The sequence below is a fragment of the Akebia trifoliata genome, chromosome 8 (assembly GCF_017979445.1).
Source record: "Akebia trifoliata isolate Shusen 1 chromosome 8, ASM1797944v1, whole genome shotgun sequence".
NCBI lineage: Eukaryota > Viridiplantae > Streptophyta > Magnoliopsida > Ranunculales > Lardizabalaceae > Akebia > Akebia trifoliata.
The window spans coordinates 49,975,098-50,088,307 of NC_141382.1; the positions used below are offsets into that span (position 1 = coordinate 49,975,098).

Genomic DNA, 113,210 nt, shown 5'->3' on the forward strand with positions numbered 1-113,210 from the left:
ATAATAATAATAATAATAATAAATTGGCAACATATAATAAAAAAAAATGATAATAACTTTGAAGATTCAACGTGGTTTTGATCTAGATCTAGTCTTGATCTTAACCTTCGTATCAACATCTAAGGTTCCAACAGGGTTTTGATCATTGTGAATCCACCTTACAAGCTAAAGCCAACAATTACAAACAAAATCTGCCCAAAAAACATCCTCTATTACAAAATCAGAGTTGAAACGCCGCACGTAAAACAACAAAGACCATAAAACTAAAATTGCCTCCAAATACAAATCAACAAGTGGAGGGAGAAAAAAATCTAAAATCAGATAACAGTGTTTCAAATCAAACAGAAGAAAATTTATCTAAAAAATCTCCTCTTAACTATACAAATACAAGCATTGAAAAAGAACAAGGAGAGAGTACTTGTTCACGTTCCTTCGACTATCAAGACTAAAAAGAGGGTTCGTCCACTTTAGATGAGCTGTAAAAATTTTCTCCCCTTTTTTGACGTAAAAGATTTCAGTGAAATCCTCTATTTTCACGATCTTTTACTGTTGGGCCCACACGGTAAATGCACAACCAAACCAACTAAAGTTGTGTTAAAAGGTAAAACTTTATCTTTCCCATATTTTACACTCTTTTTCATCGATATCAAGCATGACCTAAATTGTTTTCATTTTTTCTTACATATTAGTTGTGTTGTGTCACAAATTTGCTTAGTAATTAATAACTTGTTATTATTAATGACATAATAATAATAATAATAATAATTATTATTTAGATCTTTGCTCTTTCTCTCTTTCTACATGTATATATATATATAAGAGGGAGCGGTTCGACGATCCTAAAGTTTGTCAAACATTGTGCCAAATATTTTTTTAAACATGGATTAAAAGGTTTGGAATGGAGAGATCATCTCACCAAAAATCAGCCTATTCCAAAATTTCTAATCCTATCAAAAGTGATTTATAAAAATTGAATGGTCCACGATTCTTTAATTTGTTTACTAGAGTTAGAAATTTTAAAATGAGTTGATCACCGTAGAGATCATCTTCACAGAAAATCAACTCATTCCAAAGCTTCTAACCCATATTTTGAAAAATGTTTGGCAAACTTTATGACCGTTGAACCGCTCTCATATATATATATATATATGGGAAATGTTCAGCACCCTAAGTTTTACCACACACTTTAACAAACGTTTTTTTGTCCTACATGGGTTAGAAGTTTTGGAATGAGCTGATTTTTGGTGAGGATATCTCTATGATTAGAAGATCATCCTCCCCAAAAATCAGCCCATTCCGAAATGTTTAGCCCCATGTTTACACGTTGAAAAATCGTGGACCGTCCATTTTTTGTAAATCAATTTTGATGGGGTTAGAAGTTTTGGAATGAGCTGATTTTTGGTGAGGATGATCTCCTCACCATAGAGATCATCCTCACCAAAAATCAGCTCATTCCGAAACTTCTAACCCATGTAAGACAAAACGCGTTTGTTAAAGTGTGTGGTAAAACTAAGGGTGGCGAACGGGACCTATATATATATATATATATATAATTTCTTTTGTTGCTTCGCCCACCAAGGCCCTTAGAAGGTCCACCACTTAGGCCCCGCCTAGCACTTTTGAGAACCTTGTTGAACGGACGGTTGAGATGGGAAACAAGATTTACGATTTCAATCCTCTAGGAATCAATCTCTCAAAAAATCTCAACATCTCCTCATCTCACCGTCGTTGGACACTCAATGTCCAACGACATTTAACATTAGATTTCCCAATCTTATACTACTATTCCTTCGAAGTCCCAAGTTCTATCTCTGAATTTCCGACCTTCTCTGAACAGGTAACTCGCCCTTCAAAACCCTAATTTGGATCTCTGGAGAATTTTCTCCTTCGTGTTTTCCCCTCCAAAGAAACCCTAGAATACTCTTGAGTGATCATTCTGTTGGAAAATTCTCTCTCTCTCTCTCTATCTCTCTCTCTCGAGGATTCTCTTCGTACTTCTTCAGAACCCTAGTAACAATTTCGATCCACCTCAAAATTCCTTCCTCAGAAATCTTCTGCAGTATTCGAACTTTATAAAAAATTCGATCTTTTCTATAAACTAGGTCGAATTCGGATTCATTCGTTGAGATCAACGAAGAACACTAATGTGAAGGTGAAATCAGCCTACGATACTAAACTACAACGACGCATCTCTGTGTAAAAATAAGAAATCCTTTGTGTTTGATGCAAGCAGCGATGCATCTTCCAGGACAGATCAACGAAGCTCATGGTAGTGGTCACGTGCATTACATGGACGATCACGATCAACATCACAACAATGGGAGCGGTATGGATGATGATCAAGATGATGGTGTGGGCAGTGAGGGCATGGAAGGGGATGGGCCGTCCGATCCAAGAAATGTAACGGTGTCTGCGGCACGTGGCAATGGTGGGGACCAGTTAACTCTTTCCTTCCAGGGTGAGGTTTATGTTTTCGATTCAGTATCTCCCGAAAAGGTGATTCCTTTTTCCCCTTTTTTATCTAATTTTTCTGATTCTCAATTGATCTGCTTTAGCTTGTGATCATGGTTTATTTATCGAATTGCGATTCTCTTATTGTTGTACTACATGCGATCCTATTTCAGATGAATATGGTTCAAATGTCACATAGATAGTCTCTAGTTTCGGACACTTCAAGAACTGAGCTTTGAGCCCTTCGAAATATAACTAATAACTGTTTTTTCAATAACTTCGTAAATACTACAAAAACTATTAAATGTCCAATGATGTTGCATGCCCGCAATAACAAATAGCGAAAATTAACAAATAAGAAGATAACACGTAGAGAGGAAAATGATATAAAATAAGGAAATTTAACATGAGGGGTACACGTCGACTAAAAAGCATATGCCTTTTGTGTGCCTCCCTCTTGATCTATGGCCTATGGCTCAACTGTTTTTATATTTATTATTTACGCCTCAGGACGCTTTTAGTAAGACTCACCTTGAGGCGCGCCTGAAGGTGTAAGCCTCACACTCCTTTATTGAAGAGGATGGTCCTAATACTGTCTGCATTATGTTCTATAGGTTCAAGCTGTGCTTTTATTGTTGGGTGGCCATGAAATACCTTCTGGCGTTCCTGCTATCCCAATAACATCCCATCATAATGAACGGGTACCAATTCTGTAATTCTGTCATGTTGATCTGAAGGAGCTATTGAGTTTATGGGTTATTTTGTGCTTTTTTACACTTATTCATTGATGCATTCAACCAGGGATCGTCTGATGTTCCGCAACGGTTAAATGTTCCCCAGAGATTGGCTTCTTTGATCAGATTTCGTGAGAAGCGAAAAGAGAGAAATTTTGATAAGAAAATTCGCTACAGTGTTCGTAAAGAGGTGGCCCAAAGGTATGTTATGTACGCTAATTCATATTTCTTTTCCCTTTTGCATTCTTCTTTGGGTTTGACATTTGATTTTTCCACCTGAGGTATTGACTCTGGATTGCTGCTGCCCAAGCGGCTATTATTGTAGTAGTCTTGAAACTTGAGTACTAAGATACCATCTATTCATAAAATCCTGTTGATTTGGTTCTTTTTACAGTACATTTACTTTCCTCAATTTTTTTTTTTTGATAAGTAGATCAATTGAATTAAAAAGGACAACCAGCCAAGGTACAACATTACAAACATTGCAAAATAAAAAACATTTAAGGTAAAAATTAAAAAACAACTAATTATCACACTTATCATCCCATCTAAATACGAAATCATCGAGGAACACCCCTTTAAAATTCACCTCCAATTTGCTCCAAAAAAACATGAGGCACAACACCTCCATGATAATATCTTGAAATACCATCACCTTCCCATTGAAAACTCTTCTGTTCCTTTCTTGCCAAACCACCCAGCTCACAACAAAGGGGGTAATAAACTATAAGTACCTTTTCTTACCCACGAAAGGATTTTGGTTCCAAATTTGAAAAAGAGATAAAACTGAGTTAGGAAACACCCAAGAGCATTTGAACAGGTACAAGAAATGATTCCAAACCCTACTCACCAAAGGACAATGAATCAACAAGTGAGAAACCGATTCCCCACTTTTTAAGCACAAAGAACATTTGCACCCATAAATCCCCTAATCATAAGATTATCAAATGAGAAAATTTTACCCAATGCCACCAACCAAATAAAGAAAGATACCTTTGAAGCAAAACATATAAAATCCAGATTTAACCTGTGCGAAATGATTATCTGTCACCATTTGCTTACAGAATAAAGAGGTCAACATGGACAATGTAAAGATGAATGCTGACTTTTCTACTAATAGTACAGGATTGGCTATGAAATCAGCAACTCTTTTAGGCCTTCTCCAAACATAGCACGCTTCCCAATAGTCAAAGTCGTAGGAAATTTAAAGATTTCCTTTGCACATACCTTTTTATTTCCAAGGTTGTGGTTACACTTAATTAATACAACTAGCGGCCAAGTGATTCTTCTGGATGTAAAATATCTGAATGCTGTTGGTCAAGGTTCGGTTGATCCTGTTTGGATGGTCCAAAGTTTTGTCTTCAGCTGCTCTCTCCAACTTGATTTAGGTTATCATTCCAATTTTCAGTGTCTTTTTTTTATTATATGAAGTCACTTCTAAAATATTGGCATTGGATGACATAATTAGGGAGATGACCAACGGAATGCCATTATAATGTTGAGCATATGTTACCTGGTTGGACCTTTGGCAGGGTCTGGGGCAGAGATAAGTGAAGACTTCCACTGACTAAACAGATGTGTCAACTTCAGTGTATTGGATGTTTTTGTATTTGATTTTATGAAGACATTGAACAACTTGGCAGTTAGATCTTTGAGTTTGTTTTATTGTTGGAAGATGTTGAAGTTTCTTGTGTTGACGTAAGAATCAACTTTAGTTTCCGGACTGTTTTGCAAATTTAGTTACTAACTTTGGTATTCCACTTGCAATCACTTCTTTTTTTTTCATTTTATCTCTATGAATCTACGATATCCGTTTTCTTTGGAACCTTTATTAATTTAGAAGTTGTTTCTCTTGAGTATATTGTTACGAAACAAAGACAGTATTTTCTAAGAATTTGTCATGCCAAACACCGTGTTCCATACCTTGTGTTGGATTGTGCTGACACTTGTCCTAACATAATTTCATTTACTTAAATTATTTGTTTACTACTTATAATATAAAAAAAAATTGTTTACAACAAGGTATTAAATTTCGATTTCGATGTCTATTTTGGTTAGTTTGGAAATGGAAATATTTTGATGAATGTGGAAATGAATACATTTTTTGGAAATGACAGAAATATTGGTGAAATTTTCATTAACCCTGTAGGAAATGATAAAATAAGCATTAAAACACACTCATTAAGTCATCAAAATACAATAAACTACCATATAGAGTGAGAAATTGATTATCAACAACATTTTGCTACACATACGCACATGTATTGAGAGGATGACAATGGAGATAAGAATAATAATGTTGCATTAACTAAACTTAATATGTAAGACATTAAAATGAAGAAACTATTAAGTATTGCATTCATGTGTAATTATATTTCTTTTGAATAAGTATGAATAAATTGCTTATATATCCAACTAATTGAAACATGGTTAATTGTATGCATGCTTATATAAACGTACTAGTATGCTTAGAATAGATTAAAATAAGATGATATATATATATATAACTAACTAATCGTAATTCATTTAGACTAATGGATGAATGATCTATGCAATTTTTATTAGTAAATACTATATGTAATTTACAAGTTCTTCCTAAAAGCAATTATAAGTTTTTTTAAAAAAGGAAATATTTCGGTCAAAATTTACTATTCATCGAAATATGTCCACCGAAATATTGCATTTTTATACCTACAAATGATAATTTTGGCTGAAATTTATTATTCATCGAAATATTCACGAAATGAATAGTGATTTCCATCAATATATAAACAAAAAGAAATTTTCGGTTAAATTTCGCGTCGGAACTTGTGGAAATGGAAATATTTCGGTATATTTTGTGGAAATATGTTGAAATTTAATACTATGGTTTACAACAATACTTTCTATATTGATTATATTAGTTTAAATGTATATCAGTTTATCTGAATATATTCCTTTTGTATTGCATACTCAATAGACAAAGTAATTTCTCTCAAGAAATGGAATAAATTGTACTGGTGTACCGACCTATCTTTTTTGCAGGGGACAGTATATCTCACTTTATATTAATCTCTGACAATGACGTTCAGGTTTTTGTTACATATATTTTCTTAAATAAATTGAAAACACTATAGATCGACTGCCCCCCTACAAGCAATCATACTTGACTGCTTCAAGTCAGTTCGCATGGTTTTACCTTTTTCTTATTCGTCAGAATGGAGAGCCTATGGAGGTTTTACTTGAGTATGAAATGAATCACTAATTAGGTAGAAATGGAAGGGTTGTGACATATGTCTTGAATGCTTCTATTGACACTCTCAGAGTCCACGGTGCTGCATTTTATATAATAAGATTTATATCACCTTTTTAGACCTGCTATAAGGAGTGCATGATAATCAGCTGGTTGTAAGAGGTATGACATTTATGGATAACGTTTTGGGGTCTATATGAATGATTCTACGCATATTTCTCTCTGTAAGCCATGTTTTTGGCTTTCCATAAATGAGTTGACCACATAATTTATAATCCAGTCTGTGGTGTTAGAAGCTCAATAATTTATTGTGTGCGGTTACTTACCCCTTATAATGTTTCCATCAAAAAGATTTTGAGTTTCATTCTTCAGAGTAGGCGTTCTATCTTCTAATGGGATTTATTGTTTCTGCCATGACGAAGCTCTACAAATGACCTCTTGATGCAATTGTTTTACAGTTCCAATATATTTACTACCAACTTTTTTTTTTTTTGGACAACTAACTGTACTAATAGCTACTCAATCAGGTCCACAACAAGCTAGTTTATAATTCCGATTGAATACTATAATGCTCGAGGAAAGGGGATTCTCTATGAACTAGGAGTCTGTTTACACCACTTCTTGGGGGTGAATTTGTGACATCATTGGCATTTTGGATTTTGAGAAAAATAATGGTCTAGCACTCCAGCCTTTCATCAGTTCCCTTGTATGATCCAGTAACACTAACCGACCCCAAAAGATTTTGCTTTTGACCCCGATCCTCTGTACACTTGATTGCATTTGCCCAATTACCTTCCACCATGAAAGAACCCTTATTAGTCATCCATAGGATGCCTTAGCTGTTAGCTCTAAAAATGGATTTCTTTTTTCCAAAAGTTGATTTTTGATTCTCCAGAATTTTTAATTTCAGTGTTTTGATTCTCTATTCTTAAATATTTTTTTGTAATTCTTTGTTATAGAATGCAACGGCACAAAGGTCAATTCACATCTTCAAGGACTACTCACGAGGATTCTCCATCAGGATTAGCTTGGGATTCTACCCGCTGGGGTTCAGACACCAATGGATCCCAACAAGTGACTGCGTAAGCTCTTCTTTTCTTTTCTTTTTTGTTTTATTTTTTTGTCATTATATTTTACCTCTACAAGTAGTAAACTTGCATTGTTTAGAAACAAAAGCAGGACGTAACATATTAGCTGTCTCTCCTACAGTCTGGCTCTCCATGCTAATAGAAACTATGCTGGGCATATCATTAAATATGATCCGTTTCATGTCAAGGGAAACCACATGTACTATTTATCTACAAGCAAAGTCATATTGCTTGAAAAACCACAGTATGTGGCATTTGATTGACGAGAGTTCTTGGCAATTGGTTGTATACTTAATTCAGTTGAGTTTGCTGTTGATTCATGTGGAATTGAAAATATTTTGGTATATTTCATGAAAATATGTCAAAATTTAATACCTTAAGTATAGTGTATGAATTTTATTTTTCTACAACCATTTTGTAAAATTTGTAACATATATAAAGTTATAAGAATGATTATACTAACTACAGATTTTGATAATTTTTTCAATTTGACTGACTCCAATATGAATATTTCAATTTTTTTTTTCTTTCCTTCTAAATTTACATACCATTTTCCTGAATTGCTAAGGTGTTGTTTGTTAAACTGAAAAAAATAAGTGCTGAATAGCATTAAGCGCTGAAACTTATAAGCGCTGAATTTAAGTGCTGAAAAAGTTGTTTGTTTAGATGCTGAATCATATTTGTTACACATTACTGAAATTGATAAATTGTCTTTGTTACCCTTACAATCATATTATACATTGTTTACATGTTTCAAATGCTTATTTATTATCAAACACAATAAAATATATTATTTCTTATAAAATTAAAATACAATTTATTTTTAAATAATAAATAATACTCAAATCTTCAATTTATAAATAATAATTTCTATTTATAAAAACCCACAAATTTCAAATTAAAAATAATAATGTCATACAAGTCACCAAAATTTGAAATCAACTTTAAAAGAACTTAATTTTGGATGAATAATTTTCAATGGAAATGAAGGATATGTAATTATAAAAGCACCCTATGAATTAATAAGGGCAACCCACACTATAGCCATTTTTTATTTTGTTTTATATGGGTTAAAGTTTTTGGAATGAGCAAATTTTTTGTGAGGATAATCTATATGGTCTAGAGATCATCCTCACCAAAAATCAATCTATTTTGAAACTTCTAACTCATTAAAAATAGTTTTCAAAAAAAAAAAATGGACAATTTACGGTTCTTGAACTTGTTTTGATAGGGTTAGAAGTTTCAAGATGTGCTGATTTTTTGTGAGGATGATCTCCTCATTGTAGAGATCATCATCACCAAAAATCAACTCATTCCAAAACTTTTAACCCATATAAGATAAAATAATTTAGCTATGGTGTGGGTTTATTAATTTGTGGGGTGTTTATATACTTATCCATGGGATATAAGAGGTAATATCCTTTTAAGAATAAGGGCATACTTGTCCGTGTTGAAAAAAGCGAAGTGCTTACCGCTTCAGCACTTTTTTTCAGCATCAAAATAGTGCTGAATTTTTTTCACTTATTTTCAGCAATAAGCACGAGTAAACAAACGCGCTATTTTGACAAAAGTGCTAAATTTAATTTTTTCAGCAATAAGCACTGAAAAATAGCGCAAACAAACACCGCCTAAGTCTCTCATCATTTAGACTGAATAGTTTGTTCCAGTCTTTGCTGCTTTCTTAATTTTTCCTCCCAAAACTTGTTTTCAGCTGCCGTCATTGTGGCATCAGTCCAGACTCTACTCCAATGATGCGGCGTGGACCTGAAGGACCAAGGACCCTTTGCAATGCTTGTGGACTTATGTGGGCAAATAAGGTAGATACTGGGAGCTACCTCTCTCCCCCTCCCCTTCTTTTTTTATGACTGTTCAAAAATACTATTCTGTTACTGCTAATCAGCTAATTTAACCATAGGTTTTGTGTGATTACTGTAAATAGCATGTCCTAGGGATCATAGGCTTTTTCTGTGCAAGTGCAATGCTTGCTTCAAAGATGTTTGTTGTGCTCAGTTTCCAGTTGAGCATTCCATTGATACTGAACCCAGGGGCGGAGCCAGGATTTTCTTTTAGTGGGGGCAAACTTATAGTTAATTGGAGGGGGAGGGGGCAAAATTTGGAGGAAGATGAGGGAGTGGGGGGCAACAGGGTCAAACGGGGCATGTCAGTAGATCAAAATGTAGGGGTATCTCAAACTTAAGCATAAATTCAAGGGTATCTAAAATGCCCAAAAAAGTTGAGTGGGGGCAATTACCCCCAATGTCTCCTTACTAGCTCCGCCCCTGACTGAACCAGCTCGTATTTGCACAACTGACTGATAATGGACGCTCTTTTCCTGTGCTTATAAGAGACGTATATTACTTAGAGCCTTTGATGTCAACATTTGCATTCGCTTTGGGTATGCACATGTTATGGACACATCCATATAATAATGCCAATAAACTATGACAAAAGTATTGATGTGAAAGTTGTAGCTGTAAATATAAGATGGTTGCTTGACTTTAATACACAAAGGAATAGGAAGAAAAAGTTGGATGATTCCCCACCGAACACCCCACCACACAGATTCTTCCACACAACTTTCCTACATATTTTCAGGTAATTGCCACTAATTTGCAAGAAGAAGTATGGAAACATGAGAAATATGAGCTCCAGTTTCTGTTTCCTCCCAATCCAACGACTTCAATACTTCTTAATTGTAAAGTTGCTCTACTCCAAATAAAATGTATAAAGCCAGTGAGCAAGCTAACTTGTTTGGGGTGGAAGTCCATCAATGTTCAACTTGTAGGCAAGGTTTTAAATTTCGATTTCGCTCTCTATTTCGGTTAGTCTGGAAGTAGAAATATTTTGATTAGTGAGGAAATTAATACAATTTTGGAAAATGATAGAAATATAGAAGAAATGTTCATTGACCTATAGGCAATGATAAAATAGGCTTTAAAAGACACCCATTAAGTCATCAAGATACAATTAATAACCATTTGGAGTGTGAAATTGAAGAACAACTACATTTAGCTACATAGAAATAATAATAATAAGTTGCGTTAACTACATACATGATACAACTTAGTATGTAAAACATTGAAATGAAGAAATTATTAAATTGCATTCATGTGTTATTATATTTCTTATTTTTTGAATAAGTATGAATGTTCATATAAGTTGCTAATGTATCCAACTAATTAAAGCATGGCTAATTGTGTATGTGCTTATATAGATGTGTACTAATACACTTCGAATACATTAAAATAAGATGAAATAGGTAAGAGAACTAACTAATCATAATTCATTTATACCAACAGATGAATGTTATGTGCAATATTTTATTAGTAAATACAATGTGTTATTTACCATTTCTTTCTAAAAGCAACTATAATTTTTACAAAAGAGAATATTTGGGTTGAAGTTTACTATTCCCCAAAATATTTCCAGCTAAATATTGCATTTTTATAGTTAAAATTTAATATTTTGGTCAAAACTCACTATTTATCGAAATATTTCGGTAAATGAATAGTGATTTCCACCGAAATATATACAAAAAGAAACTTTCAGTTAAATTTCGTGTCGGAACTTGTGGAAATGAAAATATTTCGGTATGTTTCATTGAAATATGTCGAAATTTAATACTATGCTTGTAGGGTTCGAAACGCCTCCTTAGAGTGGATAATTATAGGCTGGGAGTAGTAGGTTCACTATATACAAGGCTATAAATGCAAATCTTTACATTCTTAATTTCTCTGATGTCGCTTTGAGAAACTGAAGCCAAGGTTTGATGAAACAAAATGCTTTTTTATGTTTTGTTGCTCAGTTTGTTCTTCATTTACGTTTGTCCGCCATCTCTAGTATTATACCTTTGGGGCATTGAACTTTTGGTGCCATTGGTAAAAGGTCTCCTCATCGGCCAGTAAATTGTGAACTTTACAGGCCTTTTCTCCACCTCTCTCAGGGCTGGTGCGCCACCATTATCTGGCATATTTATTCAATCTGTGCCTTTCTCTGCACCAAAAATAGCTTTCATAAGATGTATAAAAGATTCATTGAAATGAGAATCCCAAATAATTAAAAAATTGAATGAAACTTGACATATTGATTCCCACCTGTCTTTCAAGGTTTTGAGCACGTTGTGATATATTGATCCAAAAGAGAGTATCCAAAATCAGCTTGTTTGTGCGCCAATTTTTTTATTTTTTATTCTCTCCTTGCTACTTACATCTGTTGTGATCTGCAGGGTACTCTGAGGGACCTTTCGAAGGCCCCAGGCTTGCCTGTACAGAATAATCCTTCCTCAAACTCGAATGTGGAGGTTAGTAATGTGTTGGTGGGTTACCTATATATCCTTGTGAATGAATTTTCTAACCAGAATGGAGATTCACTTTGTTCTCTTCCATTTCCCTTTGGTTTTTGCAGAATAGAACTGCGGAGGCCCCAGATGCTGTAAATGGTAACAAGTCCTCGTGAGATCTTTCTTGCTATCATGGATGGACCCCGTGGGATGTATATGAACCAAGTGATGCGGACAAGCGTGCGCTAGTCAGCCCCTCTTTAGAAAGCTTTTAAGGTTTGTCCCCCACACAATCGAACATGTAATTTGGCATTGGATACCAAAAATTCAGATAATTTTATACATTGCTCCTCACCCTTGACATGGTTGGATGACAAACAAATGTGCACTGGTATTGTTTTTTTTTCTTTTTTTTCTTGATGATAAATTATAAAACGGGATCATGGTGACTATATAGGTTATGTTGCGAGAATTTCTTAGGTATTTATCTATGATAAAGAAGTTTTCAAGTCCCATCATACATAGTGTAGATTGCAATGCAGTGATGATCAAATGGGCGTAAATTCAATTTATAAATCACGAGCTTTCTCACCAGATTAGCATTCTCATGTGCAGAGGACTTATTTGATGCTCTCATAATGTATCCACTCTGAAACCCTATTATATTAAATGATTCCAATCTAATCGTTTATTATACTAAAATTTGTAATCCCACAAGCCCATCAGTTTAATTCTCTCTGCCAAATTGATTATGTTGGGGTGCTACTTGGATTGTCATTAGGACTGTTAGTGAATTAGTCGGATCAAGGTTGATTTGGGACCAATTTAATGAGAATTCGATCACACCCTGAACCAATTCAATACCTATGGGATTGAAGTCTTTATTGGAGTGGTTTCTAATCAGATCTGATCCAATACCTATAGTCTATAGTTGATCTAAATCTGATCCAATCGATTATCAGAATCGAAATTCTCGATCACAATCAGAAATTATCAAATCGAAATGGATCAGGTTTTGGATCTGATCCAATCCATTGATATCACTGGTTGTCGTTCATTCCAAAAACAAATAATTAGTATGATCATCAAACTATCTGATGGATTATTTTTAATCGCACCTATATTGGATGGTTAAGATCATCAGATTGGGTCATTCCCCTTCATCATTTGCATCATCTGGTGAATATAAATGTAATTTATATTCTGTAACAACAATCTAGGAAGATCATATCAGAGTTCAAACTTCAAATTCTTTTTTTTTTTTAATTTTTTAAATCTTTCTTCATAATTACACTAATGGAAGTATTGAATCACTAATGATAGGAACCAATTATTTGCAGAACATGAAAAATCAATCCTTACTAACAAATCATGAAAGAATGGATACATAAGATGAGAAAGATGGGTTTGGGAATGATGGATTGAAAAAGTTCCTCTCTCAGGAGACTATGCAGTCCCACATCTCATTATTACATTGTGATATACCACTCAACCTTAAACAATTGATCACCCTCAATTATTTTGTCCTTTAAAAATATATATATATATATATATATATATATATTATTTTTCGGCCAAAATGCCCCCATAGAGTTCTATCCACCTAACCAGCTATCATTACTGAGAAAAGAGGTATTATTATGGTATACCCCACTGAACTTTTTGGTGAATATTTGAAGTACCCATGACATTTTCAAACTTATGACACACACCCCTCGCCATGGTCTTCTATGAGAGACTAATAATAAATGACTAAAATACCCTAGTCTTTCACCACTTAGAGAAATATCATGCGAATTACAGGCCATGTATAGAAGCTTAGAAAAATTTCCCATCCTTAAAAATAAGGAAATGCTCTTTATAATTTTCAAATGTTCCTTTGAAAGAATCGAAATTTCTATTGTTTTTAAAATTCCAATTAATATAAAGCTACATTTAACTTGGCAAGGACAAGTTTTAAATCCAAATCTATGATATTAATACCCTCAGACTTCACCAACAAAACTAGTCCGGCATCTTCAAAATTTTATATTTTTACATATAGATGTATCGTAGAAATGTTCTCTAAATAATTAGTATATAAAACAAAAAATTCTAAAATAATAAAAGAAAAAAAGAAAAAAGAAAAAAGAAAAAAAGAAAAAAAAATCAATGGTCATTATAGTGTGTAACCATATTTAAATATAGTGAGAATCCATTAAAGTCCATTTACTAGAAACAAATCAAGGACAAGGGAAATTGGAGCTCACAGACTAAGGATAACCTTGTCTCTCATGGCTCCATTTCATTTAATAGAGAGAGAGAGAGAGAGAGAGAGAGAATAAAAATCAAGTGAAGAGTGAAGAGTGAAGAGTGAAGAGACAAGATAAACAGAGAAAATCTACAATCTCAAGAAAAGAAACATTCCTTGAAGCATACCCAAAAAAGGTTAAACAAGAAAGAGAAAAAGTAGTTCCCACCACCTCAGCTGCAATGATGGAAGTAAGGGTGGAATGAAGTGTTGTGGGGTCTTCAAGTTTCTTTGAAAAATCCTATGAGCCTTGTTCACACTTTCTTCTTTAACTCCCAATTCCCATGCAAACAAATTTAATTTAAAAAAAAACTAAAAAAAAAACCCCCACACATTCCCTTGGTCCTGAACCCAAGGTTAATAAAATGACAAAAGTAAGAAAGTTGAAAAAGCATCATCTCTTGATAGAGTTGATGGGTTTTGTACTGGCACAGAGAATCCATGTTGAGAGAGCTTGAAAAGGTGAGCCCAACAAGAGAAGAGAGAGAGAGAGTGTTGTTTGTGTGTCAGCTTGATGGGCACGCGCTCTAACTCTTAAAAAAGGGATGTCTAGCTCTTCAAACATCAAGGAATTTTAGGGTTTTGGCTTCTTTGCTTTTGGCGTTTTCTCACATTCCCTTCTATTCTTATTCTTTGGGTGGGGTATTCTCTCTCTCTTCCTATTCAATCGACCTCATATCACATATTCTTGACCTAGGTCTATTCTGATAGATTAATAGAAAATAGCCCAAAATGTCCTTATCTTTGGTGTCATTGTACCCTTTACTTTTTTCATCTCAAAACTCATGATTTTCAACCTTTAGTATGTAATTTTTTTCCCTTTGTCTTAAACCTCTAGATTTTATCTCATCCCATGTTCAAACCTCCACGGGAAGATATTATCTTTGGGAAAATTAAAGAGATTTCTGACTGAACATTGAAGATGAGGTCATTTATGGCATTTTACTACTCTGTCATAAAAGACCATAGTCAAGGTGTATGTTATTAATTTGAAAACATACAAATATTTATAGAAACCAGGATGGATACTCCAAACTAACCTTATTGAGTCCGTGATAACTTGACTCGAAAAAATATACACGATCTGTACACGATTGATGTGGTAAGTGCACATAACCATAAATCTTTTTCTTCGAGATACACAAAGAAAATATCTACAGTTCTATGCACTTGCCATGTCAACCGTGTATGTACAAGTATGTTTTCTAGAGTCATTTTATCATTATAATCAGGTATCCCAGACAATGGATCGGGTCACATATGGGTTTTTGCCCAGTTTATAGACCATGGTCTTGTCGAAGGACTAATCCCAGAGCACATGCAACGACCAAGTCATTTTTTCATAAATCTAAATTGCATTTGTGCCACTACTTGTATAAACATTGTTAATATATGAATCCACTTTAAAAAAAATAAAAATAAATATATACACCCATTTTTTTTTTATTTTTTTAAGAGAGAGAGAGAGAGAGAGAGAGAGTATTTAGTGGTCTTGGGCTTCCACACAGTGAGCGGAGGCGCAGAAAGCCCAATACAAGCAAAGACGTTAACTTGAGATACGATATTAACTTTTTTTGATCTGTTCCTCTACCCGATATGATAAAAGATTCGTTAAAAAGAATGTTAAAAAAGGTTAAGGCCGAAGATCATCTTTTTGTGGCATAAACTATGTCCCCAAACATCTTTTTTTCAAACTTTAATTACCACACAACTTTTGACCCAAAAAGTAACTCTGTTTGCTTTCTTTATATTATATATATTCACACTAGTTTTAAAACTCAGCGAGTTGACTCGAACATTTAGATATTCATTGACTCAGAACCAACTCATCAAGTCAAATTTTCAATTTGGTCAAATCAGCTCGAAATGCATGAGTTGGGTCTAAAACTTGACACCATTATTTGGTTATTGATAATGTTTTAAATTTTTATTTTAAAACTATTCATATGGTATTTATAAAATTAATATTTTTATTTGACTCATCCGAGTTGAGTTGTGATTTTTTGAATTTCGGAATTGGAACATTAAATTTGATTTGATGATTGTGTCTAATAGATGGACTTTACCTGATTAATGAGTTTATAATGGAGACATAGAATCTTATCCATTATCATTATTGTCCTTATCCTAAAAACTTTTAACTCGAAGATTTGGAGACCGTTAAATGGATCGTGTTCCTTCATTTTTTCCATTATGAACAAAACCCATGTGGAATTAAATGTTTGATTAGGATTCATGTTGGAGTTGGAGTGGCCGATTTTTTGGACCAATTGCCACTATGTAATGTAAGGGGAACACTACACAAGCAAAGTTATGTGATTCATTATGATAAAATTGTACGAATTAATGCATCTTATTATTAAGTTTTTATTTTATTTTATGAGTAAGCTGGCCTTAAACCCACAACCTTAGAGTTGTTTTGCAATGTCTCAAACCAATTGAGCTTATGAGACATATGCTCCTTGACGTGGCATGGGCTAGAACATAGGTTTTTCCTCGGGATACACACTACACATCCCCATAAATATATGCACTTCTGTATTCCGAAGAAAAATCTATGGTTCTAATACATACTACACCAGTGGGCATATATATTTAAGAGGGGGCATCCGAAAATCATTATTCTTATATTTTTAGTAGGTGCACACAAAAAAAGGGTGTAGATATAGAAAATAATCATTGCAAATAGAAGTCCCCTTCTAGCAAACCTGTATTGAACTATGGGTAATATGTGATTTTACTCCCATTTCGATTGTATGTATTGCTCATAGAAACATGGGTTAAAATTTTAAGGTGTGTTCTAGTTTGAATGAGTAATCTTGTTCACCACTTCGGATCCATGTTTTCTAATCTCGTTTATAATTTATTTATTTTTAATTATCTTAAACCTTATCATGGTTGCTTCTCAAAACACATATTTAAATAAAACCACTTTAATAAAATTAGGACAGTCAAACAATAAAATACAAAATTAGTTCAATGTTGAAATCAAATCAGTCCAGAAATAAATTTGAACTGGAATAGGTCTGGCCTTGGACATTTCAAACTGACCCTAATCTCAATTCATTTAAATATTACGTTCTTTCTTTCTAAACACTTATTTTATATGGCTCCAATGTATCATGAACCAAGGATCTATAAAGACTACTAGCATAATGACTTGACATTCAAGTCTGAGGAGTCGTTTTGTATATTCAAGGGGGTATATGCACTTCAACCATACTGTTCAAAATGACTTTTTATAAATATTTTAATATATATATATTTTTAATTCTTCCCAAAATAAAATTAGAGCTGCCAAAAGGTAGAGATTCTAAATCTCCCTCTCTTCTTTTGTTGACTGAAAACTCGGCTCTCCAAAATGGAGAGAGAATTTCAGAATGTCTTGGAGACCCTTCAAAGGGTTCTGACTCTCCAAAATGACAGTTGAGAGGAGATCCAAAGTGTGTTGGAGTTGCTCTTACATTGGAAAAATGTGATTTACAGGTGAATGATTGTGCATTTCTAAAAGAAAATCATTTCCTTGGACGAATGATTTTTCCTTCTTGGCAGGAAAATTTCTCTTGTCCAAACATAGGAAAGTGATTTTCCAAAAAATAGTTTCTCTCCAACTATTTACATCTTCTCCCCATGGAGAAAGAGAGAGAGAGAGAGAGAGTTTTTCTAGTTTTATAACTTAGATGGCAACCCTACTACACTAATCTTTGAGGAGCTACTTTCCTTCATCAATTATTAGGTCACTTTATTCATACATGAGAATCTTTAGGTTAAGGTTGGTTCGAGTTGTAACTGTCAAAAGAAAGGAATGGAGATGGAGAATCAAATCCTGCAATGCATCTCACTCATGATTGAACCACCAATTAATATTTTCAATTTTTTATTAAATATATATATTAACTAAATTAATCTCTTTACCTCCATAGAATGTATTGCCACTTAGTTTGTATTAGGGGGTGCAACTTGGTTCGGTTCGATTCGATTTGAGGTCAAATTGGAACCGAACCAACATAGGTCGGTTCCACTAAATAAGAACCATAACCGAACCAAATTCCATTGGAACCAAACCAACCCAAACCAAATTAAAGTCGGTTTGGTTCGGTTCGATTCCACGGATTGCAAATATTTTATAAATTATAAGAAATATTTTTTAATGAAAAAATAAACGTAAAATTTCATATAATAAATCACAAATCTATCTACAAACTTGCGCAGAATTAACAGAATGAGAGGGTATAGTAAGGTAGATATGGTTGGTTGACAAGTACTATAGCAGCAGAATTAAGGTTTGATGCCTTATTAAGGTGCAACTAATGGTATATATGATCATTGCTTGCGCGATAGGTATGAAATATTCCGCAATGTAGGCTTAACATCTGGTCTAGTAGAGCTGGACAAGGAACTAGTTATTTTCTGGAGGCCACATATGGTAACGCGACGAGAAGGACTGCTCATTCGAGGTTTGTAACATTATATCTGTATAATAATGATCTAAAAATATAATTAAATGATTGTCGAAAATTTTCAACTACAAATCAATATTCATGAGGTTTTGAATGTAAAAGTTAATAGAATTTCTATGAGAATGATTTCCAAGGTTTATAGTTTAATCGTTAGACCTCGTAAGCAGGATTACAAATAAAAATAGGACTATTAGATAGAACTTGGTTAAAGCCTGATACTATTACCACAACTTAAATTCAAACACCTAGATTCATCACCTATTAATTATTGATCACTAATCTCACTTGCCTAACTTAAAAAAAAGTGTTTACTTGGCCAAGCAAATTTGTCTAGACTATTAAGTCCCAATTGATTTGAAATGTATGGACTTCAATAGGATTGTTAAGGGTTAGGTTCATATTAGACTTGGATGAGTCCTAAATTAGGATGTTGAGACTTAAGTCAATTAAACACAAGTCTGACGTAGTAGGTTTTAATTATTAATATTTGTAAATTGTTTGATGCTATTTTTCATTAAAATTAAAATTAAATATTCATTATACATAAAAATCAATAAAGAAAAGATTAAATTTATTATTTTATATAAAATTATATATATTATATTATATATGAATTGGGATCCATTGGGTCATGAAGAATGACTCATGTGAACATGATCCCAACTGTTTGGATGAGTCAGGTCACATCAGGTATTAGTAAGCCCTAGGCCTGACTCGGATTTAATGGGTTGAAAGTATTTAAGCCCAAAACCCTACTTTTGGGGGGTTCAAAGATGAAAGCTCAAGCCTTTGTCTTAGAGGTTCAGAGAGAGTCTTATGTATTCAAATAGAATTGACACGTAGTCAAAAGTATAATGGCAACATCCAATCAAATTGCGCAGCTGGACAAAACATGGTCCAGCTCTGTGATATGGCAGGCGCACTGAAATAGAAAGAAAGAAAAAGAGAGAGAGAAAAGTGGATTGATGCATGGGGATCAGAGAAGGAAACTAGTGACAGTAATCATGATTCAGGACTTGTTAGTGTCATCTTTTTTGCATGCATCAGTTTATCTATCTATCTTTATTTATACCTTTTATTTTTGTCTTTTGCTTTTGATTGGGTCCACTCTTCTGCTCTCTCAGATTAATGGAGTGTTTTCTAAATGAAACTAAAAAGAAAAAAAGAAAAAAAAAATTCACGGAAACTCATAATAAAAAGTAGAAAAAAAAATTAAAAAAAATAATAATGAAAGAAAGTAGTTATGAAAAAATTCATTAAAAAGTAATAACTACAATTTAGCCAACTCGAGAAACGAACTCGGGAATCGATATTGTCAACTCGTTCTCCTCTCATGCCTACTGAATTCTTGGGTAGGTGATCATTCTCAAGGAGACGAGAAGATGGCTATTACAAATGAAGTTTATTAAGAGATGAGATTAAATATAAGTTTCATACGATTTATGATCAAAACTCGTTGGCTCACCTAGGGGTAGAGTCAGAATTTTTTTGCAATGGGGGGCAAACTATAATTTTAATTATACAATTGAAGATGGATTTTATGGAAAGAAATTTAAAGGATTTTTGTTAGAAATTGAAGAAAATTGATATTTAGTTTTGGTAATTTCATCTTCAAAAGATTGAAGGGGACGGGGGCAAAATTGGAGGGAGCTAAGTGTGAAAGAATCGAGGCAACAAAGATGACAAGAATCATACAAATATAGGGATTTATATGGTTTGGACAATGTGCTTATGTCCATGGATTAGAACAAGAACAATCACTATTTTCTCTCAAGTTTTACAGTCTTAAAGATTTCTCTCCAAATGCGTTTTCTCTTCAAAATAGAACCCCCCTCCCCCACTCAAATAATAATAATAAAAAATAATAAATAAATAACATTTAAGAAAATATTGCATGACTGTCATTTTCGTAACCCTAAAAAATTTAGGTTAGGACCTCTGTCCCCTTCACCCCCATCTGTTGACTGGACAACATGACCCCCGGCACCCTCTTGCAACTCTGCATAGCGCAACAAAATATAAGGCATCTCATACATAACACTAAGCTAGCTGACACCTACCTTTTGATCTATTTTGGTATTTATTACATTATCTAAGATTCATTATATCTCATCCATCCATTAACAACTTCTATACTAAACCATCCAATATTATTAGTGGTAGTTGGGATACATTTAAAACCATGTCCATGGTGATGTTCCCTTTGAAGTGTGGGACCTATACTTCATCTTCTGTAAAAAAAAAAAAAAAACTTTAGGTGTTTTAGTCATATCCTCCATGTTTTGTTGAATACTTGAGATACATGTGTTTTCAAACTGTTGACATCCTTTGCCCTTGGTCTTTTTTAAACAACCAACTTAAAATAACCTCAAATTTGATGATCTCTACTATCAAATTTTGCACTCTCTTCATTGTTCAACCTCAAGAGCAAGATATGATTTTTGTATTTTTGGATAGAAATATCAATATTTTTTTTACTAGCTAAAGATTGAAGATGGGTATTTAGATAATCTTCTATTAGTTAGTCTTTAAAAGCAGATTGAGATCAAGGGGCATGTTATTATTTTGAAATTATGAGGATTTCTCATATATTCATCAAAATGCGAAGGGGTATGTCTAAATTACAGACACACTCTCTTTTTTTAAACTAACATGTGAAAAAGAGAGAAATTTGTCGTGTAATAATAATGTAAAAGAACAAAGTCAGCTTTATTTTTATTTTGATGAGCTTGATTTGTAAAAAGAGTTTTGGAGGGGTGTGGTTGGAATTTGGCATTTTCTCCCGTGAGAGGCGTTGGTTGTTTTTAGAGGGTATCTGTTGTTGTTGTTGAAATTTGTCTCGGTTGTCGAGGTGTGTTTGTAGAGAATGTTCAACAAACAACGAAAAAGTAAATAAAGTGAAATAAAAAGAGACAGAAACAGAGAGAGAGATGAGAAGCATATCATATATGATGTCGGCATATTTATTGTATAAAGTTGCACGCTTTCCTTCATTCTCACCTTTTGAGTCAAAGGTGAGACACTGGCTGAAGCTGACCTCGCTTTGGTGGGTCCACTGTTTCCCCTCCTTATTGTGGAACCCACATCCCCTCTTCTCCATCCACACACACACACACACACACACACACACACACACATCGAATAGTCTTACTAGGACCTCTATACATGCAAGGGAATGACCATGGATGATCTAAAACTACATGTAATTAATAATCTCCTTATTATGTAGACATAATGTAACAATATCCTACTAGGGTGCATTGTAATAAAATGTATATGGATACATCTCCACATATATATTTTCATATATATATATATAGGGAGCGGTTTGGCAGCCCTAAAGTTTGTCAAGTTTGGTGTCAAACATTTTTTGTAAATCACTTTGGGGTTAGAAGTTTTGGAATAGGCTGATTTTTTGTGAGGATGATCTCTACGGTGAAGAGATCATCCTCACAAAAAAATCAGCTCATTTTGAAACTTCTAACCCTAATTTACAAGTTGAAGAATCGTGGATCGACCAATTTTTGTAAATCACTTGTGATGGGGTTAGAAGTTTTGGAATATGCTGATTTTTGGTGAGGAGGATCTCCTCATCATAGATATCATCCTCACAAAAAATCAGCTCATTCCAAAGCTTCTAACCCAAATTTTAAAAAATGTTTGGCAACAAACTTGGCAAACTTTAGGGTTGCTGGACCGTCCTTATATATATATATATATATATATATATATGAATATCATTAAGGAAGTGGTTAGGAAAAATCGAAAGGATGGGAAAAGAAGTTCTCAGAGACAGCGCCAAGATTTGTGGGTGTAAAATTTCTTCTAGTTTTGAGTTCCTTCCATTTCAGTTTTGTGGTGAATTAGCTCTGAATCTTCAATCCTGTTGATTCTACAATTACACTTCGATAATCAAGTCAATTGAAAGTTTAATAAAGTAATTAACAAGATCCGTGTGAGAGAAATTATGTATATTTTTCTTCATTTTCTCTTTTTCTATAGTTTTTGAGAATCTCTAGGTATTTTGGGTTAAGACCTACTCATATTCGACAATCATTGATCATTGCTCATTTCCTTTGTGAAAAATGGGGCTTTTCTACGAATGACAGACATGTGGTGGTATTTGATGGTAGTATCTCTATTGCTTATGGTTCAAGAGCGTGTTTTCTATGGTTACGTAATATCACACATGCTCATTCCTTGGTGAGAACATAGCTACTATTTTGGTCTTCGAAATCTGACATCCTTTTGTCAGGATTATTTCGATGCTTACATGGAGAGAAGGTCCAAGAGTTCTATTTCCCAACTTTCGGGTGATAGATGTAGCATTCCTCGAGGCTCTATTATTTATTAAATTTTCAGACTTGGGCTGCTATGGGACACCTTACCACCTTTGGCCAGTGTAAAACTTGTACAAATCTCTTAATCGTGTTCATAGATATTGTAAAATTCATGTCAAATTACTTCACTTTTCGTAGTAATTTTTATTTTGTGTTAGGAGCGCAGTCGGTGAAAAACTCATGCCAAATCTTTTCACATACTTTTCGAGGTAAATGTCACTTTTTGATCAATGGTGTGCGGGCATCGATGACTCAATCAAATCACTTAACATGCCTTTTGCTTTGTTGAAAATATGTTTGAGAACTTGCCAGCAAATTTTTAGACCCACAATTCACAACAAATGGATCGACATCCATAAAGAGATACCTTTCTTCTAAGATGAGAAACCTAATTCGATTTCAAACTTGATTTTGAAATAACAGGGAATCTCCATCAATGTTTTAAGCTTTTTTCTTTATTCCTTCAACAGTGGGAAAGTTTTGAAACACTAAAGTTACTATTATGTTGTTAGATTGCTACATAAATACCAAACAAAGTAGAGAATTTAGTTTAGATAACAATAAAATCGACTATGCTTGATAAAGTAAGATGTTGGGCAAAAAAGTATATATGTTTTGAAATGGTAGAGAGATTAAGAAAATTATAATTGAACTTGTTCATAAGAATATAAAATAGACCTTACAAATGAAAAAATCAAACTTGTCTTTGGCAGAGATCCAACATATTTTATGGTAAATAAAAGGGCCATTGTAATGAAATAGTTTGTCCTACGTACAAAAGGAGCATATTAGGAAGCCATGGGTCGACTACTACAAAATATCGACGTAGAACTAAAAGTTGTAGAAGAGCGAGGTGAAGACTAAAAAGGACATGGATGAGATATTAAGAGCAAATACAACGATAATTGTTATAACGAAAACTATGACTTTCGATGAAACTTTATTTTAGTACTAATTATTGTTTAATTGTACAACATGCTTAGAGTAAAACTTTAAAGCTAGTTCGATAGAAACATCTATAGATTGAACAATAAGTTTTCTCCCTTTTGATGAATATTACTCTTTTTTCTATCTCAAATCTTGCAACTTTCAGACTGGAAAATTTGAATGTGCTTTACTCTCAATCACTCCTCTTTTCATTATGGCTTTATGCATTTTCTTTTAGCTCCTTTTAATGCAATTAAACTTGAGGAGTTCCCAATACAATATCTACCTTTTAACCTTATAGATGCTAATCTTTGAAGACACTCATAGTGCTTAGAACTTCAAGTTTCCCATTGCTTTTTCAGTCACCAAAAGCTTTGAATGATTTATTCCCCCAATAACACTTCTTATAACTCCCCCTCCCATTATGCTGAAATTAATGTTTTTATAGGACACAACTCATTTTTTTAAGTGATTTTTTTTTTTTTTTTTTTTGGAATTTATGTGTTCTTGTGTATAAAACTCAACAATGAAGTTATGTATACAACTCCAAGTACCCAATGATCGAGAGTGTTGATGATCAACGATAAACTCGTTAATAGGTGATAGACCCAAAAAAGTCACCATGAACACGTACATCATCTTAATTATGTGTATATGAAAAACTATAAACATTATATTATGTACATCATGTAAATATATATTGACTGATCCCAAATCTCTGCGATAAGAATTTGATGATGATGATTATTATTATTCTATAATTATAGTGTAGATATTTGTATTTTATCATCAAAACTTATCTAATCCGATAAGACCCGATTGATTATCATATTTGATTTGAATAGTTAAATATTTTATTTCCATATAAATCACTCCATAGCTAATGCCTATGGCTTCTTCAGATCCTTAACATCAAAATAGGATGGTCAACAAAGTTTATATTAAGAAATAAAAAAGATTAATTAAACTATAAATGTATATTAGTGTTACATTAGACCATGTTAGAGGTAGAAATCTAGAAACTATAGCTATTGTTACAGTGGCTTATATAAAAGCTTCAATTACATCTGAAAAGAAATCGGATAATTACAACCACTTCATCTTAATCAAATTCATTTTTGGTTAGAATATCCACTGGATGGGATTTATAAAGCCATAATTATTGAATTTACTTCTTTTATACCAAACTGTGAATCTTGTACAAAATGAACCGATTCGTGGTACTATTTGATCAGGGTTCATGAAATACAACGAATCACGTCCTAACAGATTAGCTAACCTAATTCTTAAGATTCGTTAAATCTTTTTGTTATATTTAGTGTGCTCGACATAAGATTTACACCAACCAAATTACGAAGATGTAACGTATTTGTTTGAAAAATTCTATTACGTCTATTTATTCTGAATTAACATTATGGTTGTACTTGTGACTTGCTTACATGCTTGAATTATATATATAATAACGAACTTAAAAAAAATTGAGAAATGAATTATCTCTTCTTAACTCTTCTAAATTGAATTTGTTCTCGAATAATCATGAATGCTCAATCTAAATTCCCGAGTGAACCGACAAATCAGGTAATATAAGTTTATCATATTAGGCTTAAGATAGCTTCTCCATCGAAAAGATGACTGTGTGTGTGAGAGAGAGAGAGAGAGTTCTGAAAAGGAGCAAATAATGGTATGTAAGTAAGTAGACAGAGAGTTGCTTTTTGGGTACTTAGGGAATAAAATGTTGTCTCTCTACTACGATTGGCTTCAAGTATTGGTTTTTTTTTTCTCCCCATGAAATATACTATATAGAATTAATTAAAAAGAATGAATAAAGGTGAGAAAGGAAATAAATGACAGCTTTTCTTCTTTCTCTTTTGCTTCTTTCATTTCTTTTTTTTCTTTTGGTTTTTGGAATTTCTGCTGGCATTCAAAGGCTGACGTGGCACTTCCCCAAAAAAAATATATAAAAAAAAGAGGGAAGCTCTGTGAAATTTGAACCCTGTTTTCAATGTGGACCCCTTTTTCATGAAGACCCATTTGCCCAAAAAAATAGCAAAACAGCTCAGTAGTACTCTTTAGTCTTTACTTATTTAATAATCCTATTTTATATTTAAATTAGTGATATTGACAGGCAACTTCATTATAGAGGACTCATTAAAAGGAATTAAAATAAATTTCAAAATATACCCCTATAATATACCTAGCTATATTAAAGATAACTAAGATTATCATTCCCCCTCTATTTTATATATTTTTTCTTTAAAAAGTCTTATTTATAAGATTTTTTGTTTGTTAGTAAAGGCATGGATTGGTATTTGATAGCAATGTAATATATAGTAAGATTGAATTCTCCTTTTTTGTTTTTTTTTCCGGCTGTTAATGAAATACTTTGGGATTCTGTACTCTTAGGTGTTGGATAGTAATCAAACTTCAGATCTACTTAGCATTTCATGTAGCACTCTAGAAGCCCACTAATCCATGAATTTTGGATTCCCGTTGATTGAAAGTATCAAAACGAGTTTTTTTTTTTGGCTCATAGATTTTTTCCTCATAGATGTCATAGGCTCTCCTCTATGTGACGTATCAAAGCTAACAAAGGTAATTTTGTAAATTGGGGGTGTCACTCAATATATGTGAGCTCATGTGATTAGTCAATCTTGTATCCGAGGAAATCTCCGAAAAAAATGAAGAAAAAAAATTTTCCATGAGTCAAACATTTCGTATAATATGCCAATGCCACGTGGCATATAAAAAAGAGATAGGAAGACATGTTGCTACCCAACACCTGGGAGTAGACTATCAACACTTTTCTTTAGGGAATGGTACCTTAAGACTAAGTTAATAAAGGAAGGAATTGGCGCAGTGTAGAAAGAGAAAAGCCATGAAGTGGAAATAAAATTTTAAAAAATAGAATAAAATAAAAGCAAAGACAACAGCAACTACTACAAAAGAAGAAGAGAAGAATAAGGAGGATAAAGAAGGTGGTCTGGTTTCCTTTAAAGCTTTATCTCACTCTTTCAAACCTCTTCTCTTCTCTACCAATCACATTTAGCTCTCTTTTAGCTCAAGTTATTACTTCTTGTTTGAGGTGGTAGAGGTGAAGAAGTGAAGAAAAGCTTCACTAGAAGAAGGTGTTTTCTTTATTAAAAATTGTTGGTGAGGGGGGTGTTAATAAGAAAAAAAAAAGAACAAACAAAGGAGTAGAAGAAGAAGCTTTGATCTTCAAGAACACAAGGGTTTAAGACACAAAGGGGGGGTTGTGGGGGGTGGTGTTAGCAAAGTGATGCGTGCAGGAGCTTGTACTGTGCAGCAGACCCTCACATCAGAGGCTGCTTCAGTTCTGAGGCACTCTCTTTGCTTAGCCAAGAGGAGGGGCCATTCTCAGGTCACTCCACTTCATGTTGCTGCAACTTTGCTCAGCTCAAGAGCTAGTCTCTTGAGAAGGGCTTGTCTCAAATCACACCCACATTCAACTTCACATCCTTTACAATGCAGAGCTCTTGAGCTTTGCTTCAATGTTGCTCTCAATAGGCTTCCAACAACACCAGGACCTCTCCTTCATGGTCAGCCTTCTCTCTCTAATGCTCTCATTGCAGCACTTAAGAGAGCACAAGCACACCAGAGAAGGGGTTGCATTGAACAGCAACAACAACAGCCTCTCTTAGCTATTAAGGTTGAGTTAGAACAGCTTATTATATCAATCTTAGATGACCCAAGTGTTAGTAGGGTTATGAGAGAAGCTGGGTTCTCTAGTACCTCTGTTAAGAACAATTTAGAGGACTCTTCAGCTTCTTCAGTTTGGGTTCTCCCTTCTTCTTGTTCTCCTTCTCCTACTGAAACCCATAGAGATATTATAAACCACAGTAGTTTCTGGCAAACCCATTTCTTGAATTGCTCTTCTGAGCAAAACCCAGTCCTGTTTTCCACTCCAAAGAAACATTTAGGTACTGAGAAGGAAGAAGATTTCAAGTTGGTTTTGGAGGTTTTGTTGAGGAAAAAGAGGAGGAATACTGTTGTTCTTGGTGATTGTGTGTCTTTAACAGAAGGTTTGGTTGCAGAGTTGATGGGGAGGGTGGAGAGAGGTGAGGTTCCTGATGAATTACGATCAGCCCATTTCATCAAATTTCAGTTCTCTTCAATGTCTTTAACATTTATGAAGAGAGAAGATGTGGAGATGAAGGTTGCAGACTTGAGGAGGAAAGTGGGTTCTCTGGTTTCAGGAGGGGGAGCTATAATCTATGTAGGAGACTTGAAATGGGTTGTTGAAACAAGTCTTGGTGACAGAGATGGAGGATTCTCAGTTGGAGAAATATCTTGTTATAGCCCTGTTGATCATTTAGTTGCTGAGGTTGGGAGGTTGATCTCTGATTATAGCTGCTCAAACAGTAAAGTGTGGTTGATGGCCACTGCAAATTATCAGACTTATATGAGGTGTCAGATGAAACAACCCTCTCTTGAGATTCAATGGGCTCTCCAAGCTGTTTCCGTTCCTTCAGGTGGACTTGGTTTAAGCCTCCATGCTTCAAGGTGAGCCAAACCATCTTGTGTTCTTTGCTGATGATATATCTTGTGTTTAATTTTATTTTCATAAAAAAAAAAAAATGGGATCTCTACTTTGGGTTTTTATTTGAACCTTTGTCTTGTTTCTGTTTATGAGTTTCATGGTTTTAGATGCCAGGACAACTGTAGAAAAAAGTAGGTTTGATGATGGCAAGATATAAACCACACTGTCTTTTTTCCTTCTTTGCTTTGTCCGGTTATTGCTCTTTAGCCTCTGAATATTAAAGATTTCTATTATCAGAATAAAAATGAAGAAAACAGAATTATTTTATTTTGTCAAATTTAAAGAGGGGTCCCTGCATTTATGTAAATTCCCAATCTTGGTCTTATCTGTATTTTCACTACCATTTCACATTTTTAATGTGGATCTCTCTCTCTCTCTCTCTCTCTTTTTTCTTCAGTTTGGGTTGAGTGGGTCTTGAAATTAATTTCATCATCATCATAAGAAAAAACATATACTATTTGCATTGTTTGATTTGTATTATGTTCATGTTTTGTAGTGGCCTTGATTCAAGAATGTCTCTTTCACAAAACCTACCTCAAATGCTGGAAACAAAGCCTTTGGGGATCAAGGAAGAACAAGATAAGCTCAGTTGTTGTGTTGAATGTACTTCCAATTTTGAAAAAGATGCATTGTTTCTCAAGTCAGGCCAGCAAAAACCTTCATCCTTGCTTCTTAGCTCTTGTAATATCAAAGACATGGACAAGGGTTCAACCCAATTGCCTTACTGGTTGCAACCACATAAAGCCGACTCCCATCACAAGGTAACGAAGAAAACGACCTCCTTGATCAGTTTTCTATGTTAATTTATCTCTCTTTCATGAATTTGTTTTTACAACCATCTTTCTAATTTTCAGGATGATTTGGCTGAATTGAGGAGGAAATGGAATAGGTTATGCCACAGCTTGCACCATCCGAAGCCTAATCAGATTCACTCGACTTCTTCCTTATTCAACAACCAAAGCTCAAGTGTCAAGAGCTACACAAGTGCTCCATCTTACTCTTGGTGGCCTAATGGATCACAATACAACACCTTCCCTGACTCCAACTCAATCTCCTTTGTCGAGTCTACATCAAAACCCAACCACAATTCTAATTTTGTGCTTCAATTTGGAAGCCAGAAGCCACGTTGCATCGAATTCGGTTTTGGTAATGGAACCCATAAAAACCATCTACCCGAACTGAGCTTGGATTCTCTTAACAATACAGAAAATAAGGAGGCAAAGATCACCCTCGCTCTCGGTAATACTCTGTTCGGTGACTCTTTAAAATCGTTGGATAAAAAAAGGGAAAGAGAATTGAACCCACGAGATATATGTAAGCTACTTCAAGAGAATGTCCCATGGCAATCTGAGATCATTCCTTCTATGGCAGAAGCTTTGCTCAAATCCAAATCAGTCAAGAAGAATGGGACTTGGTTACTGATCGAGGGGGCTGATCGGATTGGAAAGAGGCGGTTCGCATGTGCAATTGCGGAGTCGGTTTGTGGGTCTGCCAATAACCTTGTGCACATGAACATGAGAAGGGAGAATGAGGCCACCCTATGTTCTAAAATTTTAATTTCAGCTTTGAGAAACCATGAAAACTCTGTAGTTTTGATAGAAGAGATCGATTACGCGGATGCTCACTTCATTAAAATCCTCAGTGATGGTTTCAAAAGCGGCAATTTTGAAGACCCATTGGGGAGAGAGGTAAGTTTTTCCGAGGCCATATTCATTGTGACTACGGGTGCTTCAACAAACTATCAGGACAGGGCTGAAAAACCCGACACCATGATCGAGATGAAGTTGCATGTCGAAGAGAAAACTCCCAAATTAGGCATATCTAAAGGCGATTGCAAGCGAAAAGCTGAGTGGGAACTGTCAAACAAGGCCAAGAATCCAAGAACATGTCATAAAGATGATGCTTCTTCAATTGTTATCGAGAATGGCAACAACAACAACAAAAAAGAGTTTTCAAGGCAATCAAGCTCAAACACACTCGATTTAAACATCCGAGCTGACGAGGAGGAGGACGATGACGATGACGATGAAGAAGAAAAACCCGAGGAATTCAACACTGTTCCCAGTGATCTGACACAAGAAACCATGGCAAATCCCAAAATCCCACATGGGTTCCTCGAATCCATCGAGAACCGATTCGTTTTTAATCTAAATTCGGATTTGTTCAGCAAAATGACAAAGAATTTCTTGTCAAAACTGGAAGGGTCTTTCGAAGAGGTGTGTGGGAGTGAAAGGAGAGATTGTTTTTCTGTTGATCAAATGGTGGTAGAGAAATTGGTATATGGGTCTGGTTCTTTTCTTGCAAGCTTGTTTGAAAAGTGGCTGAAAGACATTTTTCAAACGAGCTTACAAACGGTTAAAAATGGCGGGAAGGAAGTGACCGTTAAGCTCTCTCTTGGAGGGAAAGAAGAAGAGAGTGTTTTGGAGGTTGGGTTCATGGGTTCTAATCTCCCCAAAACAATTCAAGTTGCTTTCGAGGAATGATGGTTTTGTTCATGTAAAAAGTGAAATGACCTAAATAGCCTTGTGTAACCTCTTTAATTTCATATTGGGTGGTCTTCTTTTCTTTCAACTTTCTACTTCTACTGTAATTATTTTATTTTTATATACTTTTAGGCACTCTCCAAAAGTTCAACCTAAAGCAAGTTTTAAAAGGGTAGAGTTATGATCATTATAACCCTTTATTACATTGTGCTGTTGGGCCCACAGATCATTTTACAAAAATTAAAAATTAAAAAAATTAAAAAATTTGGATTTGAAATTTGAAAAGCACTGGCCTTGTCATAAAGCACTACAATAGGTTTGTATTATAACACAACTTCTAAAATTTAATGCAATTTTTTAATTTCTAAGTAATAGTTGGTAAATACAAATCACTAAAACAAAGTTAAATAAGAGGGCATCATCATATATGTAAATTATATCAAACAATTCATACTCCCATTTCCCACAAAGCTCAAAAAGAAATTCAACCATCGAGTTTATTTTGTATTTATTTCGGCTTCAATTCTTCTTCCTTTTAGTTTTGGATCAATTCTTGTTAGATAACTCCAACTACATCGTTTCTAAGAGTGTATTTTGAATATCAAAGAAGTAATTTTTTTATTTTTTAATAAATTAATGAAGTTTTGTTGAATAAAATTATGTACATTGGCTTTTATTTGTTTTATTTTCATATTGTTATATCTGTTTTTTTTCCTACCTATATCATATTTGAAGATTACAATATGTGAAATTCCATTGAGGTTTCTTAAGCACTTTCATAAATGATGATGTACCAATATTTTGGCTACAATGTTGTAATTCACCTTGCTCTAACGTCACATGTTAATTGGGTTATTTGACCATTGTTTTGAACTCGATGCATGACTTATTAGGAGGTTATGGCTATATTTTTTTGGTCTTGGGTCCATTTTTCAAACTTTGAGATGATGAATTTTGATTTTTTCCAAAAGTAACACATCATTTTTGCTAATAAATAGACGAAGATACGTGATTGATGAATCCATCCAAAGATCTCGCCAAAGAACGTGCCATGCTCTTGGCATTCCAAGAGTTGATGAAACTAAAAAATTATAAAGTTCAGATGCTCCAAGCGCCTTGTTTTTGCCACTGGAAGATGATAGATACCACTTCAACGAGCACCACCACAATTCTCAATTGGGAATTTTAATAGAGAACTACACCATTCTCAACTAAGCTCTCTTTTTTCCTTATTTAGTAAATTTTAAGGTGGGTCCCTATTTCCATTTTGAGTGTTTGCAAAACCTTAAGAGAACTAATACTGGGGTTTGTCGAAACTACGGTGAGGGCAACAACATTTGTTATTCTTAACCTAAAAACATGAGAATATTGAATAAGAGTTTCAATTTTTGCCCTCAAAAAGATTTTCAATGAGGAATCAAAGGTAGATTTGCTTTTTAGGGGCTAACTCTTCAATTAAAACTAGCAACTAAATAAGATCTTTAGTGAGTTCGATACCCAATATGAGTATCAATTCCTCAAGGGTTACCTACGAGAGTTCACCCTCATTTACTTGGTGCATGTGATGTGCGGACGTTACACATGCCTAAGACTAATTTTTGGACAAGACCATGGTCTATGGACTGGGCAAAGCCTGGATACAGGCTCAATCTATTGTCTACAAGGATACCTGACTATCAATATATATATATATATATATACTAAAAATAGAAGTATTGTGGGACAAACCAAAAGATAATATCTAATGAAGTTGAAAAACTAAGATTGAGGGGGAAGTTTGTCAACTTCTAGAGGAGAAAATATAAATAGTATGTGAGTTTAGGGACTTTCCAGTTAAAAAAAACTCAAAACAAAATTTAAGAAGAAATTTAAGGTACGTGTCTGCTATTAGTGTGACACTTTAACACGTAATTAGCGGCCTTAATGATAAAGATATAATATAATGTCTTAAAGAGAAGGAAGATATTAAAATAAATAAATGAAGTTGAAAGTTTATAGGTTACGAGGACGTGGAAGTCACTCATCACCAACTCTTTTTTGACTATAATCAAACACCATTCATATAAATATTATTATATACGTGTCATGATAACTGAGAAAGGAGTAATGATAAGGCTCTCCACACAAATACAAAAAATAAAAAATAAATACATTATTTATCTATTTGTTCTTTAAAATGTGAATCATCATTACCTTGACCTAAATATCAATCGGTGGGTGGGCCTGTCTTCCTATAATAAGAGTCGTGATAATCTAACTCCCCCCCTCTGACAAACTCTCCCCGTGTATGTGCAATTGTGCATCCCAAGGAAAAAATCTATGACTCTATGCATAGTCACGTTGAAAGAGTTTGAGGGAGTTTGTCGGAGGAGTTAAAAAAAAAACCTCTTCCAATAATAATAATCCTTCACTGTTTTAAGGTAATCCATAAGTATCACGAGCCGATCACTTGGGCTAATAATGAGTGTTTATTTTTTGGACAAGTAAGCTTGTGGTTTATGGGACATCACCCTATACCTTTTAGAGGAAGAAAGGGTATTGTTTCCAATAAATGATACAAAGGTCAGACGAAAGAGAAGATAAAGATCGTCTCCTCACAAGGTTAATGAGGTACTTGTAAATTTCACTTGACACTCAAGTAAGATGGTAATACAATAATATTCTTGTACCCTTTATTGACTATTTTTAATTTTGATCTTATAACAAGTTCTTTTTCGATCTAGGACTCCACAGTTACCTTTAATCATGTCCATACTCATGAAATATTTAGATTATAATTGAATCTCCATGTGTTGGGATTTAATGAGAACCTTATTAGTCTATTTCTATTCTAGACGACTATTTAGTTGTCTTAAATTGTTTGACATGTGTATCTTCACTTCCTCTAGGATTTATCGCAACTTCTTTGGTAGGTTACAATGCATGAATCGTTACTAACTTCTTGAAATCCCTTGAGATGCTGAACTTTTCTCAACTCGAGATGAAACGTGTGCATTAAGAGATCAAAACATGTTTTGTCACCCTAGACCCTAGTGATAGTGATGATGACAATATTTGATTCTCATCGCCTTAGACTTTAAGACCTAGTACCACAACTTCAATACATTTTGGTTTCAGTTTCAATAACAAAACAAGTAGGATAATTGAATCTAGTCCATGAACGCAACTGTTGCATTCAGAGTCAAAGTTTTTAAAATGTTTCAATTGAGACATCTAGTTTTTAACCCATATTGAAATCAAATATTGACTGTTTCACAATCTTTCTCTTGTTCGAAACAATGTCTTGAGAAGAGATTTAAACATTTTACATATGGATCATTCCCAAACCAAGAGAGAAACAATTTCAACAAAATCAAATTATCCTAACTAACAGGTAACAATTCCTAAGAGTGGGCTCTAGATCTTTCTCACTAGCTAGGACTTAATTAATTATGTAAAGTAAAGTTGAATTGTAAAACCCTAAGGTTCAGTAATGGTTGAATAATTTATGGGACAATCCAATAAGTGGGTGGTTTGACACTTTTTAAGTTAACCAAACCAAATAATAATAATAAAAGATGAAAAATAAAACAAGAAAATTTTAAACCTAAAAACTCACTAAATGTTAAATATAATGATGGGTCCTGTCCTATTATGGATGTGAGACAATATAAAAAAAAAAAAAAGCAGAAAATTAAAATTGTGAGAAATGCAAGCCACTTGAGAGAGAATGATTTTAATCTTTATGAACGGCTAAAGTTGGTGTGGTTGTGCCTAGCTAGGCATATTAGGGGATGGGGAGGGAAAGAAAAACAAACGAGTTGTTGGAAGGATCTTAATTAAGAGAATAAAGAAACACACAAACTCCCTCGTTTTCGTTTGACCTAATCAAAGAGGGACCCCCAAGAATTAGAAAGGAGGGTTATTTAGATTTCCCCCCTTGACCACAGTTTTCTACTATAGATTAATACTAAAATGACCTAAATGCCACTATCTTCAACCTGTGACCAGACTCTTCACTTCAACCCATATCTATAAGGAATAAAGCAATAACGTACACACACACACACACACGATGACACAATGGAACTTAAAGAAGCAGATTGAGTGAGCGAAGGCATATTAATAGAGAGAGAGAGAGCAAATCTCCATCCATCCATCCATCCCTCATTATTCTTTTGTAAAAGCTTATAATAAGATAAAGCTAAAACTAATGATAAACAATAAAAAAGCATAATTATCAGAAGAAAAGGTTGGGGGGAGAATGAAGGAATAAAGTGATACCGTACAACCAGCTGCCACCATGTGTTCGTTCGTACGTACCAGAACAAATTCTATTAGATATCTTTCCTACTAACTTCTTCTTGGGGAAATTATCAAAACAGCCAACTATTTTCTTAATTTACCGAATCAGCCATCCTTTTTTTTAAATATTTACGTATCAAAATGGCCATGTAAGCACAGTTTGATAAATGTACCTTAATGCCCTTTTAAGTTGAATGTAGATCCAGCAAAATAGCAAATGTGACCGACCATGTATACCTTTAGTATAACGATGATACTGGGCTTAAAGTGGACATGGCGTTTATCATTGTAAAAAGTAAATATTACTTAAAGAGGACCTCATGGAGAGATTTTTTTCTAATTAATTCTTAAGTTTTAGGATTTTTCTTAATAATCCATTTAGTAAAGTTTTTCTTTCTAATAAATCTGTGAATCTCACTCCTTACATTTCTTAAGATTGAAACATTGAATGTGTTATAACCATTCAAATTCATTATTTCCATCCAAACAAATTAAAATTTTGATATCCCAATTGAGTTTTCTGACGTAAAAGATTTGAGAAGGAAGAAAAAATCATTTTTGAAAAAACAAAACTCAAACATTTTGAATATGCATGTAAAAAATTAGGATTTTCTCAATTTTTTTTTTTTTTTAAACTTTATTTTTGGATGAAAATTAATTAAGGATGATCCTTTTGATTTGATATCATTTAGATAAGTCGTCATATCAAGTTTTTAGTTAATCTTTCTATGTATTTTAATCGGAAAAATGAAAAAACTGAAAATGAGTATGTCATACAGGTAACACTGGTAGTGGAAGACACCATTCTCTCAGCCTGTGCCAACACGGTGCACGAGCTAGAGCAATTAAAATACATATATATAGCTTGATAATAGGTTTAATAAAAAAAACCTAATGAACCCAGTTTTTTTGTTTTTTTTATATACTTTATTTTAGGGTGTAAATTATTGAAGAAAACGTGTCGAGATCAGATGGCTGAGATCATCCTACAAGATATAAGGCTCTTCCTCCTGTCCACCAGTCCAGACCATTTGAGTTTTCCCCTTTAAAGTAACCACAATGGCAAATAAAAAGTTCAACTAAGCGGTTCCTCTTCCCCTCTCTAAACTTCAAAAGTATAAATCATCTTGAGATTGATGATAGAAAACAGAAAGGAAAAAATCATCAGACAACAGAAACTGGTACCAACACCAAGATCAATTTCGTATGCAAAAAATTTTGAATTCCATTCTGTTACATTGAGATCCTTCTTTACCCATTTAAAAAAAGAATAATGCTTAAGTGACCACAGGCTGGAACCTCATGTCGCACATCTTGACATGAAAGTGCACGGGAACCATAGATGATTTTCATCGAGAAACGAGTGAAAAAACTTCTATGGTTTCTATCAATTTCATGTCAAGAAGTGCGATACAAGGTTTCAGCTTGAGGTCACTTTAGCACGACTCTTTAAAAATATGTTGAAACTTTCACAACAATGATGGTCTCAGAAGATATTGCAGAAAAGACTTGCAACTTTACTCTAGGATAATCTCAAATCTACATTGATGATACACAATTACATTATAAAGAAAACCCTAGACACTAGTAAAGAATGAATGTTAGAGGAAAAAAAAAAAAAACTAAAAAAATTATGGAAAAAAGAAAAAAGAAAAAAAGAGAGCTAGTATACAAAGAATGGCTTTGAAACATCGGTGATCCCCAATGGATGGGGCACTACTCTATATTTCTGTGCTTCAATGGCTGCCTTTTATGGAACTAGAAATATACAAGGGGTGAACAATTGGTACGCCACCCTCATCCCCCCATCCTTGAAGCAAAACTATTATTTCACACAGTTACAAGTGAAGGGGCCTATAAAGAATCGGTTGGTGGTGTTGATGAAACATCCAAAGACTTTTGAGAAAGATCTACAGGTCTGTTGAAGTCGAGCAAAGGCTTCAATCTCCTCTCCACCTCATTCCTTTGTAGGTCCAGCTCCTCGAGTATAATAGATAGGGCAGATTTGCAAGATTCCTCGTCCCTGAATGCAAGGGTCCATCTCCCGTCAATCAAAGTTCTTGCCTTTGCTTTTCCAATGGCATCAGACTTTGAGGGGTCCATAAAGGGTAAATTGGATGGACGAATGCGAAGGTGTAACCATTTTGAATGCTTATCATCTATTCTGGGCTGAAGGCAAAAGCCAGGTTATTTGTGTGTTAATAATTGTTCTATCCATAACAGAAAATGTTGTCAACAACAGTGATGGTGAACAATTCAAAACAAAATGTAATTCGATCTATGATAAGAAACTCTAACTGTAGAAGAGGCCCCGGTAGATCTATCTATTGCAAAAATCAATTTTTGAAACAATAGATTTCTCATCATCAGAGCCTTATTCCAACTATTTTGGGTCTGAGGGACAAAGATACAGACTTGAGGAAATAAGAATTTCATGCATCAATTTGGATTCTGAACAAACAAATAAGAAATAATCACTATGTAAATAACCAAAAAAGTATCATCAACAGAATTTATCAAGATCAGGAATTTTCTATTTCATTATATTCTTTTAGGTGTTTATTAGAGTGTCTGTGTGGTCCCCACCCCCTATTCGAAACAACCCTAAGGACTTCTCCTATAGAGAGTTTTTAGAGATTTAAGAGTAGGTGCTGCATTAGAAATGTACAACCACCAACTCGATCTTAAAGGGGATTGAGGACTGTATGAGAACTCTAAGACACCTATTAGATCTCTATTCTCTCTTTTAAGAGTGCTTAAGGTGTTCTTCCTTCCAACCCGGATGGGTAACTGAGATAGCACAGGCTTCAGGCAGAGAACTAGTTAGGAAGGCTAGGGTTTCTATCACATACTCTTAAGGATCTAAGGCACGGAAATCCCCGTGAACGCTCCATCAGCATTTTTCCTTTTTTCCTTTTTTGATAGGAAAGCAAGATAGTGGTTACTGGTTAGTAGTTAGTCAGTACGGCAGGTTTTGAACCTAGGTCATGGTATCAACACCCACAGACGTTAAACAATTTAGCAAGTTGCAGCCTTCAATTGCTCCATCAACATTGATGTATCAAATGTTTGGTCTTTAGATCTCTGGTGATCAACAAAGACGTGATGTGACTCTAACTCGACCTTTTGTAGCACATAACAAGTATAGCTCCAAACTCAGTGAGCAACAACCAACTCAATCTCTAAAAGAGATTGAGCATGTGTGAGTCCTAGGGATCCAAGGCATAGAAATCCACATAATCACTCTAGTAGCATTGATGTAAATAGATGATTGGGACTTCCCGATATCCGGCGACCGACTACGACGTGACACATTGATGTAGGACATCTACAATTCTAGTTGGAGTTTTAGTAGGATTTCTATTTCTAGTTCTACTAGGATTTCTATTTCATAGTTATGTTAGGAATACAATTCCTTGTTAGTTTCTAATTTGTTTTAAAATTCGTTTGTATTATTTAAACTCTAATTAAAAGTGCTTAGAAGTATCCAAATTGAGTTGCAATAGGATTAGAAAGTCGCTATTATGTTATAGATAGGTAAAGAATCTTAATTTTTAGTATTTTAGTAGATTTCTAAGTTGTTATGATGGAGTTATCTATATAAGAAGCTCCAAATCTGAAAATTGATAATAATAAAAAATAAATTCTGACTTTTTTTTTAAAAAGGTTTCAGACCTTTTAATCTTATGGATTCTAGAAATCCTACCGGTTGAAGATGGTGATCTTCTTCCTTGTTCATAATCGTGATTTACTTCACGCTCCGCTACGTCACACATCCAGTTCGGCTCCCCACTGCACATAATAGGTATGCCTAAAAACCTATATTGACTAAACTTGTGACACATTGAGGCACACACTACCAAAGAAAAATGTTAAAGCCAAAAACTACCAGAAGTGGCAAAATGGTAAAGAGACCATGACTTCAATAGGAAAACATTGACAGAAAAGATCAACACCGAAGCAGTAAATCCAACAGAAAATGAGGGATCATAAGCAGTGGACCAAATGAAACCAAATACTAGTAAACCACATCAGCACAAGAAGAAGGGTTCCTCCCAGTAGCCGAGGTTAAAGTCAATAATACAAGATTTGAAGTCAATCAGTTGAGTCAAAAGCTTCTTTCAGGTTCTGTTTGTGCCAGTTTTTTCACAATTGTGTTATGCTCAAAATCTGGCTCAAACTTTGACCCTCAAAGCAATAATGCACCTCAGGCAGCACACCATCTACTATGTCATGGATAGGATCTCAACTTAAAATAAGCCGACCACAATTTGTTGTATATTAAAATATACACATGGTATTTCAGGAAAAGTTTGAGTAGGGTCTTGGTTTGCGAAGAATCAGAGATACTGAGCTCCTTTTAGTGCTGACATTTTTCTTCTATTAGGGTTGCTAAAGGAACTGGTAAAATACTAGACAAGAGTTGTCTTTTATTTTCTTTTCACAAAAATGGACCTATCATTTGACCTTTCCTATTGGAAAGGGATCAAACCTCTTGCTATCATTCTCTCGTTTACACTCGGATTGATAGATGGATTTTCGCAGTTTGTATCAAAACTGTGCCTTGTCCCAAATACTTATAGTTAGCAAACCTGAATCCAATTCCCCATTCAATTCTTTTTTTGATCATCCCCATTCAACTCTTATAGTGCTATATATTTTTTCAAGACATGCGCATTTAAATCTTTTCTTACTACCACAATCCACTTCATTTTTGGCCATTCTATTGCACTTTAGGATCCTCAATTTGCACCAAATACTCCTAGTCATTAGTATTATCATTAGTCTTCATTGTACATGCCCGAACAATCACAATTGACATTGTTTATGTTATGCATTGATGGGTACATTCCTAGATTCCTCCAAATGTGCACTATTTCGGCATACCATTCCTAGTTTTTTCACTCATTCATCTTAACTGCTATATCCATTCTATGAACATGTTGTTCCAAACATTCACCTCCATAAAAGCATAATTGGTCATTGGGACATGTGAGCCACATAATACTTTGGAAGCAGATGTCTACTGTAAGCCTCCCAGTACTAGTCAGTCCTATGTGTGGCATTCTCTTTCCATCTTTATGAATAATCAAACCTAGCTAACAAAAATGGTAGTTTCAAACAGTAACAAACTATAAGCAACAAGTCAGTAGGCTCTGTGTCTGAGATAAATAGAACAACGAAGAATGACAACACTAGGATTTTACATAGAAGTGTTCCTATAGACGCACCAGAAACAATCCCCTATAAGATTGTAGTTAAAAAAGAAATAACAAAGCTATACATACATTAGATCCAGCTAATGGTGCTGCAACACGGACAACACCACCATGCTGCTTGAGGGGTAATTCTTCTGCAAGGAGAACCCAACCAGCTGTTCCCTTAGAGATGGCCACAAAGTAAAAGCGGCGCTCTTTCCCCCTCTCAAAAGCAATTCTACAAGGCAATGCATCAACTGCATATGGCAGCCAAGGTAGTTGTTTATAGTTAAAGACCTCAAAACTCCAGAAATAGTAACACCTCTGAAATAAAAAAATCTGTACCATTATCCTTTCAATTTTCAACAGGCCTTACACATACATGAAAGAAAAACTAACCTAGGTTTATCGCAGTTCCAGGTTTTGGATCTAAGACATCCAGACCAGCAGTTTTTGCTCGGGAATTTACAAGAAGATCAATCGGAGGGTTCATAGGAGGGTCATCTGGTAAAGCCTCTCCTGAGGAAAAAATTTGGAGTTGATGACGTAGTACAAACACCTGAACATCATCATAGAGGATGAAAAAAAATTAGTTACTGAAATATGTGTAAACAAAAAATTGCAATAACCATAGAGGAACATGCACATGTGTATGCCTTAGGTATTATGTTGTCCCCAGTATGTGTAAACTGTAATCAAACCTGCTTCCTCATATTTGGCAGTCAAGTACATCAACCAATTGGCAGGTTCGATTGCTTTTGAATTGTATTTTGATGCTCTCATCTTGGTTTCATACCAATGTTGTCATAATATAGAGAATGAAAAAACAATCGTGGTTACCCTGTTCTAATTTTATGCATACTCATAGCCTTAGTGTCACAGGATATACTAATAGAGCGTCTCAGCCGAGACTTACATTGAGGGCCCTGTCTCACCATTGTCTCGGTTTGTTACATGCCATCTTGATTTTTAGCTTACTAAGGGGTAACAAGAGAGTGAAGAGACTACGGATTTAACTATGCCTATATATATATATAGATATGAGAGAGAGAGAATTAAAAATGAGATCAACGTGACCTTCACCATCTCGCACATTCTTTCCCCTGCGGAAAAAGATGAATCCCCTGGGAAGAAATGAAATGTGTATTAGATACACCCATGTAAAAGAATTTTTAAATACCTTAAAGTACAAGAAATATGATTGAGGCAAGTTGATCTAACCGTCCAAAGAGCATTTCTGTGCTGGCAAGAGTATACACTTGGTCTCCTTCATAGGGGACGAAGCCTCTATAGCTAAAATTAAGAAAGATTTGTTCAGACTCATCCCAAACAAACTAAAAATATGCTTTCATCCCTCACATCTATCAGAGGTTAATTAAATACCTTTTTTGCACTTCTTCCACTCGTCGATAAGGACTGTTACAAGCCAATCAGGCCAAATTCCCCTAACTTCCTGAAGTAGAGTATTAGCACAATTCTTGCATGAACCCTGCCCATGAAGTAAGAACAATATCATTCATTGAATGGCACTTCAACTACAAGTAGAAAACTATTTTCATAGCAGAGATATACATCAAAGGCCTCAAGTCATATTTGATTCATATTACCTTTAAACAAATATGATTGTGAACATGTTACTAGATGTATAATGTGTATCATGCCCCGCTCGACTTAACATTAGTAAAAGCAACAACATTTAAAGTAAGTACAATATCATTCATTGCATGGCACTTCAACTACAAGAAGAAGAGTATTTTCATAGCAGAGATATACATCAAATATGATTGTGAACATGTTACTAGATGTATAATGTGTATCATGCCCCGCTTGACTTAACAGTAGTAAAAGCAACAACATTTAAAACAAGTATGAATTGTGCACATGTTACCACAGATACAATGCATCATTCTACACTTAATTTAACAGTGGACACAGCAGCAGCATTTAACAATTGATTCAAAGAACACCTTAGCTTTGTCATCAGGTGTGCAACAAAGTCCATGGAGGCTTGTTAATATTATGGGTGATATAAGGAAATTTGTATGTACCAGCAGATATTGTATATTAACACTTATAAATAACAACAAAACCACAGGCTAATAAACAAATAAAGGTGTATATCGGCAATTTTGTATATCGAAACACTGCTTAGCTTCCTCTCTTCTCATTTCTTTTCTTTTTCTTTTTTATTTGTCCTTGATACAAGTCCATATCATTACTCACAAAGAAGAAAAAGAGGGAAAAAACATTAGTCAGTGGTCCAATATTACTAGAGTAGCAAAGACATGCAAATTTTACAAGGAAGACAGAAAGTACTTAACATCAAAATTCAAAGAACGTTCCTAATTTTGGATTTAAAATTCATAGCGTTAATAAGGTTAGTTACCATTAAAAAGCTTGATAATTTAGTGCAGCTTATCAAGCTTTCTTGATAAACATGACAAGAAATGTCATTATCTTACTACAGGTTCATTTTTTTTTTTAATGAATAAGGATCTTACTTTGAGCAATTTAAGATGATGTCTGTTAAATTCCGCCTCACTGTATGGAAGCAATTGTCGTAAAAGCCAACCACCATCCCACAATGTCTCTGCAGAAATATTTGACCTGCTGAAAAGACCGACCAATGCATCTAGCACCTACAAAAGAAAGATATTCCGTTATTATAATGATAAACTGTCAATTTATAGAAACTTTAGACCTTTCCCTTGTTTCTTCCTTTAATGGTAGCATTTACCCCGAAATAAAATAAAAAATAGTAAAGATGGGTTAATTGTTATATGTAATCCTCGATATCCTACTAAATTTTCCCTTTGCATTGTACATAAATTATCAATATTTTTTTTTTGATAATTATAAATTATCAATATTAGAGAACAGAAACAAAGGTAGAGTGACAAAAAGGACCTGGAATCTATGTACTTGAGGGCTTACTCCCACTTCCCTGCAAGAACATGATAATCCATACTGATCCTGGAAAAAAAATATGAATCCAGCCCAAGTAATTAAAATGTCAAAATGAAGTCAAATACTGCATGATCATTAATATAAATACAACTAAAAGAAAGTTAAAGCCTACACAACTGAGGCAAAATATTTTCTAAGTACACAAACAACCTTGAGAAAATTTATAATTTTTAAAAAGGTGACCCAGTGAAAGGCCATGGACGCTTCCTGATTATTCCTAAGCATGATTGGAGATTTTGGGGTTACTTTTCTTTTGGTCGAAGATGAGTAAAGACTTTGCGGGAGTGTGCTTTCAGGATTTTATTTTCAATTGGGAAACCATTCGGGCGTGTATTGTTTCTTTCTTTTTGTGGTTTGCTTGTTTTTTCTCCTGTTTTTTTCCCGTTGTTTGGGGGCTATCACAGCCTCCTTTTTCCTCTATTTTTATATTGAAAATTTTATATTTATAAAAAAAAAAAAAGATCTATTCCATATTTATTATGAGAATCTATGTGATGTCCACAATTGTGGTTTATAACACTCCTACACAATCTATACGACCCGAGTGTCACTCCATCATTCGATAGATTGGGGAAAAGTTCCGCACCAAAACCAGAAGAAACAGAAGAACAAAACGGAAACGTGTCACAAAACTCTGGGAAATTTCAGCAGTGTTGAATTCCTTGTACCAGATCCAGTTGTTGCCACTACCACCACCCATATGGCCATACCCGCACCAACCCACTCACTCTCCCACACACACACACACACACACACTAACTAGAGTTTGGTTGTACCTTCGGCACGGGCATCTTCTTTGGGGTTAAGGGGGTAGAAGAGGAAAATAATAAAGTTAGGGAGGTATTATTAACAAAGGGGATAAAAGAGGCAAGGGCATCCTCTTTGGGGTTAAAGGGGTAAAAGAGGGGTATTATTGAAAAAGAGGGTAAAAGAAGAAAAATAGTAAAATTATGGATATTATTGAAATGAGAGGGGGGGGGGGGGGGAAGACAATAAAGTTGAAGGGGGTGAAGAAGAATGGCAATAAAGTGGACCCCACTTCACTGTAGTTGGCGAGGACGTTTATCCCCCACAAAACTGTAGCAACGGTGGGACCCACCATTGTGTTTTATTATATGGATATATACATATTTGATAGGTAAAAGCATATTATATTAATGTGGTTGAGATGACCAGCAAAAAGAGTACAACCAGAATCAAACAATTTAGACAGGAGGTAAAGAACGAATCCAATCCCATCTGCAATGCATATAGCATACTCCATCCGTTCAATACTACCTAGATGTATGAATAAAAGTTTTTTCACTTTGTCCCCAATCAATTTGGTAATCTCCATTGATGGTTTCTCACATTCCCAAAGGAAAAAAAATCTTAAACTGCTATTGAGCTTCATAAATTTGTAAATGACAGGAAGTGGCAAATAAGCTCAATATCATGTTCCAAAATGATGGTAGAGACAATGTCTCACTAACCACCTTAGTATATTAGGCATATAACCAAGATATACGCTAGACAATTCACTCATGATTTAATTGAAGCAAAGAGACATTATTTGGTATTCCTGTTGAAAGGCGAATTCGATTCATGTTGTTGACAACAATATTTGGCATAGGCATAAAAGATAATGATGATGATGCAAATACCTTGAGAGTCCGGAGGTAACTATCAAGTTCACTCATAACACCATCTTGCATCAAACTACTTTCTGAAGAAAAAAGCTGCTCTTCACCTGGTCCCTCACCCACCAAAGCTTGCTTCATGCATATAACCAACAACGTACTATATTTCAGATAGCCATAAAATCAAGCTTGCAGGGGGTCAACAAAGGATGACCTAATGCAAGTTGTTAGAATTTCAAGAGGAAAGTTAATTGAAAATTTGGATCATTACTCTAATAATACGTTTATTACATTGATTCCGAAGCATCTATGAATTGGTTACATCACAGATCTTCACCCCCATCATGGTTGGGGCAACGAACAAAATCATATACAAAATCCTAGCATCAAGACTCAGATCAGTGATGGACAAAGTTATTGATGCAGAGCAAGGCACTTTTCTGAGAGGTCATTAGATCCTGGATGGTGTGCTTGTGGCTAATGAATGGAGTGGATCATCATACACTTCCATTTTGTGTAAATCCAGTGGCAAAAATTGTGGAGCATCTTTTATTACATTGCAAGATTGTATCTACCATATGGGGTACTTTTGGAACTCATTTCATAGTTACCTGGATTATGCCCAAAATTGCGTTAAGGATTCTTCATGGTTATTGGGTGGTACATTAAAGTGTTCTCTCCTTCCAAGGGTATTATTCAGAGCCTTCTCCCTTTTAACATGTTTAGGAAAACAAAATCAAATGGTGTTCAATGGGGAGGAGGAAGCATCAGCCTGTGTGCTCAACATTCTTTTAATGCAGGAATAAGGTTGAAACTATGGTATTATCAATCAGACTTTACCAACCTACCAAGCCAGCACCTTCATGTGCTCAACATTAAGTATTTCTTGTACAAATTTGCCAAGCTGTTCCTTGAATGTTGAATTTCACTTTTAGATGGGATATTTTCGTTCATTGGGGTAAGATGGTATTTTTACCTTGACTTGACCATTTCTAAGGAATTCTGGAAGGCCATCTTGGCATGTATGTTATCTATGTACCTTTTTTCTTCTCCAAAAAATAAACTCCGCTTATAAAGCCTTGCTTTTTGTACTAAAAAATTAAAAAAAATCATATTTGAGAGATATTTATGGAAGAAACCTGCTTGTGGAGGATGCTAACATCCCCATTAAATCTTGGACGTTAGCAAGCTCCGCAAGCCTTGATTTTATGTAAATTTCATTAAAAAACACTTATTATTTTGTCTTGTAGTGCAAAAAGAGCATCATGTGATATGCGATGACATTTTTGTAAATATCAAGAATCTCTATAAAGTTGCTTACAAAATACCATTGCACATTGATGACACTGATACCCTTACTTTTGTGGAGCATGCTAATATACCCATGGGGTCTTGAACATAAGCATCCCCCTATACATCTATGCATATAAAAAAAAGACTTGAACTTTAACCAGTATTAGGAATTGGATATGGCGGAAATGGATGGGAACGCCACACAATATTTTTAATAAAATCTGTTAATTGTAAAAAAAAAAAATATTGTATAGGTTCATGAAGAATCAAAAGCGTTTGCAAAGTTCAAGCAGTGCAGAATCTACATAAATGAAAATAACGGTTAAGACTTCAGAAACAAGATATCCAAACTTCAAACATAGAATTTTTATAGTTAAATGCAAGAGGATCAGCATTCCCTCAAAAGGTCAAACTATGAATATAATATTCTCGAAACTGAGATGATTATTGGACAAGAACACGTACCAGCAATAGTTTCTTATGTTGTTTTCTTTGGGGAAGAATCCCAAGAGCATCTAGCATTGACTCATCCAATTCTATAATACAGAAGTACGACTTCAGTAAAAAAAAAGGAAAGCCAAGCAGCAAGGAGCTAATTCAATAACGTCAACAATATTACCCTTTGTTTGCAACAAAGTAGCAAGCACACTCAAAGAACCCAAAACTTGCAAGTCATCCCCACTAACAATGTATGAAAGCAATGCCTCCCTGCAAAAAGACAAATCCATAAATAGCCCAGATTAGTAAAAGAGAACAAGTACTAGAGATTCACATCAATGCAGTAAACAAATGAAACACCTTGATGAATGAAAAGTAGTTCCAGTGATGACTAGAAGAAGTGTACCTGTGAGGTATAGATAGGCAAAGTATCCCTCAAAACAACTCTATAACCCCCAACATGTATTCAATTTTGGGAGGTATCAATACTCATAATACGAAATACACCCATTTAAATTACACATGAAGCAAATTGAATAGAAATTACAATGTATTGGGGTATATCGAGACAATACAAATCAGTGCACCAATTGCAAGTATGGTGGTGGTTTATTGAAAAATTTAAATTATAAAAAAAAAAAAAAAAAAAAAAACTATTTCAGTGGGGTGTTCTTTCCAGATATACCTATAAAAAATAAATAAATGTCAATTCCAGATACCATCTGCAAATTTGATTTGCGAGTATAAAGCAAGGAGAAAAAATAGCTGATCCCCAATTTTGGGATAATGATGATCTCTAGAATGAACAAGAATGTCTCCTAAAAACTGGGAATTTCTCATATAGTTCTGAACTTCCATGTTAAGATTAATAGAGACAGCTCAAATTATGCATTATAGCACGTGACAATGACAAAGTTTCAAAATTACATTTCTTTTTATTAATTCTTCAGTGCATTCAATATGGAAACTGCCAAACTGAATCTGGGCTTCTAGACCAAGCTTTGAATCATGCTTTCAACTTAAAGGTACCCTGATGTATGACATCTATAGTTCTAGTAGGATTTGTTTCTATTTTCTAGTTCTAGTAGGATTTCTATTTTCTTGTTTTAATAGGATTTCTATTTTTGTCTAGATTAGTTTTTATTATTTAGGCTACAATTAGAAACGTCCAAATTGAGTTTTAATAGGTTTACAAAGTTAGTATTATGTTATAGATAGGTTAGGAGAGTCATTTTTTAGTATTTAGAAGGTTTCTAAGTTATTATGATGAAGTTATCCATATAAGGAGCTTCAAAAACGAAATTCAATAATTAAAAACATATCAATTAATTTCTTTTTTATCTCTTTAGTTACTTTCTAGTTCTTTACTTCATCTTCTTCAAGCTATTGCTTGTTTATCAATTGAATCTATTGATTCAAATTGATTTTGTGCGTTCCATTGAACACAATCTCTTAATTCCTTTCGAATCTATTGATTCACACACTTCCACTACGTCATACCCTAGAGGAATTTAGCCTGTGTTGAAGAGTAAATATTAAAGCTACTTAGTAAGCATTTCATTTTATTGATGCCAATAAATAATAATAATAATAAATAAATAAAACTACTTCAATAACAACTTGTGTTTCCATTGACAAGAGACAACTAAAGATGTTACCTCAAAGCCAAATGTGGACCACCACAATACTGTTGCAAAGAAAAAATTTCAGCCGGATGTACTTGAGAAGAACTAGATGAGATTGGTACATTGACTTCACCATCAGCCTGAATATCAAAAGCATCATTGTCAGGCTGTTCATTTTCACGAGTGCAACCATGATCAGATATGCTGCCATTAGGTTTAGCTTCAGATTTTGGAATAAAGTCCTCTGGCGAACAGAAAAGAGCTGCTGCAATACTATTTGCCAAATCCTTGGTCTTAACGATACGCAAGATGCAACAAAGTAAATACAATGAAGTGGTAGCACCAATCTGTGTTTCCTGGAGTAGCAAGCTAAAAAATATTAGAAGGAACAGTCTGCCCGATAATATTAGAAAAAAACAAAAGTGAAAAACAAAATGCAGAGAGTCTCACATTGGTAGGCTCCGCCCTCAATGACGGAAGAAGCAATGGGAATAACAAAAGCTGCAAAATGTTGTCTGTTATTAGCCTTTCCATATTAGGAACCCCGGCAGATATAATGTCACTAAAATAGTATAAGTTGTCTTCAATTTCATCTACAGCAGCTAAAATGCAAGAGGTTGATTCTGGGCTTGGGTTCCTGTCTCAGTAGACAAATGATATGTGTTAGGAGACAACAAGAACACCAGCCAATCTAATAGGTAGCAAGTTTAGTCTAGCTATCCATGAAAAAGAATGCAAACAGAGACTGATACACATACAAATAGCCCAACACAATTCACTCTAATATTCTGACTCTTACTTTGAAGCTTTGGAGACCCATCCATCCAAATTTATGCATTGCTTCCGGAAGTATGTAACCAAATTTAAAAAATAATCTGCTAGAGGGGTGCTAGTGACATATTTATTCACACATTCATCTCCAACTGAAAGCCAAAGGAAATAAAAAAAAAATGAAATTCAGTACAACTACCACAAGAATGATCTTTAAAAGAAAGGATAAAAGAGAGAAGAAATGAAAACCAGTAACTTACCATGATATACATTAAGGGTCAAAGCACGTACAGCAATGCGAACCATACTTTCTTCGTGGAAAGCAAATTGTATTGCCTCAATGTACAATGGAAAAGAAACTACCTCATCCTGATTGTGATAAAATGACGATTTATTTTCATATATACATATATGATCAAAAACAGAATTGGATCAAATATCTGCACAAAGAAAGCAGGCAAGCACTCGATACTTGATCAAATATTTCTCCTCTTGAAATTAGAATGCATGCAGATCCAATATAGCAAAGCTAAACTCAGTGGAAAGCCTTCAAATGAAGGAATAGAAATCATCATGGCCTAAAGAAATAAATTGGTTTGTCAATCCAACTCAACACTAACAATTTCAACAAACAAGTGTAATTATGAAAGTAAATTGGGAAAGGATTTCTCCATCCAGGAAGTCGTCATTAGCAAGTATGTTACCTCCAAAAAAAAGAAATTATTAGCAAACTGGATCTCACTTTCTATAGGTGTAAAAGTTTTGATGATTTTAAGGGTTTCTTCTTTCAATCTTTTCTTTTCAGGAGGGAACTTATATGTAATGTGAAATTCTGAACATGTAGGGCTGTGGCAGCGGGTGTTTTGCGACATAATTCTCCTTCCTTGTTTGTCATTTTTATATTTTGCAGGTATGTCTTCTCAACCTCCTTTTTCTATTCATCAATGAATTTATATATGTATACATATAAGCGCATCAGCTGTGTTGTAGGCAATCATAGATTCTTTATCATGACGGTGCAATTATCAAATGGGATCAACCATTGCAAACAGACTGTGCATGACAGTAATATTATTATTATTTTTTTTTATGACTTGCAGTGATTTATACTTAGTGATTGAATTGAGAAAACCTAGTCCAGTAATTAAAGCCAAAACTGTTGTTGACAGAGTAATAAGTGGAGACTTCTATAAACTTCCATTTTAGACCACTTAAAGAGAAATCTCAATCTCATTTTTTATTATATTTTTTTATAAGAGAAACCTCAATCTTCTTACAACAGTGGCCTACTTCAATATTCTTTCTGTCATAAATATATCAATCTTTGTTTTTCGATTTTCGATCCAATATTGATGATCAATACCACCAGACCGCCCAATCACCTGTCTTAGGTCAAAAACTCTTTTTTTTTTTTGATAACTGAAAATTTATTAAAAAGAGGATAAACCATTGCTGCAGCTGCATAATATATAACATAGTTACAAGTTCCAGAAAGAATCACAGAAACATGTGTGTATTTAAAAAACAGAGGATCCAATCAATGCATAGCAAACGCATCAACAGTGAGCATTAAATAAATAAAAAAATTGAATATATATTAAGCATTAAATAATGCAAATAATATGATTAAAATAGAAAATTCTGGAGAAGAGAGACATTATGAATGGTAGCAATCATAACAGAATAGATATGGGAAAAATAAATTCTGAAAAGAGAAAATCGTAAAAGATGTAGCAGGACTAAGTTGAACCTTTAAAGAAAATATGTGTGGAACCAACATACATTTTGAGTCTTCACTAGCAGAGAAATCGTACTTCTGTTCAGCTTCCCACTTATTGCCCTTCAAAGACCATTGTATGTGATCGAAATTAAATAGGATGCATAGATGACCAAGAAAAATAATGTTTGCAGACAAGTGAATGTGAAAATATATTACAAGGATGAAATAAAGACCATTAGGTTATCAAGCCAAAAGGTTAGTGACCTCCACAGTACTTTGGAGGGGCACTCACCTAAGATCTACCCAAATGGGAGAGTCTACGTCAAAAAATTTGCTAGAGATGGTACGCTATTTAAAGATAAACAACATAGGAAACACTAGCCGTTTACAAACCTTAAAAAAGATATGTAGTATGAAAGTAACTCTTCATTGCGGAAGTCAAAGGAATATGTTATAAGGTGGTTAATGTACTCATTACTGAAAATGTAATCTGCAAGAGTTTCCACATAAAGGACAATCAGAATCATTCAGCTGTGTATACTAAAAGAAGCAACCAAAGAACCTGCTTGAACTAGCTCAACCCTACTATTATTGACTTACAGATGGCGTGTTCACTTTTAAAATTCTGGATCATAATGCTCATTGTCTGTAGCAACTGACGTGCAACACTCGCAGTTCTACTAATTTTTAGTATACGGACGAACTCCCCCATGACCTGTTTCTCCATGAAAAATCTACAGAAGACCCTCAACAACATGAAAACTGTTGCAATAAGAAGACAGAAATGCAGAACACTAGGTATTGAGAAGTCTCACTCGAAAAAGGTTGGATCATGTTGGTCACCATAAGTCACTAACTCCGCAAGTGATCTCAGTGCCTCAATGACAAAATCCTTCATAATGGAAGAAGAAGAAAGTAATAACATTTAATGCATAAAGCAAACTTATCTAACTAAATTCTAGCCAAGAAATAAGTTAGCCCGGCCAAGAAACAAGTACCTTATTAATTTCATTAACAACTTGAACTTTTTTCAGCTGATCAGTTAAATATCTGGCATTCAAATAAACCAGAATTAATCCAGGAAAATTGAAAGTGATAGGAAAGTATTAAACCTCCAAAGTAAAATGTATCAGCTAAGGGTAACTTCAGAACAAAATTTTAGCAAAGGAAAAGAAAGTATGATAACATTAATAAAACTATGGATCTCAAGGGTCACTGTTTACCTATTCAAACGGACTCCAGCCCCTATGTTCCTAAAGTGTCAAGCTATTTTCTGGTAAACAGGATGTGAAATAGTGTGCGTATTGGGAACTGAGAACTCTCCTTTAAATAAATTTTATGATCTTCATTATGTGAAATATGCATCCACAGATGTTACATGAATGTTACAATTAGTGTGCGGAATTGTAATATGAATGTTACAATCCTCAGTCTTGCTGCATTGTAAGTTTGCCAATACATTATTTTTGGCCATTTTTCTACTCTCTCTGAGAGAGAGAGACATGGGAAATTCCTTTTAGCATCGGGTTTAAAAATGATATAAGCATGGTTTTAGAAAGAAGATTTATTGAATAGTGGCTATTCTTTTATAAACAAACCATCCTGAGAGATCATGGGAAAGCGAACCATTTTATAGAGTAAGGTCATAAGGTGTTAGGCCATTTTACCCGAATGGAAGTAGTTACCCACTTTGTACCTTATATCATACTTTGGAGTCGGCTGTTCAAAATGTGGGGATAAAAAAACATACATGTAAAATGCATGGAAAATAACCAACAATTAACATGAAAATAAGAATCTTAAAAAGAGAAATGGAAAACCTCAACTACAATGATTTCCAGATAACGGTTAACCCCAGTTAAAATCCTAGGTTAATAGAGATTGGGATTTCTATGCGAGATTTCTTTCAGACATTCATAACAGACCAGGCTACAATTCTATGCACCTGGGATTCCCTTATCGTAATAGAGATGAAATTATCTGTATATACACATTTACGCATACAGTGATGTATTAAAATTTGAACAAATAATCTACTAAACTAAAGCAAAAATACATGAATGAAAGTAATAAAGTGGGATTCCCTATGTAGTTTTACATTGGTGCTTTTTCAGTGCTTCGTTTTTGTTAAAATGGATGGCATCACTTTAATGATTTCCAACTAGAGTTTGACCCGAATTAGGATCCAAGGTCAAAATAAGAGATAATGGGAATTTCTATGTAGATTTCTTTAAACCATTTAAGAGTAGTTTGCCCTACCATGCAATGCACTTGGAATCCCCTTAACTTAATTGAAAGAAGTGTAATGATGAATCCACAAGCAAGATCCTTGATGCCCTATGCACACCCAAGGATTGATCAAATCTCGATAAAATGTTCATTTTAGGTCTATAATTGATGAGGTCACAATCATTTGAAAGATCTTTTGCTGTGTTTTTCAATGACGAATGTCCCCATTCTTATATATAGTATTGACCATTAGAGTTACTTGCATAAGTGATAAGGAAATTCTTTAATATCTTGATTGAAATGTTGGATTTTAACAAAACCAATCTCTTTTAAAAATAAAAGAGTTTTATGAATAGTGATTTCAAGGCTATGCATGCACATGTTCGAGACAAACCAATTACAAAATCCACCCTACAAAGAACTAATTTTTTTATCTTTCAAAAAGAAATAAGAAGGTGATGAGGCTTCATAAAAAGATCAAACAGAGACTTTACCTTCAACTCACAAGTCCAAATGATGGTCTATTCCTTTTTTTTTTTTTTTGATAAGTATGGTCTATTCCTTCCTATAGGATGAAATACTTCTCAAGCAGCTTTAAAGGTGGATGAACTCCCGTGTATATAAGCGTCCTTCCAAAAATCAAGGCCCAAATAATCTTCCCATAGGGTAAATATCTTTATGTTGTTGCACAACTCATCTACCCGAAAACTAATTCTTTTGTCATGTCTAACCTTGAGCACCTCACACGATATGGTTCCCCTCAAAATCCCACCTATAAGGAATAATGACCTTCTCTACAATCCCACAAGCGATTCTAATCACCAATTGCACGTTTTAACAAAATCCCAATTTTCTCCTCAAAACTCAAATTTATTTTCCAAGTACCGTTTTGTCCATTGCCTCCAATTTCCAGATACCAACACCACTAAATGTTTTGAATTGCAAAACTTTTCCTAACTTAACAAGAACAAACTTTTATTGGATTTTTTACGCAACAAAAGGAAGTTCCTTTGTATCTATTTAAGACAATCTGCAAACAATCAAGGAAACAAAAAAAAAAAAAAAAAAGATGTATAACAATTAACAAACTAGAGTATTTGCAATAACACTTCTTATGAGGGTACCTTTACAATATATTGAAGGCCTAAAAGCACATGAATTTTGTGATCTTGTCGGACAAAAGGTGAATCAGCATCAAATGGGAGAGTACAATGGTTCATAATGGGGCAATGATTTCTTGGTCAAAATTGTTGAGTCCTCAAATATTATGCCAAAACCCTTACAAGTTACAACTATCCATGGGAATTCTCTCCTCTGAAAAACCACAAATACCTCAATCCAGTAACCCCATGTACTGATGATAGTAGACCTTTAAAGCACAAATCTTTACTCCACCCCCTCTTCTTCCAAGAACCCATTGAAAACACCAGTCCACAGTAGAAAACCCCCATACACGCTTACAGAAATTTCAACATCATGTGCTGCCCATATGAATGGGGATCCGTAATCAACTTTACGACAACAAAGAAGATCCTACGCTGCCTCTGTCAAACCAAAAATCCACATTCTAAAGGTTCTCCAAACTCATTACCCCCCACTCCCACAGATGCGCACAATAAATAAATTAAATGAATATGCCGATTCCAGCCCTCTTTCTTTTTCCTTAGCAGTATTTTTCTTTCTTTTTCTCAGCTTGATTCTTCTAACTCCCAACGAAGGCACTTTACCTTCCATTATTTTTCAAGAAAGATGAGTTTTGGCTCGTTTCCACATTAAAAGAGAACAAGATCAGTTTTTTGCCACCTAATTTCACACAAAATAACCTAGTTGTGTTCAAATTACAGCTAGAATCAAAGCAATTGACTACAGTTGATCACGATCGACATAAAGTATCACATAATTCACATAGATTTTGACCTAAAATATGTATCAAGATACAGAGTAGGAAACCCTAGCCAAATTGAAAAAGGAGGAAAAAACGAACCTGAGTTCTTCCAAGGAGAATCGATTTCTGGATTTCCAGAAAGAAAACCACATGTTTGAATGATCAGGATCGTAAGTTAAACATAGCCGATCTCATAAAACTCCTACCGAGAAAACATAATTCAATCTTCGATTTCGCAGCTTTTTCTAGAAGAGAGAGAGATTTCTCGAGTCGAATATCAGATCAGATCAGATCACATCAGCACCTGATTGAGATTAATTGAGATAAAACAAAAATGGATTGGATCTTAATTAATTATAAATTAGAAAAGTACAGCTATTCTCTCAGTACTGCAATCTATCGAGTTATTAGCGCCAACAAAATTCTTTTCCTCTCTCTCCCTCTTTCTGGGTTTTTTTTATGGGCGTATGTTTTCTGGGCTGCCAGTCTAGCCTAGAATTTTAGGCAGAGTTTCTTACACGTGGCAGTACAACCGGCATCATGGTTGTCGACCACATTCGATATTTATGAGGAGGAGTCGTTCTAAACTAACTTTCTTCGAATATAACTCAACTCGGTTCCCTTCGATGTACAACAAACACAACACAGCTAAGACGAGGAGATATTGATGGTTGATGACAAAAGAAAGTCAATATTACTTGAAGGACCCTGGTGGTGGGATTTCTTTCTAATTAGTCCTTGAGTTTTGAACTATTACTCGATAGTCTCTCAACCTCATTTGAAGTTATAATATTTTTAAAATATCCAAACTAACCCTTTTTCCATCTTCTTCGCATATTTTTATCTTTGTTATTAATTATAATTATTATTATTGTCTGTTTGCGAGTAAGTATTGCATACGTACATCAAAAGTTGTGAGAGGATAGCAAAAGGGGACACGTCCACGTACACGTTCACACTTGAGATGTCCGTATCTCCGCAGGTAGAATATTCTTTTGTTGGGCGGTTCATATCTAGTGGCCTACGAAATACTCAAGGAGCCATCGTGCGGCTCTCAATTACTAGGACCAATCAGATAAAAAATATACATTCGAGTTGATTGGTTAGATGTATTTGATCCAAAAGGCTATCGAAATAAATCCGGATTTATTTTGGATCTGATCCAATCCATCGACAGTCCTTACCAATCAAAAGGTGAAAATATATCACTAGATTTCCAATTACAGATGAAAAAATCTCTTTGACTCCAAAGAAAATGATTTCATCCTTGTGTCCCAAAAACCTTGTGTCATTCTCTCATAATTAACCCCACCAAAAACTAAAGTCCAGCTCACTTAGATATTATTACCCCCGAGTGCAATCAAACACTATCAAATATCTTCTTGAACTAATTCATTTTCAAGAAAAAATTCTTCGACAATTGATTTCCTCGAAATATTTCCCCCCTTCGTTTAGTATGCACAGATTGGACCTATCACTATGAAAAAATCTCTTTGACTCCAAAGAAAATGATTTCATCCTTATAGAGGAAAATCCTTATGTCATTCTCTCATTATTAACCCTACCAAAAACTAAAAACCAGCTCACTTTGATATTATTACCCCCGGGCAATCAACCACTAGCAAATATCTTCAAAACTAATCCATTTTCCAAAAAGAAATTCAGACAATTGATTTGCTCAAAATATCTCCAAGAAAATCGTTTCACTTGCTCGTTTAATATGCATATTGGATGTATCACTATGAAAATTTGTGTGAATTTTTTTTTTTTTTTGAATAATCGGGTATCCTATAGATAGCGGACCTTCAGATCCATATCTGGGACTTGGCAGACCATGGTCTTGTCTAAGGACTAATTCTAGGGCATGTAATGCCTGCACATTACACACACCAGATAAGTAAGGGTGTGCCTTCGCAAGCAGCCCTTAAGGAATTAAAACTCATATTGGATATCGAACTCACAATCTATGAGCATCAATCACTTATCGGTCTGAAATTGCCATTAACAATAATACTTTATAGAATTTTTATTAAAACATGAAACACTAGATCATGTAATATACTGGAATTTTAGGATTAAAACCATACTAAATTTTCTACGTACTTGATGATATAATCTACACAATTTCTGATAAAAAAAGAAAAAAAAATGTGAACTCCTAAAAAAATGAGCAGAACAACTCTAAGAGACTCTGTAAAGTTTGTTGGCACTCTAATTAAAAAAATAAAAAAACGATTTTAAGTAACTGTTAAAAGAAATATGGACATTCCACTAACCTCATGTTGAGAGTTTTCAAGACTAATTATTACAAGTATAAAATTTAATATAATATTTAACAAAATTTTAAAATTAAAAAATAAATAACATTTCCCTAACTTAAGGTCTTGGGGCTTACTTGAATTACTATATTGGCAAACACCACACAACATCCTTCAACATTTTATGAAAAAACTAAAATTAAAAAATAATATTTTTTTGACTTTAATCCAAGGTGTTAAAAATGAACATTTAACAAACTCCCGAAACATAAAATTAAAATCCGACCGTGTCTCACCAGATCATATTTTTGGATCATGACTCTTAATAAGATTTGAGTAGTTTTTAGCAAATACTTATTTGTCAAGTAAAATAATATTAAATATTAACATACAAATTTGGAATTCTGATCCCAATTTGACACACCGTTGGTGATGCTCTCAGGTGTTAATGAAAAGCTCCATACTGTACTAATACTTGAGGCCTATTTGAAAGCAGAGATTTAGGTGTGAAAATTGACAGCTCGCACAAGTTGATACAATGCCCAACTTCAGAAAATTGCAATTCTCCAACTCTTGATAACTCTCATTATTCAAGGAGTTGCAACTCTACAAATGAGGTGAGTGTCATAACTGGTTGAGTTGATAGCTCGCACTAGAGCCCAACAAAAGAAAACAAAATGATCATGTTGATGACATCACACAAATAATAAATAGAGAAATCGTATTGGCGGCCAATGGATCTACACCAATCAATCATGGGGCGTAAGCCTGAAGGATCTACACCATCTACTCCAAGCTGACCTAAATTCACAAAGTACAGGAGTAGGAGTTCCATGCAACTCCTAGGGCGAATTTTCTCGAGGAAACCGAACAATAGTTGCAATTAACTATCAGAAGTTGTCCAACCCTTGGAGTACAACTAAGGCAAATCGCTTTATTTTTCCTATCTAATAATCTTAATCAAAATGACTACGTAAGAAACTAGTTGGTCAATGTGCCTTTGCAGACTCGCAGGATAACTTCCGTAACAATTGTTGTAAGGAGAACTATATCAGAAATGTATGATAAACAGTGAAGTAAGAAGCTGAAATTCTCCACACTATGAAGCAGTAACAGAGACTACTAATTAAATATTAACACAAATACAAAGCATACAACCATAGCAATAGTTAAACACCAAAAGCAAAATAGAATAGAACAAAAACCAAGACATGTCACAGGTGAAAGGATGGTTTGTTGTATGGCTCAATCAGTAAAAACAAGCTGTCTTGATATCACCCATGCTAATAGTAGAAATTCACTACAACTAAACAGGCATAAAACAACAAGAAATGTATTCTTTAGCAGAAATCATTCCCATAAATGCTACTGCAAATTATGACATATAAGCTTTGATGAAGGCTTCATTTTGGGTAAAAACATGGTTCCCTGCAAATAAATTTGCATGACCAATAAAATAAGCTTTCTAGTAACAGAACAAACTCAAAACCAAAATCGAAGAGAAATAAATCGTCAAACACGGTCTGGTCCTACGCAAGGGGAATGGAGAGAAAGGGAAGATAAACTAAGTTCGGATTTTTCTACTACCAATAAGAAGGGCAAAAGAACAACAGGACCCCTAAACAAATCTCACATGCACTCTAGTTCATCCTCCTGATCATCTCGTTGATGTAATCTTCACGGTTTCCAGCATCACCGCCTTCAACATAATGATTCCTCTTCTTCTTAAGGCCACCCAATGGTGCCTTAAGCTTGAATGGCCATAAGTAGTTGTTCGCCTGCTTGAAATGGGGTCCAACAGTCAAGATCTCATGGACAAGATCTTCTATGCATATGATGCCATACTTACCCAGACCCTGCAATTGAAAAAAGTGCATATTAGAAACAAGGCTGAGGGTCCTAGAAACAAAATAGAGTAGCTGATCATATCAACAAACAATATACAGAATCACACATGCATCTACACGTCGGTTTAAAAATCAATAGTGAAGGGATAGAACTGCCTTTTATGGTTAACATATAGGCTGTTTTGGATTTCTAGATGGTTTGATTTAACGTGGAGCATGTTTCTAATAGTGTGAAACATCCCATTTGGTGAATCACATGTTTTCTCTTTAAATTAGTAATAGATATAAATCATATAACCGAACCTGTTCAATGATAGAATTGTCAGTCAAAGCAATTCTCTGCTTGTTAAGCTTCCCATAACCCCTCTTGTAAATCAATTCCCTTACGCTCTTCAAGTTGGGATATCTAAAACATGCAAATGATACAAGTAAAGAAATGGACTGAAAACAATATAGGAAATCACATATTATAAGTTCAGGTGTAACATACATACCCATATGTAACGTAAGGCTCCACCCTATGCAACATGTTCACTGTTGCTTTATTAACTTTCAGAAACACTCCATTAAATATCTGTAGCAGAATAAACAGCATTAAAAAACAAATTCAATTTGTTTCAAGGGTGTCCTGAACCCATAACCAACAAAAAAGCTTCACGTCCTTAGTGCTATATAGTTAACTTTGTTCACCCATAAAATAATCAAAGACCATTTCACCAGTAATAGTAATAATATTTTTAACCATCCAATGTATCAACTCTTTGTATAACAAACAAAGCTCCATCCATTTTCATGGCATTAAATATCAACGTGTATCATAATACATTTGAATATTTTCAAATCCTCAGATAGGGGAGGGAAGGCATTCAGCTGGCCAGAACCTCGAGGTTCACATGCACAACAGTTTTAAATAAATAGTGCAACATACATAAAATATTAATAACAAAAAATAAAATATTAGGATGGCCACCACATTTTTAAAATGTTAAGCACGCATGATTGAATACCAGGTTTTAATCCACTACATTAATATTCGTATAAAATAATATTATTTTATATTTCAGCAAAAAACATTTCATATATAAATAAGTGAAAGTTTCCACTGTAAATAATTATATTTATATTTATAACAAGTCTACAAGGGTATACTCAAATATTATTTTTTCAATCATTTGCTTTGCATAAAAACTTTCTTATGATTCAAATCAATTCAACAATTATGTTCACACACATTACTTTTGTACTCAATTTTTTTCTAAATGTTCCAATTATACTGCATGCCAACAACAAATAAATAGAAGAAAACAATGAAGAAGAAATATATATTGAAAAAAAAAAGAATAAACAAAAAAAGAATGAGGCATATGTCTTTTGGGCGCACATTGGCGTGAGGCTTGTGCCTCAGCTGTTTTAACGTTTCAACCTCACACCTTACAGCGTTTTCAATAAACCTCACCCTGAAAACGCACCTCAAGGCAGAAGCCTCATGTGCCTTAAAAAAAGCATTGCAGAAACAATATGCATCTTTCTTTGAAAGGTGCATTTACAACACAAAGGACTTTTTTTCCTTGATCAACAATCAGACTCATCAATATGCATTGTGATGCATACCATTTCTTACGTCTAATGTGCAATATGATAGCAATATGCCATGCCATTTTTTGCTCTTAAACGGATAATTATGTAACACATGTTTCAGATACAATAGTGTATGAGGTCATTACCTGTCTCAAACGCAAGAGCTGCAAAATCTTCCTACTCTTTGGGTCCATGGCATTGATACTGAAAAGTTTCCCAAAATAAAAACATTACAAACTGAAACAAAAAAAAAAAAAAAAAAAAAAAAAAAGAACAATGAGCTAAAGCATTTGAGTAAAGATAACAATGTGCGAACCCCCGAATTCGGATAATAAACAGCAGCTTAGCTTCCGGGTTAACGTAAAAACCTCCTTTCAACTTTGCCTCACGCTTCAATTGAATCAGCTCCTTTTGCTAAACAAAGAAAATGCATTTCCACAATTTCAACAACAACAACAAAACGTATTTCCGTAAAATAAAAAACCATTTCAATTGAATCTGCACGGTTGAAAACGATGTATGATTTGCGACACCATACCTGCTCTTCGTACTCCTTCGCGTACTGCTTAGCTCTGTTGAAAATCAGCTTTCGGTTCTCGGCACTCTTCTTCTTGGTAGCTTGAAGATCTTCCTTCTTTGCCAGAGCCCATTCTTCGGCTCTCTTTTGCTTCTTCAATACCGACTCGGGAACTATAGCTCCTCCCTTGATTTCTTCTTCACCCATCTCTCTCTCTCTCTCTGTAAATTATAAAACAAAATTTATTTATTTATTTATTTAAGTAAAAAAGAATAAGGAGTTCTTGAGCCTGTTCGAAACGTTTTTTGTACTCCAGATAAAATATATCTCATACTAAAATGCTCTGAGTGCAAAAATTGCGATCCAAACAGCCCCCTATTTGAGTTTTAGCCTTTTTCGCAAATTACTCTGTCATTCATTCAATCGAGCCCCTAAAAACCTAATCTCTACAAAAGAAAATCTATTCATTTAAGGGGGAGAAAAAACCCTAAAAAGCTCTAGCCTAACCTGCCCAAAACCCTAGATCCATCAAAAAAACAAACCAACACTTGATGAATCCATTCATCCACACACACAACAACAACAAACACCTAGTTTTTCAATGAGATCTGGGGTAACTGAGCACGAAATAAAGATATCTTTTTCACAGATCGAAGTACTGAACCCTGGAAAACAAAGTAATAGAGAGCATTGAAACATGGAGGATCAGATTGTGACTTACTCTTTCTGCGATCCAACTAGGGTTTTGGGAGTCGAAGAAGAATAATGGCTTTCCCTGCAAAATGTTGAGGAACTTATGCGAGGGTTTTATAGGGTTAGTCGAAGGTGACCTAAACTATCCAACGGCCAAAGATTCGTGGGTCTAAAACAGTGAATTTGAACCGTCCAATGGAGGAAATTGTGAAATGTCTAAAATAGCCATCTACTAAAGGCCTCCGTTTTCGATATAGTTCGTATCCGCGGCCTTGTTTGTGCTACTATTAATAGATCGGATCGAATTATCGTTGGATTAAGTTTTTATCCGAAGTCAATATTGTGATCCAAATCCGATTTGATAAACAAAATATAAATAAACTATAAGGGTAGCGTTCAGAGGCCTTCAAGAAAGCAAAACATCATGCCAAACATTTTTTCAAAATAAGGGTTACAAGTTGAAGAGCCCTTCAATTTTTGTAAATCACTTTTGATAGGGTTAGAGTTTCAGAATGGGTTGATTTTTGGTGAGGATGATCTCCTCGTCATAAAGATCATCCTCGCCAAAAATCAGCCCATTCTAGAACTCTTAACTCATACATTGAAAAAATGTTTAACACAATGTGTGACTTTCTTAGGGCTTCTGAATGCAACCCAACTATAAAATATTTAAATAAGATCTATAATATAATGTTATGAGTTGTCTATTGTTCCTGAGTTGGACTTAGGCTTCAAGAGACGAATTTAAAAGCAAATAAGGCCTTTTTGGTATGGTAAGGGCTTAGACTAAAATGATCCTACGCAGCATGCAATTATCCCCATGAAACTTGTTTCTCTCTTATTATTTCAGTGTTGGACATGTCGTTGGCCTCATAAAATTCTTAAATTTAATTGAAGCAATACATGCACTTTAAAAGCATAGAAAAAACACATTTTCCCCCCCAATCTAACTTTCGTTTGTCTATTATACTTTGGTTGGGCTTGGTTTGGTTCAGTGGGTTTACGTCGTGCTTTTGGATTGTGCTTAACATATTATGTAAGCCTATATTGGATTATTTATTAGGCACAGTATCTTTCTCCACATGCCAGTGTGCATTAGGGCTGTAAATTGATTAGGTTCAGATTAGATCGAGGTTGACTTGGTACCAATCCACGGATCAGACTATCAATAAGTATCGGATTGGGTCAAACCCAATTTTATATACAAAATCTAAATAAACTTCACACCTCTCAACAAATATAAAATATAATTTATATACTTTCTAACATATTATCAGACCGGGTCCTTGTTGGATCGAGAGATGATTGATCTAGATCTGATCTAATAAGATATCGGATCGGATCCTTATCAGAATCCAAAACATCAATCCATACCCGAATTTATCGGAACGGATCAAATCAAATTTTAGGTCTAATCTGATCCAATGACAGCCCTAGTGCGTATGTAAGATGAGCAACAAAAGATTATATGGACCAAAATGATCTAAGAAAGATGGGTTGAAAAGCTAAACTTGCTCTTAAGCTTCAAACTAAGGATGTGTCTGGTAAGCGAAAGTTGAACTCGAGAGTTAGTAATTCTCGCAAGTTATTAAATAGTGTGTTTGGAAAGCTCAACTCATGAGAGTTATCAACTCTCCAACTTTTTAAAATTGAAGCATGTTAACTTTCACCCAAGGAGATGAAAGTGTGAAAGTTTGCAACTTTCACTCTCATCCCTTTTTATAAAAAAAAAATTATTTATTTTTATGATAATGTGAAAATAAAATAAATACTAATAAATTAAAAATCAAATAATAATAATAACAATAAAGGGTTTTGTGACAAAGAAGATGATTATCTTCTCCTCCGCTTCACCACGCTTATGTTTCAGTGTGCATGGGAAAATATAACATCACATTTATTCTATCATAATAAGAGAAGGGTGAGTATAGTTGATCGAAATCCATTATAAATATATATTTTTAAAGTACAAAAATATCATTTGATAGATTTATGAATGCATCCAAAGTAATTTTTACAAATAATATTCTTCTCTTTTAATATTTTCTTGCAATTAACAAAATATGCAACAGCACCCAAATTTGAGGAATCTTTATCCAAGTAATATGCCATAGCATGTGTCCCTTCTCTAGCAATCGGTCATGACGAGAGAATCCATAATTATTTAAATTCACATTCTTGATTGGGCAAAGCTTATATATTAAGATATCACTTGTGAACGAAAGACAACTAAAAATTAAATAAAGCCTCAGCTATTTGAATGCAGTTAGAACTAACTAGATTGAATATTTGAACTTCTTATAGATTGGGTTGGAAGACTACGATATATTAGGGTTTTAGAATCAATAAAGAGAGTAGTTTTCATTTCCTTCACTAATTTTTAGAAGGATGTGTGGTATGTACAACAAAGTCTAATTACAGTACAATTGAGAAGTACTTCAGTATGAGTCGAGACACTAAAAAGATGCGAGTGCAGATGTAGCTAATAAGAAAAGACATGGAGACACATTAAAATATGCCTCGAACGGAGACATAGCTTAAGATAAGAAATTAAATGAGTCCTTATCAAATGACTCACCGGGTGGCATAATATTCAATTGGCTCACAGACGTGGACAAGTTTGGAAACCATGGGTATTTTAGTATCGGGAGACACGACTCCCTAGAGATACACTTTTTATGGGGAAGTGCAATTGTGTATACCAGGCGTACAGATTTACGGTTCCTGTACTTGTCACGTGAGTCGATTGAGTATGCCGCATGGCGGGTCATTTTGTCACGACTCAAATATAATTAATCTTCCGAGCCAAGCTTGCAAGTCATATTCGGTTTTACTCAAGTTGGGCAAATATTTTGATGCTCTTAGGATCTAGTAGATTGGATGGTTAGATCTTTCCACATAGTATAAGCCTTGGTATGTAGCCACCCACACCACCAAAATTTGGTTCTCAACATGAAGCTTTCTTTATGTGATTAGATTTCATAACTTAGAAGAATTGCTTACTTTTGATAACTTAATAAGAATTGCTTACAAACACAAAAATAGAAGAAACCAACTTCATATCTCATACTGTTGATAAAAGTCTAGCAAGGGTTGTTGATCCAATTGAAAGAGTTCACTCTGTTGAACATGGGTTCTACCCATTTGTTGTTGTTGTTGGACTTGTTGATGAGAACTGTAGTAAGCAAGTTCACCTTGTGTCTTTGCAAGTTCACATTGAACCATATTTATCTGTTGTTGTAATTGAAAGATAATCCCAACACAGCCATAAACTGGGTCTTGAACTCGTGACGCGGCCTCGAATGACACACAATCAGCTGCTTCTGCACGTTGATGGACCGGAAGTCGCTGCATTACGATGAATCATGAATGGTCTTAACAGGGTAAGTAATTTATTTAGTTTGGGATCTTGACATCAAACAATGTCTTCTAATAGAAAGAAACAAACATTTTTGAAACTCGAACCAAAAGTTTTTGTAGAATATTTAACATAAGAGCTCAACACATTTTTTTTTTTTTTTTTTGTAGATAAGAGGACATAACGCCTTAACGTCCTTGAGACTGTTTGAAGTATTCAAATTGGACTACCAACGGATGCTTATCGGTTTAGATATAGTAATATCCGAATCCGAATCCGAAAATTTTATCCGATATCCGAATTTGAATTTGAATCCAACGGATGTTCTAAAATTCTATTCGAATTCGAATTATTTGTATACATAAAAATCATAATTTTTCCTTATCAAATTGATTTTTTATTATTAAAAAAAAAACTTATTATATATTATATTATTTATATAAAAAATTAATCATATATTATATTTTATCGGATATTATCGAATTTGAAATGTTAATATCCGAATCTGTATCCGATAACGATTCGAATATATAAAACTATCCAAATTCGATATCCAAAATTTTCGAATAATATCCGATTTTCAAATTCAATTTCGAATCGGATTCGAATTTTCAACTATCTATTGACACTCCTATATTCAAATATCAAATCCAAGTTGAGAGAGAGCACACATAAAATAAAATAAAATAAACTTGAATCATCAATATTTTGAAATTTAATACCCATTTGATATTTTGATATGGAGAATCATATTTTGTAATAAAAATGCCAGTTTTTCTCACTTTTAACAACTAAATGATAATTTTTCATAGAAAATCATTAAGTTATTAAGAGAAATTTAATCTTAAAATGAAATTATGATTATATGTTTCAAATGAGTATCAATATTTAAGATTCTCTTTCTATCTCTCTCCAACACACATTAATTAAGTAAAAAAAAAAAAAAAATTAAAAGAATTACCTGTAACATTCTACTTATATTGCTGGCACCAAATATCTTATGAACAGAAGCAAATCTTTGTGGATTGGTTGATGGAAAATAAGGGGCCAAAACACAATCTTCATGACATTTTCTCCTCAGTGATTTGCAAGCTGCACAACGAGTGGAATTAGACATTGTTGGATTCTCAAAAATCTATAAAGATTTTTCTTTGATCTTTGGAGATATCAGAATCTATTAAGAGATTTTTTATTTTATTTTTTTATTGTGATATATAAAAGATGAGAGATATGAGAGGTGTGAGTAGGATTCTAATGTTGGAAAGATCACTAACGGCTACAATTTCAAAATGAGAAAAAAAAAAAAGGTAAGTTGGTAGATGTTTGAGAAGCTTTCCTGAATTAGAAAGTCATGTTGGTGGAAAGAAAAGAAAAAAAAAATGAAAGTAAGATCATAACCAAAAATATACAACCCCTCGCCAAAAATAAATAAAAATTCGTACTGTGTAGGTAGGTAGGCCCCGAAAACTTTTAGTTAGTGTGCTACATTCTCAAGGTGCAAACACGTATGTATATTTAGAAGGGAATTCTTAGGTGACCCCAAGGTCATTGAATACTTCCTTGCAACCAAAAATGCCATGTGGCACACCTCCCCCTCATGTCCATCGATCACGGAGTCTAGACGGTCAAGACCTATGCTTCAGTCTAGATAATTTTTTTTTTATCTTTTTAAGTTTTTTTTTCGTAAAATATCTACAATCATATAAAACTTAATTAGTAGGAAGAGACCCAAAAACTTAATTAATATCTCATTTAGAGTTCAATCGGTTTAACCCACCAGTCCGACAATTTGGATTGATCCGATCAGTCGTACAGGCCAATACTGACCAATCCAGTTTTTATCATGGTGGATAGTGGATATGATTAGTATTGAATATTGACTTTATTTTATTTGCATAGCTTGTTAATTATAAGGAATTAAAACTTGAATTTGATTATATTATATTAATTGAAATTTGAAATTTTAAAATTAACCACGTTCCTACTTCATAATGAATCAAGTTAAAAGAAACCCAAAGGCAAGAAATAATCAATCAGGGAACGTGTCTGTCGACCATCAAACGTGCCAGGTGAGAAAACTGTGATCAAAGGCTTGAGATTCACCCTCTTTAGTGTCTAGAAATTATTAGAGAACCAGAGAAGCGAAGGTTGACAACTTGATCTTGGCTCTTTAGAATTGGTAGAAGCTACCTACACCAAAGAAAATACATTTGAGATACCAGCGTTCTCCGATAAATGAAATACCATTTGACCTAGGTCTACCATAAAAGTTTAACACAAAATTACTTAAATGCACTCACCTTCAATCCCAAGCCAAAAAACCAGGTTTTCTCCCAAAAATACCTAGAGAATTTATTTTTTGACCCTAGTCTTCAACCTAAAGATTTTATTCCTGTTATCAACTTTCAGAAGTATATCGAAAAATCTAAGGATTTTTTACAAGGGATTGAATACAATGTTGAATAGGTTGGGAGAAAAATCGAGATTTTTTTCCTAGGAGGATAAAGGAAGAGGGTATTTAAGTCCTCTCAATTAATATTCCACAATAGACCAAGGTCAAAGAGTATATCATTAATATTCACCAAAATATGGCTGGAGTGTAATCCCGTCAAAGTTTTTTATCTATTTAAAAAAAGTCCCTGCATGGGGTAGGGGAGTGTCCTTCAAGAGCTATTTGGGAACTTACATTATTAGGGTTCCATTGCAATATGCAGGATAGAATTTAAGACAACCATTCAAATTTTCACGTCGTGTCCATACCTTAACATGTAATACAATTTCCTCTACAAATGGCACTAATTTTTATGTTTCTCTAACCATGTAAGGTGCTGTCAGGAGTGGGAGAGGTCAAGCCCACACACTCTTTGAACTTTCCTCGAGTTGACACGCCTAAGATCAATTGTCCCATGTAAACATCATGAATCAACTGTGCTGGATATTGGAATCCTTAGATACCATATCAAATAGCATTAAAGAAAAATCCCAACCGTTGCATTTGTGATGCTATTTGAAAATCCAGTGCAGTTCGTGCCATGCAACCAGAACTAAGCTTGATAGGATAAAACATATACTAGATTGACATATTACACAAGCACGGTCATCTCTGAAAATGACTAGTGATACATAAGATATAACACGTCCGATGGGCAGAGATAAGGTGTTCCCATAAAACAGTACAATGTAAACTCCAGAGATCATTTGGCAAGGTTCTCGTACAACAAACAATGGAAATGATGCATGGCTTGCTCAACATTAGGAGCATACCTGCCACTGCAGTATGCTGGTGATTCAAGGCCCTTTTGAACACCTTCGCACAATGTGATATCTTCCATCTACACAATCTCCAAGACAGCCACATTATTTCCTAGGATTTAGGATTTCACACTACCAATATCATTTCTACACATACAAAAGAAAAGAAGGCATTTCTAGCATAAAGGAGCATTCCTGGTTTGTCTATACCTGTACTCTTTTGCTTTCTTCTAGACTTCTCTCGATGAAAGATTTGTCATCCTGAGGCATTAGAGGAATTATAGCTCAGCGAATTTGAAAGATAATGGTATTGGAAATATTGACAGCATATATAACAGTTCCAACTAGGAAGAGCTACTGCCTAATAAAGAACATTTCTTTCTTCAAAAAATAAGGCCTGTCCAACACAAACAGATATTATTTTTACTATTATTATTGTGGGTAGGTATTTGTATATGTTTTTCACACATTTTTTTTTTCTTTTTTGTGTTTTTTGGCAGTTCAGTAGGGCCCATTCTTAAACTTCTAACCCTACCAACTGTCGGTTCAAGAGTTTTCGGTGAAATAGACAGTTCAGATTGTTTCAACTTTGAATCTACTTTAGCTTGGGTTAGAAGTGTCAGAATTAGCTGATTTTTTATGAGGATGATCTCCATGACGAGAATATCCTCCTAGCCAAAAAAAAAAAAAGACGTACATGACAACTAAATAGCAAAAAATGGAAATGAGTGAACTTGAAATTCATCACATATCCAACTTCATTGACATCCTTTCCTACATGAGCTACTAGTGTTACGCAACCCATTTATTGTCCCCTACTTTGGTTTATTAGGAGTAAATAAAGAAGAATTACCTTAAGAGAATCTTCAAGGAAATAGTCAAATATCACTCGACATTTATTGGGTCCCAATGGGAGTACAAGATTTGTGTCCATCCATGGACCATACCTAGGAATCCCAAAATCTCAAGATATCAGACCACACATTATCATAAATTGATAAGAAGGTCAGTAAACTCAAGTAAGGAACCATCCAGTGATCGAACTAGTACCTATTGATCATAAAGTTTGGGTAGATGAAAGCATATATAGCTTTTGATCCAAGACGATCAAAATCATCTCCGTTTTCCACCAAGCCACTTTCACATAATTGGATGCTAACTTTCTCAAATGACTATTTCATCAACAAAATTCTATCAGATATTGCAACATAAATCATCAAGGATACTAGTCCAAAACACTCATAATGACGTGATAATGTGGCAATGCTCTTCTTGACAACATCAATCAATAATAATTTAAGAGAAGAACATTACTTTTAATACCAAAGGAAAAGAACTAAGTAATGAGCATACTTTTGTGGAGTAGGAGTCAAGCTTAAGGCCAGATGCAAGACCTGTGTGTGCATATGGAACATGATAGCCACCATCTAAATAGTTGTCACAGAATACCTGCATTAAAAAAAAATATAGATAAAATTTGTGAGTGGCATATACAAATTGTCATCTTAAAATAATTGTGACAATATAAAATAAAAAGAGAGCTTCCATTGCCACACCAACTTTTACTAATGCCTCCCCAAGATGTGTGCTAATTCTTTGGTGATTTACATACAAATTGGGGTGGCGTTAGCAAAAGTTGGTGTGCTAATAGAATCTCTCAATAAAAAGCACCGCCAGAATTAATATGCTAACATAAAGGAACCTAGATGTGCATTTATAGTGGACTTAGAATACTAAAGGAGCAAACCTTCCAGTTACAGTTGATAGTATATTCACGTCTACAAACAAAACTTAGCGACGAATCAATCCCATTGGTACTCAGTATATCTGAACAGCTACCAAGCCATTCAGTTTCCACTATCTTGTTATCACCTTTCGGTCGAGGCAGAATATCTTTGTCCAAATTTACAAGTACAAAAGGCCCCCAGGTGGTTACTTGCAATGGTATAAGCCCAAATTCCTATTCTCCATGACCAAGGAAAAAAGAGAGCAAAGATTATCCCTCAATTCAGAAAATGTTGAAGGGGAAAGGAAGTAAGATAACTATCAAGATGAAACTATTCCATACATTTACGTTAAAGTTCTGTATTCCTGATATTCTCGTAGCCTTGAGGAGTACCCCATCCAACCCATAGGCCCATCCCTACAATGTTAAGATTTTAGATTTATTGTTTGGATAATCATATAGTGGAACATAATAAAAATCGACACAGAAGTACTCAAAGTTATCTTCATTTACTTATGCATGCATTTGAAGAACAAGAATTCAGGCTAACTAATTCTAACAAGAATCCAATCTATCATATCATGGCATAAAAAGAGTCTACAATACGAAATGATATTCTGCCAAGAAACATTGTAGAAACTTACATGATAAGGGCATACAAAACAAGATTTTTGCCCACTGCCCGATGCAAGAATAGAAGCATGATGGCGACATACATTGTGAAATGCTTGAACTTTCCCAGTAGCATCTCGACATACCACATACTGTACACTTCCCAAACTGCTGCGCTTATCTAATTAGCTACCTTAAAATAAAGGGATCCATGAATGAAATGACTTCTAATATGGCAATACTTGTATTTTAATATTAAAATTGTATAATAACTCATAGATAGTTGGGAAGATAGAAGTACCTGCCAGTGAAAAAATCATGAGGACATTTTATTTGTTCAGTAAATCCTGACAGTCAAGAGATAGAAAACACTGAAGATTCTTGACAAAAATACACATCTTTTGCTCAATCTTAATAATGGTTATCAGAAAAAATTAATAAATAAATAAAGCCGTATCCATTTTAGTGCAATAAGTTGAACAGCTATAAAATAACTGAAATAAATTGAATTTTTCATGACTCATGATTAGATAAGATCGTAGAACCATCGGGAGCAACAAGTGGAAAAGATTATAAACATCAAGTTAACCTAATTAGAAATGAAATGAACACAGAAGGGAAAGGGTTGATAAAAATTATACTAGTATTCAGAATTTGCACGCTTGAAGTAAAATCAAACTTAATTAGTACAGAAATGTATTCAAAAAATCAATTAAAAAATGAAAATTTTGTATGTAATAGTGTTGGAATAAACTTGTTACAAGAATGAAAGTTCAAATGGCAGTAATAATTTGCCCTTGCTAAACACATTATTGCTCATTGTTTAGAATGATGCAACAAGAGCAACATAGTCTTCTCACTAGAGCTTCCAGTTATAAAAAATTGAGGGCAATAAGAATAACTTCTCCCCAATTCATTGGGCGAATAATGCTTAGAAGTTGAGATTGTTGGCCAGTTATTTAAGGTCCAAACTTATGCAGTAAAAACCTTGTTCTCCATATGGAGTGAGCCATATTTGGTTCATATCAATGCAATAGAGAAACATCCTTAATGACACATTTGACCTTATTAAATGCAGCATTTATCATTGTTCTTGTCAATACAATAAGAGGTAACTTTCTATTTAACAAGGCCAACTTTGTCTTTTCACTAGGAAGGTAGCACCTCAACATGGACTTCAAACTTGGAATTATGTCTCGCCTTGTCCCCAACTAATACCGAGTTGACTTACAAAGCCATCTCGTTTAAGACAAAATAAACCAGTTAACTTGGTTTAAAAGTAGTTATTAATATATGCTTTTATTCAAAAATTATAATTTTTTAATTATAAATTATGGTGGATTATAAGATGCTCAATCACAAAATCGTATTCCAATATAGAAAATAAATATTTAAACATTAAAAAATTAATAATAATGCTGAAGTAACCTCAAGATTGGACTTCACATCACACACCCTGAAGTTAGTGTATGGGAAGCATAGATACTTTTCCTCAAGATACAAGTGAAAAAGCATCTATGGTTCCTATCCACTTTCATGTCAGGGTGTGCGATGTGAGGTCCAATCTTGAGGTAACTTCAGCACAACTAAAAAATTAATTGTTTTTATCAAAAATTGCAAAACCAGTTGGCTTGAACGAGTTATGTCGGATCTTAGAAGTGCTTCCTTTACATTGTAAATCTTGCTCGTTCACAAACCACCGAGATGACTCGCCTGAGTCATCTGGGCTTGGATGATTTTTAAATGAGTCTTTTATTGTGCAAACCCTTGAAGTACTTTCTACATATTCTCCCTTGAAGTTGAAATAATTCCCTTCAAACCTTACTTTTCCAACTTAGTTACAAATTCTCCCTCACGGGTCATTTACTTTTAATGGCCAGATTACCTCTCTAATGTAGGTTGAGTCTATGAAGTTTGCGACAAATTTCTACGATAATAAAGAACTAAATCCTACTAAAAAAGAAAAAAAGTAAACTTCGATAACTACATGAGTGTCTTGAAACTTATAAAATCTTAAAAACTAATTAGAGAAATCAAATCAAATTGAGAAGAGATTACCGATTACGCACCTACGGCTTGCCATCCTCGATAAAAGACACGATCAAGTTCTAGGGCATGAAAGGAAGGATCTGTGTACCAGGAACTAGAAGGAGTTACGGCTTCTTGTAAAGGGATTTTAGGGTTAAAATCTTCAACAATTCTTCGAGCTTCGATTGAATTATCGAATGAAAATAAAGAGAGGGGTTTCGATGGAGAGTAGGAGTTGCAGATCTGTTTTAAGATCTGAGGGGGAGAGTTAGGGATTGAAGTTCTGGTTTTCTGTAATTTTAGGGATTCTAAGGGGAGAGAAAGCGGTTTTAGGATCGCCATGGCGGGTGTTTCAGAGCTCTCACTGTTCCTGCCGTCCCTGCAATCCACTTCTTTTAAATATTTGGGTGATTTAAACATACTCCTCCGATTTTTGGTGAATATTTGAGATACCCCTCTCTGTTTTTGAACCGATGACAACCCCTTTGACCCATGTCTCCTTTAAGACACTGGCGTACAATGACATGAATATCCTCGTCTTTAACTTTATTCTAAACCCTTGTTTTTCTCTCCAAAACTATCATCTTAAACAATTGTAAGCATATGAAAAAAATTACTTTAGGAATCAATCCAATAATAGATAAGATAAAATGAGAATGGTAAAAAAAATATATTAAGATGGGTGAATAGTAAGACTAGAAAAAATAAAATAAATAAAATGGGCACATTAAAAATATTTGGAGTAGTTTCAATAACAAATAAAATAAGAGAATCATTTGAAATATTTTGGAGAAAAAGTAACATTATCACAAAATGAACATGGGAGATAAGAATGTTGTGATATATGAGTGTTAAAATTTAAAAAGATCGTAAGAAATGATTATTGTATCATCGAATTCAATGTACTCAATACAGTATTTGAAAAGGGAAATTGAGGTGACTTGAAAATACAAGGAATTGGTGAAGGAATTCAACACCTTCTGCTAAATTTCAACACATGTTTACTTGAGTTTTATTGGTGGGAAACTAATAGAACTTTCCATTCCTCAAGAGTTTTCGAGAATTCTTCTTGATGATGTAACTTGTAATTATTCTTGAAGGTAATTTAATAATAAGGGCGAGGTCCCTTTAACCCCAGCTTACCCATCAAAATAATAATAATAAAAATCGAAAAAGGTCATTTGACATGGATGGACACATGCAAAGAAGAGTAGTTTTTTTTTTGTGCTTAAAGTGCTCACAAGCTCTCCAATGTATGCCGTGTCAAGCATAGCAAAGGTAGTTTTGTAAATAACAAGGATTGTTCTATAAATTGGGGATGCCTCAACTGGAGATGTAGTTCTCTATAGTGATTGGGATAAGTTATCGATGATGATGGTCAATTTTCATTGTGTGCTAATCACACCATTTAATGAACGTCCCTTGTTCAGTATTGCCTCTCCTACTTCCTTGGGCTCTTGCAAGTTAATGAGGTTTGAAGTGTGTTTGGTAACACTTTTTAAGGTTGAAGTCTGGAGTCTGGAACTATTTTCTATTTTTTGATTTTTAGTTCAAAATTTTTGGATTTCAATTCTGAAGTATGGAATCTGAAATGAAACAACGCTAATCACAACATTTAATCAACGTCCCTCATTCAATATTGCCTCTATTACTTTCTTAGGCTCTTGCAAGTCAATGAGGTTTAAGTATATTTGGTAACACTTCTTAAGGTTGAAGTTTGAAGTTTGGAACTATTTTCTATTTTCTGATTTCTGGTTCAAAACTTCTGGATTTCGATTCTGAAGTATGGAATCTAAAATGAAACAAACAAGATTTTTGCATCTGAAGTCTGATTTTTAAAGGTAGATCACCTCCATTCAAATTTCAGAAGTGTTACCAAACATAGATTTAATCATGCTTGAAACAATCCTTTAGTCTTCCTAATTATCAAATTATAACTTATCATGTGCATCTCTAACCAGATTTAGTAAGCTTGCAAGAATCATTGTTCTCCACCAATTATGAATTTTTTAAGAGAACATATCATATACTCGAACATCTCCCAAATTCAATACAATTCACGCATAATTTGCTGATCATATTATTTGTGAATCATTCATAAAATTATTTAAAAGACATTTTTCAATACAAAATATATGAAATCATTATACCAAAACCTCTCTGATTTTAGCCTTACTTTTGCCAATGTTTCGACTAAATTATACTCGAAAATTTTCACTTGTAATTTTATTGCAGGCCAACTCGCTATCAATGAGCAAGGATTATTAATCTAGGGTGGGTGCCACAAACTATTATGATACAAATTTTAACAAACTGTACTTAGTCCTCTAAATATTTTTTAATTGACATCTCAACATCAACAAATCCATCCTAATAGCTCCCCATTCAGCTAAATATTGCCTTAATTAATTAATAAACAAATCCTTGATAATGCCACTAACCAAAATATGAGTGGCCACTGAAGATATATTTAATAATTGTGAAGTGATGGAGTTCCCACCCAAAGCTAGTGGAAATTTAATACAATCACAACCTCATACACATTGGATCGATTATTACCTATTTAAACTCTTGTTGTTTAATACACATACAATAGGGTCAACAACAACCCATAATCTCTATCTTTCACTTCTCTACAATGTTGTTCTTTAGCTCTTTGGTTTCTTTCTTTAAATCAGAAAAGGTGGAGAAACACGAGATGGAGAAACCTTTCACAGCTGAATAACAAGAAGAAAAAGCCTTCCAATGAAAGAAAAACAAAGTTAATGTGAAAGAGTTAGAGAGACAAGGGGCTGCTTTACTACCAAAACCAAATACCTTATGTATCTATATTTGAAGCTTGAATAAGGAGGATTCATGCGTGTTTTTTTCGTCTTAGTAGTGCAACTAGAAATGCTTTATTTGATATTTTAGCTTGTTAAGATTACTTGTGCTTCTATGAAGTGGGGAGATAAAATTGAAAAATATTGTTTCTCTAGCTATCCATACACGAGCGATTTTTTGCTCACTGACTCTCCGCTGCATGCCACGTCAAGCATTGCAGGGTAGTTCTGTAAACTTGGGATGCCATTCAATTCAAGTGGGCTCATGTGGTTGGTGGATCTTAGATTATGCGAGCGTTGTGAGCAGTTTTTTTCTAATGCAAACTCCTTTTTACAAGAAAAGTATCACCATCAATTGATAAAACGAAGTTTAAAAAGAAAAGAATTGTGATAATCTGACTACCCCATCTGGCTAACTCAATCAACTACTCTGACGTGACAAGTTCAAAAACTGTAGATCTGTGCTCCTCAAGATACAAGGCTGTACTTCCCCCATAAAAAAAGTGTATCTTGAGGGAACCATGTATCCCAAAGAGCACAAATCTACGATTCTCGAACTTGTCACGTTAGGTAGTCGATTGAGTATCCCCATGTGGGATAGTCAGATAATCACGACTCAAAAGAAAAATCTACAACATCACTTCAAGACTAAGAGACACGTTAATCGACCCTCATCTTCTTATAAAATTTTGGCTGTTAATCATAGATGAATGCTCCATTGAATAATCGTAAATTGATATTTATATCATCGTCATTCTTGATCGATCAAAAATATTTATCATTTTATTTTACGGATATGGGGATGGTATCCAAAATTTGACGTCAACAATATTTATATAAAAAAATGAAACATAAGTCACATAAAATTTATAAGAAAAAAAAAAAATTGAAATGTTAGGATGGTTTTCATCATGGCCCAACGAAGCCCTCTAAAGTTTGGCCCAATTCTTCAATTATATAATCATGGGCTTCGAAAAATCTATGGGCCCATGCGCGAGTCCCTTAGTAATTAGATTGAAATGGAATGTATACACCATCGAACAGGAAAGGTGCTCTACGTGGCATTTGAGAGGGTCCCATTGGCAGAGCCATTACAAATTATGAGTCACGATCCGGAATGGTATCTTATTTGTATAACTAACAACGGTGTCTACGTGGCACATTTTTGGCTGGATTTAAAACACATAGGACTGTGTGAGCATTTGTCGTAAGGGTATAAATTAAGAAATATAAAACAAGGGGTGTTAATGGGTTGATTCCAAAGGACCTTAGAACCATAATCATTATATTTAGTTTGATTCCGGGTTTGATTTTAAAATAAATGGAATCGAAATTGAAATCGTAAAAAATCATGGGTACCTATTGGTTCCGATTCTCAAGAATAAAGTGAGAAAAAAAGTATTTCAAATCATTATAAATTTTTTTAAACATATTATCAACAAAATTATATTTTTTTATATTAAATATACAAATTAATGATTTTTTTTTTTTTTTAAATAAAAATTTATCATTGTTAAAAGTAATAAATTGTTAGAAGAGTAACTTATTTTAAACTCCAATGAATAAATTATATGAAAAATTGAAGAATTTTATATAACATGCATTTATTTTGAAATAATAAAAAAATCTTAAATCATCTATAATATATAAAGAAATGACAAAATAAATCTGTTCCGGTTACCCATTAGATAGAACCGTTAGAACCTAACGGTTCTGATTCATATCATATCAAATCGATTCTATTTTAGACCTGGCTCTAATCAATTTCAATAAAAAAGGATCCGGAATTGAGGTTTTCGATTTCGATTAAATAGAAACCCACCTGTTGACACCCCTACCTTGAAAATGAGTTTTCCTATTAAAATATCTTTTTAAAAAAGGTGTTTCCACCAAAAATACCCTCACATGCTTATTTATGAGGTGTATTTAATGCATTTTAAGTGTAACCTTGGGCACCTGTTAGCTTATAATCCCTTAAAAAAATATTGATCTGGACTCTGTTTATGCCGAAGCAATGAAAACGGATTCAACTATGATCTAGAATCCCATAGAAGCTAGGATCCAATCAGCCAACAACAACGATGGTTCCATTTTGGAAAATGAGATTCAAGCCGGATATCAATATAGATATAAAAAGTCATTTGTAAAAGCAAGGTAAAATTTTTTTTTGTGTGCTAACAGTGCTCATAGGACGTGGCAAGCACTGAGTAGTCTGTGAGGACTGAGGGCTGTGAGCTAAAAAACGACTCGTCCCATGTCGTGTGCGATGAAGTAAACTGTGATTGAGAGTTTTAAACTCCAGCCAAAATGTTGAGGGAGACTATACTTGATCTGATTCTTCAAATATATTTTGGCTTTTCCCTTGGCATAAAAATAAATATCTTGCCATTAAAACATTGGTCAAATCTTATTTAAGAGCTAAAATTAATTCACTTTTAAGTCATTGAGCCCAAAGCATGGTTTTAAATCTCGTCCGATATGTTTTGGTATTGTCCACCGACGAGATGGATAGAGAAGTCAATGTATCAAACGAGATTTAAAATTCACGTTCATTTTTTTCATTGTTGAACAAGACGTCTCAAATACTTATTTACATAATAAATACATGTCTCTCACATATTAAATACTAAGGACGTTTAATCTTTAAAATTAAATATTTTATTTATAATAAATGATTTAATTATCAATGAAAATAAATATTTATTATGTAAATGACTAATATACCTTTATCTTTTTTATTAAAAGATAAAATGAATAGAGATATTATTAGAAAACAGAAGTGTTGGAGAATGCTAACCTCCCCATGAAGTATCGGACGTTAGCATTCCCCATATATATATATATACACTTTTAGGTGTTGTTTGTTAAACTGAACAAATAAGTGCTGAATAACTATAATTGCTGAAACTGTATAAGCGTTGAATTTAAGTGCTGAAATTGTTGTCTGTTTACCGATCTGAATTGTGTTGAACTGATTCAAATTAAGCGTTGTAAGCACATAAATCTGTTTATTACTTAATGCTGAAAACTGATAAATTGACTATATTACCATTTTCAACAGTTGTATGTTTAAAGGAAAATTATTAATACAATCTAAAACTAAAATTATTTATTAAAAAAATACTAAATTTAATAAAATTCGTTTTGGGAACCTAGCCGAACAAATTCTCTCTCCTCCACATCATTTAAAAAGTAAATTAAATTTTTTTTTAATTCAAATTAAAAAATAATATTAATTCAAATTAAAGAGAGAAAATATTAAATATAAATATTTCGTTAAATATTAAATATTTCAAAAAAATAAAAAAGGAAAGAGAAAATTTCTCTTTCCTCTTTTATTTTTTTGAAATATTTAATATTATTTAAATGGGTGGAGGAGAGAGAAAATTTTGATCTTTTAAAGGTTGAAATTTTCTCTCTCTTTAATTTGAATTAATATTATTTTTTAATTTAAATTAATATTATTTTTTAATTTGAATTAATATTATATTTTAATTTGAATTAATATTATTTAAATATGTAGATGAGAGAGAAAATAGGAGAGAGATAATATTGGTGTAAGTTGCCTTATTAATTTGTGGGGTGCTTATATCATTATCCATAGGACATAAGAGGTAATATCATTTCAAGTATAAGGGCATACTTGTCCATGTTGAAAAAAGCTGGTGCTTACCACTTCAGCAAAAAAATTAAGTGATCCAACTTCACTTAATGCTTCACTTATTTTTCAGCAATAAGTACTGAAAATGTGGAGTAAACAAACGTGTTGATTGCTGAAACTGAATTGCATTCAGCATTAAGTACTGAAATCAGCGTTAAACAAACCCCCCCTTAGTCTCCTATTTTTCTCACATTTTTTAGATAAATTCTTTTAAGGCTTGAAGAATTAACTATAAGATGGTGAAATCCAAAACAATATTCCATACTTAATTCCTTCAAAAAATCACACCAGGACAACATTGTAGAAAAATCCGTATCCTATATCTTCACAACTTGAAGAGTGGTTTTTCTAATCAATCTAAAATTTCCGAAAGAGTTTTCTAAGATTGAAGGGTGAAGCTCAAAATGGTTGGTACTTGAGTTACTCAACCAATGAAATGAAAAGTTGAACAACACTTCATTGGGCAAGTCATCTTCCCTTTTGTTTTCAATTTCACGTTCATTCACCGTTAGATTAATACAGATATTTGCGATATTATGAAAAATCGCGTATCAGATCCATGTTGAAACTTCAACTTGGTACTTGTCACCTGTGTAATCAAAGTTGACATCAAAGCTTTCAATGTCAGCCGCTGAATCACGGAGCATCAAATACCTATGGACGGAATACATGAATTCTGCCCATGAACAAATTTCTAGCGTTTCTAACAACTATTCCCATCCATATTGCTTCAACGGTGGGACAATGAGAAAGGATTATTTTAAGAACTTGGGAGTTCAGTTGAGAAAGATTACCACGAATTCTTCTGATTGGCTCCATGGATTAGAGAATATAAGCAGAGATAAAGGGTAGAAGATGAAATAAAAATAGAGGACTCAACGTTTCGGTGTCATGTGGTCAATAGGATCAATTTTATCTCCAACGTACAAATAACTAATCCCATTGTAACTTCTGAAAACCATACCAAGAGACTTTTTTTTTTTTCTTCAGAAAAGGCAAATCATCCTGAAAGAACAATTTAGTGCAGAAAATACTTCCTATTTGTTATCTTTCAAAATCAGCAGAAATGGGTTAGCGGGATTGTGTATTGTCAACAGATTAGACAAGAAATCACACTTTTTCCCTTACCTCTGCTACTGGAACATAGATTACACATGGTTCATCTAGACGTGTTTCATCTGATACATGATTCTTATCGTTAGTGTTGCAAATGCTAAGACAAACTTCCTTCAGCCTGTTAAGCTTGTCCTCGAGATGACACAATCTCCTCATCTCGACAAGGTACAGCAGCTCCTTGTTCTTAAAAGTTCCAATTTCATTGTTGGGATTGACCGTCTTCTTCTCAGAAGTAGTTTTTCTTTTAAAATTGCTCATTTGCTTCTTCAAACCCACTTTGCTTAACCAAACACTGACCTGCTCATAAGATATACCCTTTTTTTGTGAGTGATGTTTTACTGACATGAAAAAGATCTGGTTTTAAATAAGAGATGCCCAATGTTTAAAGGGAGCAGAAACCATTGGGCGCTTAAATTTCATTATGTTGAACTAAAATCATATTTAGAATTGAGCACCAAAACCCAACACAAGGTCTCAATGTCAAGGTCACAGACCTCAACTTGTCAACGTGAAAAATAAATATTACAAGAATGTTTCGAGATGATTTCGAATATGTTTGGGCTGAGACCATCTCGGTTTTTCTCCCGACCAAACATTGTCTCGACGAAATTTTTGAAACTTGGTTAGACCATAAGGATGGCCTACCTGACAGGTGGGCCATGCTACCGACTATAATAATAATATAACACAATCAAACAAGAAAAGAGGAAGTGATAGAGAAACCATTTACCTCATCTATATTGGTAGGCAGTGCAACTGCAGCTCTTTTATTTTGTTTTTTCTTTGAGGGGCTGGTTATAGATTTAGGGTTCCTTCTTCGACGAACTTTTCTCAGGTTTTTGGATATTTGGGCTCCAGTCGCAGATGGGACCAAAAGAGGGTTACCCTTTGATGCCACTTGATCAGCAGTATGAGTCTTTCCAGTTGCAGCCCTTGATACTTTGGCCACGATGGTACTGCTGTGGAGTTGTTTTGAGCTTTCTGCCTGTCATAGGTTATTGGATCTAAATTAGAATAAGAAAGAAACTAAGTCAAATTTCAATTCATTGCATTTAGAATTAACGTCATATCCAACTTGCAAGGATGCGAATGGCAAAACCTTCGATCAACAAGCTATCAGGAAGCTCCTAAAACCACACACACACACACAAAAAAAAAAAAAACGTAGCTGAGCACCCACCAACATTCAGGAGCCATATTTTTGCATCCAAATAATTGGTAGATAAATAAACTGTGGTTGCAAAAGTCTGAACTTGGGTCCAAATAAGTTTGCAAACTAAGTTAAAATTACAAAAGGGGCATACATGGCTTTCCAAGGTGGTCGATCCAGCAAAAAATCTGGATGGGCATACTTTTACTCATTTTTGTTTACAAAGTTAAAAGGCCTCCAGGAGAATTGCTATAAAGTGATAAGATATAGGCATGATATAAGTAGGTGTACTGTCCATGTGGCAATCCCATGGGTTGCATCAGATGCACAGTCTGGTGTACTGCTTGTGCAAAGAATTCTGGAAGGCCATGCATAAAGCCTTTTCCTATCATATATATAAGAAGCAGGTTAACTTAAAAACTTGATGAATTTTTTGTCGCAAGAAGGAAAAAAAACATTATTTGAGACTAGACCACTGGTTAAGCTTTATTAATCTGTGTCTAGTCTGTCAATCTAAGTTGAAGACATTTCTGATTTCTGCAAAATCTAATGGTTCCAACATTTTTTTGTCTTGAAGGACATTGGCAGGTACAACTAACCGAATCAACATTCAGAAACCTATGGTATTTTCTCAGGGTTTTGCAAATACCACACGCATGCAATTAATAGAAGCTTAAGAAGGGCTAACTCACCTTCCTAATTTTAAGAGCTGTGTAACGGGCATTCTTGAACCACTTGTTGACCTGAAAATAATAAATAAATAGGAAACCTTGCTCAGGTGAAGACAATTTAGGTGAAAAGTATTAAAAATAATAAAATAACTCCAAGAACGCTTGCTTACCTTCTCGGATGCAAGATCCAACTGCTTAGAAAGATTCTCTCGGACAGCTCTTGATGGAAGCTCATTTTCAGCAAAGACTTTGCGAAGTTTCTGTTACAGCACACATAGCAAATAGAATTCACTGCTGTAAGAAGCATCAATAATCTCAAGATGAAGAAACTCTGAATCAAGGCAAGAAACACATCAGTTAAGAGCAAAAGGTGTTTGTAGATTGATATTGATTGACAGGTACTTGATTCAGTATTAGATTGGAGAGTTCAGTTACCTCAACTGCATTGGGAGGAATTCTAGAAAGTGTTCTTTTATCTTCTGAAACCAAGGGCAGTTTCCTTCTAGCTACTATAGGTATCACGCTTGAACATCCATTCCCATCTCCACGTAAAGCCACTAGAGTACCTGCTGCATCAGATTCATTCCTTCTTCGTTTTCTTCTACCAGGCCCCCAGTCTTCATCTTCACTGATTTGTTCATTTTCAGGCACATCCTTGCCAAACATTTCCTAGTAGGTGAACAATAGACAACACAAATACAGAATACTACGTAAGGGAATCCAAATACAAGCCCTTAAAAGAAGAGAGTGACATAAAAACAGAGTAAAAAATTATAGAATACGGAAACATTCAGAAAGCTTGAACTGAAGTGAACCATGGGCAATCAGGACCTTTCTCCCATCAAGATTTTCACAAAGGGGATAAAAATCATAACTGAGAAGACAAAAGGACCAGTCTGCACAGTTATCTCCATCTCAATCATGATTTTGAAACCATGATAACATGAGATGACATTTCATATCCATGAAGGAGACTACTTTTACTCCTTAAGGAAAAAAGTGAATCCGTAGGTTTCCCAATTGGCTTGGTGTTGAGTATCTTTTGTCAACAGAATATCATGTACAAACATGACAGAATCAACACACACACTGTTCAGTCTGTGTGTGTGTGTTGGAGGGGGAGGGGGGGGTGGATATTGTGTAGTCTAACCAAATCACTGAATTCCAAGGAGATCTAACCATCCAATATGCCATCTTTCCTCAGAACTGTTAAACCACTCTCTAAGCCATCTAAGATTTTGTGATTTGTATTCCTGAATGAATGATTAGGGTAGCTGCACTAGGTGCCAGATAGCCCACTAATGTGTGCATGTATATATATGGGTTGGGATCCGTTGACTCATGGAAAAAACACATGATCCCAACCGTGTAAACATAAAATCCAATGCATCTACAATGTATAACATGTCTTCACGGTTACAACCAGCGATACAACATAACCTATGACCAAAAATAGGGAGGAACAAGAATGAAATCAAGTCTCACAACCCAGTAAAAAAAAGGTTCAGGGAATCATTGGGCTAGACTTGAGAGTTTTATTGAAACTCACATCATGCAGTTTCTTATAATCGACATCTCTTCGCTGCCTACGACTGTTTGTAATACGATCAGTTGCATCATCTGAATCAATGCTGTCGATCAAGCCAGCTAATTGGATCTTATCAGAGTCAGTCCATCTATTTCTACCCAGACAAGATTCTTCCTTCACGATACCATCATTTCCTAATCTTCCAGATTGCAAACTGAATTCTTCAGATGTCAAAAACAGGCCAGCTGAACTACTTGCATCATCAGACACGTTCTCTTCAGTGCTTGTTCTGCTGCAGCTGAAGCTCTTTAAATTTCTTTCCGGATCATAATCATCATCTTGAGAATCATCAGATGGCCATTCACCTTCGGGATTAAAAGAAGCATTCTCAGAATCAGGAACCATAGCTGCTTCCTTGAAAATATCCTACCATGATCCCAAAATTAATTTTATAATTAGTACAGCAGTAAAAAACTGGAGTAAGGACACATAATGGGAAGAGGTGCAAGTAAAGATTGATGGTAAGGAAATGCTTTAAAGCATTTCCATTGTCTATGTTCAACTATCCATGAAGAGGGAGAGAGTGAAGAGGATGAAGCATACAGAACCAGAGCTATACGGTTAATCTAAGTGGGCATGCACAACAGAATATAAGTAAGTGGAAAGACTAAGCAGGACAAAATCAGAAATGTGCAGATCTGAGATAATCTAAGTAACCCAAACAGGGGATAAAATGACTTAATTAAGATAACTTGGGCATGCACAACAGAAACACTTGTTTGTTTTTTGGCTAAGCAAAATTTTTTATAGACAAATTAGTGTACAAGCTGGGAATCTAATGATTGGTTGACCCATTAGATCCTCTAAGAAAGTCCTTGAAATCGAACTAAAAGCTTTATCAGGACTAATCTTAAGTGAGACAATAGCATCTTAAGCCAATTATGCCATTACTGGGAAAGAGCTTTTTAGTGCAAGTTGAAGGCCCTAAAAAGGATGATAGAAAGATGAAAAGGGGGATAAATACACTACAATTAACAGAATACATGAGTTTATACTGAGTTGTTCAGCGGACAGATAATTTTTGCGATGTGGCTTTGATGATGAACAAGTGACACTCTCTCTCAACAGAGTGATTTAAATGGAGGACTAGGATTCATGTCACCAACCCAAATAGTTGAAGGGCACTTGATGACAAGTAGAGCAGAAAAAACAAACAACAAGTTATTGAATATGTTTACTGTAACTCACACCTGCCATATACTGTTTGCAGAGAATTGGGTCCCAAGATGCGCATTGATCCCTTCAAGTATTTCCATCTTATACTCACAAAATTTGCAAAACCAACCTTGATCTCCTGGAGGAACTGAATTATCATCCATTCACTAAAAAGTAAGTTTCATCAAGCAAGAATAGCAAATCTGAATACTAGAGTGACAGAATTTAAGGGCATCACATACATCATGATATTGAACACGATGCAAATACATAAAGAATTTAATAGGCCAATAACAGACCCAATCCCTAACAACTACACCTGAGAAGCTGACTGAATTGAGAAGAATCACTTACTATTTTCAGTAGCTAATGGAGGTTCCAGACATTTCTGGTGGAAAGCACAATTGCAAGTCCCGTCACACAGTATAATGTCATTTTCTGGAAAAGCATCTCGTAGCTTGCATTTTGCGCAGAAAATCTAAACACAAAACAAAACGTTGTGAATATTCAACTCTATATATTAAAAAAAAGGCAGAAATTTAGTAGTTCTATATTCTAAAGTTGTATAAGGGAGTAGTTTGAGAAGTCGTATCTAAAGCTGGGAAACACCACATCCAGAACTACAAACTCAGTAGATGAACTGACAAATCCCACTTATAGGGTATATATTGGGCCTTGTCTCATTTGTTTTTTTCAAACAAACCAAAACAATAAAGTAAATGGATGGTTATGTTCACTTAATTGGGGCCATTTTTTTTGAAGTATCTGATGAGAGAAAAAAAAAAGGTCTTGATATGCATACATGTTCATGGAAAACAGACCCATCAGGACCAATCACAGAATCTGCAATGCAACCCTCAGAACTGAGCAATTCCAGCTGGTGAATTGCATCACGTATCCCCAGCTTACACTTCAATATCTGCTTCTTGGCTCTCTGCAGCTCCTTTTCTGGCCTAATCTTTTCTCGGCTGCAGAGAAAATTTTGAAAAGAGAAGTTAAAACTTTGTATCAATGTACAGAAGGGGTCAAGCTCGGAAAGTGGGACCATATTTCATCTTTCTGAAAGCCATGCATCATATTTCAATGTGTCCTTACAGAAGCCAAATGTGAGCGCACCGAAGGTAAATTGTATTGGTATGGAGGATAGAGGAACACAGTTTACTGGCCAATTTTTATTTCTTTTTATAATAATTAACTGGCTAAGTTAATGCAATCAATGTAGAGACATGGACACAACCAAGTACTCTTCTTCAACTAATAAGTGAAAATTCAAAAAAGAGTCTATATGGGTAAGAGTGTCAATATGCCTCAGAAGCACATGCCATGTAACGTTTCTTTTCCTTCTCAAAATAATGAGTCAACTTTGACTAGTGAAGTATACTGCATGAGTTCATTCACGTACTTAAAGCTATTAAGCTTTGATTTCTTCAAAAACTAGACAAAGTTTTGGAAATTTAAACATATCCTTAAAGAAAAATTTGGTTGAACCATACACCAGGTTCTGTTAGATGAAAATGAGTTATCAGGAAAATGTTCTGTACCTCTGGCCTCTCCAACCCTCCCCAGAGTACGCATCAATGAGGTTCTGCTCCAGCTTCATTTTAATCACAAGGTACCTTGTTCTTCTTTGCAAACGAGATGCTTCATCTAATTCCCCATTTTTCCGCCTTTTCCTCCGTTTTCGCTTTTTGTACATCTTTTGAGTTCCAACATCCCCGTCGGCATTCCTTTCATGTACTTTACAGCTGAGAATTGAAGCTTTTCTACCTTGTAGCATTGAGGAAAGTGGCTTCTCAGAAGAATTGGTATCAGAGATTTTCTGTAAAAAATTTCTTTTAATTGGTTTCCCAGACTGAGAGTTCTTCCTGGTTCCTTTGCTTGAAAAGTCAGACATCTTCCTCTTTTGCAGGATTGAACTAATTGTCTTTGCATGGGATCTTGCTTTTGATTTGCATCTCTTGGAGCGGGAAATTTTGCAACCATTCTTGTTCTGAAATGAGGTATTAATTTTAGACCCAATATCTCTCTTCAAAAGGCATGACTTGCTGGATACTGGCCTGTGTCGTTTCTTTCCTGTGTTCTGCATCTCAGTGTTACCTATAACTCAGATACACTTTCGGACCTTGAAAATATCGAAATAAATAATACACCAACCTGAAGAATAAAGTTATTTGGTGAGTTTAACATAACTGAAATTAAGTCATGAAAATCACTAAACATGTGATTTCTTCACATGAATCTTAAATTCCAACAGGTTGTGCTGAATACTTTGCTCAGTTTGTTTCTTATATTAAAGGAAAAAATAGAAAATCAAATCCACATAATAACAGATAAGGAGCCATAACCTTGCAATTCAAAGAGTCATAGTGCCAAACAATTACGTACATTCCAAGACAAATTAGATCCCCAAGAGAAGTCAACATATATCATAAGCTCAATGCCTCTATCAACAACCCCAAAGCATCTCTGTTATGAAAACCAACAAAACCCAAGATTTTAAGGAAAAAAATAGAAATAGCTGCAAATCCCAAATCCCCCCCCCATGCACACACACACATAAAACGAATGCAAAACTAGAAATTCCCAGCGACGAAGAATTACGTACTAAGACCGCTGATGTGATAATTTTTTATCTCAAATTCTGACCAATTTATCCTAAAGTCAGTCACCCTATGAACCAATTACTGCGACTGTCCAACCTTTTAATCCTCAATCCCCCACCCCCCAACACACACACACACACAAAAATGCATGCTTCTAGTGGTAATGTACCTTTCAGCCCTCCCCATTTCTTACAATAAACCGTAGAAAATGATAATCCTACAATCTTGGTAGTAGTTCATATTTAGAAGAATAATTTTAGGTGTAGTGTGTTTTTTATCTATAAATTACAGTATATTTGATTTAGATTTTTGTAGCAATTAAGGTCTTATGGACTTGGGATTTATTTTGGGGACAATATAGAGATGTAATGGACAGCATTATAAGAAATGGAACCTTTAGCTTTTATTTATGGGGCTGATCCCTTCCCCCTATGGAATCAATTTTTCTCTCTATTTAATTTTTAAACATTTAGTTTTATTTTGTTTCATTTGATTTGAGTGTGTGATACAAACGGGTTGTAAAAAATAAAACATAAAAATAAAAAATAAAAAAAAACAACCAACAAAAAGTAGAATCCCAGAGCTCAGCTGTTCCTAGTAACCGGCATTTCTTCACATCCTATGAACAGAGATGAAATTTCTTGATAACCCAAAAGGAAATTCAAGCAATTTAATAAAAATTCAACTGAAATTAAGCAATACTAGCTCCCTCTCCCACCACAGCAATCACAAATGCAAAACTAGAAATACCCACCAATGAAAAAAAGTACTTAATTTTCCATAAAGAAATGCATGTTTTTTTTAGTTGTCTCAATCAGCTACCCTCCCTTCTCATTTTGAATTACCAGAAAATTTTCAACATAGGAAAAAACACACACACAAAGACACAAAAACATGAATCCCACAACTCGATTATTCCAATTAACAACCTTTTCAGCACATCTCATAAACTGGAAGTGATCTTGAAAAGAAAAGAGACAAAATGCAATTTAAAAGATAATGAGATTCTAATAACAACCCAGAAAAAATTATGCAATTCTAAAAGTACCCAGCAGAAATAAAATGCAAAATTCTCCAATTAAACTAAAATCAGCTATGGGATTGCATGTTTGATTAATATAATTTTTTTTGATAGGTAATTAATATAAATCTAGAGAGCAAATCACCATTTATGCGTATTAAAATTCAAAATTAACAATTACCCAGATGAAAATTTTGATTAAATTCTCAAATAAACAAGATCAGCGATCAGATTACATACTTTCATTCAAGAAATCACAGCTCACCTGAGGCTAAGCGAGAGAGAGAGATCAAAGCCTAGAGGTTAGATTAGAAAGCCTTGAATGTTAATTTCTCTGAGTGGAGAGACTCTATTACTTGGTGCATTACTTCAGAGGGGGTTTTGATGGTTGTTTTCAGATTCGAGTCGCCGGTTTCGGCTCTTTGTCGAACCAACCGTCACTGTTTTTTCCTCTCCCCCCTTAGGTGATAGATGACTAATTTTCACCTCTAGTAAATTTTAAAAAATTACCCTTTTATTTCCAAACTAATGGCATACCCCTTGACCATGTTCCACTGTGGAAGTCTAACAAAAAATAACCTGAAAGCCCTTGTCTTCAACCACTAACCAAATCCCATATTTTTCTCTCCTAAAATTTGGCATCTTCAATTTCTTAAACCTCTATGATAAATTGTCTTTTACCTATTCAACCTTTTATAACAAGTCCTTGATTTTCCTATCTAAAAATCCACTCTCATTCTTACCAAAACTCATACCTTGCTCTCCAACATTTTAAGATTAAAAAACGAGAGAAACTTACGAATAATAGGTTGAAGATGAATGAGTTTGAAAATAAAATCAAGCATTTAGGTTATAAAGTGTTTTTTTTTTGTGGGTGGAATCAAGATATTCAAGCCACTTAGAACACACGACTAATCATCAAGGATGTGCAATCCCTCCCCCCCCACTCAGACCAAGTAATCTCTGGGATATACCCTTGAGGGTAGCCCGTGAGGGGGAGATACGAATTCTGAATTTAAGATCTCCGCTTCTTGATGTGTGGTCTTGACCGTCTCACCACCCCTTTGGGGTTGTATGTATAGTCACCAAGTTGGAATACAGGTTTAATGCGATAATGGAAAACTTTGAAAAAAAAAACCCAAATTTTTTCAAAGTTGGAATAAAAAGGTTGTGGTGTTCTATTTCCAATATGATAATCCATTTGGATCCCACAATTTTTTTAAAGATTTGAAATCTAAATATTAAGATTTCTAGACAGTGGATGGGCGGGCAAGAGAGAGAAATTTCTCTGTTATTACTCATGTCATTAATGACACATGTCAAATAGGTACTAGGCTGCGAGCAAACAATCACTTGGTAATAAGAAAGAGAATTTCTCTCTCCTGCTCTAGGTGGAAAGAAAAAAGAAGGAAATTTTCTTTTATGATCACTTGTAACATTAAAAACATGATCCGATGCTATAGGGTTGTAGAGGATCAAGTTCTATGACTTTTTTTTATTTATTTAAAATTTTTGATGTTCGGTAGCTATCTATTTTCAACGTTATAAATCCAGCTTGAAATTTTTGTTTTTTTTGAACGTTAATTTTTTCATGAGATCTAGAAGTTTATGATGTTGGATTGTCAAACTTACAATCCGTGTGGGCCCAAAAACCCTATTTATGACTTGAAATCCAAAAATAAATAAAATATCTGGGTAGAGAAAGTGCGGGCAGGTGAGAGAATTTTTCTCTCAATGCTTACGTATTTGCGCCAAATATCATATCACTCCATATTTAATCGATGACATGGCCCTCTTCGATTATAATTCGGACTCCAATATTTTTGTTTCCATTAATATAAGGATCTTGTTTTTACTTCCAAAGATGTCTCATATTTAGCCCTCCTCGATGTATAATTCGGACTCGAATATTTTTGTTTCCATTAAGATAAGGATCTTGATTTATTTTCAAAGATGTCTCATATTTAGCACTCTTCGATTTATAATTCGGACTCGAATATTTTTATTTCCATTAATTAAGATAAGGATCTTGATTTATTTCCAAAGATGTCTCATATATAGCACCCTTCGATTTATAATTCGGACTCGAATAATTTTGTTTCTATTAAGAAAAGGATCTTGTTTTATTTCCAAAGATGTCTCATCTTTAGGTTTAGGTTTAGGTTTAGGGTTTGTTTTATTTTTTTCTCTATAGTTTTATATATATAGTCGGTTCTAGCTAGCAGGCCGAGGACCATTTATTTTCCAAATTTTGATGAGATTTGCTGGAGTTAAAGCAATGTTGATCGATTTAAATGAAGAGATGAACCATGATGATCGGATCAGCCAACTTCCTGACTCTATCCTAGAGAACAATATCCTCTCTCGCATACCTACCACAGAGGCAATACGTACTTCCATCATCTCTAAAAGATGGAGACATCTCTACAGGTTTCTCCCCAATTTGGATTTCAACGCAAATCTTTACATAATGACACATAGCCATATTTTATTTCGATTCAGGAGGTTTGTGGATCAAACGTTGAAGTCATACAATTCCGATACAAGCTTACAAGTATTCCGGATTTATATAAAATTAAAAGATGATGTTATTTCTAATCGATTCGATAGATGGATAAACTGGGCAATAACGCATAATGTTGAGGTAATCGATCTCTGTCTAATGTTTTATAGAGAACATGATTATTCTAACAAGTATCGGTTGCCTCCTGCTCTATTTACTTCTCGGTTCATAACTACATTACGATTGGAACAATGTGTGTTCGAATGTTACGGTGATTTTATAGGTCTAGTGTCTCTCAAGAATTTATATTTGAATTGTGTACGTGTTACAAATTTGACGATACGTCTTGTGGTTACTACTTGTTCAGTTCTTGAGGTTATGCACCTAATATGCTGCCAAAAATTGACAGCTCTCAAGGGTCGTAACACCCATATTAGAGACATTGTGATTACTTGTGGTAATTTGAAGAAATTCGATATGGATGTTCCGAATCTGAAATTGTTCAATTTGAGATCAAATGAAAACAACAAAGAATTTGGCAGCATCAATTGGATGTATAAATCCTCCTCTCCTATCATTATTTTCAGGAATGTTGAGACTTTATCGCTACATTATTGCAATATTATTACAGAAGACTTGTTTCACATCCTCATATCAAAATGTTATCTTCTTGAGAATTTGGAGTTAAGTCATTGCAGAGATTTGAAATGTCTTAAGATATGCAGCCGTGGACTTAAGAGCTTGGCGATCTCTTATTGTCTACTTGACAAGGTTGAGATAGATGCTCCAAATCTTGTATCCTTGAGGTACATGGGGGTGGTGATTGATATAGTTCTAATGAACTCAACTTGCAGCATGGAAGTCAATATTGATCTTACTATACGATACCCAACTCCATTTCTCCAGTTAAGGAATCTTCTTGAGAGGTTCTATCATGCACGGGCTCTAACATTGGTTGTTGATCGGTTGGCCGAGGTATTCATCTTTACCTACTAATTCTTCCCGTTCTTCATTTGTTTTAATTATTTTCAATTTCTTTTTTTTTTATTTTTTTTTATTTTTTATGATAGAGAATTGAGGAGTAATATACCAATCAAACCCATTTCATGAATAAAATGTGACCAGATAACCATCCAACAAAACTACTTGTTCTCAATATCATTTTGTTGTTGCATCAAAATATATAAATAATCTGACTAACGTTTGAACTTAGTAACATGAAATGATTGAATAATTGAAAAATAGGATTATTTAGGAATACACATTGAATGGGTGTTTCGGAACGCTACAAGGATAGGTTTTTGGAGATCATACCTTGGTTGCAGTGACATCGACACTGACGAGTCCTCTCATTTCCGCAGTCCCAACAAGACTAGCAGTAAGGGACGCAGAGGGTGCACTTGGAGAATTCGTTCCTAAGTCAACATCACGAGCAGGTCCTGCGGATATATAGCCGAGTGAATCTCCCTTATCTTAAGGCATGCTCCATTCAATTAGAGAGAAAAAATGGTTTGCTTTCTTGATCAAGTGAATCTCACTTATCTCCCTTATCTTAAGGCATGCTCCATTCAATTAGAGGGAAAAAATGGTTTGCTTTCTTGATCTTCTGACTTTGGCAAGTCGTGACCAATACCGAAGAATTTGAAACTATGTTCTTAATTTGTTTCTCATATTTATTTCAAACCAATTTCCTCATTTCTGTGGTTGTCTCAATCTCATTATATGTTGTTAGAGAGATTTGGTTGTAGCAGGCTAGGATTCACATAAGCTAAGGTCATGTGTTAATGGGTGTTTCACTTAGCCGAGCCTTGATAAACTCTTTAGCAAAAAGTAGGTCAAGTGTTCGAAACCCCACCAAGCTATGAATTTCTTAGGGCAGCTCTCCAGGGTCCTGTTGACCCTTGACTCAACCTGTTGCACATAGGACTTTCAGAGGGGGCAGTATGAGTGATGGAGGAAGTAGCCCCATCTGAATGGTGGGGTTACTCACGATATCAAATATATATATACTAGATTCATATAGAGAATTTAAACAATTGGTTTCTTTCCTTGATCTTCTAACTTTGGGCAAATCGTGACCATTGCCGAAAAATTGAACCTACATTCTTAATTTGTTTTCCCATATTTCTTTCAAACTAATTTCCTCATTTTTGTACAATGGTCTCAATCTCATCGTATGATGTTAGCCCTAGGATCCACATTAGCAAAGGCCATAAATTCTCTTGGGCCCACTAAATAAAATCTTTTTTATGGAGTTGATTAAATTTCCTTTAAAAAAATATTTTTGTCTTTCTAATTGAGTTAGCCTTATTTAAATCATCAATAAAAATTTGATTTATTGTTTCTGTGATATAGGATTTTGAGTCTTTTATATCTCTAATTGACATTTAGTAATGTTTGTGATGTGATAAGGCAATTCTTCTACCAGAGGAATTACTAGAAAACAGGCTTCCTCCATTGTATTATCTCAAGCATTTGAGGGTTGAAACAGGCGAACCGTGGTTGATCAGTTATAAAGATGCTTTGGTTAGATTGCTCAGACTTTCAGCTCATCTTGAGACTCTTATAATAGTTTTTGGTTGTTTCATTATTATCCTCAAGGTACTAAATATCTTGCTTGCAAAGTTTTCATATTATATGTATCATAAAATGAGGAATTTAATTATCATTTAGAGTCCATTAAATACACTCATCTTTTTTATCATTTTATGTTTCCAGTTTGAACCAGGGGGCTATAAAGAATTTGAAGACTTTCCGTCACCGAATTGGACTCATCTTCCTCTTGAATATTTGCGAAATCGTCTCAAGGAAGTCAAGATAAGAAACTTTAGAGGTAACGCCAAGGAATTGCAGCTAGTAAAGTATATTGGTGGAGATGCAATACTCTTGGAGGCTACTTCTTTCCCTCCACCAACATGCTTGATATGGAAAGCTTGAAATATGGTAGAGTGGTGGGTCTCGATGACTAGTGTATTTTTATTTTATTTTATTGATACATTTTAAGATGGATACACAAAGTTAATAATGTTGAATGGCCCTTAAAATAGGATTGATTCACAAAATAATGTTTTTTTTTATCGATTGGTAAGTCAGTTTCTAATGAGTTTTGTTTTGTAACTCGGTGTTAGCAGGATTTGAACCCAAGTCTCTTCTATCATCACTCAAAGACTTTTGAGTTGGAAGACGGGCCTACTAGCACAGTAAAATAGTTAGTATTTATTTTTATTTGATGATCAAATCAAACAGTTTTTTTATTATTAATCTTTTAAATTTGAAATACAATAAGATACTTCTCTTATCTTGGTTGGATCAGTGTACCATATTTTTCCTTTTTTTTTTTTTTGACAATTATTGTAGAAGGCCTTTTGAATTTTTTAGCGAGCGAATTATAACACATTTTGTGGATAGAGCAGTCTTTTATTATATCACTACATAAAGTAACAGATAGAACAAAGTTAGCATCTTTAATTTTGAGAAATGTTATTTTTTCTCTCAATTATTTTGAAACCTTATATCTTTCAGTTTAGAAGGCTGATTATGTTTATTTTAACTCTTTAAGTTAATCACTTGGTTTCCAATATTTCTTTCAATTGTGGTTTTCTTAAAATCAAGATTAAGAACGCCTATCTTACCATCATCCATGATTTGAAATAACATAAAGAATATGACACCAACAATGTCTATTATGCCATCTTCATTTTGACTCAAAACACCAAAAAGTAACTAATACTACTCAAGTGTTCATGGTGTGAAAGTTAAACCCAAATCTCTTTGGGGTCGTACCATACCACAACACTCCATAGTTGATGCCTTATATGTGGCAATTTTCACTCTAGTACCCCAGATAGCTCTTTTACCAAACAAATTGTCCTGGGATGAGATTCAAACCCGAGATATAGTATTAGCTCTAATACCAAAGGATACAAACCCCCAACAAAAATACATGGGTGTTTTTGGTGCAAAAATTAAACCCGGGTTCGTAACAAAAATGCAATCAATTGTACTTTCTATTTCCCCGTAGACACCTATCATCTCTACCAAAATAATCATTCCTCAACAAATCCTATCATCTCTACCAAAATAATCATTCCTCAACAAATCCAATATTCTGGGTAATTCACACAACTCAACTTTATTGTATTTTCTCTTCTCCTCCTTCAATTTTATTATATTTCCTCCCCCTTTTCAATAGAACCCCTCTAACTTTACTATCTTTCCCCTTTTACCCATAGAGGATGCCCGTGTTATAGACACTAAAAAACTCTAGTCTATATAATAGACACAAAGGTGAACCTCACTCTTTATACTCCCATAAAACTGTAGATATAAAGATTGAGACAAAAGAGTGAAGGATGAACTCCCTTTGAACTGGATAATGATGCCAACCTCCCAAAGCTTGCACAATAGCATAAAACTTCAAATCATAGGTGGAGTCTCGAAGTCGAAAGTTATTGAGCTTTTCACTATCAATATAAGTTAGTTCTTTTGATTTAGATGTTTGTGCAGAAGTTTTTTTTAGGTACAGTTTTGCCAAGTTTAAAAATTCATAGGAGATTTTGTCAAATTTTCTATAGAGGGTAGGAGAAATGACCTTGATAACAGGAAAGTGAAATGTATATGTGGGGAACATTTTGAGTCGTGCTTGAGTGACCTTAAGATTGACCTCATTTCACACTTTTCTGTCGTGGAGGGGTGTACAAAACCATAAATGCTTTTCACTCGTGTCTCGATGAAAAGCATCTATGGCTCCTACACACTTCCTCTTCAGAAAAGTGTGAATGAGGTCAATCTTAAGGTCACTTCAGCATTATTCAAACACTTCTGGTCTTCCAAATTTTGGTGTCAAAGCACGTTTTCTCCGTCTTTTCTCATTATAACAGTAAAGATTTAGAAGTGCATCTCCATTTTAATTAGCCACCTGAAGCTAATTTTGAAGTAAGTCTTCCAGAAATTCATCCCTAAAATCCTAAAATTTTTAGGGTATGATTCCATAGTTCTTGTTTGAGGCAAACAGATCAGATAAGTTGAAATCAGAGTTTGGGCTTGTACAAGAATGAGTAGCTTGGGTTGGGCTCAGCTAAGCATTTCAGGTCTTGGATTGTACTTGGGCCTGAGTATGGATTTGGGTTGGATGATTTGGATCTTGAATTTGGTTCAAGTTAAACCCATTGTCTAACAATGATTAGTATATAGACAGATATTTGCCAAACTTAAATTAGATTAGATTGCTTTGTATTTGTTATCTGATAATGTAATAGGGATCAGCCAAAGCCCCACCGACCGACTCTACAGGGATTGTTTATAACTATGTAGTGTTTCATGGGAGACAACATCGTGTAACCATCTGAATTTGTCTCTTTCTTGCCAGATTCTCATCCAATCTGGACCATCCATTAGTCTGAAAGATGGCATCATATGTAGAATTATTAATTATTGTTTTGGATGGTTGCTTTGCTTATGTTTGTTGATTAATGGTCAAATATATCAGAACGATCAATTTGTTGGAATAATTAGTAATGGATCACAAACCAAGGGGTTTAAAATGGGCTTGATTGACCCATTAAAACCATGGGATTCCGAGTTGAATGGGTTGGTCGGGTCAGATCCGGGTTGGGTTTTTTGCACTCTAGGATGGTTTAAATACACCATTCTTCCTTTTGTTTCCTACATCTGTTTAATTAGAATTGGGTGGTCTCAATTCATTTACAACCCATACAAACTAACCAACTAGAGACTAATTTAGGCCCAATTTGGTACCCAGCCCAAAGTTGTTTGGAATTGGGTGCGGAATGGACCTAGATCCAGTCCATGTTTGGGCAGAGGTATACATCCATAAGTCCAGATAAAAACATAGAAAATTGGATAAAAGTATCCGACCGCCTATAAACTAGGTAACTAGAGAAATGAACAATATTGTCTGAGGCCACGCTTCTCAGTGAACCCTACAAAAATTAGCCTGATTTTTGTTATCTAGATGATGGATTTAGCCTTTTTTATTTTCATCATGGGCATACAGTTATGGGCCTATGCTCTCTTAGTGAAACCCATGATATGCTAGAATCTCATGGCTAGAAATCATCCTTGAAGCTGATTTTATGTATTATGTAGGAAGAGAAAAAAAATCAAGGTTTTAGACTAGAAGTTGAAGTTGAGGACATTTAAGTCTTTTCTTCTTAGTCTATTAAGAAAACTGAGGTCAAGGGAGTCATGTCATCAGTTTCAAAACATGGGGGCATATTTGTAGATCGCACCAAAAGAGTACGAAACACTAGCAGGGTCGTAAAGGCAAAAGTGCGTGAATCGACAGAGAAGATTGACACGTACGTTACAATTATCTCCCACACTGGAGTGAGATTCCGTACTAGTCAATCACTTTAAGGGTATGTTTGATTGCACATGGAAAATAGGGTGGAAAATCAATTTCCATGGAAAATGACATTTTTCAAGCGTTTGATTGCACATGGAAATGGAAACTCATTTTCCACCCCATTCAAAAAATCCACTAAATCATGGATTTCATTTTCCCACCTATATGGGTGGGAAAATGAAATCCACTCATATTTTCCATCCTCAATTCTTCCCTACCACCACCACTACCACCACCACCATTACACTAACATCGCCGTCACCGTCGGCTCCGTCTCCGACCACCTTCTCTATCTCTTCTTCTTCTTTTTCTTCTTCTCCTTCTTCTCCATCCCTCACCTCCTCCGCCACCACCACCACCACGTTCTCCCCCCATCTTCCTCACTTACCACCGTTGTCGCCGTCGCCGCCGCCGCCACTTTCGTCGCCACATCCTCCCCTCCCTCTTCCTCATCATCTTCTTCTTCCTCTCACCCTCCTCTCATCTTCTTCCTCCTTCTCCTCTTCTTCTTTTTTCTCATATTTTTCCATGATTTAATCCAAGTGAAATCAAACAATGGAATTTGATTTTCCAACCCTACCTATTTTCCACAACTAATTTTCCATGGATTTTAAATTCCATGGAAAGTGACTTTCCATGCAATCAAACATACCCTAAATGATTATTTAGCTAGATATTCTTGTGATCATCAATCAGTACTAGAGTTTTTAGTGGGGCAGAAAATAAAAAAGGTGGCCATGGCACACCAAGGAGACACGGATTTCAGTAACTATCCAACTGTCAGCGTTACAGTATCTCAACTCTCCCTCACACATCTATGCCCAACGGTTGGGATTGTGATCTTTCCAAACGTATCTCTAAGAAATTTATATTACATTTTATTCATTATTGAACTTGGATATTCGTTCAATTTCGTTAGAAAAGCAAAAAAGAAGACTTCAAATTTGGAGTGATTTTTTGCTCATAGAATTTCTCGTCTTAGTGCTCACAGACTCTCTAATGCTTGCAACGTCAATACTAATAAAGGTAATTTTATAAATTAGATATGCATTCAATACATGCGGGCTCATGTGAGTGGTGGATCTGAATTTAATGAGCAAAATCTTTTTCCCCACTTAATTTTCATAGTTAAACGGACCAACCTTGAGGTAGGGCAAGTCATGTCCTGATTACTTTGGCAAACCTTTCCGTCATACTTCCCTCTTTATTTTTAGAATAATGATAAAGTGACTCCCCTCTACACTCCTGACATGGCATGTGCATAGAGCCATAGATTTTTTTTTTCCGAGATATATAATTGAACATATTTATGGATATGTACAGTTATATATCCCGAGAAAAATCTATGGTTTTATGCACATGGCACACCAGGAGAGTAACAAGGGAATATGTCATAGGGGGAGTTCAAAAATCACGACTTTTATTTTTAAAGTCCTACTTCCTTTATATCTCTTCCGTACACATGACGTTGAACACTAGAAAAGGACGAAAAACATGAGAAGTACATTAATTACTTTAATATTTTCACCAGAAAATTTTAAGGTACTTGATGTTGCATCCAACCTTAATAAGATAATTTTTTTGTTCACAAAAATAAAAGTCAATGGTGATTTCACGGAATCCTTACCAATGGCACGAGGGAGCAAATATTGTGTAACAAGTTTCCCAGCCTTATCAATGATTGAAGGTGTGTCAAGTCATCGAAACGATTTCATCCAATCATTAAAATTTAGGAGTTTAGTGATTGCCATTTCAAATGCTTGATTTGAGTTAGAAAAAAAAAATTGATAACTTTTTTTAAATCTGATTTAAACCATGACTCCAAGAAGACTATGTTGTAATTTTCCTCCAATGTGATTTTCTATGGATTGTTGAACAAGAGCTATAGGAGAAACTTACTACAGAGAATCTGCTCCCATAGCATGAAACATATGTATGGTAGTTTTATAAATTGGAGATGCCCTTAGTACATGTAGATTCATGTTATTGCTCGATTTCGAATTAATTTTCCTATGAATAGTTTATTTTCCTTTAGCAAAGTCTTTTTCTTGTTTGTTGGAGATCTTTTGACAAAAAGTCAATCCAAGATTTTACAAAATCCCAGACGATCAATCACACAAAACCCAATAAAAGTAGTTTTGCAAATTGTGGATGCCATCAACACACATAGGTCCTATCAATGATTGATCTTGGATTGTGTGAAATATCGGATTGATTTTTCTATGATAAAAAACTTTTCCTTGTTTTGTATATTTGACGTTTCTAAACTCAAATGGGTTTGTTGAAAAAGATCAAACGTTCAGGTGAGATGAGAAGTCATGAGATACTAAGAACGGGTTACATTTTCCCTGCAGTATCTTGTAGTGGTATTTAATGGTTGAAGGAGAGCCACATCACATATCCACAAAATCTCCTTTGTTAAAAAAATTGGAGCTCACGGACCATTCATTTTCAAAGTCTTCATTAGACTTAAAAAAAGGAAAATTACTTAAAGGACCCTTGTGGAAGAGTTTCTTTCTAAATAGTCCCTAAGTTTTGTGCCTTAGCTTGGCAGGACATTTAGTAAAGTTTTTCTTTCTTAATGGTCCCTCGTACTATTGAGTTCATAATTTACTATTGAGTTCATAATTTTTACTATCGAACTCAACATTTTTTTGTTCAGTGTCAAGTTTACAGTTTTTATTGTCGAACTTACCATTATTTACTATTGAGTTTATCACTTTTATTTATTGTCAAATTTGACGTTTTTTTTTTTTTAAATTACTGTCGAGTTCACCGTTTTTTTTTTATATAAATAAAAAATGGTGAACTCGACACTGGTAAAACTCACCCATCTTCAATTTTCAAGTTTTTTTTGACTAAAATACATAGAAAGATCAACTAAAAACTTTAGATAATGACTTGTTTAAATGATTTCAAGTCAAAAGAACCATTATTGATCGATTTTCATCCAAAAACTAAGAAAAAAAGTGAAAAAATCCTAATTTTTTACATATATCTTCAAAATCTTTGAAAATGGCTTCTTCTTTCTTAAACCTTTTCTGACGGAATGGAGTCTCCGAAACTCAATTGAGATGTCAAAAATCTAATTTTTGGATGAAAACGATGAATTCGAATGGTTAGGACATTCAATCGTGAGAAGTGTGGGAGATGAGGTCCAATGATCATTTATAAAGAAAAAGTTTACTAAATGTCCTGCCTAGTAATCGTTGAACACTTAGGAATTATTTAAAAGAAGCCTCTTCGAGATGATCCTTTAAGTAATTTTCCCTAAAAAAGTTGTTTATTTTATAAATCTGATGTACACCATGATCTATAAAAGGCTGAGGTGTTAGATTTTGTTTTCAAGATATCAATCTCTGCCTATTAAATAGGCACTATAAGGAACTATAGGAAAAACACATTATAGGGGATCCGCTCGTGGAAATATACTGGTTTCCTTGGGATCAGTTTTTAGAGATTAGGAATATTCCCCAATCTCAACCATTTGTTTGAATGCAAGTCTCAAATATGAATCAAACTTTGCATCTGGATAATTTGACTCACCAGGTGGCATACTCAATCGTCTCCCTAATGTGGACAAGTTGGGGAACCATAGATCTGCATGCCTCAGGATACATGATTCCCTTGGGATACACTTGTTTATGGGGAAGTGCAATTGTGTATCCTGAGGCATACAGATCTACAGTTCCGAACTTGTCACGTGAAGGAGTCCATTGAGTATTGGGTGTGGGAGCCCTCTACCCTGGGTGCATACGATCCACCCTCTTTTTAAAGTCTTCTTTCAAGTGTCTACACGTTCTCATTAATTTCTCTTGCAAATCACACCTGGTTTCTCTCGAGACCATCTGCCCCTCGCTCTCTCAACATCATCAACACCACCTCTCTCTTCCTTTATCTTTTTATCTTTCTCTTTAGTAAACTATCAGTCATGATCACTGGCAAAGATATCTATGATGTCCTCGCGGCGATTGTCCCACTCTACGTGGCAATGATCTTGGCCTACGGCTCAGTCCGGTGGTGGAACATCTTCACTCCAGACCAATGTTCCGGAATCAACCGTTTCGTGGCAGTCTTCGCTGTCCCTCTTCTCTCCTTCCACTTCATCTCTTCCAACGATCCTTACGCCATGAATTATCGATTCATCGCAGCCGATTCCCTCCAAAAGATCGTCATCCTCTCCGCTCTCTTCATTTGGCAAATATTCTGCAAGACCGGAAACCTCGAATGGATGATAACTCTCTTCTCTCTATCAACTCTCCCCAACACTCTTGTCATGGGTATCCCACTTCTTAAAGCCATGTATGGTGATTTCTCCGGTTCTCTAATGGTTCAAATCGTTGTCTTACAAAGCGTAATTTGGTACACTCTCATGTTGTTTATGTTTGAGTATAGAGGAGCTAAGCTACTCATCTCTGAACAATTTCCTGAAACTGCTGGCTCAATCAGATCCTTCAGAGTGGAATCTGATGTGGTTTCGCTTAATGGTCGTGAACCGTTACAAGCTGACGCTGAGATCGGGGACGATGGTAAGCTTCATGTGGTTGTAAGAAAATCGATGTCTTCAAGATCGGTTATTTCTTCTTATAATAAATCACATGGGTTGAATTCGATTACTTCCATGACTCCACGCGCTTCGAATCTTACTGGTGTTGAGATTTACTCGATTCAGTCTTCAAGAGAGCCGACACCAAGGGCTTCGAGCTTTAATCAAAATGATTTTTATGCAATGTTTTCAAGTAAGATGCCAAGCCCTAAGCATAGTTATACTAATAGTTTCCAAGGTGGTGATGTTTATTCGTTGCAATCGTCGAAAGGGGTGACACCGAGGACATCAAATTTCGAAGAAGAGATGATGAAGTTTGGGAAGAAGGGAGGAAGGAGCAAGAGTGGGGAGTTGTTGAATGGTGGGATGCATTCTTCTTACCCTTATCCAAATCCAATGTTTTCTGGTTCTACTAGTCTTGGTGGTGTTAGTAGTGGTGCTGGTAAGAGAAAGGAAAGTGGTGGTGGGAATCCTAATAAAGAGCTTCACATGTTTGTTTGGAGTTCGAGTGCTTCTCCTGTTTCTGAAGGAAATCTAAGACATGCAGTTAACAGAGCTGCTTCTACTGATTTTGGAGTGATAGATTCTTCTAAGATTGCTCTTCAACAAGAGATTGCTGCTTCAAGAGGTACCCCCTTCTCTTTCTATGATGATTTTTTTGTGTGTTTATTTCTGTTGTTTCCACGTAAAAAGCCGTCAGAATTATCTAGAAAAACTCAGTATATGTGTGTCATCTTCTTTTTTTTATAAATTTTCTCTTTTTAGAAGAGAATTTTCTTTTGCTTAGGCCTCCATTATCAATCAGTGTGTCAAGAATTATTTTCTTTGAATCACTTTTATGAGAATCATAATTGCAAAATTAGTTAATTGTTTGGGGACAGCTTTTAGGAAATAGCTTCTTTAGGCATTTTGCTAATTATATTAAAAGTTTTGATCTTTTGGCTCTATAATTTAATATTATGATGAGGGGTATTTTAATTATAATTTTTTGGAAAATAAGGGTATTATAATTTTGCCTATGTGAGAAGCGGAAAGTTGAGCTATCACCAACAATAATTTCACACCTAGAAGCGCTTTTGTAGTAATGAAATCTTAATAACCAACTTATTTCTGCTAAATGAGTTAATTAATTACCTCTCATCCTTGTTTTGTTCTTATACATTTTGAGTTATGTGACACAGGTATGCATGATTTTAATGAAAATGCTAGTCCTGTTAGAGAAATGGGGGATGAAAGTGAGCTCGAAATCGAAGATTGCTCAAAGTTACCAGCCAATAAGTCACCAATTTTCTTGAATCAGAAGAAGGTGGACATGGGAGGAGGAGGAGGAGAGAAGAAGCTTGGAGGTGGTGGTAACCAGATGCCACCAACAAGTGTGATGACCAGACTCATACTTATCATGGTTTGGAGGAAGCTCATAAGGAATCCCAACACTTACTCAAGCCTCCTTGGCCTTACATGGTCTCTCATTTCTTACAGGTCCCTCATTAGGAATCTTTCACCATCTTTTATATAATTACTTAGGGTTTTCACTAACATGCACCCTTTCATGATAAATCCACAATATATATTTAGGCCGGGTTTCATTAACATGCTCCAATGGGTCAACAACTCAACCATTATTTAATTATAGTAGACATCTTTAGAAGCCTATACCTAACTCTTAATAATCCCCTAGTGATTTTTATTATCTGATTTTAATGAGACACATCTAACAAATCTACAAGGGTAAAGTTGTTTTTAGTATAAAAGTCTTGGCACCTTTTACTTTTTTTTTTTAGATTATGGAGGGAATATGCTAACCTTTACTACAAAGGAACAACACGTGACAGGAAATTAGATTGGCAACTCAGAATTGGCTGAGTTGAATAAACTGGATTGAGTTAATTTTGAGTTGATTCAATACCATAACTCTTCTGAACCAACTTGTCGAGTAGATTAGAAATTAGGCCAAGTTATGTATATGTTATATTTAATTAAAAGTTCTTTTTTGAAATATATATATAGATAATAAATATAATTCAAAATTCCATATATTGTAACTTGACTCATCTAGGTGAACTCATGAGTTGTTGATTACTTGAGTTGACTTGACTCAATGGTCATCTCTTAGTTGATTAAACTTTTCGAGTTTAAGAACACAGCTAGATATTAAATGTAGGTATGTGGGGTTACAAACTGATCAATTTAGGCTTCATTTAGGTTTTAGGTATTGGGTCCAATACTGGAAGTGACCTTGGGTCACTGGATGGGCATCAACTATCAGATTTAATGAAATAAATTTAAGTGTAGTACTTGACTACTTGGTATAATGATCTGTTTGGGATCCATTTTTTGAAGAATAATGATTAATGCATGCGGTCTTGGTACGTGGTTGATGTGGCAAGGGCATAGAACCACACATCTTTTTCCTGTGTATCCTGATGAAAACAATCTATGGTTTTATGCCCTTGCCACGTCAACCTTGTATCAAGACCGCTTGCATTCATCACGACTCGTTTTTTTGAAAGACCATGGTTTGGTAAGTTGTCCAAGATCCTTTCAATTTGATGACCTTATTTTAAAAAGAAAGAATATATATATATAGGCTTTTATAACTAATAATTAAGTATTTTTTATTCAAATCAATTGGCAGGTTTCACATCGAAATGCCTTCAATCGTGAGTGGTTCGATATCGATATTGTCCAATGCAGGGCTGGGAATGGCTATGTTCAGTCTAGGTACTCATCCAATAAGTTTAATTTTAGTGATTTAGTTAGTAATTACAAATACGTGTTAAATTACATCGTTGAGGTTAATTTAATTTTCTTATTTCAAACAGGTTTGTTCATGGCACTTCAACCGAAGATCATTGCTTGCGGTAAGAAGGTTGCCACATTTTCTATGGCAGTTAGATTTTTGACGGGTCCAGCGGTAATCGCGGCAACCTCTATCGCTGTTGGTCTCCGAGGAGTGCTTCTGCATGTTGCCATTGTACAGGTGGACAATGAAATTAACCCTAAGTTTTCAATTTGACTTATACAAACCCTAACCCTAACCCTAATGATAATATTTTGTTGTTCACAGGCGGCTCTTCCCCAAGGGATTGTCCCTTTTGTGTTTGCAAAGGAGTACAATGTCCATGCAGACATTCTTAGCACCGCGTAAGTAAGAAAAAAATAAATACAATTTTCTTGAGAACTTATCGTGTCACACCAATTCTTGTAATATCACACCAACTAATGAAAATACTATTAACAGTAGAACAAGGATATAGACAAACCACAAAAATTGTTCTAAAAAAAAAAGAACAAAAGAAGAGTGTGAAAGGACTGCTGCATGAGTAGCCAACCTTCGATTTCTTCCTTAATCACATTTTACTCTCATAAACATTCCCTTAAGAGCTCAAAAAGCTTTTATCATATGAGTAGAAAGAGTCGTGTCGCGATCTGTACACGGTTGACTTGGCAAGGGCCCAAAATCATAGATTATTTTCTTCGGGATACACAAGTAAAAAGATCTTCGGTTTTGTGCCCTCACCACATTAGCCGCATATGATTTACCACATGCATTAATCATTAGTCGAGTAGAAATTCAAATCAAAGAGCTTCTTAAAGAAGAAGTAGAAGAAATATAAAGTTATATGGTCATTTAAAAAAATAGAATAGTTATCCACACCTCAACATCATCTCCAATTTGATTATTGGTGTATTGTAAAAAAAAAAAGTTGGTGTGGAAATATAAGCTCCTTTTTATTTTCTCCTCAGCAAAGTAAACCTTTATATTGTTTAAAGGAGTTGGGTCTGAAATATTTCCTATTGCAGGGTTATTTTTGGAATGTTAATTGCTCTACCCATAACAATATTCTACTATATTCTTCTTGGGCTCTAAGCAAGTTCTTGGAAGAGAAGGCTGACAACAAGAGAAAACATATAAAGACAGGATGAGGTGGATGAAAGATTAAATGGACTAAAATACGCCATGGAATTCAGTGGACAAATTAGGGTTCATGTGCTTCTATGCATGTGACCGTTGGGATTTGAAAAATAGCAGTCTCTTCTATTTCTTATTATTTGTTTATTTTATTTTTTACAATATTACCCAGTTGTTTAGGTAGAAAAGTGAAAAATTCAAACCTTGGAAGGAAGACGGTAAAGAAAAAAATTATGGTTGCCTTTTGCTTCTTCTTACACCAATATTAATGAAGTTCTTTGCTTATCTTTGACTTCATGATATTTTAAATATACGTGTGTATAAGTGTATGTATGATAAGTTTGGGGTCCAATTCAAAAATAATTGACAATAAGGGGAGAGGCCTAAGAACTTATAAGGAGAGAGACAAGGCAATGAGTGTCCTATGTGGACTAAACTCAACATGTCCCCGCACGTGTGGATCGAACTGGGCCAAAGCACGTGGAGATGTGAACTACGTGGTGTGGAGGAGAGAAAGATCCACTTTTATATCATGACAAGTTTCAACTCAAAATCAATTGGCAATGAGCGAAGAAGCCAAGAGCTTATAAGGATAGTGAGAGACAAGGCAATGAGTGTTCGATGTAGACCAAACTCAACAATGTATGCATGTATGTACATGTGCACGGAGCCAAGGTCCACCTATCTATATGGATGTTTCATCTTAAAGCATGATTGAACTTATCAAAACAAAACAAAACAAAAATCTTAAAGCATGGATGGGTACGATGGGAGTTAAGTGATTGTTCATTTTTGCCTTTGACCAGGCAAAAAAATAAGAATTAATTTTTTTTCACGTATTTTGAATTTTTTTCTTAAATTATTCTAAATGATGAACCATAGTGCTGAAGTGTCATTTGGCCAGCATACCAGTCCACATGGTCCAAATAAGAACCTTGTTGCATGCTCTATAATTACCTTGTTGCATGCTCTATAATTACGGTCCTTCCTACTTGGATTTATGGCTATCTTGAATATGTGGATAATATTTAATATGGATGATCCTGCCGGATCAGTTTCAACATAAATCAGGACATTTTTCTTAAATAAAAACTTTGATCTAAATTTTTTATTAAAATACATTTCAAACTTTTGAACTTTTTATGTGGTTAAGAATGACAGAAATGAACTGAAATTTTGTGAAAATGATCTTCATGACATGGATGATTGATTGTATGATTGGATCATCTAATATATGACATGGCAGCACAAGAAAGATTACAAATATGGAGTAAATATAGACTGCTAACTCAAACATATAATTATCATCATCAATACTCTTTAACTTCCTTAATATCTGTGGTTGGATTGAATGAATTAACCTTCCTAACCATATAAAAGTGTGGCAAGTTATATCACTTGTCATTTATTTTCATGATGAATTTGTTTCAAATACCTTTGCATGTGAGTTGCTTGAGTTCAAAAGTAGAGATCACAGTGGGAAGAATAGTTGTGGGTTAGCTTCAATGAATTGTTACATTCTTTATCTTTTGTTTAAAGTAATTTTTATTTCTAAGGCAAATGCATGGTATGGGTATCTTTTGCTCTTTTTAAAAATGATTTGAAGCATGTGATCCACTGAGTTAAATTCTTAAGTTTCTCATTGGATTTTGCAAATATTATGTCAATGGCTTCACATTGGGGTTGTAAGACAAAATGGGTTTTTGTCCAGAGCACAATATTAAGATATTATGATCGTTTATAATATTGTTAATTGTTAGTAGTTGATGAGTTATATCGTGTGATCTTTGTCCTATGGTACTACAATGCATCGATCCTTAAGATTGTCCCATTACAGCTATCTTGATCAATGGGCTATGTATACTAATGGGTAGTAGAGATTGTTTATAGAGTTGGACTGCATGGGATCAGAGCTTATTATTGTTAGTCTGAGGATTGCAGCCAAAAGGGTGTCATTTGTTTTATAGAGTGGAGAAATTTGATAGATCTTTTGAAATCTTGCCAAACTTTGCAACCCAAAATTCATTAACAAAAGAAGTTGAAGAATTTCTGTAAGGCCAGAAGCCGACATTGAAGAAGATAAAATATAGAGAGAGAGACAGCAAAGAATTGGCTGATTGGGAACAGAAAAAATAAATAAATAAATAAATAACCCCTCTCTTCCTCTCACCTTCAAGTAACTCAAATGGGTCTCATAATTTTTTTCATACTTTAATGAATTAAAGACTTCTAGGTACAGTTTACTTCTTTATCTCTCTCATGGGTACCAACTTCCAAGGTTCTATAAATAAAGAATATGTCAAAGTTTTTGCAGCATATAGTGTCCAGATGAAAGTTCAAGTTGATTTATATTTAATTCATTGGTCAAAAAGATTCGATGCATTTCCCAATAGAACTTCATCTGTACATTTGCTGAGATTGTACATTATTGGAACTCAAGCTGCCATTGTTTTCTCAATCAAGGCTGTAAATGGCCTGGGCTTGGGTCGTAATGGCATGGTAATCAGAAGGCCTCAAAATCCAAACTCATGCCCAGCTTGTATAATGGCCCAGCCGAGTCATCGGGCCAACCAGCAAATTTTCTTGTATATGTTACAAGAATAGTTTGATATATGAGAAAATTCCTAGCTAGCATGCACGACTTTTGTTAAAATTCCTATTTCAGTACTTTTCATTTTAATTCCCAAAACAAAATATGCATGAACATGAGGTAGCGTGGTGTTAGGTATTTATTCTAGTTTTAAAGTGACAATTCCATTGATAAAAATTAACACATGAAGTAGCAATATCACAGGCATTTATCCTAAAAGTGACGATCTCACTATAAAATAATAAAATAAGACATGAGGTGACTTAATAAATCAGGTATTTTAAAGTCAAATATCGTTTGATATTTAACAGCAAGATCACTTGTATTTATTCTAAAATTGACGATCGTCACATGTTTTGAGAATTAAAATGAACAGTGTACTGGAATGATAATTTTTAGGCCTGTCAATGGATAGTCGAAATTTGAATTCGAATTCAAAAAATCAGATATTATCCGAAATTTTTGGATATCGAATTCGGATTCGGATAGTTTTCAATATCCGATAGCGTTTTGTATACGAATTCGGATATAGGTGAATTCAAATTCGATAATATCCGATTCGAAAATAATAATTTATTTTTAATATTATTTTATTTTTTTCTTTAAGTATAAAACTTCGGTTCTGTCGAACAGAACTAAACCCGACGACAGCCTCTGCCCTCTGTCCTCATCGTCTTCAACCCTCATCGATAGCCCTATGGCTGCCCTGATCTGGTTACGACAATCATCGTCGTCTTCAACCCTCATCGACGGCTCTCATCGTTTTCAACCCTTAACGAGACATCGACAGCCCTCATCGTCTTCAGTCGAAAACACTTGTCACCGTCGGAATCTCTCTCAACGGCTCACCTTCGGCATCGGTGTCCATTGACAGGCCGAATCGATGTCGGAGTCTCTTTGTCTCTCTCTCTCAAAAGCTTTTTATAGACCTCATCGTCTTCCACGATCTCAACCCCTCGCGGTCACCATTGGAATCTCTCTCAGCGGCTCACCTTGGGCATCGGCGTCCATGGAAAGGCCGAATCGACGTCGGAATCTCTTTCTCTCTCTCTCTCTCAAAAGCTCAACGACTTCGTCAAGTTAGGGTTTTTTTTTTTGGATAAATTTCAGATAATTTCGAATAATGTTTGAATAATAAATAATTTCGGATAGTAAATTTTGGATTCGAATCGGATAATATCGAATATCCGATAATTTATTTTGATACGAATTCAAATATTCGTTAGTGGTATCCGATCGGATTCAAATTCAAATTCGGATATCACTAAAAATTTGGATTCGAATTTGAATATAGCACTATCCGATCGGATATCTATCTGTTGACAGGCCTAGTAATTTTATCATATGATGCGTAGAATGATAATTTACCCGTAATATATTATATTATATTATACATAAAACAATAATATAAGTTATGGGACAGGGTTGGAGCACCCAACGAGCCTCCCTCTTTTAAGTCCAACCCATTGGAAGGGATACTCTGTAGCTATATTTTCCTGTAACGTGTTGTAGCATTATTTCTACAGTCTAGAGATTGCAACATCAGGCCCCATTGTATTAATGGTTTATATCTGATTTTCAAAAAAAAAACTGTCTTTTTACATGATCCAAGACCTTGAAAATGGACGGTCATTGAACCTTCAATTTTCAACAAATTTTAGCAGTGTAGATTTTTTGTGTGATTGATGTGCCACTCTGATAACCGTCCATAAGCACTACACGAAAATGTTTCTACTGATGAGGATTTGCTTCCCAACCTATTCCAAAACATGAGCTGAGCCAAAAGCCAACCCAATAATAGACTTTTGGGTGTGCCTGCAACAACATCTCTATGACACCAAAGTCAGGACTTCAATACAAAAACAGTGTAATCTTTTAGTGCCCATTCCCCTTGCATTTATAGGGGTTCAACTTAGAGATCTTCCCTGATTTCCTTCCTAAATATGATCGAATTCTTAATTTTTAAGGATTCAACTAAATGAATCTCCCCTCTGTGATCCTACCTCTCTCTCTAAATTCGAGTCCACCTCCCCCATTCATTGGACTTCCCATCCTCCGAACTATATATCTTTTATGATCCCAACGTGCCACATGTCACTTTTTGATGCCGTACGAAAAATATCCTTTACAAGACTTATTAACACTATTCAAACTTGGTTGACGATGTGTCGGACCAGATCAAAACCCATCCCATTCACAGCCCTATACCCATACTTAATAATTGGTTTGGTGAACCATCTGGTTTTTGTGAACAATTGTAAGATTTAATAAGATAATATACTATAATTATTTTTTGGTAAACCAGTAATAATCAAATCTTAATAATACACGAACAATGTTATCTCTTTATGAAAATAAATGAAAGTAATTTGAGATAAAATTATACATAGTTGAAAATTTTCATGAATATAAATTAGTCCAACCGTTTTTTGGATAAATTAGTCCAACTAATTGAACCAGGGTTCAAGTAATCCCACCAATTTGAGAAGGTTTGGGTGAATATATGAGAAAGAGAGATTCTATTGCCACACCAACTTTTGCTAATGCCACCCAAATTCATATGTAATTCACCAAAGATTAACACACTTCTTGGAGTGGCATTAGCAAAAGTTGGTATGACAATAGCAGCTTACAAAATCCGCCCAAAGAAAAAACCATTACCTATGATCTTGGTCTTCTTTGAAAGACTAGTAAATGACGACTTCAACATCATGCCAAGAACCCTTGCTAGTGATGAAGAGAGTGCTCCCCGCGTCTTTGCCTTTGCTATAGCTATTCAAATATAGGGTGTTGGATTAACTGAAAGGGCTTATTAATCTTAGTCAATTGGATATGTCATCTTCATCTTCAACCTCTGCCCATAGAAGAGGGGGGAAAAAAAAATTCCTCTTATTCAATCTCAATAATTCATCTCTTTAGGAGTTTGGGCAAATTGAAGATGCATTTTTCTGGTAAAAAAATTAAGAATTTTGACAAAAAATTAGGTCCATAAGAAGTGATAATTGTCCTATGAAGACTGACTTTCGCCATGACTCCAGTGGGTTTCCTTAACCAAGCTTGCCTATGAGTCGTCTACTCATACTTCAACAAGCACATGGTCAGACCCCTGATCTGCTCGCACTGCATGGGAGCTTACAGTTTCATGCTCTATTTCACTATCCAATGTGCGTTATTTTCTCACTATACTACTTCACCATGGACGATGAAGTTGAATAGGTTAAAGAAAAGAGTAGACTGAGGCCTAGTGGTTAAAGAGCTGGAAGAAGACGGATTTTAGGAGAAAAACAAGGTTTAGTGGCTAGAGGTTAAAAACAAAAGCATTTACATAATTTTGTTAACCGCCTCCCCTCCCCCCCTGCACAGGCACTAGGAAATTTCTAGGATAAATCCAGTGGTCCAGGAGATTCAAACTCAAGACCTCTGCTTCCTAAGGCATGGTGCCTGGGATATATCCTTTTACGATATTTTCTTAGTCTATCATCGAAGATCAAGGCCCCAGGAGATATTTAATCAGTTTGAAAGCATGGGATTCTCTTGAATATTTACCAACATCAGGCATATTTCTAAATCAAATTCAAAAATTCTTGAAGTAAGGAAATCATCAATTAAATCAGTGAATCAATGAATACTCAATCATTTGTTGAATATTGTAAAAATCAAAATTTAATCTTCTTCAATATCCAAATCTCATAACAAGGTGGGATTTTTTAACAAGGTTGAAGATGATACGGAGCTCGGAAGAAACTCAGAAACAAAATTTGTATAATCTTCTAAATTTTTTCATGCAACTTCCCAAACTTGATTTTCTATGTTACTATCCCAAGGAATGCAGATAGTCATTCTTTATCTTGGATGATCACGCCCCAAGATAAAGATGAAATCCCCATTTCTTCTATGATCATCTCCAAGAGATTGTTGAAAGGAAGTCTATCCCTCTCCCTATCTTTCTCTCTCTCTCCCCCTGAAATTTCTTCTTTGGATTTCAAAAGATCCTACCAGAAAGAAGCAAAAGTTCGTGTGGTAATAAAATTCTCTCTGAAAAAATAAATATATATTCAGTTAGGACCAGGCCAACTCAGGGCCCAGTTCCGAATTAGAAGTAATGATGGAGTCCACTTTGGTGAAGTGTTGAAATGGAATGAATTGATTTATGTCCACCTGGTAAAAGTTGGATCATAATCACTTTCAGTTGGTGAGAGCTAAAATTTGGCGAAAGTTGAGCAGGTCTGCAGGCCCCATGCCCAACTCCTGGGGTCTAATAAGGAACAAATCTAAGTGTCCTGTAACAAGGACAGGTTCCATGGTCTCTCCATCAAACAAATAAACGCAGTGACGATAATAAATTATGGGATTAAACTGAAGTTCCTTTTGGGTCATCAAGGTGGTTTGCAGTGAGAACCAGACCAACTCTTAAAAGTCCCTCATAATGATGATCACCTAAATGATGAAGCTGAATGGATGGGCAACGTCCCATCCCATCAAATCAAATGCCTTCGATTGTCACTACTCGTAAAAGCAAGTACTTCAACTCAATGGATTCCAAACAGATGCTGGCTCACAGAAACCAGCTTGCTCAAAGAAACCAAGAGAACCAGCACATGTGGACTGCTCTGCTTTGGGAGCAAAAGGCATTGCCACTGATAAAAGAACAACAATTTACTTTTGTTGTTATTTTTATTTTTATTTTAAAACACCAGATTTTTATTATAACATGCCAATAGAGAGATTCCCCCCTTGTCTCTATCTTCCCCTGCTCCATCTCCC

The 113,210-nt window shown here is 34.6% G+C and overlaps 8 protein-coding genes and 1 pseudogene across 21 annotated transcripts; 4 read left to right on the forward strand and 5 right to left on the reverse strand.

Moving 5' to 3' along the window:
* The first annotated feature begins 1,757 nt into the window (after positions 1-1,757).
* Positions 1,758-12,245, forward strand: LOC147397532 (GATA transcription factor 28-like). Of its 3 annotated transcripts, XM_086449269.1 has the most exons (8): positions 1,758-2,152; positions 2,234-2,496; positions 3,066-3,152; positions 3,253-3,386; positions 7,377-7,499; positions 9,217-9,322; positions 11,731-11,820; positions 11,910-12,245. In XM_086449269.1, exons 2-8 carry the CDS (start codon positions 2,236-2,238, stop codon positions 11,958-11,960), a joined length of 852 nt encoding a protein of 283 aa, XP_086305395.1. In that variant the 5' UTR covers positions 1,758-2,152; positions 2,234-2,235; the 3' UTR covers positions 11,961-12,245. The 3 variants fall into 3 exon arrangements, with proteins under 3 accessions (XP_086305395.1, XP_086305394.1, XP_086305396.1); XM_086449268.1 differs by having other exon boundaries at positions 1,765-2,496; XM_086449270.1 differs by having other exon boundaries at positions 1,772-2,496; positions 11,731-11,805.
* Positions 12,246-26,738: 14,493 nt separating this feature from the next.
* On the forward strand, positions 26,739-30,937 carry LOC147397533 (Double Clp-N motif-containing P-loop nucleoside triphosphate hydrolases superfamily protein). Its single transcript, XM_086449271.1, has 3 exons — positions 26,739-28,322; positions 28,856-29,120; positions 29,214-30,937. The coding sequence occupies exons 1-3, from the start codon at positions 27,079-27,081 to the stop codon at positions 30,840-30,842; spliced, it is 3,138 nt and encodes a 1,045-aa protein (XP_086305397.1). The 5' UTR covers positions 26,739-27,078; the 3' UTR covers positions 30,843-30,937.
* A 5,683-nt stretch (positions 30,938-36,620) lies between these two features.
* Positions 36,621-55,339, reverse strand: LOC147397534 (CLEC16A-like protein). Of its 4 annotated transcripts, XR_015180267.1 has the most exons (22): positions 54,971-55,336; positions 51,756-51,807; positions 51,573-51,649; positions 51,358-51,491; positions 51,151-51,247; positions 50,820-50,877; positions 49,298-49,406; positions 49,066-49,189; positions 48,717-48,903; positions 48,300-48,622; positions 46,823-46,911; positions 46,669-46,739; positions 44,935-45,045; positions 43,232-43,297; positions 42,826-42,963; positions 41,708-41,813; positions 41,546-41,617; positions 41,402-41,448; positions 40,724-40,883; positions 40,415-40,581; positions 38,833-38,918; positions 37,158-37,295 (listed from the first exon to the last, which is right to left on the reverse strand). XR_015180267.1 is itself a non-coding variant. In XM_086449272.1 (21 exons), the coding sequence occupies exons 1-21, from the start codon at positions 55,021-55,023 to the stop codon at positions 36,981-36,983; spliced, it is 2,556 nt and encodes an 851-aa protein (XP_086305398.1). In that variant the 5' UTR covers positions 55,024-55,329; the 3' UTR covers positions 36,621-36,980. The 4 variants fall into 4 exon arrangements, 3 of the variants coding, with proteins under 3 accessions (XP_086305398.1, XP_086305400.1, XP_086305399.1); XM_086449272.1 differs by lacking the exon at positions 38,833-38,918 and having other exon boundaries at positions 36,621-37,295; positions 54,971-55,329; XM_086449274.1 differs by lacking the exons at positions 38,833-38,918; positions 40,415-40,581 and having other exon boundaries at positions 37,132-37,295; positions 54,971-55,338.
* Positions 55,340-58,446: 3,107 nt separating this feature from the next.
* On the reverse strand, positions 58,447-61,940 carry LOC147397535 (large ribosomal subunit protein uL30w). 2 transcript variants are annotated; one of them, XM_086449276.1, is made up of 7 exons: positions 61,793-61,940; positions 61,093-61,288; positions 60,871-60,968; positions 60,701-60,758; positions 59,471-59,550; positions 59,280-59,382; positions 58,447-58,985 (listed from the first exon to the last, which is right to left on the reverse strand). In XM_086449276.1, the coding sequence occupies exons 2-7, from the start codon at positions 61,276-61,278 to the stop codon at positions 58,770-58,772; spliced, it is 741 nt and encodes a 246-aa protein (XP_086305402.1). In that variant the 5' UTR covers positions 61,279-61,288; positions 61,793-61,940; the 3' UTR covers positions 58,447-58,769. The 2 variants fall into 2 exon arrangements, with proteins under 2 accessions (XP_086305402.1, XP_086305401.1); XM_086449275.1 differs by having other exon boundaries at positions 61,093-61,292; positions 61,793-61,936.
* Positions 61,941-64,821: 2,881 nt separating this feature from the next.
* On the reverse strand, positions 64,822-66,239 carry LOC147397536 (LOB domain-containing protein 23 pseudogene; annotated as a pseudogene).
* Positions 66,240-68,222: 1,983 nt separating this feature from the next.
* Positions 68,223-73,133, reverse strand: LOC147397537 (choline monooxygenase, putative (CMO-like)). 3 transcript variants are annotated; one of them, XM_086449277.1, is made up of 10 exons: positions 72,782-73,132; positions 71,014-71,059; positions 70,745-70,880; positions 70,443-70,517; positions 70,122-70,334; positions 69,728-69,823; positions 69,425-69,546; positions 69,228-69,321; positions 68,585-68,635; positions 68,223-68,454 (listed from the first exon to the last, which is right to left on the reverse strand). In XM_086449277.1, the coding sequence occupies exons 1-10, from the start codon at positions 73,080-73,082 to the stop codon at positions 68,317-68,319; spliced, it is 1,272 nt and encodes a 423-aa protein (XP_086305403.1). In that variant the 5' UTR covers positions 73,083-73,132; the 3' UTR covers positions 68,223-68,316. The 3 variants fall into 3 exon arrangements, with proteins under 3 accessions (XP_086305403.1, XP_086305406.1, XP_086305405.1); XM_086449280.1 differs by having other exon boundaries at positions 72,771-72,939; XM_086449279.1 differs by lacking the exons at positions 69,228-69,321; positions 69,425-69,546 and having other exon boundaries at positions 72,782-73,133.
* A 7,107-nt stretch (positions 73,134-80,240) lies between these two features.
* Positions 80,241-89,009, reverse strand: PRHA (pathogenesis related homeodomain protein A). 6 transcript variants are annotated; one of them, XM_086449283.1, is made up of 12 exons: positions 88,793-89,007; positions 87,289-87,369; positions 86,445-87,057; positions 85,706-85,871; positions 85,258-85,381; positions 84,939-85,051; positions 83,710-84,114; positions 82,596-82,829; positions 82,331-82,420; positions 82,182-82,232; positions 81,070-81,324; positions 80,241-80,636 (listed from the first exon to the last, which is right to left on the reverse strand). In XM_086449283.1, the coding sequence occupies exons 3-12, from the start codon at positions 86,987-86,989 to the stop codon at positions 80,334-80,336; spliced, it is 2,286 nt and encodes a 761-aa protein (XP_086305409.1). In that variant the 5' UTR covers positions 86,990-87,057; positions 87,289-87,369; positions 88,793-89,007; the 3' UTR covers positions 80,241-80,333. The 6 variants fall into 6 exon arrangements, with proteins under 6 accessions (XP_086305409.1, XP_086305408.1, XP_086305407.1 ...); XM_086449282.1 differs by having other exon boundaries at positions 87,249-87,369; XM_086449281.1 differs by lacking the exon at positions 87,289-87,369.
* A 1,744-nt stretch (positions 89,010-90,753) lies between these two features.
* Positions 90,754-93,978, forward strand: LOC147397539 (uncharacterized). The gene is made up of 3 exons (XM_086451364.1): positions 90,754-92,005; positions 93,443-93,631; positions 93,749-93,978. The coding sequence occupies exons 1-3, from the start codon at positions 90,782-90,784 to the stop codon at positions 93,965-93,967; spliced, it is 1,632 nt and encodes a 543-aa protein (XP_086307490.1). The 5' UTR covers positions 90,754-90,781; the 3' UTR covers positions 93,968-93,978.
* A 7,070-nt stretch (positions 93,979-101,048) lies between these two features.
* On the forward strand, positions 101,049-106,153 carry EIR1 (Auxin efflux carrier family protein). Its single transcript, XM_086449287.1, has 6 exons — positions 101,049-102,571; positions 103,125-103,422; positions 104,579-104,664; positions 104,766-104,923; positions 105,011-105,087; positions 105,748-106,153. Exons 1-6 carry the CDS (start codon positions 101,329-101,331, stop codon positions 105,812-105,814), a joined length of 1,929 nt encoding a protein of 642 aa, XP_086305413.1. The 5' UTR covers positions 101,049-101,328; the 3' UTR covers positions 105,815-106,153.
* Positions 106,154-113,210: the final 7,057 nt, after the last annotated feature.

What these genes read in the sequence shown, in the direction of transcription:
- LOC147397535 (XM_086449276.1), bottom strand. Translation starts at nt 61,278, where the DNA reads ATGGGTGAAGAAGAAATCAAGGGAGGAGCTATAGTTCCCGAGTCGGTA. An exon ending in CGAAGGAGTACGAAGAGCAG is followed by an intron (nt 60,969 to 61,092) that starts GTATGGTGTCGC and finishes TTCTTTGTTTAG; the next exon opens with CAAAAGGAGCTGATTCAATT. An exon ending in TTTATTATCCGAATTCGGGG is followed by an intron (nt 60,759 to 60,870) that starts GTTCGCACATTG and finishes GAAACTTTTCAG; the next exon opens with TATCAATGCCATGGACCCAA.
- PRHA (XM_086449281.1), bottom strand. Translation starts at nt 86,989, where the DNA reads ATGCAGAACACAGGAAAGAAACGACACAGGCCAGTATCCAGCAAGTCA. An exon ending in TCCATTAGCTACTGAAAATA is followed by an intron (nt 85,052 to 85,257) that starts GTAAGTGATTCT and finishes ATGATAATTCAG; the next exon opens with TTCCTCCAGGAGATCAAGGT. An exon ending in TGGATCTTGCATCCGAGAAG is followed by an intron (nt 82,233 to 82,330) that starts GTAAGCAAGCGT and finishes TATTATTTTCAG; the next exon opens with GTCAACAAGTGGTTCAAGAA.
- LOC147397534 (XM_086449272.1), bottom strand. Translation starts at nt 55,023, where the DNA reads ATGTGGTTTTCTTTCTGGAAATCCAGAAATCGATTCTCCTTGGAAGAA. An exon ending in GTGGAAGAAGTGCAAAAAAG is followed by an intron (nt 41,618 to 41,707) that starts GTATTTAATTAA and finishes TCTTAATTTTAG; the next exon opens with CTATAGAGGCTTCGTCCCCT. An exon ending in ACAGAAATGCTCTTTGGACG is followed by an intron (nt 41,449 to 41,545) that starts GTTAGATCAACT and finishes ATTTCTTCCCAG; the next exon opens with GGGATTCATCTTTTTCCGCA.
- LOC147397533 (XM_086449271.1), top strand. Translation starts at nt 27,079, where the DNA reads ATGCGTGCAGGAGCTTGTACTGTGCAGCAGACCCTCACATCAGAGGCT. An exon ending in TTAAGCCTCCATGCTTCAAG is followed by an intron (nt 28,323 to 28,855) that starts GTGAGCCAAACC and finishes CATGTTTTGTAG; the next exon opens with TGGCCTTGATTCAAGAATGT. An exon ending in AAGCCGACTCCCATCACAAG is followed by an intron (nt 29,121 to 29,213) that starts GTAACGAAGAAA and finishes TCTAATTTTCAG; the next exon opens with GATGATTTGGCTGAATTGAG.
- LOC147397539 (XM_086451364.1), top strand. Translation starts at nt 90,782, where the DNA reads ATGAGATTTGCTGGAGTTAAAGCAATGTTGATCGATTTAAATGAAGAG. An exon ending in TTGTTGATCGGTTGGCCGAG is followed by an intron (nt 92,006 to 93,442) that starts GTATTCATCTTT and finishes TGATGTGATAAG; the next exon opens with GCAATTCTTCTACCAGAGGA. An exon ending in GTTTCATTATTATCCTCAAG is followed by an intron (nt 93,632 to 93,748) that starts GTACTAAATATC and finishes TTATGTTTCCAG; the next exon opens with TTTGAACCAGGGGGCTATAA.
- LOC147397537 (XM_086449277.1), bottom strand. Translation starts at nt 73,082, where the DNA reads ATGGCGATCCTAAAACCGCTTTCTCTCCCCTTAGAATCCCTAAAATTA. An exon ending in GTTTTGTATGCCCTTATCAT is followed by an intron (nt 70,518 to 70,744) that starts GTAAGTTTCTAC and finishes TTAACATTGTAG; the next exon opens with GGATGGGCCTATGGGTTGGA. An exon ending in AAGAAAGCAAAAGAGTACAG is followed by an intron (nt 68,455 to 68,584) that starts GTATAGACAAAC and finishes GAGATTGTGTAG; the next exon opens with ATGGAAGATATCACATTGTG.
- EIR1 (XM_086449287.1), top strand. Translation starts at nt 101,329, where the DNA reads ATGATCACTGGCAAAGATATCTATGATGTCCTCGCGGCGATTGTCCCA. An exon ending in TGCATGTTGCCATTGTACAG is followed by an intron (nt 104,924 to 105,010) that starts GTGGACAATGAA and finishes TGTTGTTCACAG; the next exon opens with GCGGCTCTTCCCCAAGGGAT. An exon ending in GCAGACATTCTTAGCACCGC is followed by an intron (nt 105,088 to 105,747) that starts GTAAGTAAGAAA and finishes TTCCTATTGCAG; the next exon opens with GGTTATTTTTGGAATGTTAA.
- LOC147397532 (XM_086449268.1), top strand. Translation starts at nt 2,224, where the DNA reads ATGCAAGCAGCGATGCATCTTCCAGGACAGATCAACGAAGCTCATGGT. An exon ending in ATTCAGTATCTCCCGAAAAG is followed by an intron (nt 2,497 to 3,065) that starts GTGATTCCTTTT and finishes TATGTTCTATAG; the next exon opens with GTTCAAGCTGTGCTTTTATT. An exon ending in GACTTATGTGGGCAAATAAG is followed by an intron (nt 9,323 to 11,730) that starts GTAGATACTGGG and finishes TGTGATCTGCAG; the next exon opens with GGTACTCTGAGGGACCTTTC.